This window comes from Notolepis coatsorum, assembly GCF_963971535.1.
Source record: "Notolepis coatsorum genome assembly, chromosome: 1".
NCBI lineage: Eukaryota > Metazoa > Chordata > Actinopteri > Aulopiformes > Paralepididae > Notolepis > Notolepis coatsorum.
The window spans coordinates 143,517,434-143,629,647 of record NC_140165.1 but is presented as its reverse complement, the minus strand read 5'-3'; the positions used below and the strand labels follow the sequence as shown (position 1 = coordinate 143,629,647).

At 42.1% G+C, this 112,214-nt stretch overlaps 2 protein-coding genes across 2 annotated transcripts; one reads left to right on the top strand and one right to left on the bottom strand.

Annotated features, from left to right (window-relative positions):
• Positions 1–17,720: 17,720 nt before the first annotated feature.
• On the top strand, positions 17,721–77,623 carry mfsd14bb (major facilitator superfamily domain containing 14Bb). The gene is made up of 12 exons (XM_084327515.1): positions 17,721–17,988; positions 19,574–19,672; positions 32,380–32,442; positions 33,452–33,579; positions 46,879–46,993; positions 52,340–52,558; positions 58,315–58,428; positions 61,143–61,214; positions 62,755–62,867; positions 63,504–63,601; positions 67,310–67,455; positions 71,472–77,623. Exons 1-12 carry the CDS (start codon positions 17,932–17,934, stop codon positions 71,697–71,699), a joined length of 1,452 nt encoding a protein of 483 aa, XP_084183641.1. The 5' UTR covers positions 17,721–17,931; the 3' UTR covers positions 71,700–77,623.
• A 1,012-nt stretch (positions 77,624–78,635) lies between these two features.
• Positions 78,636–111,275, bottom strand: lrrc2 (leucine rich repeat containing 2; the record flags this gene model as incomplete). Its single annotated transcript, XM_084317893.1, has 8 exons — positions 78,636–78,715; positions 78,909–79,060; positions 79,265–79,417; positions 82,856–83,001; positions 86,210–86,346; positions 93,992–94,148; positions 106,981–107,179; positions 111,139–111,275. 8 exons carry the CDS (start codon positions 111,273–111,275, stop codon positions 78,666–78,668), a joined length of 1,131 nt encoding a protein of 376 aa, XP_084174019.1. The 3' UTR covers positions 78,636–78,665.
• Positions 111,276–112,214: the final 939 nt, after the last annotated feature.

Genomic DNA, 112,214 nt, shown 5'->3' with positions numbered 1-112,214 from the left:
GCACAGCAGGTGGCGCACTCTTTTCAGAATACGATTTAAAACCAACAAGGAAGGCACAGTGGCAGTGTTTGTAAAGACTGACCCAGAGTCAGGTATGATCGTCAAAAACGAGTAGGGTATATCTGCAGAGCCACAGAGCCCAACGTCTGGGCGGGGCTTCGTGGCGTGGACGGGTTTGAGGCGGGGCTTCGTGGAGTGGACAAGTATTGTGGCCTGGAAAAGTATTTGTTGGAGTGCGGATGAGGATGAGGGGGGGGGGGCTCTCGCATATAGTAATAATAGAGTATATACATTTGAGGGGGAATAAACTGTACATATACAGCACTGTTTGTGATACAAAAATAGTAGAGTACATTAACCTGGCCATAGGCGTAACTAAGGGGGGGGGGGTCCACGGGAAATGTACCCTGCATGATTTCAGAATGCAGAATTTGTCCCCCCCACGTTTCACTGTCCAAAGATAATACATGGATAATAAACGGACAGCGACGCGGCGACCAGGAGCACACACGGAAAATTGCTGATTGTCTCTGAGCTGAGTCTGACTACCTGTCCTGACTGAGCTATTATTATGCAAAGATGAGTAGATGGGGGTCGCATTCTTGCCCTGCACGGGCCAAGTACCCACTCGCTACAGTACTCGTCTTTGCATAATATAGCCGAGGTGTGTGTTCAAATACGTCATCACATACACGGTATAAACAGAGATAAGCAAACTAAGTTTTGCTACGCTGGCGCCTCCTAGAGCTAAACCAGCATAATATATAACTGAGCCATATCAACCCAATCCAAAAGAAATACCAGGTCAAAAACTGGCAAACAAAACGCTACGTTTCCAAGAGAAATGGTTTAAAGCATTTTCTTGGATTCACTACAGTCATACACACAGTGGAGTCCTGTGCTTTTATTGTGCAAAAGCATATCAACTACCCTGGCGAAACAGCATTTGTTTCTGCTGGATTCAGAAACTGGAAAAAGGCTGTGGAGAGATTTGAGAGTAGTGTTTCTCAGGAACTTAGCATGTATTTTTTTTATCAAAATGGGGGACCCTGATGGAAACAAGACAAACGTCTTTCTTTTTTTTTTAATTTTTTTTATTATTGCAAAACAAAACTTATTAAAAGTCAGTACTCAACACACAATGTATATGAAACTTTCAGTAAAGGTGGTTAAAATATATGCAAGTACAGAAACAGGATAAAACAAAAATAGTCAATAATAACATTTTAACCGTATACCGTGTATATCCAGCGAAGTTACAATTATATAAATGTTAGTATATAATATACCCCTAATACCTATTTTCTAAAACCCTACACACATATGCTCCAGCTCAAACCCCCCCCTCCCGGACCCCCTCTTGGATAGTACCTCCATTATCCCTCACTCCTAACCAGACATCACCATTATAGGCTAGCTTTTATTCTCTCCACCACTTCTAACCACATTAACATTTTGGATTCATTGAGCCCCAGAATTCTTGCTGTTGATATTTCTTGATATATCACATCGAGATATGTAAGAAACCACACTTTCCGGCACATTTTTTCCGGTTGAAACCAACGTGATGCAATCAGTTTTTTAGCTACTGTGATACCCGATAAAACCAATCTTTTTAGTTGTGGGTTCACTGCAAACTCAAAAACATCATTCAATAGCAATACCGCGGGGTGTACAGGTATATTCCAAAATACGAGTATTGATAATTGTTGGGACACATCTTTCCAGAATGCCTTAACTGGTGGGCAGTCCCAATACATGTGCATAAATGTTCCTTCGTCCCCATTTGTACATTGGGAGCATTTGGAGTCTTGTATAAGCCCCATTTTGCACAGCCTTATAGGAGTCAAGTATGTCCTGTGAATATAGTTCAGATTGATTTGTTGATGATCCGGGTTCCTTGATGTAAGTCGGACATTTGCCCAGGCTCCTTGCCAATCAAAGTCATTTTCCAGGTCTGGTATATCCCTCCTCCAGACATTGTCTAGTTGAAGGGTTTCGTACGAGGACGTTAGTAATTGATAATAAAAACCTGATACAAAACCTCCCAATGTATCTCTTTCATAGAAAAATTTGTGGTATCTGTGGTGTTCAATTGGTATGTGTAATGGAACACCGTGAGATCTCATACAAAGTCGTAACTGTATGTAAAAAAGCCATGTGGACTCGGTGAGGTTAAACTTTATGCATATTTCGACATAACTACAGAGGCCCTTGTTATTAAAAATATCCCCTAATGAGTGTATGCCTCTTTCTTCCCATACAGGGAATCTTATAGGTCGTTTTCCCATTAAGAGAGCATTGTTATTGAATATGGGAGTGTGATTATGCCATACTTGATGGTTAGGAAATTTCCTTTGTGTTTCCCGCCATGTCCTGATTGCATGGGTTATTATTGGGCCAAATTCTCGCTCACAATGCTTGATTGAAAGTTTAGTGTATGCTATGTCTTTCAATCTCTGTGGGGCTACTATGTTTTCTTCTAATTTTCTCCAAGATACCAAAGCCTCGGGGTCAAACCATATCTTCTTCAATGGTCTTAATGTGAAGGCATTAAAATATTGTAAAAAATCTGGGACTGCCATGCCACCGTCTGCTTTACTTCTCTGTGCGGTGGATCTTTTTATGCGAGGTGGTTTGTTATTCCAAATAAATTTGTATGTGGAGGTTTGTAATCTTTTCCAGTAGCCCTCTGGAGGAGGTAACGGAAGCATTGAGCTGAAGAAATTGATTCTTGGTAATACATCCATCTTAACTATTGATACCCTTGCCTGTACTGAGTTTTTAAGTTTTGCCCACCTGTCCAGGTCGTCCTTGATTTTGTTCTGTATTTTTGTGTAATTGTGCTTCACCGTTTGTCTTATGGTGGGAAATATTTCCACACCCAAGCATCTGAAATGTTTGACCATGGGTATCGCACCTGGGAGGGTTGTCTCTTTTTTTGCACTGGTGTTAAGAGGAAGAAAAGCCGACTTAGGCCAATTTATTTTAAATCCCGATAAATCACCAAAGTTCTCTATCAACTTGAGTATAAGCGGCAATGTGTTGTTGGGGTTTTGCATGAACAATATTACGTCGTCCGCATATAAACTAATTTTATGATGTGTGCCCTTGATTACTATTGGTTCTATGTGTTGGGATTGTCTTATAAATTGTGCTAAAGGTTCTAATGATAGATCGAATAGTCCGGGACTAAGAGGGCAACCTTGTCTGGCTGAGCGCGATACCGGAAAGATATCGGAGATGAATGTGCCTGTTGTAATCCTGGCCGATGGGTCCTTGTATAGTACTTTAATCATATCAATGAAACCTTTTCCTAACCCCATCCTTTCCAATACTGCCCATAGAAACGACCATTCCAACCTGTCAAATGCTTTCATAGCATCCAGGGATAGTATCGCCTTAGGTGTGATGTCCTCTTTGTCTGTATCTAGTACGTGCAGTATTCGCCTTATGTTATCATTGATCAGGCGACCTTTTATGAAGCCTGTTTGGTCCGTATGAACTAAAGACGTCATATGCTTTTGCAATCTGATGGCTAATATCTTAGAGTACAGTTTGACATCGGTTCCGAGGAGGCTTAAAGGACGGTAACTACCGCATTCAGTGGGGTCTTTGTCTTTTTTGTGAAGAACTGAAATGAGTGCGGTATTTTGGTGTTCAATGAAGCTTCCCTCTTTGACTGAGTATAAGATCATATTTAGTAATAAGGGTCCAAATATGTCCCAGCAAGAAATGTACATTTCTGATGGGATACCGTCAATTCCCGGAGCTTTGCCGTTTTTCATTCCGGATATGGCCTTCTTGAGTTCTTCTAATGTGATCGGTACTTCTAACTGTTTAGCGTCTTCATCCGTAAGTTTAGGGAGAGTAATTTGATTAAGATATGTGTCTAATTTGTCTTGATCAAAGGTAGTTTCTGAGTTATATAAATCGGAGTAGAATTCTTTGAATGTATCGTTTATTATTTTGGGTTCTGTTACTAGAGCTTGTTGTTTCCTAATGGCAGTTATATCTGCAAATTTTGCATTAATTCTTAGTCGCATGGCTAATAGGTGACTAGGTTTAGAACCTTGGAAGTACTGCTGTTGTCTAGTGCTGCGTATTTGCAATTCCGATTTTTGTCTGTACATTGCTTTGATCTCTGTCTTTAGAATGTTAACTTGGTTATCTAGTCTAGTAGAGTTGTTGTATTTTAAAGAATTAAAAAGCGTTGAGTAAAGCGTTTCCATTTCAGACAGTTTTGTGTTTTGATTTTTGCGCAATATGGAGGTAAATCTATCCGAGAAATCCTTGATCATATTCTTTACCGACATCCATAATATTCTGGGATCTTGCACCGAGTTAGCATTATCTTGTAGGAATACTGTGAGAGCTTCTTTAATTTGTGTAATGAATTCCTCGTTGTTAAGCAGCATCGAATTAAAACGCCATCTTGGGGCCCGGGTAGATAGTGTACCAAATGTTGCTTTCAGGATTAAGTAGCAGTGATCTGATAGCGCATTGGGTGTCATTTCCACTTCGTATTTATCAAATATTCTCGGGGATGCAAAGACGTAATCAATTCTGGATAGTGTGTTGTGTCTCGCCGAACGACAGGAGTACTTGCGGGTCATGGGGTTAAGTGAACGCCATAAATCAGTTACTCCTGTTGATTTCGACCAATCTTTTAATGCTTTAGATGAATTCTTTTGTTCGCTGGAGAAGGAAAGGTAAGTTTTGTCCATCCTTGGGTTCCAAATGGCATTAAAATCCGCACCTATTATATATGAGTACTCGGGATGGTTTAACATTTCTCCTGTTAGTGAAGTGAAGAAACCCACTTCGTACAAATTCGGGGCATATACCGCTGCCAATGCAATTTTCCTGTTATTGTGTATAATCCTAGCTATAGTTATGCGCCCCTCAGCATCCGACCATACCCCTTTCAATTCGATATTTAATTTGCGTCTGACGACTATGGCTACCCCTCTAGTTCTCGTAGCAAAAGAAGACATTTACATTTACATTTAGTCATTTAGCTGACGCTTTTATCCAAAGCGACTTACAAGTTCTGTACGACAAGCCATCAGGAAGGGCACAACTCTATCAGCTGAGCAACAATGTTCATCAAAGTGTTGAGTGCTACAGTGTAGGTTAGTTTATTAGGACAAGTGCATGACAGTACGGTTAGTTAGGGTTAGATTTTTTTTTTTTTTTTTTTTTTTTTTTAATTCAGATAATGGTTGAAGAAGTGCGTCTTTAGTCGACGGCGAAAGATTGGACGTGATTCGGCTGTCCTAACTGGGGTGGGTAGTTCATTCCACCATTGTGGGGCAAGGACTGAGAATAGGCGACTTCTCTTTGATGACCCTCCCGGAGCTTGGATAGGAGTAGGTCTGAGGCGGCCAGAAGATGCAGAGCGTAGGGGTCTTGAGGGTGTGTAGTTAGAGACCATTGACCGGAGGTAGGCGGGAGCGGTTCCCTTTGCCGCACGGTATGCTAGGTCGAGGGCCTTGAAGCGGATTCGTGCAGCAATGGGGAGCCAGTGCAGGTCCCTAAGAAGTGGGGTGACATGGGCCGACTTCGGTAGGTTTGAGATCAGGCGGGCCGCTGCGTTCTGAATGAGTTGAAGAGGCTTAGTGGCAGTGGCCGGGAGGCCAGCGAGCAGTGCATTGCAGTAGTCGAGGCGGGAGATGACTGTTGATTGGACGAGGAGTTGGGTGGCTTCTTTTGTCAGGAAGGGGCGTATCCTTCGGACGTTGCTCAGGAGGAATCGGCAGGTTCTGGTCGTCGCTGCGATGTGAGCAGAGAAGTTCAACTGGTCGTCGAGGACAACACCAAGGTTCTTGGCGGTCGGGGACGCAGTCACAGCTGCATTCTCGACTGTGATTGAAAGGTCGGTTAGGGGGGAGGATTTGGCCGGCAGGTGGAGCAATTCTGTTTTGCTTAGGTTCAGTTTGAGGTGGTTGGACGTCATCCAGGCTGAGATGTCGGACAGACAGGCCGAGATCCGCACAGAGACGTGGATATCTGAGGGAGGGAAGGAGAGGAAGAGTTGAGTATCGTCGGCATAACAATGGTAGGAGAAGCCATGAGACGTGATAATGTTACCCAGTGATTTAGTGTAGAGGGAGAAGAGAAGGGGTCCTAAAACCGAGCCCTGGGGGACACCCGTCCGCAGGGGGCGGGTGGCCGACAGGGTCCCTCTCCATGACACTTGGTAGGAGCGGTCATTGAGGTATGATGACAGCCATGTCAGCGCAGAGCCAGCCACTCCCATTCCTGCGAGGGCCGCAAGGAGGATCTGGTGGTTGACTGTGTCGAAGGCTGCAGATAGATCTAGGAGAATCAGGACAGAGGAGAGGCCTTTCGCTTTTGCTAAGTGAAGTGCCTCTGTGACCGCAATGAGGGCTGTCTCTGTGGAGTGACCAGTCCTGAAGCCTGACTGATTAGGGTCTAGGAGGTCATTCTGTAAGAGATAAGTAGTAAGTTGGTTGGATACAGCACGTTCAAGTGTTTTAGAAAGGAAGGAGAGAAGAGAGACAGGACGGTAGTTGCCTATGACAGTAGGGTTCAGGGTTGGTTTTTTTATGAGCGGCGTGACTCTGGCTTGTTTTAGGGAGGTGGGGACCACCCCCGAGTTGAGTGAGGAGTTGATGGTTGCAGTTAGGAATGGGAGGATGTCTGGTGCTATGGTCTGGAGGAGTGGGGAGGGTAGCTGGTCCAGCTGGCAAGTAGTCGGACGGTTTGACGTTACCAGTGTCAGGGTCTCTGCTTCTGTAATGGGGGAGAAAGATGACAGAAGAGTGACCAATATTATGGTATATGTTATCCGCTAACGTATTTATGTCTCCCTCTAAAATGTGCGTTTCGCTTAATAGAGCCACGTCCACATGTTCTTTTTTCATCAGTGTAAGCACGCTTTTGCGCTTGTGTTGTTTGTTTATCCCACCGGTGTTCCATACCATTATATTCAAACTAGCCATAGTCTATGCATGTTTTCGTGTAGTTTTTGGTAATGTTTCTGGAGTATGAAGCTACAATAGATGCACATCCAATTAATGAGGTCCCGTTGAGAGCTGAGCTTAAAAACATATATATATACAAATAAAAATCCCCTATTTTCCCCTCTCCCAGAAAGTCGAACATGCCTGTGTTCCAAGAACACATCCTCCGCGATTGACTTTCTCCCATGGTCCACCGGATTGCCCAACCTGAGCATTGTAATCCTAATTTTCCTATGCTCATTGCCATAGGATCTAACATTTCCATTCTATTGCAATAGAATGTCGCTTTTGGTCTTGCACCTTCCCTTACTGTAATGAAGTATTGTGATAAATAACCTAAAGATAAAAATAAAAAATAAAATAAAAAGAGAATAAACCTTTATCGACATATTCCTTTGAACCCTCCACCAACGTGTGGGGGAAAAAAAAAAGGAAAAGATTGTAGATCAATATTGACACCTTAATGTGAAGAACATTGGAAAAGAATAATGTAAGTTAAAATATATTTAAAAAATATATAGTAATATTGACACCTTAATGTGAAGAACATTGGAAAAGAACAATGTAAGTTAAATTATATTTAAAAAATATAGAGTAATGAGAAGAAAAAATTAAATAAAATAAAAATCAATGGAAAGATATAGATAAGGAATAAGAGATAAATAATTATCAACGTGGAGAAGCCACTAGAACCGATTTAACTGATTAGATAAGATAGAAAAGCAGCGCCTTTTAGCGCTTCAATGTGCCTTTAATGGAGTGATTACTTAAATTGTTAGAATAACCTTGCTGTGCCCATACGTTTATGTGTGGATAATTTTAAAGTATTATTAAGGGCTGATTGCACTTAATTTAATTTATTATCTGCTATGTGTATGCACACCGAATGTTATTGTTAGAGTTGTATGCTTCGTTGTCATGGTGCCTTATATTCTAGAAGGTTGTAGAATATACTAGTGCCTAGACTATTTTACATTCCAGAATGATCTAAGAGACCCAGGGCATTTGAGCGATAAACCCAGAATATTCCAGATAGATCTTTTTGCATTGATATTTATTTGTCCCCTCAGAGACCAGAGACTGAAATTATAATGTATTATGAATCGTATTATACACAGTACACTTTGTTATAGACGACTTGCATATCGTTTGCTACTTTGATGAACACAACAATGTCATTCCAACACTGGTGGAATGACCTCATTGATGAACACAATAAAGTCATTCCAACACTGGTATATATTTAGAGAGAGGCTTAACTGATTCCGGAATTTTCGTCATGCTTTGGGTTATTTGCTGCATTTTGATTCAGGAAATCCTCAGCTTCAAAGGGTGTAAATGGACCTGACCTGCGGCCGTTATTGCCCAAGAATGATAACAGCGCCGGATATGCTAGCCTTGGCTTGTAGCCGGCTATGTACAGCTTTTGCATCACATCTTTGTATGGTTGACGTCGGATGATGGCCTCTCTGCTCAAATCTTCGTAGATAAATATTGGTTTATCACCATACTTCAGCTTCCCACGTTGGTTGCGAGCATATTTGATGATTTCATCCCTTGTTGTAGTTTTCCGCAGAGTGACAATGATGACTCTCGGCCCGTTGATATTTTGCCCCTGGGAACCAATTCTGTAAACTTGTTCCACTTCTGGCACTTTGTTTGGATCGGAGTTTTCCAAAATCGTTGATAACTCTTTTGGAAAGTTGATGTCATCGCAGTTCACTGATTCATCAAGCCCCACAATGCGGATGTTATTCCGCCTGTGGTAACGATGGGTTTCTAGTTGCCTCTCCATCACTTCGTTTTTAAGCAATTTTATTTCCCTCCGGTATTCATCTTTCACTTTTTCCATCTCTTCTCCCATCTCTGTCATGCTACCTTCGTTCGCCTTGACTGCTTTTGTGTTTTCTGTCACCGAAATCTCCACTGTCGTGATTCGCTTTGACTGTGCATCGATCGCTTTCTTGACTTCTTCTAATTTCTCATCGATGCGATCGAATTTAGCCTCGATGCGATCGAATTTAGCATCGACGTTTGCCTCGAGCGCCTTGATGTGTGTAATCTGCAGGTTAGACTGTTCTACCATCTGTTCTTTCATCAGGTTAGACTGTTCTACCATCAGGTTAGACAGTGTGTTGAAATCGGGTGGATTTCTGCTTTCTTCAGTTGGCGGCATATGGTAGATAGATGCAGTGACGTTGGAATCCATAAATCTGGCTGCTCTCCCTTTCACGGAGCTTGAATCTGTACCTTCTTTTATGTTGGTCTCTATTGACTCTCTTTCGGGGACCGTAATCGATGATCCCGGTAAGTTGTCCTCTTCCTTCTCCTCCTCGGAGCTTGTCGCCGTCGGCTCAGAACCAGCGACGGTTAGGACGCGTCTTTCTCGTTTTTTTACGTCCTGCGCCGTTGAAGTTGCCGTAGTTATTTTCTCTGCCTTATTTCCACCTTTAACCATATTGTCTTTTGATATGGTTAGTAGAGGGTCTTAACAATACATACGATGTGGTCTATTCTCTTTCTTTACTGTCCAAATAATGTTTTTAAACGAAATTAGCGTTAGTGGGAGCGGAGCAATTGCAAAATGCGTGTGCTACATGTTGTAGCTTAACCGGAAGAGACAAACGTCTTTCTCAGGTCTGCATCCCCTTAACAATTGTGTGTATTGAGCCGTACTGTATTGTACCCATTCTGCAATCTGTTAAAATAAAGTTTTCATTCATTCATTCATTCATCATGCATATCTTGTGTCTTACCTATTTAAAAAAATGTCTGCCTATTTTATTATTGTATTTTGCACAATCAATGTGGGCATGACCACTCTAGGTATTGCTAATTGAAGCACCATATAATAAATGTTCTTTCACCATAAACCTTTCAAATTTGTTTATTATTTGTCACAACAAAATACAGAATACTTTGAAATGCTTGTTTCTGTATGAGCTCAGTGTGTCGTTTACATGGAGAAATGGCGCCACCGCCTGGGAAAATGCGGTATTGCACACCTGGTATTTAAAAAAAATCTGCGACGTCACTCACCACGCCCCCAAATCTGTCCCCCGCACAACTATCGTCAGAGTTACGCCACTGAACCTGGCACACAACATACTTGTTCACATGTCATTTTTCTTTCACTTTAAGTATATCAAAGCAGGGTAGCCGGACCAGCACTCACAGGTTCAATGTTTTTTAATGGCAGCCTGTATCAAAAGCAGACATGTTTCGGACAATGTCCTTCTTCAGTGGTATGGCTAGCACCCAGTGTGAGAACTTGTGAGCGCGGTCTAACTTGACTATATTCTTTCACTTTAAGGAAATATGTCTCACATACAGTAGACCCACCAGTAGCCTACTTTGTGGAGACGAAGATGATGAGTACCAGTCTTCTCCTCAGACATATAAACTGTACATTGGAAGAGGTCTACAAATATACAGCACTGTTGGGGGGGGGCTCTCTCGCATATAGTAATAATAGAGTATATACATTTGAGGGGGAATAAACTGTACATATACAGCACTGTTTGTGATACAAAAATAGTAGAGTACATTAACAAGATACATCTACAAGATACACTACACGACCAAGGTACCCATGTACATGTGAAAATACTTCCCAAAGGTCAGTGAATACCACGATCACAACACCAGAGGGAGCTCCACAAATCATGTAAAACCCAGATTCGGCTCAAACAAGGGACTAAACACGTTTCGCAATTATGCCACATCAATGTGGAACGCCCTACCTAAAGCTGTAAAGGAATGTGAATCACTACCCACTTTCAAAAACACTCTCAAAAAACACCTACGTGAGACTGCAATTCGAAACTGGCCCCTACAAATGTCCTAACCTAGTTGTACAGTAAATGACCAAGTAAGGCTTTGTCAGTATTCCAATGTACAGTGTAAAATGTGTGTGTGTGTCCCCTACCCAACCCCCCCCCCCCCCACCTCCAATGTACAGCCCTCACCCACCCACCCAACCCCACCCCACCCACCCAACCTCCTCCAATGTACAGTTTCTACGCCAAATGTAAACTCTTTTTCTGGACACTTTTGTATCACAAACAGTACTGTATTTGCAAATCTGATATGTCATAAATGTATAGATGTAGCAGTACTGTCTATCTGTATGTCATGTATGTCATATATGTTATGATGAATTGAAAACTCAATCAAAACTCAGGCCTATATCTTTTGACAGCTGGGTGTCGTCACGTTCACTCCGAACTCCAACAGGTGTACGACATTTTATCATCTACTTTATACATACTTTATACATTCTGCTGCAAAGCCAATTACATGCAAATATGTACATGCTTATACAGTAATAAGTTATGTATGTACAAATATGTTTAAGATATTGCTCACCATCAACAAGACTCAAACAACGTTCGGCAGTACCCATTCTGCAATCTGTTAATAAACGTTTCAATCAATCAATCAATCAATTCAATCAATCAATCAATCAATCAGCAGAATGTTGTAGATTGAAAACGCGTGGAAAAGGATTGTGGGTCATGCGCATGCGTGCGCAAGCGCAGGAGCGCTGGCAGCAGAATTCAGCAGGGAGTAGAATTTCGCAGAACACAGGCTGCCCTTGGGGGGGAAGGACGACGGGATGGGTTAATCGCAGAGACAAATCGCATCTGCGATCCTAAAGAGACAATGCATGCGTGTGTGTTCCGGTGTGTGTGCTAAACTAACCGCTGTGTGTACCACTAAAACATTGCGTGTCGTTGCATGCCGAATAAAGACCTCTCTAATACTTATCCAGGCCACAATACTTGTCCACGCCACGAAGCCCCGCCTCAAACCCGTCCACGCCACGAAGCCCCGCCCAGACGTTGGGCTCTGTGGCTCTGCAGATATACCCTATTGTCAAAAACACGGAAGTGAATCGGTAAGAACTTATCTGAAACCTCAGCTTTCTTGGCATTTCCCGCGCGTCGCAAGGAAGAACGTCGGGTTTGCTCGTTTAAAATCCCCGGCCAACTCGCGAGGGTGGCGTACCGTTTTGAGGGTTAACTTCAAAAGTATTACTTCGTATACATGATCATTTTATCTGTGTATTTGTTTTGTATGCGTTTTGTTCACTTATAAATAATCGAAAATAATTAAAATGCCTAAAACACCGTTCACCCGGAGTCCCGGACACCCCAAAACAGGAACGCCCAATGTTCTCAGTCAGAGCAGAGGAATTTTGAGAACAGAAAGAATCCACCCACTGACAATAATAATATTTCTGGTATGAAAATACAACTTCTGGTTTGGCGTTTAGCCTTCAAAATAAAAGCGTGAGTGTGTATATGATGTATATAAAAACATACATTTGAGATAATTTCGTTTCGTATTTAACAATCAAAGTGAACAAATGAACAGCCAGAGTAATGTTTGATGCCATCAAACCCACCCAATCCCCTCCAATGTACAGTTTCTTCCCCCTCTAAAATGTATATATATATTTTTTATGATCTTTCTTTTAAACAGTAGCCTACTGTATATTTGTATATCTTGTATGTCATAAATATCTGGATGAATGAATGAATGAAAACTTTATTTAACAGATTGCAGAATGGGTACAATACAGTACGGCTCAATACATACAATTGTTAAGGGGATGCAGACCTGAGAAAGACGTTTGTCTTGTTTCCATCAGGGTCCCCCATTTTCAATTCATATAGACATATATGACATACATGACATACAGATAGTCAGTACTGCTACATCTATACATTTATGACATACCAGATTTGCAAATACAGTACTGTTTGTGATACAGAAGGAGTCAAGAAAAGGGAGTATATACATTTGACGTAGAAACTGTACATTGGAGGAGGTTGGGTGGGGGGGGGTTGGGTACATTGGGATATTGACAACCATACTGGGTAATTTACATTGGAGGTGGTTGGGGGGGGGGGGGGGGCGGGGGGCACACTGTATAAACAAGTAACACTGTACATTGAGGGGGGGGGGGGAGGAGACACTGTACAAACAAACACAATTGTACATTGAACTATTGACAAAACCATACTAGGTAAATGACTGTACATTGGAGGGGGTTGGGTTAGGATATTTACAGGGGCCAGTGTTGAATTGCAGTCTCCCGTAGGTGTCCCTTGAGAGAGGTTTTGAAAGTGGGTAGTGATCCACATTCCTTTACAGCTTTGGGTAGGGCATTCCACATTGATGTGGCATAATTGCGAAACGTGTTTAGTCCCTTATTTGAGCCGAATCTGGGTTTAACATGATTTGTGGAGCTCCCTCTGGTGTTGTGATCGTGGTATTCACTGACCTTTGGGAAGTATTTTGACATGTACATGGGTACCTTGGTCGTGTAGTGTATCTTGTAGACCAGGCCCATTGCAAGTTGTTGTACTCTGTCGTCTACTCTAAGCCATCCTAGGTTGTCAAAGTGGGCAGGGGTGAGGTGGGTTCTAGGAGTAAGGTCAAGCAGTAGTCTGACCAGTTTGTTTTGAGATGTTTGTAATTTTGTTTTTAGCGCCTTTGAGGTGCTTTGGTACCATGAGGTGCAAGCATAGTCGTAGTACCCCTGAATGAGTGCTCCTGCCAGAGTCTTCAGGGTGTTCTTGTTTACCAGAGAGGAGATCCGGTACAAGAATCGAGTTCGTTGGTTGACTTTTTTTATTACATTGGATGCCATTTTGTCACAGGAGAGATTAGCCTCTAGGATGGAACCCAGGTAGGTAATTTCATCTTTCCTTGTGACAATATTGTCACCCACTGTAACTGAGAAGCCGTCGGTCTTGCTGAGTTTGTTATTTGAACCGAAGAGAATGGACTCTGTTTTGCCCATGTGTAATGATAGTTTGTTATCAGCGAGCCATATGCAGATTCTGCCTAGTTCCGAAACTGCCTAGTTCCTGAAACAGTACTGTATGTCATAAATGTCATGATGAATTGAAAATGGGGGACCCTGATGTAAACAAGACGAAAGTCTTTCTCTGGTCTGCATCCCCTTAACAATTGTTTGTATTGAGCCATACTGTATTGTACCCATTCTGCAATCTGTTAATAAAGTTTTCAATCAATCAATACCATACCATAATATGTGTACATAAGCTGTAAAACGGCAGACTGTATTGGACACTGTACAAGACTGGCAAAATTAAACATGTCTACAGATATGTCCACGTTCACACCCCACTGTCATCTAAGCTGAAGCTGTGTAGAATAAATGGTTACTGGCTCTCAAAGCCACCCAAACTATGTTCATAGTCCCATTTTCAGACTATATTGGACACTATACAAGTTACTGGCTTAGTGGCAGCATTAAACATACACAGATTCAGGAAGACCTCCACTCTAACTACCACTATCTAAGCGACAGCTGTGTCCAATAAATTGTTGCTCACTTAAATAGCCACCCCATAGTATGTGAAAAGTGCCACTGAACAGGTTTACTCTGCTCTTCTCAGCAGCAAACCTACTGTATGTGAAAGACAATAGATGAAAACTGCACAAGTCAAAGTTTGAAATAGAAAAATAATTTAATTGATACAAAAAACTCTAATACAGACAAATTAACCAAAGTAAAGTCTTTCCACAGGTGTTCTTTGTTCTTTTAACTATATATCAACAGACAGTGTTGTGATAATGCTGCCACCTGTGGAAGAGGCTCATGCAACCACTGTTTATCTTTAGAGATCCTCCTTGTGGCGTACCGGTATGTTTGCCACTATGCAAAACACCTGCACAGTGCACAGTGTCTGATAGAAAATGGCACCTTGAGTATAGTATGGGTGGGTTTAAGGGCCAGCAAAAACCTCAAATAAAACCCACTACAATCAACAATACAATATAATACAAATGAGAGCTTCATTTTTCATTTGTGTTAAATTACTTGTGGTGTTATATACTGTACCTAAACATACCTGAATACAGATTTGTCTTGGCTTAAATGGTACATGACAGTTAACAGTCTCCACCTATGGATGATTTTTCCCCCCCTCACTTTCCTGCAGTTGATGGTTTCAACAACATAAACATTCTAAACGGACCCGGATTTACTTCCTGTTGCAGTGTTTGCTAACATCAATAACTGACAGGAAATAAACACAGGTCCAAGCTGTTTCCTAGCAGCAACACAATTCCACTGAAACCATTTATTAATATGCACAGTAGAACTTTTAGATATAAAGGTTTACAAATTATTCACATGGAGAAAACATGTAAAACTACATGTTTTACATGTGTATATTTATTTTATGACATGTCACCATCTACTATTGCCAGTGCATAACATTTCATATTGTTATGCAGGGCTGCGTCTCTTATTTTAAAGCCTTAAAAAGGTTAGGACCTTGTTCACATCATTAGGGTAAAAGTTAAACAAGTGTGGTTTAACAAAATTTTACAACACATATTACAACTGTGGTTTTCAAACTTTTTTTTCAGGGGACAGACATTTTCAGAATAAATATTCATTTTTTTTATCTACTTTTTTCCTCCCATTTTCTATTTTTTCTCCCATCCCAATTTCGTATCGTCCAATTCTACCCTCCCCTGTCTCGAACACTGTTAGGCCATGCCTCCCACAAGCCGGCTGCAATGTGGACTAAGCCTTACATCACGTGTCCCCTCCGGTACTCGAGGAAGCAGCCGTCGCATCTTTTCACCTGCACAGGCGCACCAACCGACCTGTAGGAGTCGCTGTCCACAACGTCCGATCCCCACCCATCAGCTTTCCCACCCCTAACACTGCCAATTGTGTTATTATGAACGACCAGCCAAGCTGATAGCAATGCGGAGAGCTGGGCTCGAACCCAGCGTCTCCTGCATTGGTGGCGAGCGCCTTGTCCACTACACCACCTAGCCGCCCCAGAATAAATATTCCTACAACCCAAAACAGATTTGGAAGATTATTGTCTACGCTAAAAGGACACAATTTATCCTGCTTTTAAACTGCTAAACTAGCAAACAGTGTTTTATTCAAGCTGTCTATTTCCAGAGCATCATTTGGAGTATTAAAAAAAAACACTGTATTTCAGGTTCAGCAATTTGGGGCTGATGAAGCAGAGTATTAACATACATGACCGGATTAATTAGGCTGCACATTGAATGGAGGTCAATATAGCTCACATCCTACAACAATGGCAGGTAAATTCCATCTGAAAGAACTGTCCTGCTGTTATCACATCAAGGATAATTATAGACCATCCCTCCAAAGGAAGTGGCTGTTGAGGGGGTGACCTGTGACCATCAAATACCACCAGCATCAATTTATATACAAATACTTAAAAAGTTTCAATCTTAAGATGACAGTACTTGCAAGTAAGTGGCAGGGCCCACCTGCGGAAGAAAGGCATGCAAACAATCGAGTCTGGAAAAAAAAACATCCATATGGATCTTTGTTCTGTTATATATATCAATAGACAAGGTTGTGATAATACTGGATTGCTGTGCTGTCACCTGTTTAGAAGAGGTCCTCCTAAGAATTGTGTCTTAGTTGACAGGGGGGTGTGGAAGTGGAAGCCCTCCTGAGTCTGGACATTGTTTCATGCTGCCAAAAGCAAGCAGATTTGTACAGTGTCCAATCAGCCTATGCATTCCAATAAACAGCATTTATCCATTTAGGTACTGAGAGGAACTTTATGAGGGCCGACGGTCCACTCTACTGGTTAAAGTTGCTTACTCGTGAGTAGTACATTCATTGATAAAGAAAAATAATGTCCACAGCCGCTCCGGTGTAAAACAAAGATATCCAAATGGTTTATTTCTCTTCCACAGCGAAGTCTTTCTTTACAGAAGTGATCCTAAAGCTATTTTCCTAAACTAAAACTTGTTTGGCTGTTTACTGCCACGAAATATTCACGTCACTACTACAAGGTAAGAAAACTGTATTTTCCCAGTCTCCAAAATCACCGCCGACTTGCCGGCTCTTTCCACAGCAAAACGGTAGGCAAGGCAGAAATACAGGCTTCAATCTATGTTGTTTAGTCTATCTGTTCAGTACTGCTCAGCACTGTTTCAAGATGCACAATGAATGAGCTCTTCTTCTTCTTCTTTTGAATTTCCGGCAGAGTAGACTCATCGTGGCGTATTACTGCCCTCCACACTTCTTTTGATGATCTCTTCTTCTTCTTCTTCTTCTTCTTCTTCTTCTTCTTCTTTCTTGGCGTATTTCTTCCCTCCTCATTTCTTATACTACACTAGTGGTGTTCCATCTTTAGGCCTTTTCAACTCACACTTTCTCCTTCTTCTCTGCTCCTCTTGCCTGTCCAATACTAATACATACCCTAACGCTATATCCTCTGGTACAACTCTGAAGCATGCAGAAATGTCAGCACTGCCTCTGTGATCAACTGGTGGTTCTCATTATCCATGCCAAAGAATGATTTAAGAGAGAAGGAAGAATTGTTGAATATATATAGATACACAAATGACAAATGTTCTAGAATGTTTGATTATGACATCATACTGTGACATCACAAATGTTCTAGCATGTTTGATTTCATGACATCACACATGTTCTAGAATGTTAAGACAGAATTATTTTAACAGCATCATACATAAACATAATTTGTATTGTATAGGCTCGTGTAATTTGTATTGTATATGCTTAGTTAATTTGTTGATTTAGTGTGCAAAAGAAACAATTTCCAATAGCGTCAATGTGCTTTAGACGGAGTAGGGATACCCCCTATTGTTTAGACGTGCAGAATCGTTCTTTAATTTTGAAAAAAACCTGACCGGAAGTGTTGTTATTACTGCTGCTAGCGGGACACAGGTCCACCACTGTTGACTTTACCTACGTCGCTACCTAACCGTTAGCAGAAGCAACTCTTTGGCTAGTTAATAGTCGGCACAATACCACAGAAACGTAGACACAATAAATACAGCGGACACCCTGGAAGAAACGGAGAGACCACATACAGACATTCAGCATGGACTTCATATAAAGATCGTGACAGCAAGATGTGAAATGAACCAGGAGAAAGCGCCGACGGAAGCCAGCGACATGATGTTGGTCAGGGGCTCTGTACGTTAAGTTGGTCACTAGCTCATGTTGGCTAACGCCGATGCTATAACACTTTTAATAGCAAACACAATATCCCCATCTGACAACTGTCACATTCTTACTGGGACACTGACGGGTCATTGTGCGAATGTAATGTCTGACCTGTTTCATTGTCGTGAATTGCTATCGAGCGTTAGCCTAGAGGATGTTAACGTTAACTAGCTAGCTAACCGGATTGGATTTAGCTAATTACGGGCACAGTGTCACACACACACACACCTCTGTGGTCCGTTGTCAACCAAGAGATTTAGTTAGCTTCGTGTCAGTGTTTAACTTTTGTCAGTTTTAACAAGCCACACGGTCTTGAGGTGTTGCTGTTGTCGTTGACAAACCGACATTACATCTGGTCCGTGAGGGTAATACTAGTAACGTTAGCCAAATGGTTAGTTAACATTGGGGAAATGCTGGTAACGTTTAACACGCTATATAATATAACATTTGCATACAATCAAAATATTCCCACCCGAACGAGTCGTTTACTAGCCAGGAATTAAAGTGAAATACTGCACCGCTGTGTTTCCTGTGCCCGGTTCGTGCTGTATTACTTAAGTTCTGGACAGGTACTGTTTTGCCCCAACCTCCCAGAAATGTAACTGAAAACTTGTAATGTTTTGTTTAACCAAAATATCTCGGCTCCATGGATAATTATTTTGTGAATATATATATATATATATAGAAGAACGTGTCTGGCAGTAGCCATCCCGAATTTATATTACATGTTGTGTTTTTGAATGGTTGGCAGCACAGCTATGAAATGAACCACATATGAATGTACCAGCCCAGACAAACTCGATTATTCCAATCATTTCCCGACAGTCTTGAAAACGACACAATATTTCACAATATATGGCTCTAGCCTGATTGATTGATTGATTGATTTAAAAGTGTATTAACAGATTGCAGAATGGGTACAGTACAGTACAGCTCAATACATACAATTGTTAAGGGGATGCAGACCAGAGAAAGACTTTCGTCTTGTTTACATCAGGGTCCCCCATTTTCAATTCATAATAAGAAATGTCTGAAAATGTCTGAAATGTCTGAAATGTCCAAGGCCACAGAAATAATATGAAATGTTGAGTTGAGTGATAGCCCCCGACTTTTGTCGACTAAAACACACTTCAATATCTGAAATGAAGAAAACATCTTACTGTCTTATTATGCGCTCTTCCTACTATACTAATAATATGTCTTTACTAGTAGTAGTACTACGTGCTCAACACTGCAACACCCACGTTTCAGCACTGATCATTGTTACTCAGCTGTAAGAGTTGTACCCTCCTGCTGATTTGTCGTACAGAACTTGTAAGTCGCTTTGGATAAAAGCGTCAGCTAAATGTAAATTTGACTGATAATTTGCTTTGTTGGGGCTAGATATTTAAAAACAAAATACATTTGTGTTGAATTTGTTTGAAAACAAAATTATTAAAATCATTGACATGGTTTGCATGTATAAGTTATACTGTACATAAAGTATTTTCAGAATTAAAAGTAACCGAATACCCAACAGCCCCAATATCTTAACCTCCCTCTCTTCCTATCCCAGCATGGCAAAGTCAAAGTCAAAGCCAAAGTGACCCATGCAGTAGTGGTCATCTTCCTAGAGTTCTTCTCCTGGGGGCTGCTAACAACTCCCATGTTGACTGTGAGTACACACACATGCACACACACACACACACACACACACACACACACACACACACACACACACACACACACACAGGTTGTACTTAGGTTGTACTTTAGTTTGTATATTGTATAGTGTTGGGACTTTATTCCTCTTTTACTTACTTGTTTTACTGTATAAAGCACATTCTCAGGGGCTCATACAGAACCAAGCATTTCACTGTACATATACTTATACGTGGCAAATAAAAGCAAAGTTGAAACTTGAACTTGAAACACACACACCCCATTGTACTCTAAAGAGTGTAGTTTGCAGTCCCTCTGTGTTGCAGAGTGTAATTATTTCCTTGAGGAAAAGACTATATAAAGGAGTATTGTGTATATACTAGGCGGGTGTATTTGTCCCTTTTTATAAGAAGATCCCACTATCTAGATACATGGGCTATGATACGATTCAGGGACAATACATTTAAATATGGAACAATTTGGAACAATTTGGAACATTTCGATACAATTCGGTGCGACACATTGCAATCTGATACAGTTCTGAATAATTTTTTTTATCCACTTTTTCTCCCATTTCTATATTTTTCTCTCATCCCAATTTCGTATCATCCAATTCAACCCTCCCCTGTCACGAACGCTGTTTCTTGCCTCCCACAAGCCGGCTGCAATGTGGACTAAGTCATACATAGCACAAGTCCCCTCCGGTACTTGGTAACAGCAGTCGCATCTTTTCACCTGCGCAGCTCGATCTCTCAGTGGCGAGGAGTAACGCGTGGGAGGCTCACGCTGCCCCCGACACTTCCTGATTCTACTGCGCAGGCGCACCAACCGACCTGTAGGAGTCGCTGTCCACAACGCCCGATCCCCACCCATCAGTTTCCCACCCCCTAATACGGCCAATGTGTATTAGTATGAACGACCAGCTAAACTGAAAGCAATGTGCCCAGCGTCTCTGCATTCGTGGCGAGCGCCTTGCCCACTACGCCACGTAGCCGCCCTAGTTCTAAACAATTGTTTAATGTAGACATTCATTTTCCATTTACCATTGATAACAAACTCAAAAGCTGGATTAACTAGTATACAGTGTGCAGTATAGTTAAATGCAGTGTACTGTCACTGCAGTAGACGGTAAACAGTGTGCAGTATGGTTCAATTCAGTATACTGTCAGTCTCGGTAGACGGACAATGACAGTGTGCACTGTGCAGTACCAGCAGTCAGCCACAGAATACAGCTAGTGATAGCAATATGTTTAAAAGCAGACTGTTAGCAACTGTTAATGCACTGTAACAGGCATTAAAGCGTTCCGTCTTGAGACGGATATCCGTCCATTTGATTAGGAGATTCCGTCATTTGATTCCGAGTCGTGACGGATTTTAACCTGAGCCAATCAGAGGCGTCAAGCAGTCATTTACGAGCAATCGTTTACAGCGCTTTCACCCGCCTCCGCTGTGCTCAGCACCAATGGGAAGCGACCGTTTGCCTTTCAGTTTCTGTTTAGCTCTACTCGAGACCCAGAGTAAACACTGACATGCTGCAACTTTTCCGAGATAGTAAGTTCATTTTACTTATTCTAGTCTAAAGAAACATATATATTACTATTGCTATTGATAATTCTAGGCAAGGTGAATGCCACAAAACGAATGCCTTTTGTTAATCAGAACGTTATTTACGCGACAACGTGTGTTGTTGTTGCGTGTGTGTGTGTGCTTGCGCCGTTCGCTTTCCGTGTATGATAAATGTACATGAATGTTGATACATCTAGTTAACGTTAATGCCACAAAACGAATGCCTTTGTTAATCAGAACGTTATTTGCGTTATTATTTGTTTTTTTCTAACGGAAACCTAGGCTACTGGGGGCTGTCTGTTCCGTGTGCCGCAACTATTTCAAAAAGAAAAACAGAAACAACACATTTGTCATTGTCGTGTTACTTCACAGTACCCCCTCCTAATGTACAGTATCTTCCCCATCATATGTATAATCTCTGTTAGGATCTCTGGGTAACAGTACTGTATATTTGCATATCGTATATGTCACAAATGTAATAGTACTATCTGTAGTATGTCATGTATGTCACTATGAATTTAAAATGGGGGACCCTGATGTAAACAAGACGAACGTGTTTCTCTGGTCTGCATCCCCTTAACAATTGTGTGTATTGAGCTGTACTGTATTGTACCCATTCTGCAATCTGTTAAATATTGATTGATTGTTATTAACAGATTGCAGAATGGGTACAATACAGTACAGCTCAATACATACAAGTGTTAAGGGGATGCAGACCAGAGAAAGACTTTTGTCTTGTTTACATCAGGGTCCCCCATTTTCAATTCATCATAACATATATCTGACATACAGATACAGTACTGCTACATCTATACATTTATGACATACCAGATTTACAAATACAGTATTGTTTGTGATACAAAAATAGTCTAAAAAAAGAGAGTATATACATTTGACGTAGAAATTGTACACTGGTGGAGGTTGGGTAGGTGGGGGGACTGTACATTGGAGGTGGTTGGGTGGGTGTGATGGGGGGGGGGTTGTAAGTAACTGTACATTGGATTATCGACGAAACCTTACTTGGTCCCAAGAAGAGGGTCTCGTGTATTAAATAAAGTTTTCATTCATTCATTCACTCTGGATCTGGTAAATCCAGTAGAAATACACACAATTGTTAAGGGGATGCAGACCAGAGAAAGGCGTTTGTCTTGTTTACATCATCAGGGTCCCCCATTTTCAATTCATAGTGACATTTATGACATACACAACATACATGACATGACATTTATGACATAGGGACATACATGACTTACAGGTATATAGTACTGTTACATTTGTCACATGATATGCAAATATACAGTGCTGTTACCCAGAGATCCTAACAGTAAATATATACGTATGATGAGGAGGAGACTGTACATTAGGAGGGGGTGGGTGGTAAAAAATATATACAAATGGTGGGGAGGAGACTGTCCATTGTTGTTGTGGCATAATTGCGCAACGTGTTTAGTCCCTTGTTTGTATGATAACAAGCCTTTTAGTTCATCGTTCAAAGTAATGGGAAAGGGGTTCTAGCTCGCCATCAATCAGAAGCTAGCCACAAGACTTGCATTCACGCTCTCCAGCACACAGCCTCCCTGCCTGGCACAACAACCACAACAGTAGGGTCTATAGTCACAGTCGGGACAGTAGACTCCCTTAAAACGCTAACGCTATTAAAAAAAAATACAGTGGAGGTTAAAATAAGAATATGACTTTGCCAGAAAAAAAGTTCAGTCAGGAGATTTTTTTTTGCTTTAATCCCTGACTGTAATAATTTCTTTTGTGTTGAGTGAATGAGAGTATATTTGGGGGGGGGGTTACCTTGTTACACCGGTTCCTGACAGGGAGCGAGCGAGCGAACTGGAGACGAAATCGCGCGCAACACTGTCCTGATATGAGGCGGCGCGTGTCCGAGTGTGTCTGTGTGTGTGTGTGTTACCTGGAAGCACACGTGGGGGGGGCAAAGCAGCCTGCGATTCTTGACCAATAAAAAGTGTTTAGGGGCGGGACTCGGCAGTGTAATCGCTCAACTAGAGACACAGCGAGCGAATATCTGAGGGGTGGACGACATCGCTGCTCAGTTCGCTGTCGCTCGCGGCAGGTCAGGATAGTCTGATTGAAACGAATACATTTTAATCATTTTCGCAATCACGCTCGCGTCGCTGCCTGTCAGGAAGGGGTGTTATGCAGGGCTGCAGCTTCAGCTGACATATTTGTGAATATCTTCTCAGTGCCATGGCCACTCAGAAATGGCAATGTTTTGAAATGAGGGTCTAGAGCGTATGCATTGTAGAGGAGGTCATGGAGGTGTGTGTGTGTACCGTTTCTCAAAGTCATTATTAAATGCCTTCTTCATCTCAGTCGTGAGTGCCTTGTCTTCATCGGATGCCTCAAAGTGCTTTTGAAGTTTTGATTTGAGGGGGGAGGGTTATTGAGATTGTGGGCTGCTCGTCCTGACGTCCTGACACATGACTGTGGTCACAACTATACAGCTGCTCTGGTACGCATTTATCTGTGAAATTATGTCAGATTGGTATCTTGTACCCAGGGCCAGACTCTAATGTATTTACTAGGACACGAAAGTCACCGCTCTCAACTACACTGTATGGTCCTTGGCAATAAAGCGGGCTATAGATGCTATGATTAACGTAGACCTCGCTGAGTTGTGGCTAAATTGTCTACTGGTGTGTTTTTGTTTGTGCTAGCTGTACTAGCTTTGGCATCTACAGATTCCTTGTTTAATATCAATGTGTTTTGTCTTGCATGTTCTTGCTTGTGCTAGCTGTACTAGCATCCACAGATTCCTTGTTTAATATCCGTGTGTTTGTCTTGCATGTTCTTGCTTGTGCTAGCTGTACTACTAGGCTAGCATCCACAGATGCCTTGTTTAATATCCGTGTGTTTATCTATCTAGCTGTACTAGTGTTAGCATCCACATATTCCTTATCGCTTGCATAGCTTTCACCATGCCCTCTCACCTAGTGATGCACCGATGTGAAAATTGTGACGGATAACCGATATTAATATTGCTGTTCTGGCCGATACTGATATTTAACGATGTCGATATCTATCTATGTATAGAAAACACTTTTTATGATAATCAAATAAAGAGCTATTTTCCAAAACACATTTAAAAAAAAACTTTTGTAACTTATTTTCAGAAACTATTTAACTAGATCAATCAATGTCAATTTACAATTAACATTGAAAACCCTGTTGAGTGCCAGCATCCACTTCAATGATAGCGTTAAAAATGCATAATCTATGTTTTAAATTATGGCTGTGTCTAATCTGCCCGTCGCTTATCAATGACTTGTTTGCAGTCAACATTGTTGAAACGGATTGTTTTTTAATCGGTTCATATCCTTTTTATAGCATTTCGAAAAGCTATCGTTCTCTCGAAAATTTCCGGAAAATAGAAAGATTCCCCCATAAACAGCATTTATTGGAATATTCTCGAATACACTAGACACGTTGTCATTTGTCTGCCTATTTATGAATAGTTTTCAAATAAACGCTAGATTATCGATAGCATATGTGTACTTATGCACGCTATAGAAGCGGGCTGAAAAATCTATTCTCATTTCCTCAACATCACACACACACACACGGCACATGCTGATATCTCAGTGAATACAGCTCTGATTATCCTAAAACTGGTAACATAGACTCCTTACCTTAGATCAGATGTTCTCCAAAAAGATTATTCCAATTCCTGATCGCCATTCCAAATATCGATCGCGTTTATTGATTGATTATTGGCTGCTGTAAATATATATTCCACGCTGCTTTCCAACTCGCGATCACTTCCCTCATCATCAGACGGCTTGCCAGTAGTATAATCGAATGGCCTGCAGTTACACAGGGATAGACGATAGGGGGCGGTATTTTCCCATCTGAGCTCCTAGAGGGTCTGCTGTACCAACGGGAGACTCGGTTGATGAAATATGAATTCAGATCGCTATAAAAAAAAAAATACAATTCGCGTCGTCGGCACTCAACGGGGGGCATGATAAGACGACAATACACGTCGCTGGCACTCAAAGTGTTGAGGCCAAAACATGTTAAAAAAAGATTTTTTTTTTGGAATATCGGCCCATATCGGCCCTATCTTGATATCGGACCGATACCGATGTGTAAAAAAACTGCCATATTGGACGATATTATATCGGCAGCCGATATATCGTGCATCACTACTCTCACCAGATGACTGGTAAGAGTTGTCATTAGGGATGGGTACCGAATTCGGTACTTTTAAAGGTACTTACCGAAACACGTCTGTTGTGAAGGATCAGATTAAACCGAATATATATATTTATTTATGGATATATATTGAATAGTATTTGTATATCGTTTGATATCCCTTGTATATTCCTTGTACATATACACGGAATATCCCTTTAGTCTACTATAGCCCATAATAGTTCATTCTCTTATTGGACAAGGACCTGGCGCCAGGAGACAGGCCCCTTGGAGCCAAGTTCAATGGTACCGACGAGACTTGTCTCTACTAGCCCCGGCTCTGCGCAGGAATACGGCTACCGAAAAGAGAGTGGCACTATTTGTTCACCGTGCATATAAATATGGCGCAAGCAGGGGAGGAAACTAACTTTTTGGCTTACCAGCCAACTGGCGGGTATCTGATTTTTTTTACCAGCCAAATAGATTTTTTACCAGACAAAAAAAATCGCTAATTGTGATAATTACTTCTTTGTACGTCTTCGTCTAAATTGATTTTCAATCATAGTAAATTAATCACACTGTCTCTACTCTTCAAAATATTACATCATTAAATCACATATTAACATGAAAGAGGGAACTATTCTGGACTGGGTTGGGCTGAACTGGGCAGTGAAAGATGCTGGGTTGGGCTGGTCTAGGTTATACTGAATGATGAATTGAAAATGAATTGAAAATGGGGGACCCTGATGTAAACAAGACGAAAGTCTTTCTCTGGTCTGCATCCCCTTAACAATTGCATGTATTGAGCCGTACTGTACTGTACCCATTCTGCAATCTGTTAAATAAAGTTTTCATTCATCACAGCTCAACTACTAGGAATGTGTGTCTGACTCTTAAGTGCAGGAAATATTCATCAGAAAGGGGGGACATGATGGAGGGAATGGAAAGAGCAGGTTTGACAGGAGCAGGGTTGAAGGGATTGATTGATTGAAAAGTTTATTAACAGATTGCAGAATGGGTACAATACAGTACAGTTCAATACATACAATTGTTAAGGGGATGCAGACCAGAGAAAGACTTTCGTCTTGTTTACATCAGGGTCCCCCATTTTCAATTCATCATAACATATTGGAGTGTGGAGGAAGTGGACAAGGCATTAAGCAAACAGGACTGAAATGGGGGACCCTGATGTAAACAAGACTAAAGTCCTTCTCTGGTCTGCATCCCCTTAACAATTGTGTGTATTGAGCTGTACTGTATTGTACCCATTCTGCAATCTGTTAATAAAGTTTTCAATCAATCAATCAATACTGGGTTGGGCAGTGAAAGAACCAAGCATTTCACTGTAATGTAATAGCTAAATAAAACAACTTTTGCACTCTGGTTGTATGCCAAATGTATTCTGGTTGTACTGTACTTGTGCTGTAAGATGACAATACATTGGAACCGAATCGACAACGCTAGGGGTTCAGCAGGTGTGTTCTGAATGCCAAATATGACAACATCACCGTTGTGAAGGGCATATGGGCGAGTGGTGATATGCTGGGAAACCCGGTAATAATAAAATGTCACTCGGCTGCATTTAAGCAAAGCCGCTCAGTATAGTCGTCCACTATGTTGAATGCGCGTTATGGTAGCTTGTTACATGCTAGGTAGCTAGCCGGCTAATGCTGGTTGACGTGTCATTCTCATCCGACTCGAAGGAGACGCGTCGCGTGCTGTTGTTCGCCCCCATGTCAGACCGCACCGATATCCGAAAGCGACGACTCTACATGCAATTATTTTCATCCACTCATGTGTTTTTGTAAGTTTGTCTACGTTGTCAAGCCGGTGACAGGAGTCTGTAGGGCCGCACGCAGTGGTCTGTCCACTTCCCCTAGATGGGCGGCATCTTCTAGAAAACGAGTGTTCATTGGAGGAGCTTAGAGCGCATCTGTACAACGATGATGTTCATTGGTTATGGTCTGATTATTATGTGGCGCAAATGGGAGGAATCAAGGGGGGAGTCAGAGTTCGGTTTGTGCCAGTGAGCGAATCAGCAGATTGCAGAATGATTTTTTTGTTTTGTTTTGTAATTACTAGTACTCGCCAGACTGGCGAGTGCTCTTCATGAATTACTCGCCAAACGTAAAAAATACTCGCAATTGGCGAGTAAAGTGGCCTAATTTCCTCCCCTGGGCGCAAGTAAATGTAGAAGACCCTTAGTCCTTTACCCTTCTACCCAACTAAGTAACAGAACGTGAAGCCTCACCCCACGATACCGCGTGCGGTGTAGTATGGCCTGTTTGGCCTTAGAATAGCATTGAGACCTCGTGCGAATTAATAGCTGAATTGTCAGAGTTTGGCACCGTATTTCTATTAAGTAATAATAGTCTATTATGTATGGTGCATCGTGCGGTTAGAGTTCTAAAGTGAGCAGCATCCCCGTCGCTTCCTCGTGTTATCTAGTCTTAACCAGGTTGGGCAGACCACACGTGGTGCTTTCATCCGAGGAGTTCTAGGCGAGGACCGAGTGGACCTGTACATTGGATTACCTACCCGACGACTGCTGAGCCCTATGCGGCATGGAATATATATTTGCTTTGGTACTTTGATTTGTGGAGCGGATAATCGCCAACACCGGTGAGTGTTGGATTTACCCCGAAAGGAGTCAAGGTGAGACGGCGCTCAGACCAGACTGAGGTCGCCTCGCTTCTTCTTCATTGTGGACCTACAGCTACAGCTACAGCTACAGCCTACAAGAGAGCCAAGGTGTATTCATCTGTGGATCAAGATTCTACTGCACTGTCTTCTGTACTTGAAGTCTCCCTAGACATCGTTGACCAGACGGGATACTGCCGACGGCTCTCCTACCCCCCCTACCGGCTTACAACCGGGAGGACCCCTACAGTATATCCAGCTATAATCATTAAGTGTGCCATCGTTATAATTCCCTAAGAGCCAGGTTGTATACTTGCTTCCGGCGTAACCAGAGATTGGACATTCAGTGTTGATTTGCCTACGAGTACTCATTTGCCTTACAAGTGCATTCAAATCATAAATGTAATAGTAACTATTATATGTACCCTTTGCTATATATTAAATATTTGATTATTACCTTTGTGTGGACCCGATTTCATTGTGGGAAAGTGTTCATCATATTTAGATATCGTGTACTGTATGGCCAGTAGTTAAAGTACATAAAGCGGTAGTGGTTTAATGATACCATACTTATCAATACAGTCAGGGAATTGTACCCCTCAGTTACAACGTCGGTACTACCGAGTATCTATTCACGTGAGTTACGTTAAAAAAGAATTTACACTTTTTTTTTTAAACCTTTTTCTTTTCGTGTCAACGTTCACATGCACAATATACGCTTACCTAGGATTTGACTTGATTCAACAACAAAGCAGTCGGGGCAATGGCAAGCCGAAAACGGTCGAAAGTGTAGTTATTTGAAGTTTTTCTTTTCACAACTGATCTAGGTAGATTACATTTTTATAGACTAAAGTACCGAAAAAAGGTACCGTTGGGTACCGTATCGGTTCAAATGTGAATGGTACCCATCCCTAGTTGTCATACTACAGCTGTACTTAATCGCTGTTCTACAGACCTTACAAATGGCCAGACCGTTGTAAAATCTTTCTTCCTTATAAAATCCAAATGTCTTCCAAATATTAGATTTTAGACTTGATGGTGCACTGTAAAGTTTAAACCGTGTTGGTGTTGTTGGGACATGTTTGTGTTTTAGTTTTTATCGGCTCGCAAGCAACGGCGCTATTCTCGTCGCACTCTTATGTGAACCGCTGTGTTTGTAGGAGTTGACTAACTCCAGAAGTAAATGCAACATCAAGGATGGTCGACCGGTTCATGGTACATTTAGATCAATCCAGTATCCATGTAGTCGCATCTTTAACGTTACAACCAGGGCACGAAATTAGAGCCCGCCGCAGATTTTAGGTTTGGCGAGTGAGACTGAGAGGTCTGTCCGCCATTTGGCGGGCAACCAAATAGTCATGTGAAAACCGGTTGAAAAACATGATCCAATTTTTTTTTTTTTTTTAACTTTGACCAGTCACCTGGTTCTTTTAGCGTTTATCGCTTTTTTTCTTCTTCTTCGCATTCATACTTGGTCAAGTTCGACCGACAGATGCAGGCTGAAAGGGTTCAGATGGGGGGGAAAGACACTCTGGGAAAGGCACGGCTGCCGTCCGGGATTCGAACGCGCTCAGCCCCAGATCCGCGCGAGCGCGGTTGTCCACGGCGCTGAAATAGCACTTGCGGTACGTGGTGAGCTACTGGAGCTCCCCATGATCCAATTCTTAGCGGAGTTCTCACTTGCTGACTTCTGTCTCAAGCACACAGACCTGCAGCACACTGCTCCTCCTCCTGCTCCTCCTCCTGCCCCTCCCAAACCCGTGTAAACACAGAGGCTCCTATTGCATCGGGCAGTCTGCTGACTGCTCTAGTCTGCGTTATTTTCTTCCGTAGCCGCATTTCTGGCAAGACGCTCTCTGATTGGCCGACGCCTGTTTCTACACTGGTTAAGCTTAGGCACTCTTTCGAAGTTGGTTACGGTTAGAGTTTGTCTTAGAGCATGGCGATAGAACGGCAGGTAGTTTGCAGGCTGTTTGACGCGGAAATGGGCAAAGACACAAGCTCGTCACGCGATTGGCCAAACGCGTCAGTGGCCAATCAGAGAGCGTCTGCCAGAAATGCGGCTACGGAAAAAAATAATGCCTCTAGTCTAGTGGGACCTCCGTGAGCTAACGTAAGCTACCGTTACAAAATGACCCCCAGTCAACTATTCACTTTTAGTTTAATACATGAGGCATTGTCTAACGTTATCTAGCCGGCTAGCTACTGTTAGCTCCTGATATCAACAAATGCTCCAGCAATAGTCTAGTAGTGCATGATACCTCCGTTGGCTAGGTAGCTCACTACGAAATGTCCCAGTAAACTAAATAGTTCACTGAGGCGTTGTCTTTTTTTTATTTTTTTTTATTGGTCTTTTCCCCCCTCCATTTTCCTCCGATTTTCTCCCATCCCAATGTTAGTCGTATGCCAATTCCCAGTCCCTTCCTGGTCGCTGCGCTTTACCCCCCACAGTCAGATCATTTGGGAGAGTGGAGGCTACCACGTGCTTCCTCCGACACACGTCCAGCCAATCACCGCTTCTTTTCACCTGGCAGCGCGGATTCTCATTTGAGAGGGCGTAGCGTGTGGGAGGACCACACTATCCCCCTCACGTCCAATCCGCGCTTAGCAGGCGCCCCGACCGAACTGTAGGAGTCGCTGTTTACAACGACCCGGACCCACCCCGCCAGCTTCTCCCACCCTCTGATACAGCCAATTGTATCAGTGCAGACGGCCAGCCAAGCTGGTGACAACCCCGGAGCTGTGAGCTGGATTCGAACAGGCGAACCAAGCTCACAGCTCCGGGGCTGGTGACGAACGCAATCTCCGCTCGACCACCTAACCGCCCACTGAGGCGTTGTCTTAACGTTATCTAGCCGGCTAGCAGTAGCTACGATAGCTCCTGATATCAATGTCTTATAACATTGATTCGATGCGTATTCGAGCCCCTGGCTTCCATCGCATGAGGTCATGCTGAATGTGATTTGACCAAAGCAGAGTATAGGGTCCAGCTGCAGCGCCGGAGAATCCTTGCTGGAGCTGGAGGCTACTCTAGTATACACACAGACAGTGGAGCTGTTTGCAGATAGCGAGCATTTTGACTTGTTGCGTGGTGGCGATGTCTCGCAGATAATACAACTACAAGTATGATTATATAATATATATATTTAAAAAAAAATATATATATATATATATATATATTTTTTTTTTAAACCAAAAACGATCGGTATCGGCCGATATGGCTCATAGACGATCGGTGATCGGTATCGGTGGCAAAAAACGTGATCGGGGCATCCCTAATTATGTTCTGTTATATCCTGCAAAGAGGGTAGAGTGAGGAGTCTGATGATGTTTAACAGTAGGTTACAATTTAAGCTTAAGATTGAATTTACATGTATTGATTAATCAATCATCAATGAATATATTAAAGTAATTTGCTAATTTTTTTACTCTGGCCTCTTATTTAAGTGTATTCTTCAACATAATACCCTATCTACCGGTACTTGAAATTTACTGATTTTTTTTATTTATATATAGGCCTATGTGACACAAAAATGCGTTTTTTCTTTGGCTGGTAAGAAATATGCTTGGTGGGTAGATTTTTCCCATCTACCCGCCACTGGCCGGTGAGTCAAAAAGTTAATTTCGTGCCCTGGTTACAACCAGTTGCCGATTCGTATAGGTGATTTTTTACAGCCCTAATATAGGGTGTCATTAAATTTTCTGACATCTGTACTTTCAGTGGCAAAACAAGGTCCGCTAGCCAGTTTCTTTTGCATTTCATTGACTCCAATTGAGTAAATTGGGTGTCCCTGTGACCCACGTGTATCACCATGTCTGTATATACGGGTGTGCCACTAAGTTCATGACTTTGACCTGATGAAGAGCCATCAGGCTAGAAACGTTGTCCAGTAAAGCAGCGTTGGATCAGAAGAGTATGGCTTTTTTAACCGCAGGACCTAGGCTCACATATTACTACATACTATTAAAAGTAAAACATATTAGAATAGTACCATAACACACTTGACATATGACATATTCATCATTCGCTGGTTCAATTCTACTGCTTAGGACGCTGATGCGGTTGGGGCCTGTAAAATATCAACTTAAGACATTTGAGCCAACAAATGTTTGCATGTGGGTGGGTGAGAGGATTTGTGTACGAGACGATGTGTGTATGTGTGTGAGCGGGAGACCCACACACAGCCTTTTGTGTGCTAGTCTTTGAAGAGTTCTTGAGCTAAAAGGTCTCTAAATACACTGCCATTCATAACTGAGGAGGAGGAGATATAACCGTGTGTGTGTAAAAATCGTGATAGAATGTATAGCAGGCCTAAACCTTTGTCCCCTCCTCTGTCTTGTCTGTTGTAGGTGCTTCATGAGACGTTCCCCCGTCATACCTTTCTAATGAACGGTCTGGTGCAGGGTGTGAAGGTGAGAGCCTAGCATCTGTCATAACAAATGCCTAACGTTACACCTAACGGAACGCTTGTGCATTTACACCTGCTTCAATCTCATTTTCCATGCCAGTCATGCAAAAAAAGACAATACCTAATCAAACCAGAAGGCTATTTCACCAGGCTGTATATCTCAGTTAGCCAGGTAATTGTTGTAAAATGTAGGTCTAATCCATGTTGTTTAACTTGGATATAGGCGGTTATGGACGTATTGTAATGCCAACTGATTATCTCACATTGTCATGTTCTGAACAACACAGTTGTATTCTTTAGTTAGACTCAGTTTGACGTAATCCAGCATTCTAAAATAGACTACATTTGATTTCCTGTCGGTTGTTGTTGAACACTGCAACAGGAAATCAACTGTTGTCCGAGCTGCTTCCCAGCAAACATCAAACATTCAACTGAAACCAGCTATATGGTTCACTAATCCCTCAATACCCCTCAGTACACGTGTGTGTGTGTGTCTTCCTTTTCACAAATCACAAAAATAATCCCCTGACTAGAAGTGGCTTTGAACCCAGAGATATGACAAGACACAGTTTCACTGGTGTAAATTGGACCGCCATTGATGAATAGATTTGAGTATTGTGGATTTTTTTTAATGGAAAATAAGATTGAAGGAGGTTAAGTTGAAGGGCAATTTACCTGACGGTGTTCATCAACAGTAGTTTTTATTATTACACTATTCTTCCTATCACATTATCCATGAGATGATGCTTTGCCTTTTTTATTTAATTTAATTATTATATATATTACATATAGGTTATTTGAAGTAGCCTATGAGCAATAAACAGTTTGACATGTACTTTTGGAGCAGTGCAGGGGGTTGTGGGATTGATATGTCTTTGTCAACATAGATAAGCTATATCTTTGTTGACTGTGTGTATATATATATATGCTACATCTTTTTTTTGTGTTCTTATTTATGTATATGTGTGTCTGTATGCCTATGTGCATGCAAATGTATGCGTGTGTGTGTGCAGGGCCTGCTGTCGTTCCTGTCGGCTCCTCTGATTGGTGCCTTGTCAGACGTGTGGGGGAGGAAGTCCTTCCTCCTCCTCACAGTCTTCTTCACCTGCGCTCCCATCCCCCTCATGAGGATCAGCCCCTGGTAAGATGCACCTGTCTCTGTGTGTTTCTGTCCTTGTCCTCGCAAAGACACTTTTGCTGCTCCTCACGTTGAAAAGGGGCTGTTTTTAAGGATCGTTTTATAATAAGAAAAACACAAAAAAACATGTAATTTGTGATAAACTGCGACCAATTTGGCTACAGGAAATTCCCCATTCCTACTGTTTGTTGCATATGCCGCGGCCTTAGGGATGCAATGGTTCAAGTAAAACACCAGAACTGCTTTCGCCTAGAAACCATACCGCTCACTTTAATACATCACTCCTGAGTGCTTTTGTTTGTAGAACTGGCGAAATGGTTGTGATTCGTGTAGAGGCAACATTAACCGTTTGCATTTACTGTCATACAACACTGAAAATGTGGAATACTAATGAGTTGATTCAACATTAGTCATTTGTGCCAGCTGCATTTTAATCCAAAACCCTGGGTAAACCTTTCAGTTTGCCCATGCGAGTGAAATGGCAATTACTGGTAAGTGGACAAGATGATGTAAATCACATAATATTCTCCAGCATTGTTTAAGTCCACTCACAGGGTTAGTTTTCTCTAAGATATTGATTAATAAAACAGCCACTGTCTGCAAGCATTGCACACTGCGAGGCATTAGTGAGAGATTTTGGGAGGGAGGCAAGAGCAACTCCTTCTCCCCAACGTATTTATGCTGAACAACCTCTCTATACAGATTGAGACGAGGCACAATTCATAACCATAGCCTTGGGATTGTTTATAGCCAACTATCTGCAGCCCAATGCAGTGATGGTCTGTTATTTTTAGTAGTCATTTCCAGGGGTTGTTTGTGAACTTATGATATGCTCCACAAGTTAAGGTATACATATACAGCACACCTCCTTTTTATATTCTGTAATATTGTTGGAATTTGCAAATGGGATGTTTAATTTCTTTAATATATCTGCAACTTTGGTGACACATTTGGATTCATGGGGACTTATATTGCCCTTTGCTCCTATATATTTCCCACACTGCCCCAGTACTAAGCCCTGATCCTAGCTGCAAGTTGTCAGTGGGGATGACGGATGACATGAGGATCTTTGAGCCCAGTTTTAACCCACATGTTACAAATGAACAAACTTACCCCTTTTATTAATTTGCTTTGTGGTGTGTCTGTCCTGTGTTGAGCTGGTGTTATTTATTATTGTGTGCTGTAGGGCTGCAACTAACGATTATTTTGGTAATCGACTAATCTAACGATTATTTTTGTCACACCCTCAATCTCTGCTTCCTGTGGGCATGGCTCCTTCTCCAATGCATGTTTGACCTCACATGCTCAAGTTTGCAGTGCACACCTGTGAATGTCACCCTGTTGTCCAGTCCCTCTGCCTTAACAGTTAACTTAACATAACATGATGATCCCATAGCAAATTAAAATAATGACTCATGAAACATTTGAATTTGGATCTTAACACTTTGGGAGCCAGCCGTGTTTTCCTTTTTACCCCCTTGAATGCCACCATCCACTCCCAATGTTAACTTAATATCGCCTAATCTATGTTTTAAATTATGGCTATGTGTCTAATCTGCCCGTCGCTTATCAAAGACTCATTTTCCAGTCAACATTGTCAAGGCAGATTGTTTTTTTATCGCTTCATTTCCGTTTGATAGCATTTTGAAAATCACTCGTTTTCGCAGAAAAAACAACCGATGATGATAATCGTCTTTTACTGGAATATTCCAAAACGTTGTCATTTGTCTGCCTATTTATGAATCGTTTTCAAATAAACGCTAGATGATCGATAGTATATGTGTGCGCACGCACGCTCGTGCCGCGCGCTGATAATCGCTGCTCTTATTTCCTGATGGCTTTTACAGTCAAAACAGCTATATCACATATAGGGGAAACACTTATATATCCGTGAAAATGAGTCTGATTATCCTAAGACTGATAACATAGATTCCTTACCTGAGGTCAGATGGTATCCAAATGGTTTATTCCAATTTCCGATCGCCATTCGAAAAAATCGATAATTGTATTGATCCACCGTGTGTACAGTAGAACACATATTCACCGTGGCACCAAGGCTCCAGAATGAACTCTGGTAGACCCCGGTTACATCAGTGAGAAGTCAAATGTGGAGTCAGAAATCCGTTCTCCCATTCACTTTCATTGAGTCCAATCCAAAAGGGTGATTTACCATCTGGGAGACGATAGGGGGCGCTTTTTTCACATCTGAGTGCCGGCGATGCCTGGATCTCCAACGGTAGGCTCGCTTGATGCAATATGATTTCAGAACGCTAATAATATTTTTTTTTAAACGAGAATACTCGTGACGTGGCATTCAACGGTCGGGGGGTAAACCCGAGAAAAGCCGTGAGTGGCATACAAAGTGTTAAGCAACTTTCAATCAAAATGTATTTGAACAATACAACAATCACTCATAACAAGATAAATAAATTAAATAATACAAATTAAAGTGGAAGTGTTTAAATAACTAAAAAAAATATATAGCAGGCTTCTTAGCTTAACATCCCAGGGAACTAATGGGATAACTGGGGATGTTGTTTGCGCCTGACAAGAGTCTCAAAGTCTGGGGTGATGGTAGACAAAGCAACTCTGAGGTCATGCTCAATGTCCAATCTGTTCCTCCGCTTTGTCTTCAGCTGGACCAGAGCTGAGAAGCCACTTTCACAAAGATAGATAGTGCAAAATTATAATTTTTTTTATGACTAATCGACGCAAACATTCTGCGTTGACGAGTTTTTATGATCGACGTCGTCGATTATGTTGACTAATCGTTGCAGCCCTAGTGTGCTGTAAGATGGTTTAATGATTAGAATTGCTAGACCTTGTTTCTGTATTGTTCATAATGTCTGTGTTAATACATTTGACTTGATTTGTTATAGCCCCTAGTCCGACATTAGTCTCAAGCTCCATCCTCAGCCCAGGGTCCCATCTCCAGCCACAGGAACACTGGGAGCAAGCTAGGCAGTAAGGCAGAACACTCTAGCCTGAATTAAGGCAGAACACTCTATCAGGCAGTAAGGCAGAACACTCTAGCAGGCAGTAAGGCAGAACACTCTAGCAGGCAGTAAGGCAGAACACTCTAGCAGGCAGTAAGGCAGAACACTCTAGCAGGCAGTAAGGCAGAACACTCTAGCAGGCAGTAAGGCAGAACACTCTAGCAGGCAGTAAGGCAGAACACTCTAGCAGGCAGTAAGGCAGAACACTCTAGCAGGCAGTAAGGCAGAACACTCTAGCAGGCAGTAAGGCAGAACACTCTAGCAGGCAGTAAGGCAGAACACTCTAGCCTGAATTAAGGCAGAACACTCTAGCAGGCAGTAAGGCAGAACACTCTAGCAGGCAGTAAGGCAGAACACTCTAGCAGGCAGTAAGGCAGAACACTCTAGCCTGAATTAAGGCAGAACACTCTAGCAGGCAGTAAGGCAGAACACTCTAGCAGGCAGTAAGGTAGAACACTCTAGCTGGCAGTAAGGCAGAACACTCTAGCTGGCAGTAGGGTAGAACACTAGCAGGCAGTAAGGCAGAACACTAGCAGGCAGTAAGGTAGAACACTAGCTGGCAGTAAGGCAGAACACTCTAGCTGGCAGTAGGGTAGAACACTAGCAGGCAGTAAGGCAGAACACTCTAGCTGGCAGTAAGGCAGAACACTCTAGCTGGCAGTAAGGCAGAACACTCTAGCTGGCAGTAAGGCAGAACACTCTAGCTGGCAGTAAGGCAGAACACTCTAGCTGGCAGTAAGGCAGAACACTCTAGCAGGCAGTAAGGCAGAACACTCTAGCTGGCAGTAAGGCAGAACACTAGCTGGCAGTAAGGCAGAACACTCTAGCAGGCAGTAAGGTAGAACACTAGCTGGCAGTAGGGTAGAACACTAGCAGGCAGTAAGGTAGAACACTCTAGCTGGCACTGCTGGCAGTAAAGCAGGACACCCTGCAGCCAGTCGGGCAGTAAGACTGGCAGGCATTGTGTAGAGTGTGAGCAGTCACATGTTGCTCATGTGAGAGGCGGTGGGGCAGGGAGCAGGCTGCATACTACAGGAGCTGTCAGTCTACTCAGCCAGTCTACTAAGTTCCATTTTGGCACCGGTTCTAAGTTAGTAAATACCCAGATTCACTAAAGTTGGAGTCTAACAAATCTTCTTATCAAATATCTTTTCAACAACTCCTCTCAACTTCAAACCTAATCTTTTAATATGAATTTAGTTTTGTTGGGTTACTTACACCTTTGCTGAAAGGATATATTGTTATTTCCCCACTGTGTGTGTGTGTGTGTGAGAGAGTGAAAGATTAGGTTTAATTTATTGTCATTGCACAACAAGAGTGCAAAGTAGCATATGTCAGTATGTGGAATATATATGACAAAGTAAATATGCTAAGCTAATGTACTATGTACAGTATTATTATATACAGTGGTATGAGTATGAACATACTATGGTAATTAGGGATGCACCGAATATTCGGCCACCGAAAATGATTGGCCGAAAATTGTTAAAAAAGGCACTTTCGGCTTTCAGCCGAAAAGGTTTTAGCATCGAAAAAATATCACTGAATGTCAAAGAACAGGGTTACGTTCGTAACCTACCTAGCGTGTTGTTGTGATGACATAATCAAAACGTGGCTTCAGTCATTACATGCGCAACGTGAGCTCTTCAGTCCTGCGTTCTGCAGCCTGTGATAACTCCTCTTGGGACTTGGGAGTTGCGCTGTTTCTATGTAAACTCCGCGAGCAACGGTCCAATAAATGCGTCTTTAACATGCTTTATATCCTCGCCATTACTATATGCCCGTCGCGGTTAAAAACCTTTATAACTAACGTTAGTGTTAAGCTAGCTAACAACGATTCCATTCTCACTTTCACCAGTCTCTCTTAACATTTTCCGTGCTGGCCGCCTATTCTTTAATCCCAGCCCAAGAGTGCTTCCGAGTGCTTCCTCGTTTTCCCTGATTGGCCGCGCCAACGCCTAGCACGCCCCGCGGCAGAGCGGCAGCGGCGCATAGAGGTTGCCGCGGCATTATGCAGCCGTAATCCCCCCCGTTTTAACATCGACGGTTAGCTCAACTCGTTCGCCGCCTTGCTGTGGAGCCTGCGGTCCAGTTTGTGACAAGTTCGAATCACTTCAATTTTTTTTTCTTTTTTTTTTCGTTTAATTAATTTATCATCTCTCTATATAAACGTGCATTCTTTCGCCGGTTAAGTTTAGGCATTCTTTCGGAGTTGGTTAAGGTTAGGGTTAAGTTTAGGCATTCTTTCGGAGTTGGTTAAGGTTAGGGTTAAGTTTAGGCATTATTTCGGAGTTGGTTATGGTTAGGGTTAAGTTTAGGCATTTTTTCGGAGTTGGTTAAGGTTAGAGTTTGTCGCAGAGCATGGCAATAGAATGCCTGTCTGTCTTTCTTTCGCCGGAGCAGCAGCCTATTTCCGCTCTGCCGCGCGCCGCGGTCACATGGGCGTCACTCTTGGGCTGGGATTAATATAGACGCGTGCTGGCCGTGTTTTCCTATTTACCCCCTTGAATGCCGCCACCCACTTCAATGATATAGCACTCTCATTTGTGAACGCATAATCTATGTCTTAAATTATGGCTATGTGTCTAATCTGGCCGTCGCTTATCAATGACTTGTTTGCAGTCAACATTGTCGACTCGAAACGGATTGTTTTTTAAAGCGGTTAATTTCCGTTTTATACCATTTTGAAAAACACTCGTTTCTTGAAACTTCCAGAAGATTTCAGAAGATTTTGTGATAAACGCACTTTACTGTAATACACAAAACACGTTGTCATTTTTCGGCCTATTTATGAATAGTTTTCAAATAAACGCTAGATTATCGATAGTATATGTGTACTTATGCACGCGATATAGGCGGGCTGAAAAATCGATTCTCTTATTTCCTGATCTCGCACACACACACACACACATAGGGCACACGTTGATATATCTCTGAAAAAAGCTCTGATTATCCTAAGACTGGTAAAATAGATTCCTTACCTCAGATCAGATGTTCTCCAAAAAGATTATTCCAATTCCTGATCGCCATTCCAAATATCGATCGCGTGTATTGATCCAATGCTGGGTACTGTAAACACACGCTCCTCTGAGGCTCCACAATGAATCCGGTCGGCTCCAGTTACATGGCTGAGAAGTAAAATGTGGATTCCGGATTTTTTTTTGTCATCCGTTTTCATTGAGTCCATTCCACAAGGGTGCATTACCATCCGGGAGACGATAGGGGGCGGTATTTTTCCAATGGAGCTCAGACATAGACCCAGTGTTAACGGGAGGCTAGATTGATGAAATATGAATGGAAATCGCTAATAAAAAAAATATTACAAACAGACGAGATCTCTCGTCGCTGGCACTCAAAGTGTTAAGCTACGTCATCCCCCGCTAAGAGTCACGGGAGATGTAGTAAATACAACAGTCCTTCCATGTAGGCTAGAACGCCGTGAATTATGACAGTAGTTCAAGTTTCTTTATTAGTTGTCATACAAAAATACACAGTACTTTTATATAAAATGCTTACTGTAGCCACTACAGTAACATCATTAAGTCTGCTATAAGCTATTCTCCCTCTCGTGTGTGCAGATCTTTATGCAGTTTTAAAGCACCTTGGCTTTGTTCTGAATGCACTTTGTTGTAGTTATCCTACAGAGAAAAGAAAATGCACTTGACTTTAATGCACAATTTGTTGTATGCAAAGAGAAAATGTTTAAATTGTACAATCTTTCAGCAGTCAGTCTGGAATTAATCAGGGCTGTACAGTGCGACATATATATTGCACGTGCTACAGCAACAGCGGTCTGTGCGATGAATGGATTTACTTCAGTAGCACTGGTGCGATAGGGACTCGGTTCATATAGATACTCTTATTTTGAAAATCCTGTAGCGGGTCTCATTTCTGCCCACGCGCAGCTCCAGCTATAATAACTAGGCTCCGACAGCTAGCAACGTTCAGGTGCATATGATACTCTTATTTTGAAAAAACTCTGACAACTCGACGAGTCATATCCGCCCTATCCGTGCTTCTGCAAGCAGAGCAGCGCGTTGGTCGGTTGGTGCGCACTGCTGCGTTAACACAGCAGTGCGCCTACACGTCCCGAAATAAGTATGTGGTGTTTTTTTCCCCTCGCAACGGGTCAAATGCATCTACATGCTTTGCACCGTCGCCATTCCTTTATGCGCACATCGCCCGAAATTAACGTTTATGTACCATTACAATCACTACAACGTTAGCAAGCTAACAAGTTAACAAGCTAATCCTGATCAGAGGCGCAGAGCCAGCAGACACAGTGTGGACTGGGGAAAGGGAAATGGGGGGGCACTCTCTCCCCTTCCCTGTGTGTGCGTGCGTTTGGAAAGACGATGAAGTCACTAGTCAGGAGGACTCAGGACAGGAGTATATTATAGTAAACTGAGGATTACTGAGGATGGACAGATAATGTTGATATTCAAATATAAAAAAGTTTCGAGAGGAGTGGAAGTTTGAAGACAGACTAGACTACAATATGATGCGGGGGTGGTGAGTTGAAACAGTGTGTGTGAATGAATTAACTTTATTTAACAGATTGCAGAATGGGTACAGTACGGCTCAATACACACAATTGTTAAGGGGATGCAGACCAGAGAAAGACGTTTGTCTTGTTTACATCAGGGTCCCCCATTGTGTGTGTGTCCCCCAACCGACCCCACTTCTATGTTTTATGATATTAATTGAAAATAGCATATGAGAGTATTATAGTAATAATAACACATGGCGATATACTAAATGACAGCCAAACATGGCACTGCAACTAAATAACACAAATACAATAGGCACATTTGTGACTGTTACAAATATAACACGTTTTATACTTGTGCTACAAGATTTTGGCCTGTGCTACAAAACTATCAACCTCTGTAGCACCAGTGCTATGTGCAAAAAAAGTTAACGTACAGCCCTGAATTAATGTATGCATTCAAAAGTGCTGAATAAATGTTTTATGGACCCATAATAGTGATTATTAATATTATTTAAGTAAAGTTTTGCCATAATCATGTCTTTTGTCATAATCAGGTAGCTAAAAAACAACATTATATATATATTTCTATTAATAATTTTCTGCCTTTCGGCATTCTGTTTTCGGCCAACTGTTTCCTATTTTCGGTATCTGTTTCGGCCAAGAATTTCCCTTCGGTGCATCCCTAATGGTAATAAACCAGTCTGGCCAGTGGTTTAAGTAATATGAGTAGGTATAGATAAATGTATATACAGTGTTATAAGGATAGACTATAGATGAAGGATTATAGGCTGGGTGGTGGGGAGGCTGTCAGCGCCCTCCAGAGGGAAGGAGGGCAAACGGTCTGTGATTGGGGTGAGTGGTGTCCTTGACGATACTGTGTGCCTTCCTCGGACACTCTTTGTGTTGAACAATTGCAGGAAGTGATGTACCAGTGATGCGTTAGGCTGTTTTCACAACCCTCTGCAGTGCTTTCCGGCAGAGGCAGAGCTGTTGCCATATGTGTTCTTGTTGAGGTCCTTAATTTCCACGAGGTCACCAAGTTTAGCAACAAGTTTGGATGATCCACGTTCAAACTAGTGTTGGCTAACTAGTGTTGGCTAACTAGCGCATCCTGCCCAGCTGTAACGTTAACCTCTTAACCCCCGGTACCGGGCCGAGATTTATATATATATATAAATAAATATATTTCACGTCACAAAACAGTCTGTATTACTATTAAGTGATGTTGTCTTTCTTCTTCAAATGTACCCAAGAGTAAAAACCCTTACCATATCAAAACAGCAGTCAAAGTGTATATTTACAGCACTACGTTTGTTTAGCAATGATTTTAATTATTATTAGCGAAATATGAGCTTATATAAAATCTCTGCGCAAGTGCGCATTGCATCAGAAATCAGAGGTTTTAGACGTGAGGACAGGAAGCTGTCATGAAATTGTTGTAGTCCTAAGAAAGAGGAGACCCAGAGAGTGTTAAGCCTGCCATTTTCCCTGTGGTGAATGCTGAGCTAAAGTCGATGAACAGCATTCTCACATGGGTGTTGCATCAACGTGGTATCACTACTGCACACTCCAATGTGTCATATTTGGGGGGGGGGGGGGGGGGTTGTTATTTGACAGATTAATTTGTAATTTCTTGTTTCAGTTCAGTTATTTTTTTATTTCGGGCTTTGGACACATAACAACGGTCATTCCATAAATCACCAAATTTTTCATTTTTTTTTCATTTACATACATACATAGTAGATACATATAGTACACATTTCAGTGCACACGTATAGTACACATTACAGTACACATTACATTATAGTATACCTGCAATAGTATATAGTACATAATAGTGTATTTCTTGTTTAAAAAGAGATGCAACCAAAAAAGGATGCTTTTGAATGGGTGCCTTTTTGAAAAAGTTCATTTACTGAAGTAAATTCAATTTGAAGGTTTAACAGACGATGTACATTTTCAAACAATATACTGGGTCTTCCTCAGGCTGTAGGTCGATGTGGAAAGCCACACCTAGATAATATATACGTGGAACAAGGTAAAGGGATGTGGTTAAGCAAGTGCATCAATAAAAAGGAACGTGTCAGGGTAACACAATAAAAGTGTCTTGTTTCCATTGTGGTCCTTTACTATACTGTACTACTAAGAAGACATGGAAGTATAGAACAGGGCCCTATTCCCCGTACCTGGTTCAACTAAGTCGAAAGTCCCATTAGCCAGATTCAATTAACCCGATGTTTGAAACCAGACATCGAACGCTGATTCACTCTCGTTAATTTGAACCAGACTTGATACTCAGGATAATTGAGTGCGGCCGCATCACCTGAAAAGACAGCAGGTGTCGATAGCAGAAATCCTGATTTTCTAACGGCATTGATTGATTGATTGAAAACTTTATTAACAGATTGCAGAATGGGTACAATACAGTACGGCTCAATAGCCTCGCCGACAAGTTAAATGCATATCTATAGGCAAATTTTAAGTCCCTCATTACCCCAATCAATCACATTATATTTCTTTAAATGTGCCTGCTGGCAGTAGGCTTAATTGGATGAATAATCGAATGAGATCTTGCTAGCGAAAATAATTAGTTCAACTCTTTCAGAATAAGTAGATAAAAACAAGCCCAAAGAGTGTCTAATTGATACGAATGAATAGATACTTATGAGGATATCTGTACTAGTGTTGTCAAAAATATCGAATTATCGATACATACCGATACTGAATATTTAAAACGGTTTCGATACTCATTTCCCGAAATACCGATACTTTCTGCAGTATCGATACCAGCTGGCTTGCTCCTGCAAGTTGTTGACAGACAGACACGCTGCTGTCCTCCTCCTCAGAGACCAACAGACACAAGCTGCTGCAGCCTCCTCCCCCTCACAGACGCGTCAGACCTGTCTTCAGTTTGTAAACAAAGCTATTAGCTAACGTTAGCTAGTCCGTTAGCTCTGTCCGTTAGCTCCGTTAGCTTATGCTAGCTAGCTGGCCACCTTTATAATTACTTCATGGAAACGGAGTAACGCCGAGCCCACCCACACTACACCAGTACACGCATGCAGCCTCCTCCCCCTCACAGACGCGTCAGACCTGTCTTCAGTTTGTAAACAAAGCTATTAGCTAACGTTAGCTAGTCCGTTATAGGGGTGGGACGATACATCGATCCAGATCGATATATCGATCTATTATCAATTATCAAATAGGATCGATGCAACGTAAAAAGATTGATTCATATTGCGATACTCTTATTTTGAAAATCCCCTGATGAGCATATCCGCCCGGCCGCAACAACAATATCTCCGTGTGTGTAGACGTTAGACAGCATTGCTTCAGAGTCTGCCTATTTTGCGACCCGAAATAAGTGCCTGTTGTTTTTTTCCCCACAAGGGGTCAAATGCATCTAACATGCTTTCCATCCTCGCCATTCCTTTATGCCCACATCGCGTTAAATACCGAAATTAACGTTGCGTTAGCGTAAGCGAACTAAGCTAAGCTGATAAAGCCATAGAGAGAATAGCAGAGGTCCATTAGGGACTGGGAAGGACTGCATTCTCGAGACAGCGCCACTACCAGGATCTGGCCGGTACTGCACCTTCGGACTCCCAATATGCCTTTTCCAGCCAAAATACAGCTCTGTGACAGTGAATAGGATATTAATATCGAGAAAAAAAAGAAAAACTAACCAAAAACAGTGAACAGGAGGTCTATTTGTATTAAAAACAATAGATTGTTTTTCATTTAAATGTCTGGAAGAGCTCAAAAATAAAAATGTCAAATGATATTTCCATTGCCTTTTTTTTGTTGATTTAAATGTTACTGATTGTGTTAAATGGGCATATAATATCGTCTCATATCGATCGCAGGCACCTGCATCGAATCGTATCGTATCGTGGCAGACTTTGTGATATCGGAAAATATCGTATCGTTGTCCAAAGAATCGATATCGTATCGTATCGTGATGAAACTGGTGATTCCCACCCCTAGTCCGTTAGCTCCGTCCGTTAGCTCCGTTAGCTTATGCTAGCTAGCTGGCCACCTTTATAATTACTTCATGGAAACGGAGTAACGCCGAGCCCACCCACACTACACCAGTACACGCATGCAGCCTCCTCCCCCTCACAGACGCGTCAGACCTGTCTTCAGTTTGTAAACAAAGCTATTAGCTAACGTTAGCTAGTCCGTTAGCTCCGTTAGCTTATGCTAGCTAGCTGGCCACCTTTTATAATTACTTCATGGAAACGGAGTAACGTCAGGTCGAGCCCATCCATACTACACTAGTACAAAACTAGAAAGGTGCGCTCAGTAGGTGCCAGTCACACATTTCTTCTCTCTCACTTTTTAAAACAACGGGTTTTAAAAGTGTATTTATCTTCTCGTATAGTACCAGAGAGAAGCTGAGGAGAATCAACCAGCAACAAAAGCAAAATTTGTTAAAAAAAGAAAAAGAAAAAATATATATATAATATTTTTTATTTTATTTTCAAGGTATCGTATCGAAGTCGAAATTCCAGTATCATGACAACACTAATCTGTACTGTATGCGCTTAGGTATCATGTACTATATAAATACATGGTTCCCAAAGTTTTCAAGGCGCGACCCCCGAAATAACGTGTCAGAGAGGCTTGGAGGCTATACACTATTTCACTATTAGTTTCACTATTAATCAGGTTTTAATCTGTTTCGGACATCATCCATACATGCATTGAATTGATTAACCTCATGTTCATCACCCTCTTGTTCATCATCAGATAACAGTGCTTGAACAGATACATCATGCATTTTCTCAAATTCATTCATCAAAACGTCAAAGGCTTGCAATTGCTCATTAACTTTTCTCAAGTCACGTCCACGTCATCAAATCCGTCAAACAGCGCATCTCCTCAGCCATTTGAATCCCAGTTAGTTACAATATCACAATAACGTGACAGTGATACAATTCAACAATCCACAGATTCAGATTTGTCGTAATTCACATCCACGATCCATGCATAAAGACGCTTCAATTTATGCTTGAATGAAACACAATCCGGGCGCTCCGTTAAGCAAATACATCCATAGCGGAGAATATGAAACGAATCAGAGCCAAACGCCCGATAGGTAATTTTTTTTTAAAAATATCCCTGTGGGATTCACATTTGCAATGCTCAGTTATTAAAATAACCACATAGTGTGTCGCGACTCGCGAGCGCCGTATAGCTATGACGTGCATTATTTAGGACAAAGTAAATCCATAGGCTGAATATGATTTATTATCAGCATTTTAGGTCTATTATTTTACATTTCAAAAGCCCCCTCTAGAAAAACGAAGCACAAAAACATAATTCAGAATGGTATAATTGGATCTGTGAGGAAGGGAGCTGGCATTTTTTTGCGAGGGCGTGGCCACTTTATCCAGCTAACTGAACTAAACCCTGTGATGGAGCAGGTTCAAACTTTTTGATCTGTTGCCATAGTGATTTAGACAAACATGCTTCGGGGAACCGAAATGTCCAAGTTATCCTGAAAATTATCCGGCTAACTCAGTTAGCCAGGTACGAGGAACAGGGACCAGCTGTGCCGTCCTCTTGGAAGTTTAACAACAAACTCTGTCATTACATAACCATTTCCCTCTATTCATTGATCTAATTAAATGAACACACTACTTTGTGTACAATGTATTTTACTCTCACCTCTGGTTCTCTCTCCCTCTCCCCCCTCTCTTGCCCTCTCTCTGGGTGTCCCAACCCCTCACCCCCTTCTCTTGTTCTCTCTCTCTCTCTCACGCTCTCTCTCGCTCTCGCTCTCTCTCTCTCCCCCATGTCTCTTTCTAGGTGGTACTTTGCTCTAATCTCTGTGTCTGGAATCTTTGCTGTGACCTTCTCTGTCATCTTTGCCTACGTTGCCGACATCACAGAGGAGCATGAGAGAAGCACTGCCTACGGACTGGTAACTGAACTCTCATACCGAACACTCATATAGTTATATTTCGTATATAGCTCTGCGCTCTGCTCTGTTGGAATATTCCCCATCACATACTGTGAATTTGAAAACTTTCAGCAACAATGCACCTACACCTGTCCGGCCACGCCCACATCCGCCCATGGATATAAGCGAAGGGTGTGGCCGTACTCCTGCTCTTCCCTTCTTTCAACATCATGGAAGTCCGTGGCAGTGCACCACTTCGCAGCGTTGAAAGTTTGTTAGTTAGATTAGTCATTTGTGTTGCTGTCTTTTTCTTTTTGCCTACTCTCCCTTTAAAGGAAAAAGTTAAGATGGCACCACCACCGGCAGTCGCAACCTCCTCTGTGGGCCGCGGGGGTTCCCTGACTCCACGTTTGTGGCAGGCAGGTGAGCCGCAGCGGCGTGCAGGGCTGGACGAGCGTCGCCGGGCAGCCGTTGAACACTCCTCCCCAGTGACTGTGAGAGGCCTAGCTCCAGCTCCCCAGCGGTATCAGAGCCACCTCCTCAGGGAGTTTCAGAGGAGGCTTTGGTCTCGTATTTGGGAAGCCCTGTACTTCGAGACTGGATTAAACTTGCCAACTCCGAGACGGGACGCCCCTTCTTCAGCGTCGGGCATCGGCTCCCACCTACCAAGTGGTGAGCTACCCGTGCGCGAGGGATGCGAGCCGGGTAGAATGGAGAACGCAGGGTGCGTGCCCTCTTTCCCGAGCTCATGGCAGCTGCTGCGCGAGCAAACGGAATACCATTGCCAATGCTCCTGCCCCTGCCGAGAAAGAATGCGAGCGGACGGTAGAGTACGCATGGAGGAAGACTCTGCTGTGGAGTGCAGTGGAGCTCACCTCGAGGAGGAAGCACCACGCCATCAGCAGGTAAGGAGCGGGGCTATGCCTGCCAGGCTGTATCCCCCCTCCCCTTCTTCCTTCATCTCTCTCCCTCTGTTTTCTCTCTCTGGTACATCAAACCCCCCCACCCCCTCCTCGAAATACTACGTTGAAATACTACGTTGAATAAAAAGGTCCCTCTAAAGGAGTGACGAGTTTTGGTTTGTAACGTGCGTGTGTTTATTCACTGTATTTTGAGATATCCCTCGTACGAAATAAGTAATGGAGGCCCGTTGTTTGTCTGTTGTAACAGCCAAAGTTGACGGGTGGCGTTCTCTTGTGTGTGGGCCCGGGGAGAGTTGCGGGATTCATATGGGAACACGCCTTTCTAAACAGGCGTAGACTCTGAAATTCGCAATTGGTGTGGCTATCATGTTAGCTTGCAAGCAATGTACATAGCACATAGCCAGGGGCGCGGCCCCTCTCTCTTTCACTCAGTCTGTGTGCTTTTTTCACGTGATAAAGTGAAAGGCATGACGGACGACAAGTATTTTGCTTATGAAACGGAGACGTGGGGCTGCGCCTTTTGAACAGGCACAACCCTGAGCACACGTTTGGTAGCTGGCTGCTATGTTGTTGTTCATGGTGAAAACAAGCACACGATTATTGTGGGTGTCTTTCATTAAACACAGCTAGTGGCGCCGCTCCGTGCTTTCACCTCATATTTTTGTATTTTACGCGAGGGTGGGCGGGGGTAAACCCCTTCCCTTTTCTCCTTGGGGATGTTCATATCCTCAGTGGGATTCTGACGATGAAGGGAGAGGACGTGGCTCAAAACGAGCGTGCCTCTTCACTCGGGGACCTCTCGTGCGCGTCAGCGTCATCACGCGAGTGCGTAGGTAGGGTTACCGGGGGGGGGGGGGGGGGGATTCCCGGCCATTGTGAAACTTCACAGGCACCCATGTCGTTGTTTGGTTGGAACAAACGTGTAGCGATGTCACCCAAACATGTTTTCAACGCTCGGAACGGCATAATAACGAGGGTTATCCTTTAACTCTAGTTATAAAAATGTTGGATGAAGCCGTAGGGTTATGTATTGTAATGAATTGAAAATGGGGGAAGTTTTCATTCATTCATTAATTCATGTTTCTTTCCCATTGTAGTCTGCGCGGGACTGGCGCTGCCGGTATCTGGGGAGTTTTTCACCCAAGACAGAGTGAAGACCACACATTATGCTTGTCCAGCCGTGGAGCAGCGTCCCCAGCGGGCTAATCGCTTGGCTGACATGGGACGCTGCTCAGCGGGGGAGCCGCCTCATTTACCAGGGGTAGTGACTGCTGCTCCCCCCGTGCAATTGCACTGCTGCTCGGGTGCAATTGCCCCGACCCCAGCCTCGTTGGTTGAGTCAGGGTACGAAACCCCAACCCCACGAGATACCTTGCTGGCACGTCGGGAGGAACCCTGCCCCACGGGACCCCTCGTCGGCGAAGCCAGGGTTTGCAAGGCACAGCGGCAGGGACCGGGTTACCTATCTACGATTCTTAGCAGGCCAGCGCCAGTTGGCTACAAGGCCGCTTTGTGATTCTTACCATGTGGCTACAGTAGTACCATCGGTGTGGATGGAGGGAATGTTGACAGCGGGGCTCGTGTGGCAATTTGCTCGCCCTCGCCCTCTGTTTTTTGGGTTCTGAAACGGACTGATATCAGAGTCCGCGGCAACGACAGCCCTGGCCGACGAGATTCAATCTCTTTTGGCGAGGCAGAAAAAGGGGGGATTCCCCATTCCCGCACCGACCTTAATGGGTGGGACTGGGGGTTCCCCGGCCATTGAAAACGTCACAGGCTTTCGCGTTTTCTTATTGGCCCAAGTGAGTTTGAGGTCTGCATGGCAGGCCGCTATGAAATTGAAAATGGGGGAACCTGATACAGTCAAGACTAACGTCTTTTCTGATCTGCATTCTCTTGACGGTTGTGTGTATTGGGCTGTGCTGTGCCCATTCTACAATCTGTTAAATAAAAATGTCAAGGGCGGCCGGGTAGCGCAGCGGACTAAGCGTCTGTCTACCACCACATAGCCAGTGGTATCGAATCCGGCTGTGGTGCCTCCGGCTTGGCCGACCGTCCATACTAAGTAACACAATTGGCAGTGTTAGCGGGTGGGAAGCCGGCGTGGGTGGGTCCTGGTCGTTGTAAACAGTGACTCCTACAGGGGCGCCTGCACAGCAATGGAAGGATCTGGGAGAGGTAGTGTGACCTTCCACACGTTACTCTCCCAGTGAGAGTCCGCGCTGCCAGATGAAAAGAAGCGGTGGGCTGGGTTAGGTACACATGTGTCGGAGGAACCATGTGATAGTCTCCGGCCCTCCCGGACCGACGGTAGGGGGTAGAGTGCGCAACGACCAGGAAGGGGATTGGGAATTGGCATAACGACTAACATTGGGATGGGAGAAAAAACTGAAAAAGAAGGGGGGATTTTTTTTTTTTTTTTTTTTTTACATTGCAATGTCTTAATTTTCTGCTATATCTAGAGCCATATTTTATTTTTTTCCAAATTCCATTTAATTTTTTTCCAAATTCCGTTTTTTCCGTTTTAATATTTCAGAATTCTGTATTTTGCTTTGTACGCTCATTTTACCATCAGAAATAGTGTCTAATAAGTGGGAATTAATAAATGTCCACAATTTAATAAGATATAACAGTCCATTTAATAGGGCCGTCTTAAATACTTTGAAGCTTCGTTCGATGGGCATGGGATTCGAATATGAAAATAAAATTTGATTATTTAAAAAAAAAAAAAAAATTATATATATTTTTGCAAAATCAACTCTGCCTTGTTAACTACAACAAGCAATGCTGTTTGTTATTTAAGGACTCGGCACTGACAGATTTGTGTTCATTGTGCTGCTTTTATAAAGCCTCAAATGACGGCTTACAATATTTCATGAAAGCAAAGTGTTTTGTTTGTCTAAGATTTTAAAAGGTTTAAACTTTACAGCACTGACAAAGTTGAACAAAGTGCTGTACAAGTTCCACAACATAAAAAAATAAGTAAATTTTTTTTTTTTTTTTTTTTTTTTTTTTTATAGTGGATTCCATTTTTATTGCTCAATTCCGCGATTCCGTGATCGCGGATTCCATATGGCTCTACTATATCCTATTTAGCAATATGAGAAAATACAGGCGCACAATCATTTCACCAGATATATGCAGAGTTTAACTTCAATTGCTCCACTTGGGAAGAAGGGTGGTGTGTAGAAGAGATCCAGGAGATTACAGGCTGTTTAACGTAGAATTAACATCCTTCACAAATGCACCATACACCTTGGTCCATGGCCTGGGGGCGTCACGCACCCTGGTCCATGACCACAGGTCACCATGCACCTTGGTCCACGGCCTGGGAGCGTCACGCACCCTTGTCCACGACCACAGGTCACCATGCACATGCCATGCAAATACATGTTGTTCCACACATCAAGTATTTGCTTATTTTGTTAAATGTGGGGAAAAGTTGGTTATTATGGAATAATGTCTTTAGACTCAGTAAAGTAAGGTATCAGGAATTTTTTTTTATTATATTGTTTTGTTATCTGTATCGAATTCCAGGTATGGGTTTCGGCACTGGTATCAAAAGATTTAGAAGGATACCCAGCCCTAAGCTATATGAAGAGCTTTAGTCCAAAAAAGAGAAATCCACCATGTGAAAAGTTCAATACTCTTACAAAATGCTCAACAGTAGTATTAAAACATCAAGTGCCGTTCAGCAGGGGGCACTGTGGGCCGCCAGCGCTCTGTTCAATTGGGGATAATGCTGTGTTTGCAGAGCTAAAACTATATTAAATATTATAGCTATGAATCTAATAACGTTGTCGATTGTCAATTAGTTTCTTCCGGTCAACATGCAAAAAACAGATCATTTTTTCATCCGTACATTTCCATTTTATACCATGGTGAATATGAGTATAGTTTGAGTGATTCTGAGTAATCCCAGGAAAAGACGCGAAAAAAGCGTTTTAGTGAAATTCACTAAACACGTTGCCATTCCTCGCTTGGATCAACAATCAATCTGAAATCAACGCTAGATTATCGGTATTATCTTTCATCATGCACGCAAAAAAGGGTTTGGAGCGGGGCGCCCCTCCGTGCTGTGATTACTACCAACGGGACACACCACAAACCACATCATTTCAAAAGGAGTGCAATAGCGGCCGCAAGGCGTTAGGTGGTGGTAATTGGCCGTTTGCGATCTCAGACACATTCAGGACAGCCTGCACAAGGTGCCTCGATTAATTATGAATGGCAATAGCGAATAAAATAAATAACGAAACAGAAACGTAGATCTACGTTTCTGGCACTCAACCGCTGGGCCACAGAAATGTAGATCTACGTGTGTTAACAGTGAAAAAAGTAAGCACTGTTAAATTAAAGTAACAAGCAACACATTCCCATACATTTCTTCCTCTCTCTCATCCTCTTCTCCCATTTCGTCCCATCTGTTCCTTTGTTTTACCAGGTCTCTGCAACCTTCGCAGCGAGCCTGGTGACCAGCCCGGCCATTGGGGCTTACCTGTCCACACAGTACGGCGACAGTCTTGTGGTCCTGGTTGCCACGGTGATTGCCGTGGCCGACATTGCCTTTGTGTTCTTCGTCGTTCCAGAGTCTCTGCCTGATAAGATGAGGCTGAGCTCATGGGGGTTCCCCATACCCTGGGAACAGGCCGACCCTTTCGCTGTGAGTTCTAACACCTGAACCCTTGACTCTAACCTGGCCTTAACCCGACTGTGGGGTCAGCAACCAATATTTAGTACCTTAATATGAAAATGGGGTCCTTGGTAAAAGTTCCTTAACCTCTTAAGCCCTAGCTATATTTTCAGAAAATTCAAGGGACATTTGCATGTTCCTGGTATCTAGGGACATCTATGGACCTCAGGGAATGTATTCCAAGTGTCAGAAATATTGTGTCTGTTACTATGCTTGAGTAAATTGTAATGAACCAAAGGACAATATATATATTTTGTATATTTGATGGTAAATAACACCATGCCAATATTGACCAGATGTGAAGAATTGCCACTGAGCTAATTCAGCACCTTCTTGAGATCAAGTGTACAAAAACTCTATAAAGGGCAGGTGATTTACAGGTTTTTTTTGTAGATACAGTACTGAATTTTTCCATCCAGATACATGCCATTTGAAATATGAATATAGAATATCAGGCCTATAAATGACCTTATTATGGCCAAATCTCATCTTTCCAATGGCAGAATTCAATCTGGATTTAGTACCACCAGGCACCCCTGACAGGGCAGCAAAGACTGTGAATGTACAGTAACTTTTTTATAACATGCTTTTTTTCTAGACGTTCACAGAAGGGTAAAGAAACAAACTACGTTCTATTTTATGGCAATAACGTTCAGGTTTGTTCGACCCGTGAGACATAATCATGAAAAATAATGTTGAAAAATTATTTCATGTCAGACGGCTCTAAGTTTGACAGGGGCTGGCATGAGCTGGGTAGTAGGCTTGGGCGGTATCATTTTTTTCATACCGTCATACCTTGCTAACATCACACCCCGGTATGGGTATAATGACGGTATGACTTTCATCAGCAATATACTCGTTATCACCATACATAATGCTTATATTGAAACACGTTGACATTAGGGTCGTTCTTTCAACCTCAAACCTAAATTCCTTAGCGACCTGTGTTACCAACGTAAACAAATTGCGCAGCGCGCACATTCGAGACACACAGATATGAAACGAGTCATACGGAAAGAAAAACGTTAACCAAGGCTGAAATTAGACCAGTGTGACTCAAACTCACGACAGTAGTACACAACTACACATACAGACGCACAAAATTGAATCTGCACTGATAATCAAAACCCAGCTTAAGCCGTTAAACCCCTGTAGTGAATCACAGAAGCCAATACTCACACACACAATCTAACTGGAATGGTTTACCAAGCATACACTCCTGGCATTCATAACTTGTACGTTCATCTTCCATACGCTTAACCATAACATAACTTACTTACCGGTAGAGCTGCCGCGGTATTGCTGTTTTCCTTACCGCACAAATTTGCGAAATATTTCCTACCGCTGCGGTAATAACCGCACACACACACACACACAAAAAAAGTTTGAATGCATTTTTTTTGTAGTCTACTCTTTATAGCATATAGCCTGCCTCTAGTCTAAATGTCTATCTTTAGAGGATGACTTTGCAGCATGAATATTGTTTGGGATTCGGCAAGCACGCATTCGTTAAAAGTGAAACACGGATTCGAAGTATCCCCTCTGTGTCGCGGGCAGGTTACCCCCCGACCCTTTCTTCTTCTTATTATTATTATAACGTTACTACTTATGATTACAAAGGCATTCGTTTTGTGGCATTACGTTATATAGTTACACGTTCGTATTTACCGGACCATAGCAAGGCACAAGCGTTACTCAATTCATATCTCAGTTCCTTTCTTTGCTCAGAGCGTGCAGAGTTGTACCCATTCTGCGGTCTGTTAATAAAGTTTTCAATCAGACAAGTGTATAGAACGAAGGGCTTTTATTATAACATTTCGTTGCAGTAAAATCATTATGCCTCGTTCCCTGAGGAGCGACGGTACGTCGGTAATCCACTCCGGTCTCCGGTGGGAGCTAACGTATATTAGCCGTGTTGTGACTGAGCTCTGATCAATGGCTGAGATTCAGGAAGTAAAAGCACTGCAAGACGATCCAACGTGTGAAGCGTCTCTCTTCTGACCAATCAGTGGTCTGCAATGTTTCACATGACTTTTCTGGTACCCAATAGGGTCGCTTGGAACCTCGATAGAGGAGTAGGGTATATCTGCAGAGCCGCAAGCCCAACGAGAGAAGGGTATTTTATTATTATAAAAAAAAAACAGCGGTGACGCGGTATTCAGCCTACTCTTGCGGTGGGCGTGATGTAACAGCGATACCGCGGTAATGCGGTAATCGCGGCAGCTCTACTTACCGGTACCCAAACAACGTGTCCCTGAGTCCACATTCATGCACAAATCCATTTCAAAACGTTAGAAAAACAATACCCGAATCCACAATCCAATGTCTGGAAGTGGACCCATCATTCAACCTTAATAAACGGACGGCTACCGGTCCATAACCGCATTCTATAGAACAGGGGTCTCAAACTCAATTTACCTGGGGGCTGCTGGAGGTAGAGTCTGGGTGAGGCTGGGCCGCATCAAATATTCCACAAAAAAAGGGTTTCAAGTATTCAAAAAAAAAGTACAACTGATCCAATCTTCTAAATCTTTAGCAATAACATTTCAGAACATGAACAGTTCTTCAGAACATGAATGGTTCTTCAGAACATAGGCTTCTCAGTGGTGTCAGTGGACTCATCCACAGCTATGGAAATGCACTGTACATTTTTTTAAATTCTATCACAAAGCTGTTTAATCAAATCACCAGCCAGTATTTCAGTTATTCTGGTTGCTGTGAGATCTGAGGGGGGTTTGCTTTTGTTTGCCTTCAAACATGGTCTCCATCACTTCAGTCATACATTATTTTCAAATTGCCACCCTTCACAAGAGCTACCGTTTCTTGTCACATTGGTTTGGTGCTGGGACTCAGGATGAACACATATTTTTCAGTCCATTCACCTTTGAATTGCAGTCGACTTTTCTTTTACTGACCATCTTTGAAAATGCCATATTTTTCTGCTGGCTGCCTGCTGGCGAAACTAGGCTACTAGTAGCTACATTTATCTCACAGAGATAAAACTGGGAGTGAGGCTACTGTAGATGCGCTGTCAACTCTGCTCTGACTCGCACTGAAAGAGAGAGAGACATGCAGTCCGTGAAGACCCGCCCTACTCCCCTACTCTGCATCTGATTCGCAGACTGTGGGTGAGGGGGGAAAACGCTGACGGGCCGCTGAATGTGATTGGACCAGACCCGTACACAGACACAGACACAGAGTGGCAGTGCAGCCGGACATGCAGAGCACTGCTCGCAGTCAGAGGAGATAGCGAGGATGCATTTGCCTTCCACTTTACTTGATATCACTCCGGAATCACGTTTCAACCAAGTCACTAACGTAACGTTGCTGTCATGAGCCTGCGCTATGGTAACCTACAAGTGATAAAATAAATAAAACTTCCAACTCTCGCGCAACGACTCGGCAAACCGTTGCCCGCGGGCCGCATTAACACTAAACTTTCATGTCAAGTAGGGGGCCGCAAAATATCATCCCTCGGGCCGCAATTGGCCTATTCTGTTTGTAGTCGTATGAGGGGACGAGACCTTGAGCTTTGAATTGAGCGACATTTCGAAAAATTACATTACCCAGCTCATGCCAGCTTCTGTCAAGCAAATTACTTGTGGATGAATTATTTTTATTTCATATTTTTCTGGAATATCTACCACAAAACTGAACGCTATTGGCATAAATTAGAACGCAGTTAGTTTTTCTACCTTTCTGTGAACGTTTAGCAAAAATCTGCGTTGCAAACCAATTCAAAATGGCAGAGCGGTTCCCATTATAAAGAAATAACTGTACTTGCAGTATATTTCATTCACTGTTCTTGCTGCACGCCTGGTGATACTAAATCCAAATTGAACTCTGCCATTGGAAAGAGTAGATTTGGCCTGATCCATAGATGTGCAACTTGGCTATAATAAGGTAATTTATATGCCTGATATTCTATAATAATATTTCAAATTGCATGTGTCCGGGTGGCAGAATTCAGTACAAAACCTTCTGTTTAATCATCTTCCCTTTATTCATTTGCTTAGATTTTCTGTACACATAATCCCAAGAAGGTGCTGAACGAGCTCAACCAGTTTTCCATGACTGGTCATTTTTAGCATGGTGTTATTCACCGTCAAAGATGCAAAGAAAAATCATAATTAATATTCTCCTTTATTTCATCACAATTTACTCAAGCCTAGTAACAGACAAAATATTTCTGACACTGGGAATACATTCCCTGAGATCCATAGATGCCCCAAGAACATGCAAATGGACCTTGTAGAAGTGGAGCAATCTTCCATTTACTTAGGTATGTATTTTTAGGCCGATTTTCAGAAAATTGGGCTAGGGCTTAACAGGTTAAGCTATAATGTCCAAACAGAGAAACTCCCACCACCTAAAGAATGCTTATTATACTTTGTTTTATCCATGTTGAGAGTGAATAACAGGTAGGCAGCGAGGTGCAATGTAGCGCTTGCTCAACACGAAAAAAGTCGGTGGACACCGCCTGGTGCTGAAATAACAAACGAGCAGTGTGGTATGAAATTAAAACACCAGTTCAGTAAGTCATTCAAACTGTATCTTTATTTATACATGACTGTGATGGCACCACACACATGTGAACAGTAACAATGCAATTAAACTGAAGTCAAATCGGAGCAAAAAAGCTGAATCCGCTTCAAGAAGATGCGCTACATTAGGTATATAAGGAATTACAACGAGACATTTATTAACTAAATTAAAGATACAATTAGGCTTTTAACCCTCTAAAACCCGGGCGCAACACTAGACATGTTTTGTAAAACATTAAATATCTTTGGATCAGTTTGTGATAAAGACTTGCTTTATTGTATCGGAATCGATTGTCATCTCAAAATTGAGTGCATCTCTCCGAGATTGCGCGGATGTAAAGCATAGAATCTTGAAATATCTAGATTGGCTGTTTTCTCTGGACTGCATCTAATCCACTGTATCTATTTATCATATATCTATGTCTGTCACTATAGCCAATGGAAATGCTAGAAATGGTCACGTGGACTGGGAGAGCCAATGGAAAATCCCTATCACTTCTCAATAGTCCAGTGCACTGCACTCCACAGAACGGGCCGCCAGATAAACTCATGGTTGCGCGTAATGTAGGATAGACCGATAGAGAGAGGCGCTTGTCTCTGGTTTTATAATAAAATGGCAAAAAGACCAAGGTATAATGTTCAGTGCAAACATGTATGTCGTTCAGTTTATTATGCCACCTATGCAGCTTGTTTATTTTGATCCATTCTCTGCCTCTGCCACAAATGTATGTCTTAGTTATAAGGTGGTCTGTCAGAGTTAAAATTATTTCACTATCAATATATCAAATTAGCCGTTCCCATATAATGGCTTGGGGAAAATGTGGCCCGAGGCCAAACTTAATTGCCGACCTCTGCTCTAGAGCAAGCTGATCCAGAGCTATAGACTGACCTTTAACCCCTAACACTACCCCCTGACCTTTAAAACCTGACCCATTGGTTTTTGCGCCTGGTGAAGAAAAACAATTCCTTGTAATGCCTAATCTCTTACCTGTGACCCCTAACCCACGACGATGACTGTGCAGTCACCATGTATTCATGGTCACTTTGCATCTCCAAAATGTTTTCGGTGTTATGTTCATGGAAAGGCTCAATGTCCTAACTGAGCAGTCGGTGGTACATTTATTGATGAATTGATAGTTTTGTTTGATTCACCTTTTGACTCTGTTTGTCTTGTCTGTTCAGTCTCTGCGTCGTGTGGGGAAGGACACCACAGTGCTTCTAATCTGTGTCACAGTGTTCCTGTCTTATCTACCAGAGGCTGGCCAATACTCCAGCTTTTTCCTATACCTCACACAGGTAAGATACTGACAGACAGTACTCCAGCTTCTTCCTATAGACGGACAAGTTATTACTATTATTACATAGACATTATCTGTGATATATCCCTATTATTCTGGTGAACTACATGAGATTGGAGATTGGGATACATTAGGTTAAATGAGATTATGGTTAGGTCAAGGAATGATTGATTGATTGAAAACTTTATTAACAGATTGCAGAATGGGTACAGTACAGCTCAATACATACAATTGTTAAGGGGTTGCAGACCAGAGAAAGACTTTCGTCTTGTTTACATCAGGTCCCCCATTTTCAATTCATCATAACATATATGACATACACGACATACAGATAGACAGTACTGCTACATCTATACATTTATAACATACCAGATTTGCAAATACAGTACTGTTTGTGATACAAAAATAGTCCAGAAAAGAGAGTATATACATTTGACGTAGAAACTGTACATTGGAGGAGGTTGGGTAGGTGGGGGGGGGGGGGGGGGGGGCTTAGGGGGACTGTACATTGGAGGTGGGTGGGGTGGGGGGTTGGGTTGGAGGGGTGGGTGGGTGGGGGACACTGTACAACTGTACAAGCAAAACTGTACATTGGAATATTGACAACCATACTTGGTCATTTACTGTACATTGGAGGGGGTTGGGTTAGGACATTTACAGGGGCCAGTTTCGAATTGCAGTCTCCCGTAGGTGTTCTTTGAGAGTGGTTTTGAAAGTGGGTAGTGATTCACATTCCTTTACAGCTTTGGGTAGGGCGTTCCACATTGATGTGGCATAATTGGCAAGTGTGCCAGTGCGTTTCTTTTCCTATTTAGCTGATACAGGTGAGTGATTTTTACTCCTGTATCAAACGGGTGAATTTGAATAGTTTGGGTCACACTAGAGTTACACTTGACCACGTGTACTGGTGGTGTTGTATTATCACCTGGGGCAGGATGACAGCAAGGTAACTGGGGAAATCTTTATGATACAGTACCCGCTTACGATACATATTGTTAGATCCTGATCAATCTGGCCAGTATCACGTCGTCTTGTGTTATCCTCTCTCCATCCAATTCCTCTGCGTTGTGTAATTTTAATGGTCCTGACGTCTCAGATACTGGCTGAATATATCCTTATCTCTCCCCGTTAGTACGATCCGCAAACCATAATAATTCTCCACCTCCGTAAGAATTCGACACTTCGACACAGCGTAATACCTTACGATGAAAAGCGTTGTTTATTGATATAAACAGAAACCTCAGCTCAGATGTTAAAGGGGAACTATCTTATAAATGACCTTTTCCAGTGTTTAGGGTTATTTTCTAGCTATGTGGACTTATAGTAATAGGATCTATGTCTCTAATTCTCGATTTGGCGCATTCTTCCAATTCTCCCCTCACAATAATGTCCCTCCCTCAAGTGAGTCATCTGAAAATTAGCCTATATGGGACGTCATATGGTGCGTAAGCGTATTTGCATAATAACACCCGCCCCCTCTAGCTGCCCGCCGAGCGAGAGAAGCAGAGAACTGTAAACGCTCTGCGTGTCTCCCTCTCCCTCTCGAGGAAGTCCACCACCGTGCTGCGCTACAGCTCATGCTCCCAAACCGAGAGAGAACTGTAAACGCTCTGCGTGTCTCCCTCTCGAGGAAGTCCACCACCGTGCTGCGCTACAGCCCATGCTCCCGAACCGAGAGAGAGAGAACTGTAACACTCTGTGTGTCCTCCCGGCTCCCTCTCCCGGGAGGACACGCAGAGTGTTTACACTTTTTTTTTCTCTCTCTCTCTCTCTCTCTCTCTCTCTCTCGCTCTCGCTCTCGCTCTCGACTGACTGTCACTCAAAGTGCTTATGGGCGGAGCCAGGCCATAACAGCCTGATTTCTTGTGGCTGAAAAATGATGGGTTTGAGTACTTGATTAGAAATATAAACCAATGCATTTTTTTTTTTTTTAAACGTACAGATGTCTTCAATAGACTGACAGGAATTGTTTAAAGTTGCCCAAATAGTGCTAGGAATAGTAAAATAGTTCCCCTTTAACAGATTGTATTGTCCTTGAAGAGTCTATTCTAATGATCTTTCGGTGTGTTCAGTCTATTGTCCTTTTGCTATTCAGTCCGATAGTGGTCAGGCCTGGTCGTCAGCCAAGACCATCCTCGTGGTAGCCGAAGCTAATGATGATGTGGCATCCTCCCCCCCCCCCCCCCCCCCCCCCTCTGTGATAAGAGGAGAGAGTCCCTTGGTCTCTTCCCTCCTGTGGGATTCGTTTCTTTGGTCTGCCTTACACCCGGAAACACCGTCCGCTTTATAGGATCTTCGTCATAGAAACGATAGCCCCGCCCCTCTTCTGGTTGTCATGCGACGCGCCGTCATGACAACCGCGTTTAACCTTTACACACATTTCAAAACGTTTCATTCACTGTCAAAACCTCAATCGCGCTCTGCCTCTGTGCCCTGTGCTATCTTTGTTGTGTCTTCGATCGGAATTCAAAACAAACACCCTCGCTGGCAGTGTGCTGCTATCCTGAACCACCGTTCTATCACCGTCTTCTAAGCCAAGCACATTTCGACCTCTCTGACCCGGCACCGTTTTAGCTGTGGTCATCTCCCCCCAATCTATACATCACATACATTGAATAAACCCCGTTTTCTCTCAATATGGTACAACCAGATTTGATACTTGGATTGTAATTTCAGTTCGGTCTTTCCTTTTTTTTTTTTTTTTTTTTTCAGGTGATAGAGTTTACCCCTGCAGCTATTGCTGCCTTCATCGCCATGGTGGGCATCCTCTCCATCATTGCTCAGGTAATGGATTCTGCTGTTGGCCACACCTCTTTTCCCACCAAACAGTCTTTGAATACACATGTTGTTTCCGCATCTAAATAGATGGGATGGTATTTAGTAGGGCTGACCCCGACTAGTCGCAAGGAGCCGTAGTCGACTGCCAACCTCTTAGTAAAGAAAAAAAAATTATAATTAAAAAAAAAATATATATATATATATATATATATTTTTTTTTTAATCGTTCTTTCCAAAAGCAAAGAGGCCTATAAGCGTGGCTAACGCTAATGGTGCACATACCAGCGAGGCTAACTGCCTAAGAAAACGGGCACAGTCAGCGGCACTGAAAGATGACTTCACACACTAGACATATTTCATTTCAGCCTTTATTTAAAATCGTAAGCTTCTGAGCTTTCCCTCATTTACAGAAACGACGATTGTACAATGTAAACAGTACATAATACAAGCAATATTCACAGAAAATTTAACATGAGTAAAAATAAAAAAACTTTTAAAATGATTAAAAAAGATCAGCTAAAACAGTTACAGGTCAGTTACACAATGGTCTGAAATCATGCGTTTAAACATACCAAGGGAAGGGAGAACCTCCAATTTCAGAGAATTGGAGGACATTCCATGAGTTAGAGGCATCAAAGGAAAAAGCTGACTTCCCTAGATCAGAACAAACTTGAGGGACCCTAAGAACCATCCAGTCATTCGATCGAGTTGAATAGGTTCCCAATATTCCAATCCAACAGTGAAGAGATATAAACAGGTTGTTTACCGATAAGGGCTTTAAAAATAAATAAATACCAGTGTTTGTTGCGCCTTTCTGTAAGAGAAGGCCAACCCACCCTATCATACAGGACACAATGGATGGATCAAGATGTATCCATCAGTGGACCAATTGCATGCTTTCGCAGAGGACAAGAAGCCTTCAGTCGACTTCTTCAGACATTAAGCACCCCCCCCCCCCCCCACCAAAAAACAAATAAATACATCTTTAATCTTTCAATTAATTGGCATTCGGGGGGGGGGGGGGATTAGGTAGTCGACTACCAGTCGACTATCTGCAAATTTTGGCCAATCAAAGTCGACTATACAAATCCTTAGTCGGGGACAGGCCTAGTATTTAGTCGATCTGAATCGAAAAATATTTCCGTGGAGATAAATGCTTCATAAAAGTGCTTTTCATTCATATCACTAGACAGTGGCTTGGGAGGTAGAGCAGTCGTCTGGTAATCTGGAGGTTCCCGGTTCGATTCCCGCTCCGCCCGGGTTGTGTGTCAAAGTGTCCGTCCGTCAGTGTGTGAGTGAATGGGTGAATGTGAAGAACAAAATTGTAAAACGCTTTGGATAAAAGCACTATATAAAATGCACCATTTTATTATGTGCCTATTGCAGTGTTTCTCAAACATTGGGTTTTCTCCCCACAATCCCTTGCTCATACTCTACCTCCCTCCTTTGTTCCTTCTCCACCCTCTTCTTTCCTTCATACCTCCCTCTCTCACTATCCTCCCTTGCTCCCCCCCTTCTCTCTCTCTCTCTCTCTCTCTCTCTGTAGACTCTGTTTCTCGGTATCCTGATGAGGACCATTGGGAACAAGAACACAGTCCTACTGGGCCTGGGCTTCCAGCTCTTTCAGCTGGCCTGGTATGGCTTCGGATCAGAGCCATGGTGAGTGCAGTGTCTCTCTGATGCGTTATGGTTTCACCTATGGCACGGCATTACATTCTAGACCTGGGGCTATATGGGAGAAAATAAAGAGCATGATATTCAGAAGGAATACAATTTTGATAACGATTCACGTTATCTGCTTTAGGTATGGTTGATCACATCATGTTAGATGATCTGAATCCATGTTCATCACATTGTACCACATTGTAATGGAAAATGTGATGGTGTCAAACTGAAATTGTAATTTCCAATGGCATTCTGAAATATTTCAGACTACATTTTTACTTTTATCATTTATTTAGACAATATGTACGTCTATTCTGCATCGAACATTGTACATATGTCTATACTGAACACTGTGACCTCATTTTCTACTTCTAAATTACATGCTATACTATGTTATTTGATACTATCTTGTCTAGCACAGTCTCTGGAGCGTAACAGTAAGAAGCATTTTGTATGAAAGTATTCTGTACTTCTGTATGACAACTATTAAAGAAACTTGAAACTTGAATAAAATTGTGTATCTCGATTTACAATATCAGATCCACAATGTGATGTGAACAAATAAATAGACTATAAATTATACATTTGGGTAATATTGCCCAGCCCTAATGTGTGTGTATGTGTTAACAGGATGATGTGGGCAGCAGGGACGGTAGCAGCCATGTCCTCCATCACATTCCCTGCTGTCTCTGCCCTGGTGTCCCGCAGTGCAGCGCCTGACCAACAAGGTGACTGTGACCTTTAACCTCTTAACAGGCGGGCAGAAAAGTGGCAATTCTTTTTTTTACTTGAACTTGAGGACTGCATACTTTTTTTTGCAAAGCTTATCTTTATACTTATAGCACATGCATGAGCCTGGTCTCTTTTGAAAGATAACATTCTGAAGTTACTAATGCAAAAAAGGAAAATCACTTTTAGTGCTAATGAAATAGAGTAACGGAGGTCTGAACTTGAGTTCAACTTGAACTTGTGTAATCAAATGTTTCTGTAGTGGTCCAAATTTGATCAAAATCCATTCAGAAATGGTTCTTTGAGAGATATCCGGGTAAACCGTGTGCCAAAAAAAAGCTCTCCAGAATCCTATTTTTTCGTCCACGGCCATTCATTCTAAATGTTTTTCACTTATTTATTTATGTTTGGCGAAAAATGCAGCCCGAGCCACTAGACGCTTGCAAAATGCTGTGACTTTGTGCATTCCAAGGTTAATTGTCTTATATAATCAGTATTCACGCCAAGAAGGAATGAGAGCTGTTTGATTTGCTATTCACTTTCACCGCTGACAGTTGATTGGCTAAAATGATAAAAATTATGCTGCATCCATTGACTTCACTGGAGGTATCATTCCACACATGCAGCACCCCACAAGTCTCGTTGTAGTCCAGAGAAAGCGGAAACCCAGGGCTTTCGATGGACGTCTACATTTCATAAAACTACCCAGCTCACACCAGCCGCCTACAATTATTTTTTCCTTACAAGCATTGACTGAATGTCGTGTTTATATCTCACGGGTCAAACAAACCTCAACGTTATTGCCATAAAATACAACGTATATTGTTTCTTTACCTTTCCGTGAACGTCTAAAACGCGTCTAAATCCGGTAAAAAAAAATCTCGATTATCAGGAAGTAACTGTACTTACAGTAGATTTCATTCAGTCTTTGCTGCCCTCTACCGGGCGCCTGGTGGTACTAAATCCAGATTTAACTCTGCCATTGGAAAGGGGAGATTTGGGCCGATCCATAGATGTATGACGTGGCCATAATAAGGTAATTTATAGGCCTGATATTCTATATTCATATTTCATATAGCATATGTCCGAATGGCAACATTCAGTCTTCAATCTTCCATTTACTTGGGTATGTACTTTTAGGTAAATTTTCTGAAAATATGGCTAGGGTATAACAGGTTAAGATAAATATTTATTATCTTTTAAATAAGAATTATTTTCCTGCTTCCATTTCAGATGGACTTTTAAGTGTCCCTGACATTACCGCGTTACACATGAGTGTCCCATGTCATCGTTGTAAAGGCCTGCCTTGTCTGAGTATTTAAACCCCACCCCCACGGCTCGGATCGCCTCAGAAAACACACCAGCCCATTTCCAATGGAGTGCAATAGCTCCGCAAGGCAGTAGAGGGCGGTGTTGACCGTCAGCCAGCTCAGACAGGGTCTGAAGGGTCTGCAGAGGCTGCAGACATGAATTATGAATAGATATAGCGAATAAACTAAATAACGATCCCAAAAACGAGTTAACTCTTTGTTGGCGCTGAACGCATGGCGGGCAATAACGAGTTAACTCGTCCTTGGCGCAGATTGTGTTAACAGTCCTGCAAACTTTGCATAAAACGCCTGTCGATTGCATACTGAAAGTAAATTGGACACTATTCTGGAACCATTTGTAGCAGATGCACAAGTCTGGCCTCTTTCAAAAGGAATTGTCTTAGAGTTAGAGGTTTGAACACTGTTAAAATATTTTTTATATATATTTTCTTTTTTATCTGAATTATTTAGCAAACGGATGCCTCCAGATCTATCTACTCTATAGTTATTAGCTGAAAACACTGCTGGGGCCATAGCCTGACGTCTTACCTAGAACATGTCCAAAATCTATAACAATATCACAAAGAATTTGTGTTTTACACATCTTTATGTAATGGTATGTTTAGGCTCTTTTCCAAACATTTTGTCAGGAGTCGACACTCCCTCAGAGTCCCCTCTCCCCCTACCCCACAAATCTCTTGTCTCACCCCCTTCTCACACAACAACAGATCAGTGCAACAACAGTTTAGCGCAGTTTGCGTGAGAACTTGCGGTCGAGAGAGTGAACAGTTTTAAGTACCTCAGAGTCCACATATCCGAGGACTTGACATGGACCACACACATTGACAGTGTAGTGAACAAAAGCACGACAACGCCTCTACTTCCTTAGGCGCCTAAGGAGGTTCAACGTGAGTCAGAAGATCCTTAACACTTTGAATGCCCATCACGAGAATTCTTTTTTCATTAGCGATCTGAATTCATATTTCATCAACCGAGTCTACCGTTGGTAATCCTGCCCCGCCAGGCACTCAGATGTGAAAAAAGCGCCCCCTATCGTCTCCCAGATGGTAATGCACCATTTTGGATTGGACTCGATGAAAATGGATGAGAAAAAAAACCCTCCGGAATCCACATTTTACTTCTCACGCATGTAACCGGAGCCGATCAGATTCATTCTGGACCCTCAGCACAGCGTGTAATATGTGTTTTACAGTATACCCGTGGGATCAATAAAAGGATTGATTTTTGGAATGGCGATCAGGAATTGGAATAATCCATTTGGATACCATCTGATCTCGGGTAAGGAATCTATTTTACCAGTCTTAGGATAATCAGACCAGTTTTCACGGAGATATAAGCTTTTCCTCTATAATGTGATATGGCTGTTTGACTGTAAGAGCGATCAGGAACTGAGAGAATCTATTTTCAGCGCGCGGCACCAGCATGCACACGTACACATATACTATCGATAATCTTTGAAAACTATTCATAAATAGGCCGAAAAATGACATCGTTCTAGAATATTACAGTACTGGGCGATTATCATGGAAACTTTTTTTTCTTCGTGAAAACGAGGGCTTTTCAAAATGCTATAAAACGGAAATGAACCGATAAAAAAACAATCCGCTTCGACAATGTTGACTGGAAATGAGTCATTGATAATGCGACGGGCAGATTAGACACATAGCCATAATTTAAAACATAGATTAGGCGATATTAATGCTAACATTGCAGTGGATGGTGGGCATTCAAGCACTAAATGTGCGCCCCCTGCTGGGCACTGAAAGTGTTAAGAACTTCTACTCATGCACAATAGAAAGCATCCTGACAGGCAATATCACCTCCTGGTTCGGGAATAGCACTGCACAAGACCGTAGCAGAGTACAGAGAGTGGCCCGTTCAGCCAAACGCACAAATGGAGGTGGGCATCCCACTCTCCAAGACATTTACAACAAGCGTTGCATGGGGAAGGCTAAGAGAATAATGAAAGACTCCAGCCACTCAAACAACTGCCTCTTTGAACTGCTGCGGTCAGGCAAGCGATTCCGGAGTCTCATGGCAAGCACAGAGATACTCAGAAGAAGCTTCTATCCCCAGGCCATCAGGATGCTAAATGAACAATAACACTATGAACAATAACACTATGTAAAACAAACCATCAAATACACTCACAGCACACACATCCACACGCACACACTCATTTAAACAAACAACACACACACACAACATTAGTATGACAACTAATAAAGAAACTTGAACTTGAGAAACTTGATAACAGTGTGACACCGACAGACGGCTGTAAAATGTGTCACGGGCCGTCGGAACATTAAGTGGTTAACAGGAGTGGTCCAGGGCTGGTTCAGCCTTCTAACGCTGTGTGTGTGTTTTTTTTAACAGGAGTGGTCCAGGGCATGATCACGGGTATCAGGGGACTGTGTAACGGATTTGGCCCTCTCCTCTATGGCTTCATCTTCTTCCTGTTCAACGTAGAACTGAATGAGTTGGATCCTGTGACAGGAAAAACCTCACCGGATGCCACTGTGGTCAGTACACACACACACAAGAGTTGACAAGATAATGCAGAGGTGGTAACATGCGCAGACACAACAACGCTAAACAGGCAAACATACTGTGACTGACTGACATGACCGCATTAGTTTGAGAGATACACACTGACAAACATTCACACAAGACACACACGCATAAACACAGAGAGGACCCTGTACTAGCCAACAGGCCATAGGAGAATATAGATATACCTACCAGTGCCCAGGAGCATTTTGTAAATACTTTTCATGGTTTGTTTTATCCTACTCGGGTAGGAGATGGGTGGGGCATGGCACATGGGACTATACAATGAGTGCCAGATGTTTTTAGCCAGTTAGAGAACAGTCTTTGAAAGTCAGTTTAGTATACTTTTCAGTGATTGACACCTTGACACTTTTCCAAAGTGTTCTGATGTGGTAAACTCAACCCATCAGGCACTCCATGTCAAAAGTCAAGAATTATTTGGAGATACTCAGCACAATGTAGCCCTCATAAAGGGCTCTACATGCTCGAGCAACTGCGACGCGACTGCGACACAACTGCAACACAACATGGTTGCAGATGTCGCAGAGGGTGTTGCGAGGATGTTGTGTACCTATCCCCAAAATCTAACCCGAGCGACTGCAACACAACCGTTGCGTTGAAGTTGCATAGCGTTGATTGGTTTCTTAGTGAATGGGGGCGGGGCTGTCATATAATAATATTGGTTCCGCAGGCAGGAATACTATCCTTGATAGTTAACGTAATTTATACAAATTGAAGTATTGATATCTTCCTAACGAATCATTCAAAAAATATACAGTCAACTGGAATATGTTAGTTTTTTACACATATGTTTGATTATGTAATTGGTTTGTCATGACAAACCAATAAAAAATCGCTAATTGACGGGTGGTTATCCTATAGCCCTAGTTATATGTACATTTCAACAAAGTGGAGCTGCAGGGGAAGACTTCCATAGCATACGCCTTCAAATCATCTTACCTTGACGATTAAAAGCCTCCACAATTTAGTAAACAGTATTCCCATGGCTGGTCTTGATATTTTACGATGCCAGCTTGTGAGAATTCGTTGTAGCCACCCAACTAACGTTAATGTCATTCAGAATTTATTTACATAGAGCTAACGCACAGTAATGTTAATATAATTACATGCATCATTGTTTACAATGAACGGGTGGGGCTAATCGAAAGGACTGGACACAGGGACAAGTTAAACAGCAATCAATTAATTTAATACAACAGGTAGTTTTGATCTGCATTTTCGTGCCTACGACCGCGCCACAGGGATATACGGCTTTGTTGAGCTCTCTCCTGCCGATTAAAATCAGCAGCTCTTCCTCAAGTGCCTGTAGCTGCCTGCATTTGCACAACGGCGTCCATCCCTGGTGCTAGCTAGCGTTAAAACTAACCTAAAGTAAGTTAGTTGTTCACCAACAATCTCAACATTTGTATTTAGCGTCACCGTCAGCTCAAAAACACTGAACCGGCAGCAGCAATAATACTTCCGGTCGGGGGGTTTCAAAGTAAAAGAGCGACGTCTAAAACACTGGAAAGACATTTATTTTGTACATTCATTTTACATTTATTTGTACAATGTTGCATAGGCTACGCGTGAATGTTGCAGAATCATAAAGGCAGAGTGTCTGCAACATTGTTGCGTTGTCGATGTGTCGCAGTTGCTCGAGCATGTAGAGCCCTTAACACACTCCTTTCCTCTGTGGGGACTGGGGGTTATTGTGTGAGATCATATGAGATCACCTGACTCCGATTATGACGGTCACATTCCACACACACACACACGTCTCAGTAAACCTCGTGTCCATGTTGCTTACATCTCTGCCTAGCATCCCTCAAGTCACAAGTCTTCAGAATTCAGGGGTGGAAGAAAAAGGTTGTAGCAGCCTATGTTGATGTTACATTCATCCTAAATTGACTTGCCCTAGGCCTGAGCAGTCAGGAAAATATGGCTCGTTTTCCCCCGGTAGGCCTTGAATGTAAACGGGTGGACACAGGAAAACGGACAAGTATTCAAAAGTAACAATATTTATTCACACAACTAATTTAAAGAACAAAGAATAATGGAGAGCTGGGTGCTCCAGTCTCCATGGTTCAGGATATAAATAACAAAAAGGAAGCACATGGACAAAAGGGCAACAAATGGCCAAAATGGAGGAAAAGTTCAGAGCACAAATGAAGGAGCACTTCTGGTGAGGCTCTGGAGATCAAGTGATGAGCGACAGCTGCAGACTGCACACTCTGAGCTGCTTTCATAGGGCGTGGTGCCTCATCACCACACCTCTGCAAAGGATAAGAGAGGCCATTTTAATTACAAGAAAACAAAGAAACAGTGTCAATCACAACCACCAATTAGTGACAACACACTTCAACCACAATGTGAATATGCACCACAGACAGTAAGTATCCCTCCACCATGTGAAAGTAAGTTGATTTGGCCTAAAAGAAAATGTGCTTGCAATTTATATCTCTGCCATTTCTCCCTCCCATATATGATATAGGCATATAACCAATTCAATGGAGGGGGGAGATTTGATGGGACAATCACTGGAATATTACTCCAAGTTGGGAGGTTTTTAAGAAATTTAAATAACTGACTGCAGAGCAACAATGTGCTTAGGAAAGGGCTTTAATTGGGCTAATAATTGTTTTGTTAATGCTTGCGATTATGAAAAGGCATGGGCTGCCGAAGGGGCATGGAGAGCCCACATTATACTGATGCATATCATCCCATAAGGTTACATGAAGCTGTAATAAACACACAGCATGTCTTATGTAAAGAGCAAAAGATTCACTCCATTGTAACTGTAGGTTAAGTAGCCTTCAAATACAAAGTAAAAGTAAAAGACCTCCATAGTGCTGAGTACGCCTGGGTTAGTCTACTTACTCCTGGAAACCTTAAATCATTATAAAAGGTCTTATTTATTAAAAGAAAAAAAGATTAAACCTTTTTTTTTTCACAATAGACTTGGCAATCATTATTTTGAATGTTTGACCGGAGGTCCAATGATCTTGTTGCTTAACACTCCGCAGCTGAGCCACAAGCCATTCAGAGAAGTTTGCCTTTTTATCTGCATCGTCTACTAATTAGTCTCTCGATTGTCTTGATTGTCGTAATTTTGTGGCACACACTGAAGAGAGAGAGAGACACACACTGGCTGACCACTTCACATTTCAACAAACACACACACGCACACACGCATCTCTCCCTCACATGAGAAGTGAACGTGATATACAGTATGATTTATAAAAAAGAAAATATAGTCACACTACTAGTTATACTTTTTCATAACACTATAAAAACATGGTTGCAATCTAATCAAATCAAATGTATTTGTAAGGCCCGACAACACACGTTAATGTCCCCATGGGCCGGACACGTCTTCTTTAAATAAGTCAAGAAGAAACATCACAATAAATCAAGAACAAAACAAAAACACCATAAATTCCAAAAGAAATTAAAATAAATCAAATAAAAGCAACACTTCCAGACATACCCCATGCGAAGGTAAGGAAAAACTCACTAAAACGTAGCAATAGGAAAAAATGCACCACAGGCAATGTGGAGGAGAGAAACCTTAGAAGGGCCATTCAAGGGGGGATCTCCCTTCTTAGATGTCGGTGATAGTAGTGTTGCAATAAAACAGGCTAAACAGTTGGTAAGCATGCACTCATAAGTGTAATGACACACCGATAAGTGCATGCAATAGCAACTGAAAATTTTGAAAGATAAAAAATATAGCTGATGGCGGATCTATTTGAGGCAAGGGGGCGGCGCAGAGAGGGTCGCATCCTCCCGGTCATCACGGTTGCAATCTGGTGTAGGTTTTTGGCTGACTGTCAACCAATCCACCAAGTTTGCGTGTAATCGGATAATAAATTGTCATGGTTATGGTCAGACGGACAGACACGAGTGATCACAATTTGAGCTTTGCACGTGGGTGTAATAAATGAGAATTTCTATTTACTTTTTTAATCTCTCCAACTCTCTGTAGAAGTCAGTAATTCCTGGCCCCCCCTTCCTGTTCGGAGCCTGTGCCGTGCTATTGGCGCTTCTGGTTGCCATCTTCATCCCAGACAACGACCGATTGGATGACATCAAGACATGCTCTGCCCGCAAGTCCAGCAGCACCTCTACTGCACTGAATGCCAACAACCCTCTGGCATCTCCTACCAGTGACACAGAGGACATTGAGCCCCTCTTACAGGACAGCAGCATGTGACTGACAGCAATGGTGTCCAGTCACAAATCTGGCCTCCCCCTTCCTTGCTAGTCTCAACCCTTTCCATACATGTCTCGCTCCCTCTTTCTGAACAGGAGTTCGTTCAGGATAATTCATCAATGTTTTTTTTATTTTGTATTTGATTTGAACCAGAATGCTTAACGCTCGGATATTAAAAACACATCAGGTAGACCCAGATGTGAATTTCTTGTGTTGTAGATTAAAATGGGTTTCTAAACTTTCCCAGCCAGGAACCCAAAGGAGTAAGGCAGTCTGTGATCCTGGGACCCAGGCTGATGTAACATGTGACCCATGTTACTATTTTTGCCATGTGGGGACCTAAATCGACTGGTCCCGACACAAAGTCTAACGAAACGAGGGTGTCGACAAAGATGGTGGTCAATTCTACTTGACTGTCTCTTTCTGCAAGGGTGTTTTTTTTTTTGTACCTGTACCCTCCTCCCCCTGAGGACTGTGGACGCGCAGAGATCAAGCACACTCCATCTGAGGCCAGCGATAAGGAGGCTTAATGAGGAAGTGATGAAACCCTTGGAAAGTGAATGCTGACCAAATCATAACCACAGACTGTGTTGTAAAACCTAACTTCTCACCGGAAGGACAAACGAGGAGAGGACTGATCACCACGACACGTCCCCTCCTCGTTTCTCCTCCTTGCCGGTTGCTTTTTATCCTTAAGAATGTTTCATATTAAAAACAGCAGAGAACAGCAGGCCTGGGCAGAATATATATATTTAGGAAATGGTTTCAACAGTTTGATGTGCTTTTTAGGTGCGCTTGATCTATCTTGCCAGACTCTGGAATAGAATCCAACGTCACTGTCCACAAGGTGGAAAATTGCCTTTGGCCTCATCTGGGATGCAAAACAGAAATGTCAGCAAACTACACATAATACACATGTGGCGTCAACTTCAGGCGTGCCGATGGGTCTAATTGTGTTTCACAGGAAAGTCCACAGGCCTCTAATAGTTAAAGGTCATTGGTAGGATAAGATATCAAGCTCTCCTCTTATTTCTCTCTTTTCTTCTCAAATACTTGAAATGTGTCCGGCCGTGCCTGAGCAGCAGGGAATTAGAACATTTAAAATCTTTAGCGATGGAAAAACATGTATATTGGTTCTATAAAGAAGCTTAAGTTTGCTAAGTTGCAGTTTATATGGAACGGGTTGAATTGAAAGTTAATCAATCCCAGCTCTGTTTTAGAGGGGCTCCTCATAGCTTTATGGGTTTTGTGGGGATTGTTTTATCCTGTCTGGCATGATGGATATGAATATGCAAAGTGATAGCCCCACCCACCTGTCACACCAGGCAGGGTGAATCAAACACTCCCAGGTTTGACATCCAGTATGGGCCAGGTGTGGTCTAGTTTTTAATCTAAATTACTGTGCAATGAAACCTCTGTTCTAATCGGATAGCTGTGTAGTTAAGATTTTACGGTTTTTAAAGTGACAAGTTGAAGATCGCATTGGAGAATTTTAATCTTGAAAGGTCAGACAGTTTATTGTTGAGATGCAAAGCACTGTGCCATTTCTTATTTTGCTCTTCTTTTTTTTGTTGCTGCCTTTTTTGTCTCGATGTTTTGAATCTGAGTGAGCAGGACCTTAGTGTTGGACTCTAGCTGAAGTAGTTTGAGGTAAAGAGTCGAGCAGAGACATTCCAAATACGCCCTCCCCCATCTCGGTAGTCATTGATAATAGATTTGCCATCTTGTAGTATGGGCTCCATGCTGTCGGCCTTTCTCTAGAACAAGCAAGTGTTTGCAGTTTGTACTATGTAATGATCTAGAATGATATGACGAGGGAGGATGAGACACAACCCCCTCAGGGAAGCAGTAGAGCACTGGGAGACGACACTACTTACAGTCAGCAGGGTGTCATGCATGGTCTTGGCGGAACATCGGGCCGCTTCATAGATATTGCGGTCAGAAACTCTCTGAAGAGCAGCGTGTGCATTCTGTCACCATAGCAATGCCAATCATCGCAGTGCGGCCCCGTCCGTGTTGTTAGGAAATCTTAGAGGTGCATGGCTACAGGCTCGGACCCTATACACTCAGTCGTACAGGCCACAATTGCACAATATCATTGTTGATGCTGGATAGAGTTTGAAACACGTTTTTACAAGGAGATTAGTCTTCCAGTGTTAAAGGGGAAAGTCACTATGACATCACTGACCCATCCTGGTCTTAACATTCTAGGCAACAATGGATCTAACATCCCCACCCTATTTTCTTGATCCTCCAATCATAACTGTTGCTTCCCTTGGACAAATGTTGTCAATTCACTCAATGACGTTGCAGTGGTGAGATGACGAACTTTTATTAAAAAAAAAAAAAAAAAAATCTTCTATTGTAGAACCACAAGTTCCATAGCAATGGCCATAGAGCAGGATTGTGTAACCAATCTGTATGGCTCTGATCTCAACAGCCCCATGCAGGACTGGATTCACTTCAGGTTTGAGAAGTACTGTGAGATAAAAATTCCTGAGTTGAAAACAGTCAAAAAGGCTGCGGCGAGTAAAAGTTGGTCTAGTATTGGGATGGTAAGTTGAAGATACTTAAACATAGAGGCAATTAAATAATATTGTGAATGGTCATGTTTTCATCAACATACAAACAACATAACAAAAAGGACTCATTTTGAGCTTACTGGCCCAATACTTGATGAATAGACCCCGGTCCTGCTCCCAGCCTTAGTCTGGAATCCTAGCTACCTCAAATCAGAGCCATTACTGAGAGTTCAGCCAGGTTGTACTATGGGAACCATGTTTCTGCCACATCTCTACAAATAACATGCTGGCTCCAAATTTGTAACCGTAACATTGCCACAACAAGATGCTCAGAGGTCTACAGATCAGTTTACATAGAATCAGCAGTTACTTAGCAGTGGGCAGGAGCAGGGTTATGAAAACTGCAGTGTCCAAACACTGTATATACCCTTCTGCCTCATGTGTTGACCAACTCAAAGCACATTATCATCCAAACATGTCTATTGGGTGTTTTATGTTGATACAGTACATATTGATAGCCTTTTTTTTTTTTTTTTTTTTTTTTTTAAGAATAATTTGTTAATTTTGCCATTGATATACCCAGGGCAAGCCATGGCTTTCTCATTCTCTATTGCACAAAACAAAATAAATGTAATTGCTTTTTAATGTTGCCAACAGGTGATTTGTGAGGTGGGCTTTAGATTGAAATGCAGTGTTGTAAATGTGTTGAAAAAGCCCTGAGCAAGCCATGTCCAGCATTGCTGTGGAAAAGTGATCTCATAAGACCAAAAAGAGGAGGATACGATGGAATAGGCTACACTGATTCCTGGATCAGTGTTAAAGCAATGCATGTGCCACAGTGTTTCAAACTAACACCAAGCTTGCATGCCATCAAAGATTTTGGGTGAACTTGGAAATGGTGAAAAGTTCACCTGAAATCCATGAGAGGGTCAGAGTTTCAGTCTATTCATTTGGGACTTTGGTCATCACTGCTGCTTCCTGGAACCTAGTTTTCAAGATATCTTTCTCTATTGAAGATTCTTCCTTATCCAAACTCTGTATACTATCAAAACGTGTGGTTATTAATCTGAAAGTACATATTTTTTTATTTCCTGAAAATCTGACTTCAGGAGATAGAAGGTGTCCCGTGTTTCAAACAGCATCTTGGGCTCTGTCTCCCAGAAGCATCTTTAGCACCAAGATTAACTTTGTCCCATTGGCTAAAGGTACAGATCTACTAGCTACATGTGTCCATGCCTGTGTCTTTTCCCCATCATTATTGGGACGATTCACATCATGACACAGCGAGTTGTCCATTATTGTCACGTAAAATAAGTTTGAAGAAGAAGTAGCCATTGTGCACTGTGTTCCATGGTGCATTGTAATACTCCTCTATCCAGCTCGCATTTTCACCTTTTTAAGAGAAAAGGCCTCGGTGGACCTGTCCCCATACTTTCGAACAAATATGAATTTGGTATTAGATGTTTGATGGGAAACGGCAACCTGGTGTTCACATACAGAGCCATTGATTGCTGCATTTTTATACCCAAAAAGTATTTTACGCTAGAATGTCACAGTGCCCTCTGTAACATTATTGTGGTAACATTTCCAAAATTAGAAAGGCCAGCTGACAGAGAATCACCAGTTACTTAGCAACCTACAGCCATGGAGTAGGGTTGTGGTGCTAACATGGTCTCAGTAAAAAGAAACCGCAGCAACCAAACGATCACTGGCTCTGTGCAAACTGTCCTCTCACTCTCGAGGACTGCTATTCTTATTCAAAATGTCTTATTTTTTTTTTCTGTTCATGGTATTACTTGGAGACTGTTGTGTTACTGGTTTTGAGTCAACGGGCCATCTGACAACACGCTCGAGTGTGAGTGTCGGGTGCTCTTTTCTAATGTGGTCTTGCGTCAAAGAGGAGAGTCTCATGGTTCACACCATGGGTTCTGCATATCCAAATGCCCATCTATGCATCAACCCAAGCTTGAATAGAAAAAGGTCTGCATTTATCATACAAAGTTACAGTGTCCCTTCGTTTTCTTAAAAGCGACCTATTGACCATGTTCACATGGTGGCCATTTTGCTCTTATGTCATGCTCAGGCCGCTATGTGAATGTGTTCACTGCCTGTATTTACAACTGATGACATACCTATTGCTTTTCCATACATGGCTCTTATCCCATAGTGAAGGTCTTATTCTGATAGAAATGTTACTTTGCAAGAACTTATCTGGGTTATTGTAAATGGGACATGTAGTTAACATGCACCAACTCAGGAATATTTAAGTTTACTGAATTATTCTGGGATGTTTGGTGTGCAATGTGCATGTAAATGCAGTGAGGACCTTGGTGAGTTTAGATTCTGACTGCAAACCTTTGATTTTGGTGGTAAAATGGCAAGTTTTTTTAACAGCATTATCTTTGGTCAACCATCGTTGGATTTAGATCAGAAAGTTATTGCTTGTTTTTCACATGAAATTGTATACAGGTTTTAATTATCCTCCACCTAATTAGAATATCGGTTATTCTTCTTTCTCAAAGATGATTGATGTCAGAAACAGGGGAAAAAAGGAGCTATATTTTTATATACAATCATCCCCAAGTAGTTACTGAATGTCTCTGTATCCACCATTGTAATGTAAATGGTATACGTTATTGTACTATACTGTACTCCATCTGCTCAGTTGTATGGAACCTAATTTATGACCTCTCTTGATGCAGAGCCATTGATGGGGGAGCTTAGGCCAGGCTGCACCGTAGAGACGCCATGTTGCTGCAGCTTCTCTACAACTTTGAGTTAACCATAATTATGTTCCCATAACATTTCCATTGTCGAGATACCTCATCTCTGTGTCCTTCATTCTTAAGATCAGCTAAAATAGAGCAGAATTGTGGAGCTAACATGGCAGCCTCTGAAAAGTGCAATGGCCAAAGCTCGTATCAGACTGAATTGACGCCCCTGTTATTAATACAGACCTGTTCTAGATCTCCGGTTAGGAACCAAGTATTTTTTGGAGTTCTCTTTTCTAATGCAGCACTTCTTGCTATATATCTATATATATTGATAAGATTTCCTCTCTGGCTAGTTTATTTTTAGCCAATTATAATCGCTAAAACAGTAAAAGAAGAGAAATCACTTATGCAGTTAAAAGAAAAAGCTGATTTCCAAATGAACTGTGGGGTCATTTGTGTGACTCCGCTGGCAGTGTACATGATGCATATTATTTGCTGATTGTTGCACTTTATTCAAACGTGTGCCTATAATAATATTAATGTTAATACCTGTTGTCTTTTTTTAAATGACGTTGAATGATGTCTACATGGTTTGTGCATTTGTAATTTCTTTCTTTTATCTTATTAAAACCATAATTTTGAATAATATCTATGATAATATTAATAAAGAGAAATGTATGGAATTTGACAGACATCAGATTTCCTTTTGGTAAGACTACTATATTTCTGCTTTGTTTTAGAAAAAGGAGATTACATGCAACCCAAACTCACAACATTGTGAGTACATTATGCGACTTCACCTGCTAAGACACCAAGGCAATTTGTGTACATTAGGTTAAAATGGCAGCAGACAAAAATACAAAGGCAATAGGTACACTTTGTTTATTTACACATTATAGACAAGGATTTCTATAAACATGTTAGCCAGATAATTCAAACATAAGAGGTCATCAGTTCAGACATAGCTAAAAACTTAACATCCAACTAATATTCAAGATTCATAGTCTTCTAGCAAACTGGCTAATCCCTCCTGTTGAAACATCCCTTAGGTGTGAACTGGTGCAAATCAATCCATCACAAACAAATGCTAACAATCACATCTACATTCAGGCCTTTCACCGTTGCACAGCAAAAAGAGTTTGGTCACAACACTACAACTCATGTCATGCCCACATGATACCGTAGTCCATCACAAACTTGACCACACATAATGTACGCATGTTGATACAAAGATAAAAATGCTCTACTGTAATCATAAATAGAATGGCACTATAAATGTGCTCTCAATGTAACTTGGGGAGAACCAGGATACTCCTGTTGAGCTGTACATTACCATGTAGAATAGGGTTTGGTGCGTTACTATAGCATAACAATATTTGATATTTTATTTTCGAATATCTGAATATCTTTGTAAGGAAAGGGTGTCATGGAGCGGCCTTCATTCAAACTGGTCTATTCTCATCCAAAATACACAACAAATTCAGTATTGTTAAAAATACTGTACCTTTGTTTATCTTGCAATACAGTTTACCATTCAGGCCTAATTTCAACACTTGGTATCACATTCCCATAGGTCAGCAGACTGTCCAGCCAGTCCCAAGTGTTTTCTCTAGTCATCTTCATCATTGTCACATCATCACCAACATCATCATCAACCAACGCTTGCTCATTCCAGTAGGTTGTCATTCAGTAGGGTTTTCTCTTCATCCTCTTCATCATCATTGTCTCCATCACAATAATAAGGAGATGGAGACCTTGGTGGTGGAATATGGGACTGTATCTAGAGAGGAACAGAGTAATATAGACAAATCCTTTCAGGCACTTATATTGTGTATATAAAACAACCTTTCTCATTTCAAAAGCTTTTCTAATTGTCATCAGTTTCCATAACTTTTTTCCAGGCCTGGACAACTATATTCTCCAGCCGGCCCTTCCCATGACCGCAGGAACCCCGTCGTAGAGACCCTGCTCACCTCTGTCTTTGAGAGATTCGACATACGCCTGCATGAACTCTTTCTCATTGCTGCTTTTTGTAATTTCCTCTGATTTCATGCTCTCTTTCTTCTCTTCTGCCTCTTTTTTATTCCTCTCCTCGCTCGCTGGGTTGTCATACAGCCTAATGAACCTGCAGAGGGACACAAGACACATCCTGGCTGTTTCTGTTTCTCTGCTCTTAGACAGGATGCGTGTGGGTGTCGAGGACACTGAATCATTTGTGTTAATTACAGCTCAATGAAATTATGTAGATAAAGAAAAAATTGGAACTGGGATTGCTATTTTTAGATTCCTTGCTGCAGTCCTGTTCCTGAGAGGCTGTGGTACGACGTACTTGATGTCTGGGTTGGAGCAGAGCTTGGTGGGGATACAGTTGAGCTCAGCTCCGCTGACGACGATCATCTTCAGGGTGGTGATTTTGCACAGACATTGGGGCAGGTAAGACAGACTGTTCTTATGGACAAACAAAGAGTGCAGCTGCTCCAGCCTGCAACACACACACATACAAAAGCATGCGCATATACTGTACATGTACACACATTTGAACGATTTATTTATATCCACATAATAACTAACAAAACAAGCTATGGACATAATGAACTGTATTATGCAATCAGATATCCAAAGGTCTTTCAATTACATATGTTTACATTGAAAACACAGGACACATTGACTATTATATCAGATACTGAACAAGGCCTTTGAGGCTGACCCCGATTAGTAGAATAGTTGACTAATCGATCGAAAGGAGCCGTAGTCGACTGCCAACCTCTTAGTCGAATTTGAATATTTATCATTTCTTTCATTTTTTTTTATCATTCTTTCCAAAAGCAAAGAGGCCTAGAAGTGTGGCTAACGCTAATGGCGCGCATACCAGCAAGGCTAACTGCCTAAGAAAATGGGCACAGAGGCACTGAAAGAGGATTTCACAGATCTAATGAACACACTAGACTAGACAAATATCAAGATGTATCCATCAGTGGACCAATTGGGTCGGTCGGTCGGTCGGTCGGTCGGTCGCGCTCTCTCTCTCTCTCTCTCTCTCTCTCTCTCTCTCTCTCTCTCTCTCTCTCAAAACCAGTGTTGTTGCCAATCATTGGCACATGCTAGACTGTAATAATCCCCCCCAGAAAAATATAGTTTGCATTTGATATATTGCAAATATTTCACTTTTTGTGTGTGTTTTTTTTACAACATTTGTGATGCCATCACACACATGGCATTTAAAGGGTACAAATAAAAAAATTCCTGCACCAGAATGCAGGAAATGAAGTCTTTGTAACAAAAAGATTCCTGGTGGGGGACCCCCAGACCCCCGCTTAAAAAGTGGCCTGACTGGGGCTATATTTCGCACTATATTTCCTGGCCTGAATGATTTCCCCAGTCCGGCCCTGGTTAAAAGCCTCCAATGCTTATTAGTGTGTGTGCGTTTGAACATTTGCATGTTTCAACCATACATTTAAAGACTTTTTATTTATTTATTTATTTTTTACACCGATACATACTAGTATCTATCATAGTATGTATTATACAAGATTTGAATCTTTTTGCAAATTTGTCTGGTTTGAATCCAAATTGGCAAACATTTATAGGGATTGGGTCTCTAAAAAACACTGCTTTTACACTGCCCTGTAGTCTGCCAATAAAGTGGACTAATGGGGACGTGGATTTGCTGGGAATCCATATGCCAACTAATCTGATAGAACTCTCAGAAATACATTTCCAAAGGAGACTATCAAAACTGGATAAGATACTACAGCAACTATTTTAATAAATTATTTGCTAACATCACAGTTTGTATACTTACCTAGTCCTGGCGAAGTTTTTCTTTAACTATACGATCAGAAGATATTTGATTTTATATGGAATGGAAAGCCAGATCAAATCAAACAAGCTTACCTTTACATTGAATATGAACTTGGAGGTGTACAATTATTAAATATTAAAATGTTAAATCTCTCTCTGAAAACATCACTAATCAGGAAGTTCTGTTCGAACCCTGGTTGGTTCTATAGTAAGCTACTTAAATGCGCTCATCCCCTTTTTAAGGATGGCCTTTTTGCTGTTTTGCAGCTTGATGCTATCCACTTTCAATTAGGGGTGTAAAGGTACACGTATCCGTACCGTACCGAACCGTTTCAGTGTGTACCGTACCGTACCGTACCGAACGGCTGTGTAGTGTACCGAACGAATACAATGGTATGTTAACCACTAACGACCGCCCACTGGAGGCTGTTTTTTTCACAATCTAATATAAGAATTATAATTGTTTAAAAAAAGTAGTTACTGCACACTACATCACCCCTGAATGGAACATGGAAAGCCAAACTTTGCCCCACTGTACCGAAAACCCATACAGAACCTTGACTTCAAAACCGAGGTATGTACCGTACCATGGTTTTTGTGTACCGTTACACCCCTACTTTCAATGGTTTAGAAAGCAAATGCATTTTGAATTGTCACCATTTTTAAGTGAATCTATACAAAGTTGGCTATAATTCCAGTATCACCCTCCAGACAAAGTAGATCAGATAGCTCAAGAGATCTTATGGTTTAATTTAAGTATATTAATGGAAATGGGGGGGAAAGTGTCAAGGTATTTAATAAACGAATGGTTTGCAGACCCTATATCAAGAATAATAAATGGTCCAAAAAGACAAAAATAAATAATGAAATCTACCGTTTTTATCTAAAAACCAAAGGTATATTTGATCAACCATATAAGATACAGCAAAAATGGGAACAACTTATTGATGTACACCTTCCTTGGCATTTGATATACAAGAATATATATAAAATAACACCTATATGCGAGCCTTCCAGCTGAAAGTACTGTACAGAATTTTGGCAACAAGGAGGATGTAAAAAATTTGGGGCATTGAACGGACAGATGAGTGTAGATTTTGTGTGGAAGAGACAGAAGATTTATTACACCTTTTTTGGTACTATCCTTACATAGTCTGTTTTTGGAATGGTGTGTAAAACTGGTTATCGAATTGCAATATCAGTTGTTATATTGATATACAGACTGTACTGTTATATGATTATTCTTTTGGGAAAAAGGTTCATTTTTAAAGCACAGTTTATTCATGAATTGCAGTTGGAGATATTCAAAAGGCAGGTATGGCATCACAGCATAATAGAGGGGCTATTGGTACAAGGTAATGACAGTCTAGAGGTGTTTAGGGATAGATGGAGTACACTTAGGGAGGCTAAAGAGTGTGGAATAAATATACAAGATATTTCTTAGTGGAGGATTAAGGGAGGCTGCCTTGGGGTTGCAGGGGCTTGATGTGCTTTCGTTTTTTTGCTGCATTGTGGCTTGTTCTGCCGTCGCCATTCGCGCACCGGGAATGCGTGCACGTGGTTGGTGTTTGGGTGGTCTGCTGTTGGGTATAGTTCTACCGATCCTCAACTTTAAATTTTTTTTTTAATTTTTTGTTATTTATGTAAGCCTGGGGGGGTATTCAGGATGCCGTGGAATTGGGGAGCAGGGGTGATGGGTGGGGTACTTACTGGAGTGTAGCAATATGATTTCATGTTATAATTTCTTGTGACATTTTTATGAAATGAAGAAATTACTATTTGATGAAATGCATCTACTGTATCTGCACCCCTTTTTAATAATAAAAAAATTATAATAATACAAAATAAAAATAAGGGGGTCAAAACATTTCTATGTCCTTCTTACCTGTAAGTTAACTATATATTAACCAACAGTTTCAGACACCCCATCAACATCTCAACATGTCCCCCTCAATATAGCTAATATGAAAGACAACCCCCTTCCCAAAATAGGTAAAAAAAACATGTATATATCCCTCTTACCTGTAACTATATATGAAATAATCTCCATAGCCTGGTTTGTGGCTTCTACCACCAATCCTGAACCCTCCCTCTCTGCTTTCTGATCTGTACCACCTACCTGTCCATGTCCTCTGGCAGGTCGGTGAGGACGTTGCTACTCATATCCAACAGCTGTAGGCTGATCATCCTCAGCGTACAGATAGGAATGGAGGCAAACCTGTTCTCCGCTATGTCCAGGTGAACCAGCTTCTTCAGACTGCTCAGCTAGATCAACAACATGGAACATCAGGTACAAACACGTCAGCCATGACCCAGTATTCATTCAGCAGAGGTGAGATTTATTATCCCCATCACACCCTCTCTCTCTCTCTCTCTCTCTCTCTCTCTCTCTCTCACACCAGAGAGAAGAGGACAGCTTTGACTGTCTACTGTGGTAGATACAACGCCACCCCCTCTCTCTTTAATCTCTCTCACCCATCTTTTCTTCACCCCTCCTTGATTGATTGATTGGACTTTCTATTAACAGATTGCAGAATGGGTACAATACAGTACAGCTCAATACACACACTTGTTAAGGGGATGCAGACCAGAGAAAGACTTTCGTCCTCCCATTCCTTCCTCTCTCTCTCTTTCATCTCCCCTTCCTCAACCCCCAATCCTTCACCTCCCCAGATGTCCAGTACATTGAGCCCCACCCTCTCCCGTTTGTATAAAGATGTTCCTCATTCAGTGGGGGTCCTCTCATTCCGTGTGTCCAAGCTAGTCACCTCATTGAGAGTCATCCAGCCAACTCTGACTATTTTTGTATTGATACTTTGACTGAGTTAATAAATTGTATTAACCGAGTCTCTTCTGACTGAGTAAGTTATTCAGCTCCAGCTACTTTCCACCACACTACCAGCAGGGGTGTAAAAAGTACCCAGAAATTATACTTAAGTGAAAGTATGGGTACCGTTTCAAAATCTGGCTAAAAACACACTTGAGTAAAAGTAAAAAAGTTTCTACTTTTAATTGTACTTAAGTACTGAAAAGTAAAAGGTAAAACTTTTTTTTTACTCCAGGACAATGACATGTTCCGATTCGTCCTCTTCATCACTCATGCTATCGTTTGTGGCCATCTTCTGTAGCTTGTCACTCTGACTGTCTATTCTTCTGATAGCAGGTGTTTAATCAATGATCCCCGCTTTCTAGTCTTGCACAAGGACCAATCAGCATGGGTATGGGCGGGTTAATCTTCCATTGATGGGGATTTGATTGGCTGTTTTTAAATATAGTGTGGCCGCAGGATTAATAACGTTAACATTAATTCGACCAGAGAAACAAATATACTAATTAAAATAGTTGGACCTGCTAGATTTGTACTTTGTAGGTCTGCATTTTAAATGTAAGGAGTAAAAAGTATGTTTTTTTTATCTGAAATGTAATTGAGTAAAAGTACAAGTATACAAACCTAATAATACTCAAGTAAAGTACAAATCCCCAAAACAGTACTTAAAACCTCTTAGCAAGCGCCCCCAAAATTGGCCATTTTAGTTTTCGTTTTTGAGGACTGCATACTTTTTTTGCAAACCAAAACAACATACTTTATACTTATAGCACATGCATGAGCCTGGTCTCTTTTGAAAGATGACATTCTGAAGTTTCTGATTCCAAAAAAAATAAATTCACTTTTAGTGCTAACGTAATAGAGTACCATAGGTCTGAACTTGAGTTGTAGAAAAACTTGTTACTCAAGTTTTTCTGTAGACCAGAGGTAGTATTTCCCCAGAAGGTGGTATGGCTTACAAATCCATACGGAGCCATAGCCTGAAGCCTTATGTAGTACATATCCAAATTTTATAAAGATCCATTCAGAAATGAGTGATTAGGAGTGATTTTGGTAAACTGTGTACAAAGAAAAACGCAGTTTTTTCAATTCATTCGGCTGTTTTTCTCTTCCTGTTTTCGGCTCGTTAGTTTTGTTTTTGTTTTTTAGATTCATATATCTCCATGTGGTGTTTCATTGGTAAGCCACACTCATTGGCTACAATGATCCACAATCATTTTCGAGATCGGATCTAGATTGACGGAACTACTGCAGCCTGAGTTGGGAGTGGTAGGCCTATTTTGCGCAATACCGAGAACCGCTCAATGGATTTTGTCACCTGAAAGGGCTATCCACAGGCAACAAATGGGGCTTTAATTCGATATATATATTGCATGACGAAATATGCACACCCGAGCCACTAGGGGTCGCCAAAGTTTCAAAAAGTCCGAAAAACGTCGCATATGTGGGACGTTGCATGCTAAGAGTATTGTAACGAAGTACAATTACACCCCTGACTACCAGTACACTACACACTCACTCACTCAAACTGGTCAGAATACTGCTTGACCTTACTCCAAGAACCCACCTCACCCCTGCCCACTTTGGTAAATGGTAAATGGCTGCTTTTTTATATAGCGCTTTTATCCAAAGCGCTTTACAATTTTGTTCCCCACATTTTATCCGTTCACTCACACATTCACACACCGACGGCAGAGGCAACCATGCAAGGTGCCAACCTGCTCATCGGGAGCAGTTAGGGGTTAAGTGTCTTGCTCAAGGACACATCGACACGCTGCCTGGGAGGAGCGGGAATCGAACCGGGAACCTCCGGATTGCCAGACGACTGCTCTACCTCCTGAGCCACTGTCGCCCCCCATTGACGACCTAGGATGGCTTAGAGTAGATGACAGAGTACAGCAACTTGCAATGGGCCTGGTCTACAAGATACACTACACCACTAAGGTACCCATGTACATGTCAAAATACTTCCCAAAGGTCAGTGAATACCACGACCACAACACCAAAGGGAGCTCCACAAATCATGTTAAACCCAGATTCGGCTCAAACAAGGGACTAAACACGTTTTGCAATTATGCCACATCAATGTGGAACGCCCTACCCACAGCTGTAAAGGAATGTGAATCACTACCCACCTTCAAAACCACTCTCAAAGAGCACCTACGGGAGACTGCAATTCGAAACTGGCCCCTGTAAATGTCCAAACCCAAGCCCCTCCAATGTACAGTTTACCCCCCACCCGCCTACCCAACACCCCCCCCACCCACCTCCAATGTAGTTTCCCCCCCACCCCACCCCACCTACCCAACCCCCCCACCTACCCAACCTCCTCCAATGTACAGTTTCTTCCCCCTCAAATGTATATACTCTCTTTTTAGACTCTTTTTGTACTCATAAACATTACTGTATATTTGTAGATCTGGTATGTCATAAATGTCTAGATGTAACAGTACTGTCTATCTGTATGTCATGTATGTCATAATGTTATGATGAATTGAAACCCTGATGTAAACAAGACAAAAGTCTTTCTCTGGTCTGCATCCCCTTAACAATTGTGTGTATTGAGCTGTACTGTATTGTACCCATTCTGCAATCTGTTAATAAAAATGTTCAATCAATCAATCAATCCCTCTTCCTTTTCTTCACCTCAAAGGGGAGCTCGGACAGGTTGTTGTTGCCCGTGAGTTCGAGTCTCTCCAGATTCTCACAGTTACCCAGCTCTGGTGGAACCCTGGACAACCGGTTATAGTTCACATTAAGCTCTTTCAACTGTGTCAGTGTTCCTAGAGGGAGAATGGGAAGGGGAGGGAGAGAAGTGGGGGGTGGGGAGGGAGAGGGAGGGAGAGAGAGTTGGACAGTTGATGATAGTTTGCTTTCAGTTCTGTCTACTGTGACATCTTACCTAGAGACGGAGGTAGGAGGGGAGTTATGGAAGGTTGGAGAGAAAATTAGAGGGGAGAGAGAGAAAGATTGAGAGAACATAGAGAGCTTATGTTGTCATTTTCATCAATGGCATATTGATGTATCTGTACATCCAGGTCACATGCCTTTAGGTCTAAATGAACAGGGCTAGACATTTTCAACTATATGTGTTAGTATTGTAGGATTTATTTTAATATTGTGCATTAGGATACACAATTGTGTTGTCTAAATTAACAATAAGGGTAAATATGAATCAATATGAATTCATTCATATTAAATATTCTTGCAATATAATAATAATAATAATAATAATAATAATAATAATAATAATAATAATAATAATAATAATAATAATAACAACTGGACTTTGGATATTTTTTTGCATGCAGGCAGACACACATGCGATGAGCGGCACACACACATGCAGTTAGTTGGGCGATTGAGTCTCTGCACATGACCCATCCCGTCGTCCTTCCCCCCAAGGGCAGCCGGGAGCAGATAGGGGCGTCGGCGAGGGGCCGCGCCAAGTGCCCCGGGGACCAATCCAAGTTCTCCTGTCCGTCTTCGTCAGGGACGAAACAGTTGTGCATGTTTTTCCATTGGGTTTCTCTTATTGGGGGGGAAACCCTTGCGAGCACGGGAACATGCAAACTCTACACAGAAGGGCCTGGGAGATACCCCACCTGGGTACCTGGCAACGCGGAAACCTGGTCTCCAAGCGGGAATCGAACCCTGGACCTTCTAGCTGTGAGGCAACAGTGTTAACCACTACACCACCGTGCCACCCCAATATGATCTTTGAAATATTTGATAATATTCATTACATACTGTATATAATACATAAATGACGGTGTCATTTTGATACTGTATCACACTTCACAATACCCTGCAATCCAATATGATGACAGGTGATTTTCCACACCTAAGGAGATGTGGTGACATACATTGTTATTGAAAGAAAAGCTCTTCTGAATGTCACCCCAGCCTACACCCTACACCTGGACCAACACCTGGACCTACACCTGGACCTACACCTGGACCTACACCCTACACCTGGACCTACAGCCTACACCTGGACCAACACCCTACACCTGGACCTACACCCTACACCTGGACCTACACCTGGACCTACACCTACACCTGGACCTACTGTACACCTGGATCTACACCTGGACCTACACCTGGACCTACACCTGGACCTACACCTACACCTGGACCTACACCCTACACCTGGACCTACACCTGGACCTACACCTGGACCTACACCTGGACCTACACCTACACCTGGACCCACACCCTACACCTGGACCTACACCCTACACCTGGACCTACACCTGGACCTACACCTGGACCTACACCTGGACCCACACCCTACACCTGGACCAACACCCTACACCTGGACCTACACCCTACACCTGGACCAACACCCTACACCTGGACCCAGGGGTGTAGCTGAAGATTCTGGGCCCCATGAAAAAATCTATTTGTGGGCAATCCATGCGAGCACGCGTAAGCATGGATTGCTTTTTTTGGGGCATTTATTTATTGATGAAAAGTTGAAAACGCATAATATGGTTTTTACTAGGGATGTCCCGATAAAAATGTTTTGCTCCCGATCCGATCCTGATCATGAAAAATAAATAAATAAAATATGCAATAATAAAAAGTAAAAAAAAATAAAATAGGTTTTTAAAAAAAATTCTATTTTTCTCCCATCCCAATTTCGCCTCGCCAATTCTTCCTTCAATTCTCCCCTCCCCTGTCTCGAACGTTGCTAGACTATGCCTCCCACTGGTCGGCTGCAGTGAGGACCAAGCCTTGCATCACGTGTCCCCTCCGGTACACGAGGAGGCAGCCTGTCGCATCTTTTCACCTGAACAGCGCAATCTCTCAGTGGCAAGGAGTAACGCGTGGGAGGCTCATGCTGCCCCCAATACTTCCTGATTCTGCTGTACAGGCGCACCAACCGACCTGTAGGAGTCGCTGTCCACAACGTCTAATCCCCACCCACTGGCTTTCCCACCCCTAACACTGCCAATTGTGTTAGTATGAACGACCAGCCAAGCCAGTAGCAACGGCGAGAGCTGGGCTCGAACCCAGCATCTCCTGCGTTAGTGGCGAGCACCTTGCCATTAGTAACCGATTTGACGCATTTTTGTCAGAAACTGGCGAAGCGAGACTGTTGCCTCAATAGTCCCTCGAGGGGCTCGAGGTGGCTCGAGCGCCGGTGGCTCACATTACATTCACCCTGAATGTTGACGTTATCCTGGTGAAAAGTTAACTTCATTCAAGCGAGGCAATGCAACCGGAGTAATCTAAAAACTCCGCCTCCAACCTGCTGCTTCATGAGAGCAATGGCGCCATCGTCTGTAAAAATCAGGTGACTGCAAGTTCTGCAACTAGTGGATGTCCCTCATCCTTGACATAAATCATTTGATGTATAATTAAATCAAAGGAAATGCGTTTGTTTTGGCAAAATTCTTCTGCTCTGTGTGACAATAAATAAATGAATGATGATATGCAATTTAAAGCCAAAACTAAGTCCTCAGTATGAGTTTAAGACGTGAACATGGTCATGTTCGACACGGCTGGCAAACACGACCCAGACCGAGCGAACGGCTAACAGCGAAGAGACTATCATGCGCCGAGAACGTCGCGGTAGCCAACGCCGAAGGTACGGGACCAGCGTTAACATGAAGGCTAACGAGGCTTCACCAAGGCCACAGGACTGTGGAAAGAACCAGCAGACTAGGCCTAGCCCAAAAACAAACGGCCCCAAAACTGTTGGAAAGAAAAATGCTAACCTCACACAGAAAATAGACTGCATACTGATTGGAGATTCCATAACAAGGTATGTGGAGATGGCAAACACAGAAAATATCTGTCTAGACAATACAACTGTGAAAGAGCTAGCCGAAAAACTTCCAACACTAATCAGACCAGGAATAACAAAAATTGTCATTCACTCTGGATCGTTTGACATCCTGCGAAAGAAGACTGGCACAGAGACTTTGAAAGACGATTTCACACGTTTAATGAACACACTAGACAAACATCAGTCTGTGTACACAAACACTGATGTGTCCATCAGTGGACCAATTGCATGCTTTCGCAGAGGACAGGAAGCATTCAGTCGACTCCTAAATTTTAATTCATGGTTAGGGGCTGCATGTCTCGTACACGGCCTGAAATTCATTGACAACTTCAATGTTTTCTGGAATAACCCAGAACGTTTTCAAAGAAATGGCTTCTTCCCAAATCGCTTAGGTTCAAAGCTCCTATCAGCAAACATGCGTCATGCCTTGATGGCCTCCAAGAATATTAAGCTCACACCAGCACGAGAGATAGTCATGAAGGACACAATCTCACCACGAAGTACAGCACAAGACGTCCCCCCCCCCCCCCCCCCCCCCCCATATCACACAAGGCCATCTCGTCTGATCAAATGTCCCCGAAAGCACAGTGCAGTCAGTACGGTACAGTATAGCACAATTACCATGCCATCTCTAAAAACATACAAGTAATCATAACTAGCCAATGGCATGGTGAAAAATATACGCCACCAATGCGTTTACCTGCTATTAACCTCAGGGCCATCACGGTCAAACCAAAGCAGACCTCCTCTAAAGAAGTCCAACAAATAAAATTAGCTTTCCTAAATGTCAGATCACTGAATAATAAAACATTCTTAGTAAATGATCTGATTAAAGAAAATAACTTAGATTGCATCTGCCTAGTAGAGACATGGCTAAATAATGACACAGCTACATCAATAATGATAGAAGCTTGTCCACCAGACTATAACTTTTTTCAAATACCCAGAAAAAATAAAAGGGGCGGAGGAGTTGCAGCAATCTTCTCCTCAAAACTCTTGTTTAGAATCACAGAACTAGGCGAGTTCATGTCAATGGAATATCTTGCCATTGAACTAAAAACAGAATCAACTATTATTGTCACAATATACCGCCCGCCTAGACACTCACCAATATTTATACAGGAGCTCTCTGAACTGATCTCACTATGTGTTACCGGATATGATAAGGTGATCCTAAATGGAGACCTGAACATCCATTTTAATAAGAAAACAGACTCCAAAACTATGGAACTAAAAAATCTACTGGATAGCTTTGACCTAATACAGCATATAACAAATGCAACTCACCGGCTTGGGAATACACTAGACTTAGTTATAACAACAACTGGGCTAAGCATAACAAATATCTCAATAACTGAATTACCTCTCTCCGACCATCACTGTATATTTTTTGATACTCAAATAACCCTTACTAAAACAAAAAAATAAATCATAGTTAAAAAGAGGCTCCTAAACGACAAAGCTGAATCAAAGTTCATTGATCTTATCAGACTACATGAACCACACAATCATGACAGCTCTCTAAATGAAATGGTAGAAAATCTCAATGATGCAATGTCATCTATATTAAATTCTGTCGCCCCATTAAAAACGAAAAAGAAGAAAACTAGAGCCTCGCCCTGGTTAAACTATAATACGGTCAACAAAGAAAAAAGGAAATGTCGTGCAGCGGAGCGAAAATGGAGAAAAACAAAAACCACCATATGCTGTGATATAACAAAGATGCTTTAACTGCTTATAATAAAACCATCCGCTTAGCAAGGAAAGATTACTTCTCTAAAATCATTACAGAAAATGCTGGAAACTCCAGAATCCTCTTTTCCACTATTAATGTACTACTCAACACTGCCCCTACACCTCCTCAGTCATCAACGATTAAATGTGAAGAACTTGCACTATTCTTTAACAACAAAATAACCTTGATCAGGGCCAGCATTACTCATGATGGAAATAAAGTTGATTGCGGCAAACCGTGCAATGTAACCATGAGAAGTTTCACATGCATCACATTAGATGTACTCTGCAAAACTGTCTCAGAATGTAACTCCTCCACCTCAGACATTGACCCTATACCTACAGCTTTCTTCAAACGGGTATTTAATAGTGTTTCAAGCCCTGTGCTAGATATCATAAACACTTCCCTTAGGACTGGTATTTTCCCGGATGCCTTTAAAACAGCAGTTGTAAAGCCATTACTAAAAAAACCTAACTTGGATAGTAATGAAATGGCAAATTATCGTCCAATATCCAACCTACCATTCATTAGTAAAGTACTTGAAAAGATAGTTTCAGTTCAAATAAATTCCTTTCTTGAAGAAAACAACATCTTAGAAGAATTTCAGTCAGGATTCAGAAAATATCACAGCACTGAAACTGCCCTCACCAAAATAATCAGTGACCTCAGACTAAACTCTGACGAGAATAAGATCTCCATCCTTATCCTGTTAGATCTCAGTGCAGCATTTGATACAATCGATCACGATATTCTAATCGATCGTCTTGAAAACCATGTCGGTTTCTCAGACCATGTGCTGGGCTGGTTTAAAACATACATCAGAGGGAGGAAATTCTATGTTAAACTAGGAGATCACATGTCTGATATATACGACAACAACTATGGAGTTGCACAAGGGAGTTGCTTAGGTCCTTTACTCTTCTCCCTTTACATGTTACCGCTGGGTGATATCATCAGAGAACATAATGTAGATTTCCATAGCTATGCGGATGATACACAACTGTACATATCTGCCGAACCAAATGATACAGCGATTAGCTCCATTACAGACTGCTTACTGGCAATAAATAAATGGATGAGTAAGAACTTCCTGAAACTAAACGAGAACAAAACTGAAATTCTAATTATCGGCTCCAAAACTAAAAAAGAAACATTAATAAAGAACCTGGGGGGACTAACCCCTTGGATCAAATCTGAGGTCACTAGTCTTGGGGTTATCATAGATTCAGAACTGAACTTCAATTCTCATATTAGCAAAGTGACGAAAACATCGTTCTTCCATCTCAGAAATATAGAAAAAGTACGACCATTTATTAATCAGAACGATGCTGAGAAGCTAATTCATGCATTCATATCTAGCCGGTTAGACTACTGTAATGCACTTTTCACAGGTCTCCCTAAGAAAACCACAGAGAGGCTTCAGCTAATCCAAAACTCTGCAGCCCGACTGCTAACTAGAACCAAAAGGAGAGAGCACATTAGTCCAGTCCTAGCCGCTTTACACTGGCTTCCTGTAACATTTAGAATTGACTTTAAGGTCCTTCTCCTTACATACAAAGCTCTAAATGGACAGGGACCTAGCTACATCGCCAACACTCTAATAAATTACACACCAGCAAGAACACTGCGATCATCAGCTGCTGGACTACTAGAGGCTCCCAGAAGCAGTCAAAAGAGGATCGGTAATGCAGCCTTTATCAACTATGCCCCAAAACTATGGAACAAACTACCCCAAAACATCAGGGAAGCCAACTCGCTAGACATCTTTAAAAGACAGCTTAAAACCTATCTCTTTGCTCAGGCATTTCACTGATAGATATCTGCTACCACCTAGTGGCAAGAGGAAACATCAGGGATATCCTGACACAACTTGTATTTATTCTTACCCTGCCTACTCTTTTACACTGCCTATCAAATTCATGTGTCGGTTATTGCACTTTTTACTTCTTACTGATGACTATTTTTAAACTGAATCATTTTAAACTATTCTTATTATTTGCTAGATCCAAATGTGAAACACTGATTATTTATGACTATTTTTAAACTGAATCATTTTATTCTTATTATTTGCTAGATCCAAATGTGAAACACTGTGATTATTTGTTCATGAACTACAGGAGTATTACTGAATAGAGAGCCTATTAGGATGCTAGATCCTAATGTGAAACACTGTGATTTGCCATATCTTGCTATGCTCGCTCATGCCTGTATTTTTTATGTCCGTTCTATTTTATAATTTTTTGACTATTTTTAAACTGAATCATTTTAAACTATTTTTACTATTTGTGTTACTGAAAACTGTAAGCGGAGAGCCTATTGGGATGCTAGATCCTAATGTGAAACACTGTGATTCTACCCGTCTATCTTTTTATGCTCGCTTATGCCTGTATTTTTTACTGTTGTGAAGCACTTTGAACTGCAACCTCTGTATGAAAAGTGCTATACAAATAAAGTTATTATTATTATGTTTGTTGAATAAAATAAAAAAAGCAAAAAAAAAAAATGATATTTTTTTTGATCCCGATCTTCTGAAAATCACGTGATCGGCCCTCGATCCCGATCACGTGATCGGATCGGGACATCCCTAGTTCTTACCTATACATTCGGATCAGCAGTTCAGCACCTACACCTGGACCTACACCTGGACCTTCACCTGGACCTACACCTGGACCTACACCCTACACCTGGACCAACACCTGGACCTACACCTGGACCTACACCCTACACCTGGACCAACACCTGGACCTACACCTGGACCTACACCTGGACCAACACCTGGACCAACACCTGGACCAACACCTGGACCTGGACCTACACCCTACACCCGGACCTACACCTGGACCTACACCTGGACCTACACCCTACACCCGGACCTACACTTTACACCTGGACCTACCGATCTCTGGAGGGAGCTCCGTGATGACGTTCTTGGGGATCTCCAGCACTGTGAGTTCAGTGAACATGGCCAGGTAGTCGGGCAGCCGCCAGATCTTCGTCTTCATGATGTGCCATTCTTTAAGATGGGTCATCCACTGCAGGTCGTCGGGAAAGTCCTGAGACCAGAACAGATGACAAACGGAGGGTTGGCCACAGGGTTGGGATCAATTTATTTTGTTATTAATATTTTTAAGGGATCGATTCACTCTCAATTACAGTCAAGGGAGTGGATTTTCTCTCAAAGTCAAAGATTGAAAGAAAAAATATTGGCATGAAAAGCGAGCTTGCCAGGTTATAATGGAGTGGCATAGTAGGTAAGAGTAATAGTAATATGTTACTATTATGTATATGTGGTACTCTCAAGAATAATGTGCATATCTTGTGTAATTTTTGCAATTGTTTATATCTAATTATCATTAGAAGAATTGTGGTAGACTTCATGTTGCCAGCTGCACGCTAATATAATTAACTAAGTTCACATTTACTGTGAGGAGGAGAATAGGTTATACAGGAAGTGAAGGGCGGAAATTAGTTCAGGTGATGCGCCAGGTCCCCCTAAGGTGACGGTTTCTGCCCTCTCCCCCTAATGAGACGCAATTTTGTAAAGTTTGGTTAGAGCTAATAATTCAGGTAAAGGAATATTTCCCATGAAGTTTAAGAGCAGTCTTAAACTACGACAAGTAAGTTTAATGGTAAAAGTATGTTTATCTATGGTGTTCATTGAACTAGTGGGATTTGTGACGTGTGACGGCCAGTTGTTTCAATGGTACCATGTGATAGTACTGGCACTACTAGTACTGTTATACAGGTGGCAAAGACTCCAGTCACCAAAGGAGAAATATGGTTAGATCACCTCTCTGTCTCCCTACTCCTCTCTCTTTCTCCCAGCTCTCCCCCCTCTCTCTCTTTGTTTATCACCTCTCTGTCTCTCTACTCTTCATCGCTCTCCCTCAGCTTCCCCTCTCTCTCTCTCTTTATCACAAATCAAATCAAATCAAATCAAATTGATTTGTAAGGCCCGACAACACACGTTAATGTCCCCATGGGCCGGACACGTCTTCTTTAAACAGGTCAAGAAGAAACATAACAATAAGTCAAGAACAAAACAAGAACACCATAAGGTCCAACAAATTGAAAATAAATGCAAAATAAATGAATGAATGCAAACACTCCCAGACATACCCCACGCGAAGGTAAGGAAAAACTCACTAAAACCTAGTGTAGCAGTCTGAAAAATATTGTATATTATTCAGGACTGCTGACTGGTGTTTTATATCCCTTTTGTACACAAAGACATTCTAACTAGTTTCATTGATACTCACACGAACAATGACACAAGCGTCCCCTTCATAAGAGCACTGGAATATGGATTATAAATGACAGTACTGGATCATATTCTACAATGCGTCTCCCCTTGTGACTGGCAGGCGGGACCAGCAGGGGGCGGTAGCAGGCAGAGAGTGGCGGAGAGAGTTGGGAGGTGATATATGGAGGAGGCAAGCGGAAGCCGTCCTCTTCGGCAGTGAACTTGGACAACGAGTAGTCGCAGCTAACGGGGGCTCTGGAGAGCCCTGTTGCTGACGTTATGCCAGAGGGCCCCGTGAGATAGCAACGGGTGATAACAAGTACTGGCTAGTGGACACGATATCCTAGCAGTACCAGCGATAGTATACGAACAATTAGTGCAGAGCCAGGCACTAGCAATCGGGTTATGATAGTTACTGTGTGCGGTATAAGTAACGTACGGTTAACCAAGTATCCAAGTCTTTAACCACCGAGTTATAGTAGTTACAGTGTGCGGTATAGAGTGCGCGCACCAGGACGAGCGTGGGCCAACAACCATTCTGCTCCGGCTGACTTCGACCAGACCTGCACCCGGCTGCCTGCATTCAGCCTGCTCCGGCGGACTTCACTCAGACCTGCACCAGGCTGCCTGCGGCTTACGGGAGTTCCTCCCATCCAGCAGGGGTCGTCATCGCTCAGCACACGCTCTCAGCCGGCGCTGCCTCTCTGCCCAGCTCCGCCTGCTAACATCCTAGCCGAGAGCGTTCAACGCCATCTTGCCTCCCGGACAACAGTGGAGTGGCGAGGCGGCCATTTCGGATGAGTACAAATGAGCATTGATGCTCCCGATTCCTTATACAATACACAGTGTGGTGCAGCCTGCGGGCGAAAGTAACGTTGCTACTACCATTCCATAGGGGTACCCCGAACAATATATGCCGGCATTAAGATAGGACTTTACTGGTATTTTGTGGGCTCACTCTTTTGTTTCATTCCTTTTCTTTGAGCGTGATAAGGTGTGTGTTTCATAATATTTCCCGTTCAGTGAATCCTTCTATTTGCCTCCCCTATGTTCCCCCTTCCTTCCCCATATTACCGACCTGGAGCAGTATATGTAATCCCTTAGAGAAGGTAGATACTGTGTTCAGCCCAGACGTGGGCAGCACTTAGTCTGGGTACCGTGAGAGCACTTGGTGCCTGGGTGTAATTATATAATTGATTTATGCCAGTGTAATCATTGTGTGTTGATACCCATGCTGCAATAATCACCAGACGTAGCATTGTTGTAACTAGGCCACGTTACAATAACACTCATCCAGAACGGGAGCACTGTGTGTGTGTCTTTATTGAGCCTAACCCTAACCCTTTGATGCGGGTAATATATCCATTATTAACCCCTTCCTATTCAACATTCCATTTCCCACTGTAAGGTTTCTGGTGTTACTGAGGGAGGGTACTGCTTGCGGGGGAACCAAGTTATTTCTTTACCATCCAGTCATTAGGGGTGGGGGGGCTAAGGAGACAATTGTGGAGGGTGAGGGTGTGTTGGGGAGTACTGCTGACTGCCCAAGAGAGAGGGAGGAAGACCAGAGTACCGGACCAGGTTTGTAAATCCTGGGCCTCATACACTCCCACTGCCAGCCTCCAGTTGACGCTCCGGACCCCAAAGACGGAGGTGCAGCTGGCCAGAGTGCTACTGTGTCTCGCTACCTAGTGACCGTGCACCACAGTTCCCACGAAGCAGGGATAATCCACCCTGCTACACTAGCAATAGGAAAAAATGCACCACAGGCAGTGTGGAGGAGAGAAACCTTAGAAGGGCCATTCAAGGGGGGGCCTGTACTGGCGCTCCCTCCTCATTGCGCGTTCGTATCGAGCGTGATTATTCTGGACGTTACCCATAATTGTGTGTGTAAGCAGGGTGCAGAGTTGACCATTTAAGCATAGCGCGATTAATCACTGTTAATTGGATGCCAGGGTTCAATGTACATGATTGCTGTTCAAGTGCACCTGCAAGGTCAGGTTTATTTGTCACACGCAACATCATACCGGTAAGATGAGCAGTGGAATGTTTATCCACTGGCTCTTATAATGTATACAATAAGCAAATGTCCCAAACTATAAATAAGAACAACAATAAAATGATAACAGAATTATGTAGCTGATGTATTTATTTATTCCAAGTCATTTGCAGTGTGTGTAGTGCTATTATTTATTTTTCCGACATCAAATAATGTAATTTCTTATCGTACAAATATAGTCATATTTATTTTAATTATGATTAAGTAATTAATTCCAAGGAGGCCTGTAGCGTTGACATGAAGGAATCACTATGAGAACACAGTCTGTCAAGTTAATAAAAATTTCAATTAGTCAATCAATCATAAGAGTGCTCCTCAGCACTCTTAAATTTGCTCTCAGCCACGCTCAAATCTGATCTCAGGAAAATTTGGGGACTCGCGCTCGCAGCCCTAATATGTCTTAAATGGGCAGAAATCTGCCTAAGAGGAAATTTTTGGTCGTAAATTCGTTCGGGAATGAGACCCATTAATCTAAAGGTCAGTCCCCGACCAGGTGAGATCAGGGTAGGTTGAAGGAGAGAGAGAAAAGATGGGTCTTAAGCAGGGATTTAAAAGCTTCGACAGAGCAGGCGTCCCTGACGACGGCAGGTCATTTGTTCCACAGGTAGGGAGCACAGTAGACAAAGGCTCTGAGGCTGGTGGATTTCTTTTTAACCCTAGGAATCGATAGAAGCTCCGCATTTTGTGAGCACAGAGCACGAGCGGGCGAGTATCGGGAGATGAGATTGGATAGATAGAGCCAGGCCCGGACTGGCCATCGGGTGGCCTGGCCTGCACAGTTAAAAAAAAAATTACATATATAAAAAAAAAAAAAAAAAAAAAAAAAAAAATTATTATTATTTTTACTTTTTTTGCCAGGCCATTGTTTCTAGTTGTGGCGGCGCGGCGCGATAGTTAGATAACCTAGATGGGTGGGGAACAACCAGGATTTCACTGTCTGCGACAGAGTTGGAGAACTATCTGACTCTCTCTCTCCCTCACGCGGATCACACACACACAATGGAGCCGTGCTGCCGCTTGTGATTGGTGGAGGCGGGACCAGGCGATACAACTGATTGACAGCGGAGGCGGCGAATGGAATGGCAGACGGCACTCAGATGCAGAATAACAGCCAGGCAGTGAGCCAGGTAGTGAGGGACTCGGGAGAGATACAGTAGAGCGAAAGTCAATTAACGTTGATGTCAAGATGGACAGTGGAAGAAAGAGAAAGGGTGGAGGAGAGAGGGATAAAACAAAGAAAAAGAAAGGCCCTTACAGGAGAGAGTGGTTAACTGTATTATAATAGTAAATAGAAAAATATGTTGTGCTCTTGCTTTTTTCTTTTTGAAGGTGGAGAGAGTAGCATTGCTAGTGCCACAACCGTTTTATTTGAGGTCCATAACAGTATTTGATTTGATTTTATTTGATTTTATTACGGATCCCCATTAGCTGTTGCCATGGCAACCAGCTAGTCTTCCTGGGGTCCACACAAAAAACATACAAAAACAATTATTGCAAAACAGAATTATTAAAAGCCAGTACTCAACATACAATACACAATGAAACTAACAATTAAGATGGCTAAAATTACATGCAAGCAAAGAAACAGAAAACAAAAAAACAAAACAAAACAAAATACAAAATACAGTGTTAAATACAATTTAAGATTGTTTTTTAAATTGAATATTTTTAAGAATTGCAGTACATTGTACTAAGCAATTGTTGGCTCATTAGTTTGTGATTCACATGCACTAAAATGCACCAGAATGCAGGAAATTAAGTCTTTGTAACAAAAAATGTCCTGGTGGGGGACCCCCAGACCCCCGCTTAAAAAGTGGCCTGATTTGGGCTATATTTCGCGCTATATCTCCCGGTATGAATTATTTCCCCAGTCCGGCCCTGGATAGAGCGGTGCAAGCCCATTTAAAATGTTGTAGGTGAGGAGTAGCACTTTAAAGTCAGATCGGGCTTGAATAGGAAGCCAGTGTAGGGCGGACAAAACTGGTGTGATGTGATCACATTTTCTAGTTCTAGTTAGTATCCGTGCAGCCGCATTTTGCACGAGTTGAAGATTTTTGATGCTTGAATTAGTAGGCCTGAAAAAAGTGCATTACAGTAGTCCAGACGTGATGAGACAAAAGCATGAATCAGGGTTTCAGCATCAGCCAGAGTTAAAATGGGGCGAATTTTTGCGATATTACGAAGATGGAAGAAGGCAATTTTGGTGAATTTCTTTATATGTGCATTAAATGAGAGTGAGGAATCAAAAATTACTTAGAGGTTTTTTATGGTGGAGCTCTGGGCAGGGCCGCCTGGGAGAAATGCGAGGCCTTGTGCGAGATTTAAACGCGAGGCCCCCCCCCCTAAAAGGTAAATAATTATTATTTTTTTCATACAGTCAACATATTCTTAAATAATAGCGCTGCCCGAGGCTGGGCATGATACAGTCAACATATAGCAAGAGAGAGAGCGAGAGAGAGCTCCCGTTCTACAGTCAATATACAGTGTTATCGCTGCACAGACCCGGCAATGCCCCTGACCCTCCACCAGAGCAAGGCCAGAGAGAGAGAGATAGAGAGAGAGCATGTCTGTTTGTGTTAGAAAGAGAGAGAAATATATAGAGAGAGAGCATGTCATTTTGTGTGTTAGAGAGAGATATAGAGCATGTCTGTGTGTTAGAAAGAGAGAGAGAGAGAGAGCATGTGTGTTTGTGTGTTAGAGAGAGAGAGCATGTCTGTGTGTGTGTGTGTGTTAGAGAGAGAGCATGTATGAGAGAGATAAGCAAAGATGAGCCCCTAAAGGACATTCAACTTTTAATGGAAGAACAAAACAGAAGGAAAAGATAACTTCACAAAGGCAACATGAATATACATAGATCCAAAAGGACAAATATCAACACTTAAATCCAAAGAGAAGAGGGTCTATACCAGAGAAAACAAAGTAGCAAGGAGCCAATGGCCGACATCAGCTAAATAGGCTAACTGCAAATAGAGTAGCTAGGTACTGACACCAGGCCACACACAGCTTTGGCCAACGCTACCCAAGCTACACAAACGACCAAGACAATTCACACACAGCACATGTCGTATCTCCAAATGTTGTGAAGTAACATATGTTTTGCCTGGAAAAAAACATCGTTATTAACAAAACATTCGGGAGGGGAAGGAAGGAAGAGTGGGGTAATGTCCAATGGACATCTTACCTGCACCAAGGAACGCAGGGCGAAAGGCCGCAACACAGGTCTCCACGTTGACGAAAGGCCTCTCGCTGGCGGGACAAAAAGAAGCTATGGCCGGAGCCTTGTCATGGTGCAGGCCCGACTACATCTTCTGTCAAAGATGATGTCGTAGTCAGAGTGCCAGGGCCTGCTATTCTCACGGCTAATGTCAATGGTCGTAGCACAAGCTAACAGCTAACTCTAGGCTAACTGATAGCATCAAGCTAACGTTCCCAGCCGAGCGAAAACGAGCAGCTAACGTTGTAGCTAAACAGCTAACTGGCTAACAGTTAGCTCAACCCGGCTATCGCTAACCACTAGCTAACGCAGAAGCAAGCTATGCGGTTACCACTGAAAAACTGTACAACGTGAGAAAAGCAATACAGGCCAACACTTCAGACAGCCGCTGTGTTTTCCTCTTCTCATCCGAAGAGGGAAGTGAAAAAGAAGGCAATACACGTCCCACTACAGAGTGGTGTTTACCATAGCGGTGCCGGCAACAAGTCCCTCGCGGACTATAGCCGACTTGAGCATGGAGATATTCTCATAATGAAACACCAAGCTCACCTCCCTCGCACCAGGTGCTGACACCAGGCCACACACCGTTAGCTACTACAACAGCTAGCCGGCCCGTTTGGCTCCCGAGAGAGAGATATATCCACGGCGGGAATATAATAGAGTGCATTCAAAACTCACCAAACGTCCAAGAGGATGGAGACAACCGCGTGGAGTTGACGAAGTTCATCTGCCGAATGACCGTCCTCTTCATCTTGGCATAACAATGCTGCACGCGCTCTCTCTAGGTTAGCTAACGCTAGTTAGCCTTTAGCTAAGCTAGCTACTAGCCGACATCATCATGGCTATCCCGACTGAACCACACGTTAGCACTCAATATTATAACGTAGCTAAAGCTAACTAGCTGTCCCTGCCTTTAGCCGGGATGGCTAGCCTGACTGAACTGTCTAACATGCAACAACTTTCATCTTCAGTCCATCTGCCGAATGACCGTCCTCTTCGTTTTGGCTGGCATAACTAAGCATAACCTCCAAAGCTGCACGCGCGAAATAGTCAAACGCAGCTGACGCACGCCGGCATACACATGATGTAACCCCTCCCTTCTTGAAACCAATCTGCAGAGCCCCAGAGCTCCAATAGAGAATAGTGCAGAGCCGCAGAGCCAGGAACATTCTACAAACGTGTCTAATGTGAAATATATAAGCATATAAGCAAAACTAGATTTTAGGTCTGTGATGAACAACCTACCCTGATCTCACCTGGTCGGGGACTGACCTTTAGATTAATGGGTCTCATTCCCGAACGAATTTACGACCAAAAATGTCCTCTTAGGCAGATTTCTGCCCATTTAAGACATATTAGGGCTGCGAGCGCGAGTCCCCAAATTTTCCTGAGATCAGATTTGAGCGTGGCCCTTCCAGCGAGGCCCTGTGCGACCGCACTGCTCGCACACCCCCTGAGGCGGCCCTGGCTCTGGGATACATGACAAGTATCAAAGTTGAGGAAGATGTCCTGAAATAGGCCTCTGTGGTTTGGGGGCCAACAATTAACATCTTTTTTGTCTGCATTAAGGAGTAGAAAGTTTTGCGACATCCACTTTTTGACGGCAAGCAGGCAGGCAGGTCTCTCTCTCTCATCTCTCTCCCGCACTTCCTCTCATAGGCTGTCTGAGGACAGATTGCTCTCTTTATTTATCACCTCTCCATCTCTCTTTCTTTGTCACCCCTCTGTCTCTCTACTCTTCATCGCTCTCCCTCAGCTCCTCCTCTCTCTCTCTTTATCACTTATCCATCCCTCTCTCTCATCTCTCTCTCGCACTCCCTCTCATAGGCTGTCTGAGGGGACAGATTGCTTTCTCTCTCTTTATCACCTCTCTCATCTCTCTCCCTCCTTCGCTCTCTCTCTGCTTCTCTCTCTCTCCCCATCTCTCCCTCATCTCCCCCTCTCTCTCTTTCACCTGCTGTCTGATGAAAGACGACCCTCTCTCTTCACTTCTCTCTCTCTCCCTCATCTCTCTCCCTCCTTCGTTCTCTCTGCTTCTCTCTCTCTCCCCCATCTCAACCTCACCTCTCCCCCCTCTCTCTCTTTCACCTGCTGTCTGATGACAGACGACCCTCTCCCTCTCTCTCTTTCTCTATCACCTCTCATCTCTCTCCCTCTCTCTCTTTCTCTATCACCTCTCCATCTCTCTCCCTCCTGCGTCCTCTCTACTTCTCTCTCTCCCTCATCTCTCTCCCTCTCTCTCTCTTTCTCTATCGACTCTCCATCTCTCTCCCTTCTTCACTCTCTCTCTCATCTCTCTCTATCATCTCTCCCCCTCTACCACTTTCCCTCACTCCCTCCTTCAAAGGTGTGATCTTACACTGTCAGTTATAAGGAAAACCCACACATGCACGTGTAGAGCAGTGTCATTGCTCTCACAGTTCTCGAAAGTGCTTAGACTGACTGATGTTTTTGTTTCGTTTTGAAGATGAGTTTCGCTTTTCCAGGTCGCAACGTAGCAGTAGGCGAGTCAGACATTCGTTTTGCAACCTGAGCACTTTCGTTTCGTCACCTGAGCACAGTGATGTAGTACAATGCCAAAGCAGTAGGTGGCAGTAGGTGGCGAACATGAACAGAACTTGAATGAGGACACTCCACATCCTGTTCAAAATCTCAAAAGCCACCATCTTTAAATGCCTCCGCGAGCCATTTTAGCCAATGAAGCATTATTTTTCAGCAAGAAATAAAGTGCAATAAACAAAAACGGATACATTCACTGTGTGTTCTGCCTCATTTGTTGATGATTTGTTGATGAAACAAAACTAACATCAACACAAGTGACCACCAAGAGCGGATAGTTTAGTCTCAAAAAAGATCGCTGATGTTGTTAGCTACATGCTAATGTGAATGGAATATGCCAGTATAACAGTATAGCATTGTGGCTAGCAGCTAACGTTAGTTAGCCAGCCAGCACCAGGATGATATCGGGAGCTATCAGTAGCTAGATAACATTAGAGACAACGCCTCATGTATTAAACAAAAGTGAATAGATGACTGGGCCATTTTGTTTAATGCTTGTTATGTTGAAAGAGGGGCTCTGAGCTAACAGGGTCTGGTATCTAACGTTAGCTCACGTTAGCCAGCTGCTCATGCAATCGTTAATGCTAGCAGAATGAATGGATGTAAACTTTATTTAACATATTGCAGAATGGGTACAATACAATACGGCTCAATACAAACAATTGTTAAGGGAATGCAGACTGTTGTAGCTTGGACTGGGGTCCTTATAACAATAACCTGACAACACATGGTAGCTGCAGCTATAGCTCTGTTGTCACCGGACGTTGGTGAGGGCATGCAGATGTGGGTATCTACTGCGCATGGGCGTTGAGCAACAACGACTCCGCGCAGATTACACGACACGTCGGCAAGTTTTTGGCGTTTTTCCAAAACAGAAACACAATTTAGCGTTTTCAGTAGGGCCAAAACGTTTCCTGCCAAAACGGCATTTCTATCTAACAGGGACGCGTGTATCGCTTCCGCAACGGAATTCGGTTTCCTGGTTCCTCTGATTGGCCGCGACCCCCACGTGACCCGCCCCCCTATCCACCGCTCTGCCGCTGCCGCGTGCGGCAGAGAGCGGCCGCGGACTCGCTCGCTTCCTCAATTTATACGCATGGAAGTATTGACTGAATGAATGAATGAATGAAAACTTTATTTAACAGATTGCAGAATGGGTACAATACAGTACGGCTCAATACACACAATTGTTAAGGGGATGCAGACCTGAGAAAGACATTTGTCTTGTTTACATCAGGGTCCCCCATTTTAAATTCATATAGAACGACGCGATATTTTATTTGTTTGTCATGACAAACCAATTACAGTACATAATCTGTTTTCGCATAAGTTAGATGGTTTTGTGGAAAAGAACAAACTGCTGAATGAATGAATGAATGAAAACTTTATTTAACAGATTGCAGAATGGGTACAATACAGTACGGCTCAATACATACAATTGTTAAGGGGATGCAGACCTGAGAAAGACGTTTGTCTTGTTTCCATCAGGGTCCCCCATTTTCAATTCATATAGACATTTATGACATACATAACATACATGACATTTATGGCATAGGGACATATAGGTATTTAGTACTGATACATTTGTGACATAGGCGGTATTCAAATATACAGTACTGTTACCCCTAGATCCTGACAGAGTATATACATATGATGGGGAGGGGACTGTACATTAGGAGGGGGTGGGTGGGTGGGAGGGGAATATACATACGGCGGGGAGGGAATATATACATGCGGTGGGGAGGAGACTGTCTATTAGGAAAGCCAGTATGGCTTTAGGCAAAACAGATCAACAGCGACTGCCTTAATGAATATTATTGAAGAAATAACAACAGCAACAGATAAAAGGAAATTAACAATAGGGGTGTTTATTGATTTTAAAAAGGCATTTGATACCTTAAATCATAATATTCTAATTTCTAAATTACGTTCATATGGTGTGAGAGGAATGGTTCTAGAATGGTTGAGTAGTTATCTCCACAATATGTGCAGTTGGCAGATGTCAAATCTGAGCTCATGAAAATTGAATGTGGGGTACCGCAAGGTTCGGTTTTGGGGCCCAAACTCTTTCTTTTATATATTAATGATATTTGTGATGTTTCAAAACGATTACAGTTTGTCTTGTTTGCTGATGATACCAATTTTTTTTGCTCTGGAAATAATTTAAAGGAACTAGCTGAATATATTGTGTATGAAATTACAAAGCTAAAGAAATGGTTTGATGTAAATAAGCTATCACTGAATCTGAAAAAAACAAAATTTATGATTTTTGGCAATCGAAAACTAGATGAAAATATAGTACTGAACATAGATTGAGTTGATATAGAGAGAGTTAATGAATTTCGTTTTCTTTGTGTGATTATGGATGATAAATTAACATGGAAATCGCACATAGCACACGTTAAAAAAAAAATGTCCAAGAGTATTTTTGTTATGAATAAAGTAAAGGATTTGTTAGAGTATGAGGCAATGAGAACACTCTACTGTTCACTCATCTCACCTATTGTGTAAGTATGGGGGAATACTTATGGGACCAATATAAAACCATTATATATACTACAGAAGAGGGCTGTAAGAATCACACATAAAGTGAGTTATCGAGAACACACAAATACATTATTTATTAAATCTAGAATAATTAAACTTGAAGACATGGTTAAGTTTCAAACAATGTTAATTATGTTTAGGGCAAGAAATAATACACTGCCAGAAAAACTACAAAATCTTTTTCATTTAGAAAGTGAGTTTAGTAGGAGAAAATACAATTTTAAACATCAGTTTGCACGTACCACACGTGTCCTTCAGTTATTGGTGTAAAGTTGTGGAACTCTCTCCATAGCGAGCTTAAGGGATGTAATAGTGTTTATCAATTCAATTTCTTTTTTAAATAAATATTTAGTCAGTATGAAAATCAAATGTGATCTGAATAGTGAGATATTTTCTTTTTTTCCCCTTCTCTTTCTTTTATTCTTTATTCTTTATTATTATTATAAAATTTTTTCTTGTTTAACTGTGGATTGTGTGTTTCTTGTATAATGATATAAATGATTATTTGTGTAAATTAGGTTGTACGCCGAACATTAAGTAAATTGTTTAGTTTAGGAATAAGGGGCAGGTAACTATAAGATTTATTCTTCTTCCTGCTCCTTTTGTCCATGGAATGATATTTATGATTGTGTAATGAAGAAACTCTGATTGTATGATTCCATGTGGCAAATAAAAACTCTGAACTGAACTGAAGAGTGAACGTTATCGGTATTGCAGCAAAGACACTGAAACCAAAGAGAAATGTGTATATGTCGCTTATGAAGTAAGTGAATATTTTGACAACCATTGATATTAAAACAAAGGAGAAATGTAAATGAAAGTATATGATTTAAGTAAATATTGTGATAACCATTGAAAGTGATGACCAGAGGCACTGAAGCAGACTAACAGATGTAAATGTTGTATATATGAAGTTTTGATAAATTATGTTTTATTCTGAGGTTTTTGTAATAAAACTCAGAGAGGAGATGTGGACCACAACGTACAGGTCGTGTCTTCATTCCTCGTGACCATTACTCTATTGTTTCAGGGAGGGGATGATGACATCGGCTGCAAACATGATTTGTGAAGGTACCCGATAACTTGGGCCCCGTAAGTTACATGTATAAGTATGTATATCAAAAGAACATTACAGTGATACAGCTTGCAATACCCATTGTAGTACTGTCTAAGTTGTGTGTGTGTGCAGTGCAAATGTAGATGCGTGTGTGTGTTTGTGTGTGTGTTTGTGTCAGTTTTATTCATTCATGTTCATGTTCCTACCGTCCACTTGTCTCCATCTAGCTGGAAGATGAACCTGCTCAGGTCGTCTTGGGCCTCTGGTTCTGTCCCGGAGATATCTCGGTCCTGGTGTGGTTGTATATCAGTGAGTGTAGACCTCTCTAGGTAATGCTGCAGTAGATTAGCTTCATCCTTCTTCAGGGTCTTACAGTAGATCCGGTAATGCCACTGCTGGTTGATCCTGCAAAGATGAACAAACAACAAACAACTGTCCAATGTACAATTTTGTTTGTTTGTACAGTGTCTCCTCCCCCCCCCCCTCAATGTACAGTTTTACTTGTTTATACAGTGTGCCCCCCCCCCCCCCCCAACCACCTCCAATGTAAATTACCCAGTATGGTTGTCAATATCCCAATGTACCCAACCCCCCGGGCCCCCACCCAACCTCCTCCAATGTAAATTACCCAGTATGGTTGTCAATATCCCAATGTACCCAACCCCCCCCACCCAACCTCCTCCAATGTACAGTTTCTACGTCAAATGTATATACTCCCTTTTCTTGACTCCTTCTGTATCACAAACAGTACTGTATTTGCAAATCTGGTATGTCATAAATGTATAGATGTAGCAGTACTGTCTATCTGTATGTCATGTATGTCCCGATGAATTGAAAATGGGGGACCCTGATGTAAACAAGACGAAAGTCTTTCTCTGGTCTGCATCCCTTAACAATTGTGTGTATTGAGCTGTACTGTACTGTACCCATTCTGCAATCTGTTAATAAAGTTTTCAATCAATCAATCAATCAATCAATCAACAAGTGTAAGATGCTTGTGTGTGTGTGTGTGTGTGTGTGTGTGTGTGTGTGTGTGTGTGTGTGTGTGTGTGTGTGTGCAGGGCCATTTCTAGCTTTTTGGGGTCCCTATCTATGCGTAATGTTGTTTGGCTCTGGGGGCCCCTATTTTTGAAACTATGGTGGGGGGATTCCAAACCCTTTAACCTCTTGAGCCCGAGCGGTCCCGAGATTGATATCACGGCATAAATCCATCTCTACAGAATGTATGAATTAATGTTGCGTTTCTTTTTCAAATGTAGCCAAGAGTAAATACCCTAACCCTGTCAAAACAGCAGTCAAAGTGTATATTTTCAGCACTACGTTTGTTTACCAATGATTTTAAGTGTTATTAGTGAAATATGAGTTTATAGAAATCTCAGCGCATCGAGTCAGAAAAAGGCGTTTATTGACCAGGGGATTTGGCGCAACCTAACTTGAGTGTAGTCTTTTGAGAGAAAAGACCTAGAGCTTTAAAAAAAAAAAGAAAAAAAAAAACGACACTTCCCAGCTCACGCCAGCCCCCGTCAATAAAAAAGGTTTTTTCTTTCTCTTTTTTTTCCCTCATCATATCTCACGGGTGGAACAAACCTGAATGTTATTGCCATAAAATAGAACGCAGTTAGTTTCTCTACCTTTCTGTGAGTGTGAATGTCTAGCAAAAAACGGCGTTGCAATCTGATGAAAAATGGCGGAGAAATTTACATTATAAAAAGGTAACTACTTACAGTAGATTTCATTCACAGTTTTTGCTGCCCTGTCAAGGGCGCCTGGTGGTACTAAATCCAGATTGAACTCTGCCAGTGTGTGTGTGTGTGTGTGTGTGTGTGTGTGTGTATGTGTGTGTGTGTGTGTGTGTGTGTGTGTGTTAACCACTTATGGGACAAGCCATTAGCTAGGCCTAGTTCAGTATCTGATATAATTGGCAGTATGTGTGTATTAATGTGTGTAACAATGTGTGTGTGATAATGATTCTGTTGCTTAATCCTACAGGTGTAGTACGTACATAGTATTTTGTATGTAGGTAGGTGTAGTAATAAGACTCAGGAAGCAGGTTACTTTTTTAGCCTTTTAGTCAAGCAGGTTAGCATGGTAGGTTACAGCAGGGTACATTCTGTTCTATTCTCCTTCTGCTACCCATGTCCAGTGTCCTATAATAAGCTTTAATCGAACCCTGGTTCATTTCCTCGGATAGTCCGGTTGGTTTGGGGTGGTGTGAAAGCTCATTCACTCTTGCAAGTGAACCCTGCTGCGGTTCATTTGAGATGTGAATGCAAAGCGGACCAAAGGATGGAAAAGACCCAAAAATCTAATCTTTTTTTTATGAGAAGACATATGTATATAATGAAACACACAATACAGTTTTTTTTTTCGATTGCCTAAGCATGATTTTGAAAACGGGGCCCGGTGTTTCAAAAGACACAATTAGCACAACCACACACACAATTATCAGAACACCTCAGATCCTTTGCTAAATTAAACACTTGTCAAAACCATACACTAATTTATAAAAACTACATTTTGTTACCATATGAAACACACGTTTCATATGACTTAATTCTGTTTGAACCAGGTTACACACAGTGCTGTACTTAACCTAAAACACATTTAGCAATTCTACTTCTCAGTGATTAGAGTACTGTAAGTGAAGTACGCAGAGAATGTGCAAATATACAATAAATTCACCAAACACTACACAAGACCAATGCTGTAGACTAATGAAAATATAATTTATTTATCTACATATACCCAAATCAATGATGCAGACTGATGAAAAAAATAACATTTTCTCTCCATATACCCAAATCAATGATGCAGACTGATGAAAATATAAATGTTCTCTCCATATAACCAAATCAGTCAACATTTCAACATGGAGAATCACAACAATACATGTCCCAGTTTTCATGCTACTATGTGCATAACACTGTAAGCTCAGCAAATATCAGACAAACATAAAATACTGTATCCAGTACAGGTTAAAATTACAGTAAAACAAATGTTTTTTTTTAAAACTGTAAACAGAAAATACTAGACATTATCTCTTTGCCTAGCTGGATCTGGCAAGATAATTTTTTGTTGTGATTCTCCATGTTGACTGATTTGGGAAAATGGGAGAAAATTAATATTTTCATCAGTCTGCATCATTGGTTGTCTTGTGTAGTGTTTGGTGAATGTATTGTATATTTTCACGTTCTCTGTGTACAGTACTTCACTCTCCTTCCATTTTGGTTGAAGACAGGTGAACTCACCTGCTGCATTTTTATAATGCTTAAACCTGATTGGTGTATCTACAATTAAGCAATGGTGTGTTTGTGCATCTGATGGCTGTGTTTAACCAATTGGCTCATATGTGTGGTAATTTGACATTCTGTGTCTAATGTAATGCAAGTGTGTTTAGTGTTTTGCAAATCACTGTGTGTATTGTTTTGCAAAAAGTGTGAGGCTGACATTGTAGGGGTGCAAATCTGGGCCTATATTTTGCTCCTTGAGTGTAAGGTTTTGATAATCGTGTAATACTTTTGATTTGAGTGTTTATGCAATTGAAGAAAACTGTAAAGACTAGAGATGAACTGTTTATTTCTTTTGTACATAGGCTGTGCATATGTTTTGTTTGTTTGTTTATTTGCTTATGTGTATGATTCTTAACTGTGTTTTTATTTTGTTATTGGTGTATATGTGTGTATGTATGTACAGTATATGTATATTGGGCTGAAGCCCCCAATGTTTTCTAACCCTAAAAACGCCCCTGCTCTAGACTGAATTTAGCCTAGACGTCTATGGGTCATTTAGACGTCTTTTAAACGTCTATTCAACATAAAATTGCTCAGAGGGGAAGTTCCAATCAGTGACACATCAGGAATGGGGCGTGACAACCAAAGTGCAAATACCAACCACCAGGTGACAAAGCTCCAGAAAGACAGCTGGGTTCCTAAGCAAGGAACCCAGAACGTTACACAAATAGGGCTTTAATTCTATATATAAAATGCAGACCAGAGCCGCTCGCAAAGTGCCGTGTTCCGCCGGTGGGCACATCGCCCTAAAAAGGGCCTGGGCCGTTGCACGTTAGTGGTTAAGTTAAACAAAATAAAAAATAAAGAATAATGACAAATACAAAGATATAATAACCCTGTGATGGACTGCATGCAAGAGTTTCAGCTACTTTCCATGTCGGTATGTGCCTATCAATAGCTATGTTAATGTACTCATGTTTCTAAAACCAGATAACTGACTAACTGACTGACCTACCACCCAACGGAGTGACCTATAGAGCAGCTGGTCACAGCTAAAAAAATGTGGGTAAATAATGAAGAAGAAAAAACAAAGAGTTACTGTATGGAATATAGAGGTTTGTAACACCATCTTACTTGTTGAGAGCGCTCTTCTCAACCCTCTCTGTTTCCTTCCTCTGCTTCTGTCTGTATTTCTTCACCCTCCCCTCCCAGATGCCCCGGACCAGGGACAGGTCATAGATAGGGATGTTCACATTCCTATCCAAATGCATTCTTACTCCTGTGGAGGGGAGGAGGGCAAGAGGGAGGAGAGGAATGAAGAGGTCAAATCACATTTATTTGGTGATTTTGATAACACCAGGTTAAAAACAAAGTGATAAAACAACAATAAAAGAGATCTCTCTCTCTCTCTCTCTCTCTCTCTCTCTCTCTCTCTCTCTCTCTCTCTCTCTCTCTCTCTCTCTCTCTCTCTCTGCGCGCATGCATGTGTGTGGAGCGTGTTTGAGTGAGGTGCGGGAGACTGCATGCGGTTAGTGAAACTCTAACCTTTTTTCTAACTTGTTGTGTTTAATGTTATGAATTAGACTGTTGCTTATTTATTGTGTGCTTTCACGGGTGTGTTGGTTTTAGTTGTTTTGTTGAGTTTAGTTGTAGTATAGGGTTGCAATTGTTTGGTGAGTGCTGCCGTCGTGCCTTTATACACAGGCATGACGGAGCAAGGAGTATCCTCCGGTTTGGAGAAACTCACACGCAATTTGGCCGTAGCCAGCTATGAGGTCACAGAGGTCTGGACCTCGGTAACTATTTGTAACTATTAAAAAAAATATGTATAATAAATATTATTAAAAATAATATTTTTTTTAATGTTTTTTATAGAAATATCACAATATAAATGTACAGTCGGGAGTTTAAAATGTCCGGTAATGTCTGATGTTTGGCAAAGGTACTCCCCCCTTCATCGCTACAGCACTGTTGGGGTTGGAGGTTATGTATGATTGCATGTAACTGAGTAGCTGTCTAACTGTGTATAGCTGTTTCCACGGGAGGGCGCTGTAGGCGGAGCTGCTGGTGCTGCCGCCAGGTATAGAGGTGTGGAGGGAGATGTCGACTCCCCCTCTGTCTCTTCCACCGTCGCTCTCATAAGAGAAGGATGTCTCATTTACTGCTGTGAAATAAACCACGCCATTTAATGGCTAAAGATAGAAACCATG

What these genes read in the sequence shown, in the direction of transcription:
- mfsd14bb (XM_084327515.1), top strand. Translation starts at nt 17,932, where the DNA reads ATGAACCAGGAGAAAGCGCCGACGGAAGCCAGCGACATGATGTTGGTC. An exon ending in CTCATGAGGATCAGCCCCTG is followed by an intron (nt 33,580 to 46,878) that starts GTAAGATGCACC and finishes GTCTCTTTCTAG; the next exon opens with GTGGTACTTTGCTCTAATCT. An exon ending in TGCAGCGCCTGACCAACAAG is followed by an intron (nt 63,602 to 67,309) that starts GTGACTGTGACC and finishes TTTTTTTAACAG; the next exon opens with GAGTGGTCCAGGGCATGATC.